This window comes from Numida meleagris, chromosome 1 (assembly GCF_002078875.1).
Source record: "Numida meleagris isolate 19003 breed g44 Domestic line chromosome 1, NumMel1.0, whole genome shotgun sequence".
Classification (NCBI taxonomy): domain Eukaryota; kingdom Metazoa; phylum Chordata; class Aves; order Galliformes; family Numididae; genus Numida; species Numida meleagris.
In genome coordinates, this window is record NC_034409.1 from 52,143,428 (window position 1) to 52,281,643 (window position 138,216).

A 138,216-nucleotide genomic window follows, 5' to 3' on the forward strand; every position below is an offset into this window, starting at 1 on the left:
CAGGGTATGGGCCATTTGAACGCTAATTCTGGAATATTTCTCCTCCTGGAGAAACCTGTGGCCTATTCATTAAAAGAAAACCACTGTGATGATTACAGCAACATCTGGGAAAAGAGTAACCTGGATCAGATCAAGGGCATGTCTCAAAAAGGAATGCACTTCTTGGAAAAACAGGAGACTGGAGGAAGAACCAGAGAACATTTTCCAGGTGACAGAGATTATTTTAACAAGACAAAGAATTGAGACGTGAGTGGTGACTCCTGGCCCAGAGTTGCAAACAAAGTTCTCTCAACTGTGAGAGAAGTGGAGTCAATAAGAGAAGAAGATTGGAAGGGAATGGGGACATTGTGGAGCCTGCACAATAACAAGATAACTGAAGGGGACTAGGACAGATCAGGTATGTCTTGGGTTGGACTGAGGTCAGATATGGCCCTTTTTGTCCCCTCCTATCACTCACCTTCACACCTACCAGCCCATGTGTAAAGCTGTTCTTTTTTTGTGCCTCCAGAGCCACTGGGAACAGGGAGAGGAAGAGACATATCCCTGGAAAGAAATACTTTTGATAGTGGACTGGGGTTAGATCCAGTAATTGGTACTGACGCTGCACATCCTTCCCAGCTCTGGGAATATGTATATATGTAATATAATATGTATATATATATATACATAAATATAGTGCTGGGGTTGTGCAGGCAAGAGGTGAGAGAGTTTGTAATGGAGACACCCAAGCTGTGCCAGCAGTTCTCATCTCCGTAAGCACGGCACATTAGGCAGAATAGTCACATAGACTTAAAATAATTATGTAAATAGAAAGGAAATACAAATATTTTCTATTACTTTCAAGGCAGTAAAAATAGTGATGAAGCTAATGCTGAATATTTCTCTGTTCTGACCACATCAACTGTATTGCAACAACTGTACACAAAGAGACAAAGTACAGGTTTGTATAGCTTCAATAGCCCCTTCAGGGGGTTTAGATTGCCATTCCATTTGGGCTGAGGGATTGCAGCATGTCAGGATAGAATATAACAGTTATTACTTATAACACTTATTACTGTGGGGATTATGACCTGCACACGCATAATTTTGATGCATGGCAAAAGAGCACTATAACAAAGACAATAACACATTTTATTTTTCATCTAACAATTGGAACAAAATAATCCTTGTCCAGTGTGAGGAGCAATGCAGACTGTGATAGGCAGAGCAATAGCTCAGCATGGGAATGTGCAGATAGTAGGTAAAGATACTAGCGCAGAGTATCTGGCATAGCCTATTGTCAAAAGCTTTTACTAATTCAAGAAACCTGAATTAATTTTAAAGGTAGAGATACAGTAATTATAAGAGGTCACAGGAGGAAAATAACAACAAACTGTTACAAAGACTGCAGGAGGATCGCTTATTCTCTGATAAACTCAAATGAATAGCTTGAAGTATTTTTTGTTGGACTCAGACCTGTGTCAAGCTTAAAGCTTTACGACATCTACGTTTTCACAACAGCAAGAAAGATTTTATTTTGGTACTTCAGGAAATACTAGTGTTGTAAAGGAGTAGCTATAGACCTCCTTAGTACTCTAAACAGCTCTTTTCACTTTCTTCAGCCTTCCTAGAAGATCCTATAGCTTACCATGCAAAGGCACGCATTAGAACTGACTTTACAAAGCACAGTCTATCTAACATTTGATAATGTGTGAAGACTGCTAGCATGCAAGGTAGTTAAGTCAAGCAGTTTACACTAAATCAGAATCTGCAGTTGCACCTCTCCGCTACAACAGACACATGAAAAAATGCTATTGAACCACTTGAGCACCCAGTGAGAAAGGATGCACACTCAGATATTGATCGGTATTTATCAGCATTAAGTAAGAGAGTGGTATCTGTGAAGTGGGAGATGTCACTGGCTGAGAACAAAATAACTGTAAGAATGGAAACTGATATATGAATCACCAGGGACTTGCAGAAATAGAGAAGCAGATAAGAGCAAGCCATAAAAAAAAATAAAAAATCAGTATGATTTAAGAATCTGCCAACAACTTCTCAAGTGAGGGAAATACAGGTGTAAATCAGCCCTCACAAGGACCTCAATGCTTAGAGGACCTTCTGCTTATCCAGGCACATCATGGAGAAAAGATGAAGATGAACTCTTCTCAGTGCTCCGGACAGAGGATGGCAGTGGAGCAGCTATTTTGCTCTAAACCAGCCAAGCTGAGATCAGCCCCAATTGGAAGGTAGACCAGTCTCCGTGACATGTTATGGACCAGCTGCCCCATGGCTGCAGTAGGGCTAGTCTCCAGGGAAGTCTAGAAGCAATATAGGTCCATAACTAAGTAAAAACCCTCTGCAAGTTGAGTTACTTTTGAATTTGAGCTACTTTTGAGTCATGTTTTAAACGTCAGTTGCTAGTGTTCAGTGAGAGTGGATTGGAAGCCTCTTTTTTTTAATTAGCTTTTGCTTGACAGATTAAATTTAGGGTAGAGAACCCCTGGAATAGCCATACTAGAAAGAGCATTATGGCCTGAGGTGCATCACGCCTTCCAGTTATGATCTCAGCTCTGAGTTTTTTGTTTCCAAGTAAGTATGACACTCATTGAGAAACCACAGCAGTGAGGGGTGAGGGTGGGCATCAAAATGAAGGGGCGGGAGCTTCGGAGAAGAATAGAAGCAAAGAAAGAACTAAAGGCAGCCAGCTGACAGATGGTGTGAAGCTGTGTGAAAGGGGAAGTGAGAAAAGGCAAAAGGGAAATACATCAAGTTTGCAGGGACAGTTTGTAGTGAACAAATGTCTTCCCTGGTGGAGGCCCAGCACACACAGAAAACATCTCATGGCCACATAGAATAGCCTGAGCAATAGCTCATATAACATAAATTAGATCAGGACCCAGATCCTTCTCATCCTTGTCTTATCCTCCAGCAGAATGCCATGGAAAAAGAGGGAGAGATGGAGTGACCCGAATTTTCCCCTCATTTTTTAAAGGGAAAAATGGTAATGTCATGCATCCTGTCCCCTGCCCACTGTCCCACGTGGGTGCTATGCAACCCAGCGTGGATGGGTCATTCAGAAGTGATCCAACCCAGAGCCCTGGAAGTCTCTCAGAGCAGAGCTGTCCCACTGAGCAATTCTTCCACATTAGTGTCTTCCTCAAACTCAGCAAAGGGAACAAAAAAACTCAGACGACTGCCTTTCCTCAACCCTGCTGCACATGAAGAAGGAAACTCATGACAAGAGCACCTCTTGGTGGTGTGAGAGCACATCAAAGCAGCAAAAGCTCTGTATGTGCTCACTTAGTGGATTAGGAGGCAATTTCCTGCAGTTTCCTTCCCTTCCCATTCCTCCAGCATACACAGTAGAGATATTTCAATGTAGCAGGCACCAGTTGTTCTCAGAGCTGTTATAATGTGTGTTATTTGAATTTAATATCCTGTTTTTAATAATTTAAATATGATAGAAAGAAAACCATTAACATTCTGCATGTAGAGCCCTGCCGTTCCTCTGCAGAGCGGTTGGCACAGGAGGGATGTTTATAAATTCACAACACAGATCTCTGACTTGGAAGAAAAGTGGCTATCCATACCAGTAGCAGGCAATTATCTTCCAAAAGCAATTTGCCCAGAGGGAGGATGGAGATATTCCACCTTCCCAGGACTTCTACAGCTCAGTTTTGGACATACAAAACTGCAGTGTCTTTAAAATGAGGTTCACCTGGGCATGGTTCTCAACAATCCCTCCTCTGTCACTGCTTTTATCTCATCAGCAGGTGAGTGGTCCTTGTTCATCTCTGCCAGCAGGTCCTACTGTATCACTGGGCAGTTATCATTTAGCCCGAATCCTATCCCAAGTGTCTTCATGTGACCATCACTCTGTCCCAGGTAACACTCAATATGTTCTCCAGCTCTCGACAGCTCTAACCCCCAGCCTTTCCACCCCAGGTGTCCACTCTCTGTTCTTGCTGCCCTGCATCTCTCCGGTAACCCTGGGGTATTTGAAAACTTCAGACAAAAGCTCTGGTAGAAACAGGAATGTTCTGGATATTATGATTCCAAATGCAGTTTCAAAAATGTCCAGGAAAGTTTCCTGCTTGCCTATCCTAGGTTGCCTGCCTGACCTAGAGCCCCTGAATCCTTAGGTACCCTCACTTGTCACCCAGGAATCTGCTACAGAGAGCTCCCAATGTGTCCATATGGGAGCAAATTCCCATCAGAACATAGAATCATAGAATCATAGAATCACTTAATGGTTTGGGCTGGAAGGAACCTTAAAGCCCATCCACTTCCAACCCCCTGCTGTGGGCAGGACTGCCCCCCCCACCAGCTCAGGCTGCCCAGGGCCCCATCCAACCTGGCCTTGAGCCTCCAGGGATGGGGCACCCACAGCTTTTCTGGGCAGCCTGTGCCAGCACCTCACCACCCCCTCAGTGAAAAACTTCCCCCTGACATCTCATCTAAATCTCCCCTCCTTTAGTTTAAAACCATTCCCCCTTTCCCTATCACTATCTATCCATGTAAAAAGTTGTTTTCCCTCCTGTTTGTAATTGCCCTTTAAATATGGGATGGCCCACTGTCCCAGAACTTTCCAGCACAGATGTGACACAGCTTTTCAAACCTTTTTGACAAATGGACTGATGTCAAGCTCAGAATTTCTCTTGGGTCATCGTGTCCCTTTTGCCAACAAACTGCCCATGGAGGGCTTTACAGTGTAGCTACACCCATCTTTCCATGGTCTGCAGATATACCTTGACACTTGCTAGGCTAGGATCTGGGGTTCAGATGTGGCACACTACCATCTCTACCAGCAGTGCTTCATTTGAGTATTGCTGGCCTCATTCCAGCTGTAAATGTTGGGCATTTTTCTTCCACCAGTATCATTTTCTAGAACCACATATAGCTGCCTTCTATTCCCACTGAGTCTCTACCTCCTGGTCAACCATATTTCTGCAGCTGCCTGCCCTTTCCAGTTCCTACTGCTCCTGTCCCTATAGCAGCCTTTGTGACTCTCCCTTCCGTCCTTCTCTGACCTGCATTTCCACAGCCCATTCCTGCTCTTGCAGAGGAATCAGTGAGTTTCCTCCCCCCCTTCCCTACCACCCACAGAGGGAACACCTAGTACAGCTGGTAGTTTTGTGCTTCTGACACAGCCGCAAGGCTTGGAAACTTTCCACAGTTGAATGTTTTTGGGTTGCAGCCAGCACTGAGTGATGGATAGGAAAGTGCTACACCTGAATGGGTCGACTGCAAAAGCCTCCTGTGGCTGCAGCTGCACAAAGGTCACCAGCCTTTGGAAAAGCAGTTTCCCTCAGCATTTGCTCTTTCAAGAACATGCCAGCTTAACACCCACTGTTCTTGGTCTAACAGGCCTCCTGACATACCTGGAAATTCTAATTAGTTCTGTGTTACCACGTCCCTTCCTCTCTCAAGTGTGCCCCTGTCTATCTACCCATCAATTCAGGCTGAAGATGTGAACATGTGCACTCTTTTCCAGGCTTAGCGTTGCAAGCTGGGGGAAGGAAGGAGGAGCTCCAGACTCTCATTCTGAGGAGTGAAAGGAAGGAGCTCCGCATCTCTTATTTCTGAAGGTCATTGCGTCCCTCTCCTTATTGCCCACCTCTAAAACTCTTCAAAATTCTGAGGACAAGATGAAGGAAATCTATCAGCAGTTCTCATGGGCTGCTTTAGCACAGAGTGGATAGGGAAAAAATGGTTTGTGGGGACCCTCTTGCACAAGACTTAGCTCTTCTAGTAGCAGCAGGAGAAAGAAAAGTCATTACATTCTCTGATGTGTTTACTCCACTTCATGACAAACACATAGATACACCCAATGCTTCTTTGTACTACTAGTGCAGGAGCATTCAGGAGCAGATGAGGAGGAGGGACAGGACCTTATTGCCCCAGGTGTGGTGGGACAAGTAGCCACAGGGTGGATGCTGCTTCCAAGAGACTGCTTAAGTTCCTTGTTCAGTCTTAGCAGAAAACACTATTCCTCTTGACATTTCACCATTGACACTGAGGGACAGAGTTATAGAATTACAGAATCATTAAAGCTGGAAAGACCAAGATTATCTAGTCCAACCGTCAGCCCATCCCCACCATGCCCACTGACCATGTCCCTCAGTGCCACATCCACACGGTTCTGGAACACCTCCAGGGACAGTGACTGCACCACCTCCCTGGGCAGCCTGTGCCAGTGCAGCACCGCTCCTTCTGAGAAGAAATTTTTCCTAATATCCAACATGAACCTCCCCCAGAGCAACGTGAGGCCATTACCTCCTGTGCTTTTGATACAGGGAAGACCTGAGAAATCTTCATTGCTTCACGTCCTCCACTACTCTCACTGCAGATTCCCTTGCTTGTTTACACCTCTTTCAAACTCTGGATGCTAAAGACAGGAGGGGAAAGCCCACTCCTCCAGTTCCTCACCCTTCTCTAACATTGCCTCGGCTCTATGCAAAAGCAGTTTGGTGCCCCCAGCTGTTGGCTTGGATGGGGCAGGAAGGCAGTGGGTTGAGACACATGGGGAGAAAAAGAATTACAGCAATAATCTCCCAAACCACAAAGTCATGCATGCTCCGCCTTCAGCTAACGGCCTCACAGCAGAGCTGCGGTGGGAGGGGAGGAGGGACCAGAGGGCGATTGAGTGAAGTTCTCTCTTCCACTTCCTCCCTCCCTGCAACCTGACCCCTTGCTTCAGCTCACGGTCTGATACCCAAATTTGCCCGTGTCTACCGGCTGCTTGCTTTGACCTGACTTTCCTTTGCCCCAGGCCCTGTCCTCCACCACAGGTCGAAGGACATGCAAGCCATCAAGTGTGTCGTGGTGGGAGACGGGTACGTACCCCCTTCTTTTTCTGTGGGAGGGAGGGGTGGTGATGAGGGGTGAGGAAGAAAGTCGCTGCTTCCTGAGACCTCCCCGGCTTCATTCCCAACCTCCTGCAGCTCTGCATTGCATTCCTTGCTCCTCTTTCTTCACCATGGCAAAGAACGTGGCTCTGAAGAGGCTGGGGCGGGAGGAGAGGGTGCTCTGAAGGGCATTTGCAAAAGTGGAACTGTCACTCACAGGCCTGGCAAATCTGGCTCACACACAGGAGGCGGTGGCATCACTGCCAGGTTCAACCTGTGGTCAGGAGTCAGATGGAAAACCCGAGAGGTGCAAGTGCTCTGCTGCAGGGAAATGGCTTTTTGAAGGCCATCTGCTCATCGGTGCTGGCCAAAGGAGGGCACAGAGCTATGGTCCTGATGAGATATCCTCCAGTATCTGCATGTTCAGCATTTCTCAATGTGTTGTCCCTGCTTCAGTGTATGGGGAGAGTGTTTGGTGACAAGCTTCTGAGGGCACAAGGAGGAGGGGATTGCACTGAGATGGGCATAGGTGTATACTACCCCGTGGGGACACACACTGTCCATGTCTGGTGATCCTTGGAGATCAATCTAAGCTGACAAATAGTGAGACAGTGCTGCTGGGGACCTGGGGGCTGAGTCTCCAGTCCACTACCCTATGGGATGAATGGATGAAGGGAGCAGAGTCCAGCAGTGAGCAGGTCATCTGGCATGGAGTTGGTTAATTCATTTCCCAGCTGGGAGCTGGCCAAAATGTTATCTGGGGCAGCTATCAGGCAACAGATGAAGACACATTTGCAGCAGCCTTGCTCCCCACAGTCACTTCCTCCTTCAAATCTACCCCAGGGAGGAAGAAGTCTGCAAACAATAGATGTCAGACATATTCTTGGGGGCCAGGGCAACAGGGTGGGAAGAAGAGACAGGGAAGGAGAGCGCCCTGCATAAACATCATTACATCTTGGAAGAGTCCCCTGAAGGGTGCAGGCTAGAGCTGGAAGAGCAGCAACACTAGGCATTTACACATTGCCCTGTTAACCCGCAGTTTCCCCTTCACATATTACACCGACTCTTGTAACCACTCCTCAAGGCAGCATTTCCTTTATAACATGGCTGACTCCACTACATGTCCTCTTCCCAACCCTTCTGACCTCAAATCCTCCTAAATCTTTTGTCTGCCCCATAATTCTGTTTCTCTGTACACTTCCCCACCCTCCACCTAGTTGTCTAGTCACCACCCAAAGCTCTGTGGTTTCATTTCACCTCCTTCACCTCCCTCCCAGCCTACCAGCCTTGTCATTCTCCACCAGCTCAACCCTACTGACCACAGGACCTTCTGCCATCACCTAACTGAGCCCCTTGTGTTCCCCCATAGCTGTTCTGGCCTCAGCCATCCTTATCACGTATCACCTGCCTCTTAGCTCTCCCTGAGTTCAATCACAGGAACCTGTGAGCATCCAGATCAGTGCTCTCTCATCTCCCAAAAGCTTTGCCAAAACCTTCACCCCTTTGGTGGCCCTTTGTGCTTCTCTCAGTTCAACCACACTAATTCAGAACCGTCTCTCTCTTCCATGACTAACTCACCCCTTCAGCACCATAGGTCTTCTGAGCCATTCTGCATAGAGTGAGCCTCCTTGGCCATCTACAACAAGAGGGAAGAGGGGAGCTGGGGAAAGAAAGGGGACTCAGTGAGGAAGATCTAAGAATGGGAGGTGGCAGAGGGAAAAAAAGTGTCAGAGCATTCTGAAGAGCTGTTGCCTCCTCAGCTGCTCCACAGTGTGATGACTGAGGCAGGTGCCTCACCACCAGAGCAAAGATGCCAACTATGCATGTCAAGGGCGCACCAACACACAGAGCCACAGCTCTGCAAAAGACTTTGCAGGTCCAGAAGAAAAGCTTGGAGACTGGTTCATGGCCAGCTGGAGTGTCTCCACCAATGCTCTTGCCCATTCTGTCTTGTGCTGCTACCCTGGCTTATTTCTCTCCACTCTGCTGCAGCATGTGGGTGGGGGAGGCTGAGGAAGGAGGAAGCACCAGCTACATGTTCAGAAACAGTATGAGCAGCTTCAGTCAGCCGCAAGGAGAGGCCCCTTGCTGGTGGCTTGCAGCTCTTGGTAAGGGTGATACTGCGGCTTGCAGTGGCTCATAGATGGTGCAAATTGTCAAGGCTGCAGACAGCTGGGAAGCTTAGTTCTGACAGTTCTGCACCAAGTCACTGTGTGCATATCCTGGCTATGAGTGTGTAGCACTGTGCGCGCACTGGAAAATGGGCTCTCACCCCCACCTTGAAGTGGATGCATTCTGACTGAGTGATCTCCATACCAGACCATAAAAACAAGCCTTCGTGCTCAAAGACAACAAACTACTCTGGGTGACATCATGTATTCCATCCGGTAGTTGAACCTATGGCTATGTCCTGTCTAGTCCTGTGAATGTGTTTATCCTTCCAGAGTTCTCCTAACAAACTCGTAGCTTTGAGTCATGGGAGGGTTTCCCCATCTCACCCCTGGAAGACTGCCTGCACTACCATGATTCCCAGCTGTGTTTTTTCTTTCTCTTCCAGAGCTGTGGGGAAAACCTGTCTCCTTATTAGCTACACCACCAATGCCTTCCCAGGAGAATACATCCCCACTGTGTGAGTGACACATCTGCAGTCTGGGGGTGTGTGGGAGGCAGGGAAAGCAGGTTACAAAGGGGTGCAGAAAACCCCTGTCACAAACCTAGTGCCAGCAGAGGAAGAGCTGCCAAACCAACATCACTTCAGGCTGTCATTCACCTTTCACCAGAAGCACAAGTGTCCTTATAAAACCAAAATATAAATGGAACACTTGGAAAACTAACCCAAGTGTCTACATGCCTGCTAAGTTTACAAGTAGTAGATGGAGTCTTGCTGCCAGGCTACAAAAAAAATGGACCAGACCCCAGAGAAGGTGGTTTTCTGTGTGAGGGACCACACATGCTTCCTTGTTCCAGGTACCTGCTGTCACTGAAGCAGGCACTGATAACCCTGGTGGTAAGAGTGCAGGATTCAGCTAAATGCCAGAGCAGAAGCTCTATGCAGTTCAGGGGATGTATGGAAAGAGCAGGAAGCTTAGGGGTCCCTTATTACAAAAAAGACATGGAGGCCCTGGAGCGCGCCTAGAGAAGGGCAGTGGAGCTGGGAGGGGCCTGGAGCACAAGTCTGATGGGGAGTGGCTGAGGGAGCTGGGGTTGTGCAGTCTGAGGAGCTCAGGGGAGACCTTATCGCCCTCTACAACGACGTGAAAGGAGGTTGTGGTGTGGGGGGAGGGGGGGTTGGCCTCTTCTGCCACGTAACAGTGAGAGGATTAGAGGTGATGGCCTCTGGTTGCACCAGGGGAGGTTCAGGTTGGTTATTAGAAAAAATTTATTCTCTGAAAGAGTGGTGCTGCACTGGCACAGGCTGCCCAGGGAGGTGGTGCAGTCACCATCCCTGGAGGTGTTCCAGAACCGTGTGGATGTGGCACTGAGAGACATGGTCAGTGGGCATGGTGGGGATGGGCTGGTGGTTGGACTTTGTGATCTTAGAGGTCTTTTCCAGCCTTAATGATTCTATGATTCTGTGATTCTTAGTCTGAGTAGCTGGATGCATTTTTCTCCCCACATTGTGTGGGGTATGTTTGGAGATGCACACCATGCATCCTCATCAACACCACTGGGATATGACTGCATGCTCCCTAAAGTGGGAAAATGAGTGTGTCAGATTGTCATCTCAGGTACAAGAAAACCCGAGGGCCTCACTTTTTACTCTGGACCAATTTGCACCAGAGGCAGCAGTAGTGATTGTGGCAGCAGGAACCCATCTCTTCTTGGAAGCCAGTTTGTATGATAACACCATACCTCCCTGGGAGTGGCTGTGAAATGGCCAAGTGTTTGTGGGCTGCACACCATTTCTCCTCTTGCCTGAGACTTGTGGTTGGAGATGATGAAAGGAGGCCATTTTGTGCTCCTTGCAGTAAGGCTTATCTCACAACGGCAGCATGTGTCATGAGCATGTTGAAAAACTTTTCTCATTGCTTCCTTCCTGTCACTGGTTTCCCTTATGAAACATGAAAAAATATACCAGAAACAACAGAGAAGAATCTACCCTTTGCCCTGAGATCATAGAATCATACAGTTAGCTAGGTTGGAAAAGACCTACAAGATCATCCAGTCCAACCATCTGCCTACCACCAATAACCTCACTAAACCATGCCTCTCAACGCTATATCTAAATGTTTCTTGAACACAGATGCACGGAGATGCACAGAGTAAATTTTTTTGCCCCATTCCTCTTCTACTTTTTGAGCCACAACGTATGTCTCTGCATTTTCAGGTTCGATAACTATTCTGCCAACGTGATGGTTGACAGCAAGCCTGTAAATCTGGGGCTATGGGATACTGCTGGACAAGAGGATTATGACAGGCTGAGGCCACTCTCTTACCCACAGACGGTGGGTCACGCTCCATGCTCCTCCTACCTTGGTTCTCCTTCAGATATATCTCCTTTCCCTGCTGCAAAATCAACATTTGCCATACAGCAGTCATAGGATTGTTCCCTTCTCTCTTTGCCCTCTTCTGAGAATCCCTATGTTGATATACAATACCTGGAAATCCTAAAGGTAAAAGATATCAAAGGGTGTTTTGGAGCCCTCACCTAAACTTCATTACTGAGATAACTTAGCAAGAAAACTGAGATCCTCAAAGACACTTATGAGTCCAGCTGACACTGGTTTTAATGTGGGATAGCTGCTTTACACAGCCCTGGTAAACAAAAGACCTTCTTAAGAAGTTAAAGTGGATGAGGGAATTTAGGAGGAGGGGCAGAAGTTTTCCACATTCCTGTGAACTCCAATTCTGGCTTCTGACCTTTAAAAGAGTTGAGATTTATAAACGTGTATTTGATCTGCTGATGCCTCAGCTAAGTCCAATATTCTAGCAGAACAAATGGATGATCCTCCTCATCCTCCCTGGAGGGTATTTTTCCTAGAAGTCTCTTGGAAAGCACAGAAAGAACCTGCTGCCTCAGGCATTGGTTTGAAGGTTACCATTGCAACCCAAAGGGCTGGAATTGAGGCATTGTTTGATCCAGCTATGTTTGGCCACATGAGAGTTAGATGCTTTATGTATACTCGCTGCCTAGGCTCCTTCTGCAGTCAGTGCAAGCATGCCTCTTTCTCAGCAACATACTTGTAGCTACCTTAGGACATGTGGCAAGCATAGGTGGGTTAAACTTTTCTGTGTTGCTTGTCTCTGGTGGCTGTAGAAATATGGCAGTGGGCAGGTTGGGCCTGGCACTCTTGACTGAGATAGCTGAAGTTGGATGGAATAAATATGACTCTGAAGAGCTGCTTTTGTCTTCAACTGAAGCCTAAATTCTGCCATGCCCAGAAGTGCTTATCCATACTCTGCCTCATTTGCCTCCTGTGTGTCCACTTTTGGGATTAAATGTCATTTTGTCTCAACAGCAGGCAATGACAGCTATCTAGCGCTCTCTGAGAAATGAACTGGACACTGTCAGACTGTTTCCCATGAGAATGAATATGCTTCCCACAAAAACCCCATCCTCATAGCTAAACGTTTGTCTCTTCTGATAGTGGTGGCTATGGTTACCATGAGTCAGGAGACTAAATATTCTTCCCTCCCCTAGAGGCAATCAGCAATAGTCTGGACAGTGTCAGATGGTGAGAGACAGCTTTCCCCAACATGACCCATTTTGGTGCCCACCCGGTTCTGCTCTCCCCTCCCTGCCTCCTGTATTCCAGTTGCATACACTCATTCTAACTCTGTACCATGGTTGCATGCCTACAGGATGTCTTCTTGATCTGCTTCTCCCTTGTCAGCCCAGCATCTTATGAAAACGTCCGTGCTAAGGTGAGACAGAGCATTCTGGTCCATTAGTGGCTGTGGAGAGTCAGTTTGGTGTTGATCTTGCAAAGAGAGTGACTATGGATGGAGACTACTAAGGGGATGTCTTGAGCTAGAGAGGAAATATTGTTTTCTGCATACGTTGGAAGGAATTGAAATGTCAGCCTCCTTTAGGTGTCTCTTCTGAGTCACCTCAAAGAAGGTGGCCAACCCTACTGAAGAGTTATTATTCTCTTTGATGGGCCACTCTGTGTGAGACCACAGGCTTACGTTCTGATGGCACTTTTCATCCAAGACTGTCCATAGGATATGAAAAACTGGTACCCACATCCTTTGTATAGGAAGTGAGGGAGGAAGGAGAGATGGGAAAAAACGTAGTATTTCCTTACTACAACTTTCAAGTTCCTCCTTGGGTTTCAGAAAGCTGTGAAGGATAAGGAATAGCTTATGCTTTCCTTAGTGGACTGTATTTAGCACTGCCTCTCCTTTTGCCCCTCACTATTCCCCTGCACTGGTGTCTCTGTTCCTGAAGGATTCAACTCATGCTTTGAGCTCCATGTCAAGGATTTTGTCTGTAGACCCAGCAGTAGGGGTTGGTCTGGGCCAGACTGTAGTGTGCAACACTGAGTGGAAGGGCACCGTGGAAGGACAGTGTGTCCTGTTAACGTTTTTTTACGGGTGCCTCTTTATTTTGCTCATGCATGTCCTCTCTCATCTCTGCCATTTTGCTCCCTCACTAGTGGTTCCCCGAGGTGCGGCACCATTGCCCCAGCACTCCCATCATCCTTGTGGGCACAAAGCTGGATCTTCGTGATGACAAAGACACCATTGAGAAGCTGAAGGAGAAGAAGCTTTCCCCTATTACATATCCTCAGGGTCTTGCCTTGGCCAAGGAAATCGGTAGGTGCTTGCAGGCAACGTGGAAAAAAGAGAGGCAGAAGATAAGGGCTTTCTCTCAATGTTATGAGGCTTCCTTAGAAGTATATCTGAAGAACAAGGAGACTAATCAAGGGCTGTGGGACAAAACTCACTTCAGGAGGCTCAGGAAGGAGATCTGCTTCTTGAGAAAACATAAACAACTCAAGCCTCTGTCTTCTGCCTCTCTTTAAATGCCATCCTCAACACATGTAAATATGCACTTGCACAGTCTGCTCCCCTTTTACTCTGGTATTTCTATCTGGGCCGGTATTTTTCTGTGAAAGCCACAGCTGCTGTGTGGGCAGACGCCTTCCGGAAATAGGCAGAAGACTGAGTTTTCTAACTCTCAGGAAGAGATGCAACAACAATTTCCTCAGATATCTGTGTCTCACCCCCCTCTCTGGCCATCAGCCCCCTCCTGTATTTTGGGACCTGCACAAGTGTTTGTGCCAGGTAACCCCTTGTCTCAGCTGTGGAAGAAAGGGTGAGGAAAACAAGTTGAAGGACAAGTTTTCAACTGGGTGATCAGAAGAGAGTGTGGGAAGCTAGGATAGCATAGCCAGCCTTGCATAGCCTCAACTCTGACAACAGGAGTGGGGAATGGGCAAGTCCTGGTCTTGTGCAGCTGAAACGGCCTTGCCATGAGGTCAGGATTGCCTGAGTCAGAGAAGTATGCCCTGACTGTGCTTTATGGATTTGGTCACATGAGTTGTGTTTATTCAGTCTGGGCAAGAGCCAAGTGCCTTGCTCTGCAGCACAAGATTTCTGAGAATTGGAACTGCAGAGTTCCAAAAGAGAGGTGCTATGTGATTTAAGATGCCACCAAAGGTGCTTGTAATCAGTCCGAATGACACTCAAAGCATGAGGAAGCTGAGACCTCATCTCAAGAGGAGATTCAGGTGATGTTTAGGTATATACATCTGGACATATCTGCAAAACAGCCACTGAGGGGGGAGGATGCTGTAGCTATGAGGTGATTGAAGCCAGAATTGAACCGCTGACACAGACACATGCCTCTCTCTCAGCCTGACAGCAATCTGTGGTATTCCTCCTCCTCTTGCATGGTTCTGAGTCAGCACCATTCACAGCAAGCTCCTGCGTACCCAACCTGCCTACCCCCATTTCCTCCCTCCCCATTACAGCACCTGCTTTCCTCCCAACAGACTCTGTGAAATACCTTGAATGCTCAGCATTGACACAGCGTGGCCTGAAGACGGTGTTTGATGAGGCCATCCGAGCAGTCCTCTGCCCACAGCCCACCCGAACAAAGAAACGAGCATGCAGCCTCCTCTAGGACAGTAAGTGTGAAAGGGATCCCTGGGAAGGACACCAGTGGCCACATCCCTGGAGGTTCAAGGCCAGGTTGGATGGGGCCCTGGGCAGCCTGAGCTGGTGGGTGGCAGCCCTGCCTAAGGCAGTGGGTTGGAACTAGATGATCTTTAAGGTCCACTCCAACCTAAGCCATTCTATGATTCCATGATTCCTGCTCCTGAGCCCATGTGATTAGGACCTGCTACTTCTAGTGGAATGGGACATCCTGCTTAGGGACAGGACAGAATGTGGTAGGATGGAGACTGTGGGCCCCTTGTCCATTGCCTGCCCATGTGCAGGTTTGCACCCATCTCTTGGTCCAGGGAGGCCCAGGATTTCCTGTCTCTGCCCTCACAGAAACTGTCACCTTCTGCCATAGAAGGAGCAGCATCCACCCTACCCTGATGATGACCTGCTGTGAGCTATGCAAAGCCACAGCCTTTACTTAAACAGAAGGAAAAAAAAGCTGTTCCTTATTTATGGGAAATTGCCCAAATAGCTCTTCCTCTTACAAGTCCCTGCTCAGCTCAGGGGATATTTTGTACTGCTGTGCATTGGCAGACTGCAGCTGGGCCCCCAGGACTCCTATGCTCCACACATTATCCCTTCTTGCCCTTCCCCTTCAGCTCAAGGGTGCAAGGCAAAGCTGGCCAGAGTCTGAGGACAGAGAGGAGCGAGATCATTCCAAGCAGGACCTGGCCCCTTCCTTTTCCCCCACTACCAGAGCAAAGGGAGGGAGAGTGGGAGTATGACCAGGCTGGTTTCACGAGGCCTGTTTTTGTTTTGGCTGCAGGTTCTGGCCCCATCCTGATGCCAGGCTCTGCCCCACATGCAGGAGAGTGATGCCTCCACCATCCTGGAGCTCAGTACCTTCTGGCGGTCACTGCGCTTGTTACTTCTGCTGGCTTGAAAGACTGTTGTGGGTCTTTAGCACTGGTTTGTCCATTTGCACAAGTACCCTGTGCCCTGGCTGCCCCAACTTCACCACCCCTCAGATCACAACAGAGTGAGTAAGACCCAATAAACAGACCGGTCCATACATCCTTGCAATGCCCATGGTGCAAATGTTGTGTTAGCCAAGACAGCACGGTGGTCACACTTTGCCTTTTGCCCCATGTGTTCACAGGAAAAAGTTTCCTCCTCTCCTAGCAAGGCTTTCCCTCCTCTGCAGGCTTTGGGAGGGGACACCCAGCCCCAGGCTGCTCTGTTTGCAGGGTGCTGGGGACACCCTTTTACCACAACACGTCTGCACGAAGGCGGCTGCTCAGGTGTCATAGGCGGTCATATCAGTGCCTGCACTCGGTCACACTGCCAGGCACAGGCAGAGCGAGAACAGGAAGGGGGAGGGCAGAAAGAGATAAAAAATACAACAGAGGAATGAGTCACCAGCCCAGACAAATCGCCTCCCAGTCACTAAAATTAAGCTGGAGAGAGTGGTCCCAGTGGTACAATGGATCTGGCAGCTGTGAGCACCTGCCTTGCTGATGCATTGCAGGGACTTGAGAAGCAGAAGTGCTATGGGGTGGCTGCCACCGCCACCGCTCGTGGGTGGGAGGACGGCTCTGGGTGAGATGATTGGCAATGCAAAATCCTGCAGTCCTGAGAGGGTATGGGGAGCTGTGGACTCAAGCCAGCTCGCCTCTCCTGGATGCAGCGCTGCTGCTGAGTTCCAAAGACTGTGTCCTGCACAAGTGGGTGGTGTGGGCTGTGTCAGCAGCAACATACCATGGCAAAGCCTCTGGAGTACCCTGCTGCCAGGGAAACTTCTGAGAGTTCAGTGCATGGCTGCGTCCGGGTACAGCAGATCAATGTAGTGATAATGGTCCAGACAATGCTTTCAGTTATATAGTCTGATTTTTGAATGGTTCTGTGTGGAGCCAGGAGCCGGACTCGATGATCCTTATGGGTCCCTTCCAATTTGGGATATTCTGTGAATCTGTGGTTCTCTGGAACTCTAGCCACTGGTATCTGCAAAATAGCCCTGGAGGACGTCCTGCAGCAGCAAGTTCCACAGATTGCACATGAGCTATCAAATGAATTACCCAAGCGCCATTTAAGGTAATGTAAATTGTGTCAACACTAATCCAGAGAAGCAGAAACAATGTCTGGGCTTGTACCTGTGGGAGGGCAAGGGACAGAAAGCCTTTGAGATTGGGATGCAGCCTCCCTTCAACACTAAACTAAACATTACTCAAAACACTAAATTCCCACTCTCCCTCTGGTTTCCAAGCTCTTGCCTTCACAGTGTGTTGAATGCTCTGTCCCCTATTGCATGCAGCAATGCAGAGAGAGGAGAGGCTTGCTATATGGATGGAAAAAAACTGGCATATCTGCTTGCCAGTGGAGGGGCACAAGCTGAGCTCTCCTTCCATCACAGCCTGTGCAGCTTGCACAGCCCCTGTTGGAATTGCTGAGAATGGGGCAAGGCTCCAGGCTTGTCAGAGGCGATTGTCCTCTTCTCTCATGTAACTGTGATGGGAAGAGAGGGAATGGCCTCAGGCAGGGGAGGTTCAGGTTGGATATCAGGAAACATTTCTTCTCTGGAAGAGCAGTGCTGCACTGGCACAGGCTGCCCAGGGAGGTGGTGGAGTCACCATTCCTGGAGGCAAGCAAGAACCATGCGGATGTGGCACTGAGGGACATGGTCAGTGGGCATGGTGGGGGTGGGCTGACAGTTGCATTTGATGATCCTAGTTGTCTTGTCCAACTTGACAAGCCCTACAGAGGGTAGCTGGCATGGGGGGACCTCTGCCATTGTGTGTTTTTATTTCTAAGGCACTATTTCCTGGGCTGCTTGTGCAGCACTGCAGCTACCTGCCCTGCCATGACAAAGACAACCACTGGGTGCTGCCCATGCCATTCCTTCCCCAGTGAGGTCTCACAGCCTTTGTGTCTCCAGACAACAGCATTGCCAAGACTTCAGTTATCCTGACAGCTTTGTAACTTGGCTTCACCTGTTCACCTTTGAGGAGCACTGGCTGGACATAAAATTGTTCAAACACTTTTGGAAGTCCGGTTTTTAGGCCACAGATAAGTTCTGCTCACAGAGATGCTCTCTGCTTGTGTTGAGGCTTGAACAAGCCCAAATGCCCATAACACCTGTGCCACATGTCAAGAGCTGGATGACTACACAGCACAAGGAGTTACAGCTGCGGGATGCAGCATAGAGAAGTGATGAGAAGTATAGGGAAGCACTCAGAGCAGGGAATGAGATGGGGAAGTCCTAATTTCCTTCTTGGAGAAGTGCTGTCACAAAGGAACTTAATTTTTTACCCTGCCTCTTTTATTCTGGATCTGCCCCCTGCAGCACAGATGCAAACTAGTGGGAGAGTTTGGGGCTGTCAAGTTATTATTTTTTTCCCAAAGAAGGTGTAAAATACATGGGATTCTGCAAGGAGCCAAGGGAGGGAGAGAGCTAAGACAAACAGCCCCCTCTTTGCCCATCTACCTCCCTGCTTGTGGGGTAGAGCAGAAGCAAGAAGCATTTGCATGCTCAACACCACCCCTATTCCCAAGCCAGAAGGGTTTGCTGTGTCCCTGCAGCAATGAGCAGCACTGGTCCTGCCTACAAGACACTGGCAGCAGGTTGCTCCTCTGGGGGGAAGAAGGGGGGGGATTGCAGAGTGCTTTGCACTGCCACCCCCATCTCACAGATCAGAACCTGGCAGAGCCGAGCCACCCCCAGCCACACCATCTCGCACCACACAGATGCTCTCTGCATCCCTCTCATCTCCCCTCCACCCCCTCCTTCCACCCTGCTCCTCCGTCACCGCACCCGCTGTCTCCCACCCCCACCCCCTGCGCTCTCCTCCTCTCTCCTCACTCCCCTCCTGTATCTCTCCCCTTTTTTTTTCTCCATTCCCCTCCTTTCTCCCTCTTCTGCCTTTCATCCTTTTCTCCCATCGCTCAGCCCCTCATTCTCATTCTCTGCCGCCGCTCCTGCGCCGGGTGCCCATTGGTTGTCAGGATCCGTCCCCCACCAGCTGCCACCCATCTCCATCTGCCGCCCCTGGCCGCCCAGCCCCCCTCTCTGCAGATGGACGGTGGACCAGGAGACTTGTCGGGGTCCTCCAAGCCACCAACGTGGGGCTGAGGGTCCTGGCACCCCCGGATGGCCACGGCCACCGGTGGGCCCTGGGGGTGAGGTGGAGACGTCCCGCAGCAGTCAGGGATGGAGCGATGGGCAGGTCCAAGGAAGAAGGACTTGTGGCTCTGCTGATAGGACCTTTTAGACTCCCTCCCTTCTGGGACTGCTTTCCTTTAAAAAGGGGAAGGGGAAAACTATGTCACGGATTCTCACGATGAAGCAGAGGAAAATGTGCATTCCAACGACACGTAAGTACCAGGCAGCTCTGTCTGCTCTTCCCAGCTGTCTCCCGCGGGCATGAGTCCATGCAGAAGTTAACTCTGCCATCCCACAGAGGAAACATTCTGACCCCCATCTCTGCCAGCTCCATGCCACCTTGCTCACCCCACAGTGAGGCTGGGGCCATCCTGAGCTGGAACAGGACCATGGGAAACAAGGTGGGCAGGTGGGGAGGGTGGCAAGAAGGTAGCAAGTTAATGGGCTCAGTGGTCTCTCCTGGCTTTTAGCCCTGCTTTGTAGACATGCTTTAGCATCCTCCTCCTCCCAGTCAATGCAGAAATGTAGAAAAAAAAAAAATATATATATATATATATATTTAAATTGGTTGCACCAACTCCCAGCCTCCTCCTAGCTCTCTGCCCACACCTGCTCTCCAGCTGTATGGACCAGATGTATTCTGGCAGCACCTGTTGGGAGACCCCAACCTCCTGCAACAGATGCTGTCCACATCATTAGGGACAGACCCCAAGCAGATGCCAACACACTTCCAATCTGAGACCAGTTTTCCTCACCGATTTCTACCTATGTGGGTGCTGCCAAAGCAGTGTGGATCCAGCCCAAATGAGGTACTGATGTCCTGTGGTTGTTCTGTCAAACTAGCCAGAGCATGTGATGTGGAGTTGGAGCTGGTAGATGGTGCCTGACAAAGTTAGGGGGGAACAGATTGACCACCCCTGCTTAAATACAAAGTTTGCCCACCACGGTTGTATGAGCAAGAGAATTAATCTTCTGCTCTTCATAGTGAATTAGTATTTCATATTGCATGTTTTAGCATTTTTATAGGGTTTTTGGACCTCTGAAGCTGTCTTTAATGTATTGCTAAACAACAACCTGAACCACCAGCTTTGAAGTCAGGACCCCAGACATTTCCCCCTGTACTTTTCACACTATCACAGGTGTCCTCATTTGTATTAGTCATTCATGGGGCTTTATCTCCAAATGCCTTTTTGCCTTTTTGGAAATTCCCGTGCATGCAGAAGGAACATCCACAGGGATTTCTAACAATGTCCTCAGATTTTAGAGGACCATCTTTTTACGTACACATTGTTTTGTTCTCTGCCAGTGTTTCCCCAGAGCAGACACAGTCCTCCTCTTTCATGCAACAAGGGTTAGTGGGCACATGTGTCACTGGAACAGCAGTGGAGAAAAATCTCACAGAAAAGATCTTAGAGCTTAGAAACAAGAGTGTCAAATCACTTCCTACTCTGTCCATTCATTGCAGCCACTCCTGATGTGTGGGACAGCCCAGTACTGCAGAACCCCAAGAGGCAGTTGTCCATCAGGACAGCGTGTCACAGCCCAAGGCACCTTCAGATAAAGAAATGCAAACAATTCCAGTCCTTCAAAGCTCACTTAAGTATAGCAGGAAACATTTATGGAATAGCCAGTGGTATTGGGCTTAAGACATAGTTGCCCAGTTGCTTTTTCTTGTGGTCTGTTAGATGAGGTTCTTTCAACCTCAGGCCCCCTTTGGCCTGAGGTTTCCAAAAACTGGAATGACAACAACAATAAAGACCAAAAGCTGTACTATCAAGATGTATATGAACAACAATGGGATCTTCTGTAGAATCCAATGGGGAGAAAAGTTTCTGGAGCGCTTCTGGCCTCCTGAAGGGAGTTAATATTTGGAGTTCTTTCCTTTGAGATCTCCAGGTTTCATATCAAGAGTAAAAGAGCTTCAGAACCCTGAGATATCTGTGTAAAGGGGAACCTCAGGTCCCTGTCCTCTTCCACCGAGCCATCATAATTTCCAAGGAGCTGATTCATAAGGAGGGTGACCCTGCCAGTTCACATCTCCAGAAAATTTTGCTAGGGCTGGAGTGACCCTGAAAGCATCACACATCTGCCCTGCATAAGGTATGCCAGGATGTCTCTGGTTTGGACTCTGTTACATTTCTAGAGCCCTGACTAAAGACAGAAAGCGTGCCCTCCCCTTCTCTGTCTCTCCTCTCCCTGCAACTTCACTCCCAGTGTCAGCAGAGAGCTGGTAGAGGACAGAGAGTTTGTTTGTTCAAAGCTCTCTCTGAGTGAGCTGAGAGTGCGGTTTCCATGCCAAACCCTGATGTGATGGGCAATTGGGCAACTCAGATTAGGAAGCCTGGGACACTGCTTTGGTGTTGTGAACAGCTGGGGCAGACAGAGCCTGTTCAATTAACGGTGTTTTTCAGGGTGCAAGAGGAGAGAGAGAAACCAAGCCAAAGAGACAAGGGATAGAAATGTGCTGATCCCTCCTGAAGTACCCAAAATAATGAAGCTCTTATTTTACTTTCAAACTAACATAACACAAAACAGCAACTCTCCAGCTCAGGTGCTGAGCTCAGCATCAGGGCTTGAAATAAGAGCGGAGATGTTTTGATTTCTGCTGGTGAGGCTAACAACCCCATGGTGACCTCACAAATCCAAAATGAGCTTCAGCAAGCAAGAAGAATACTCAATGAATGGGGGATCCAAAGATGCCCCAGGCACTTCATCGCTGGATACCTCTCCCACTTTTGTTGATAAGGTACCTGCCCCTCGTAAATGAGAATCAGGTCTCTGGTGACTGCTCCTCCAGTGCTGTAGCCATCAGGAGAAAACAAGATATTTCCCTGTACCTAACCTACTCTGTTTCTTCCCCAAGGATCTTTTCCTAGAAGAGAAGATCCGCTGGTCCCACACACTGAGTCATGTCCCTGTTTATCCCACTGTGCCATCTGTACCTCCCAGATCTGGATAGGATCAGTATTGTTTCACATGTTCCAGTGGCTGCCAGTACCCACTAAGCCACCTCAACTTCCCACACCTGTTCATACCTGCAGACCATTAATGCAGAGATTCTATCTGTTGCTTGTTCAGCTGTCATATCCCTGGTGTAAATACCTTTCTTCTCCTCTCACCTCCAGGTTGCTAACTGATCCTGTGGGGAGACTGCCCTCACCCTCTTTCCTGCCTCTGCTATGGACTCTTCTGCTTTCAGCCTCCCCACGCCGACAGTGTCAGAGGAGGGGAATGCCTCTGGTAGCTGGGCAGGCTTCACCACCCCCAACAGCTCCACCACCACCAGCCCTGGTGTGGTTGTCAGCGGTGTCCTCATCCCTGTGGTCTACCTCATCGTCTGTGTGGTGGGGCTAATTGGGAATTCTCTGGTCATTTATGTGGTCTTGAGGCACTCCGTGAGTGAATCAGTGACCAACGTCTACATCTTGAACCTGGCCCTAGCTGATGAGCTCTTCATGCTGGGTCTGCCATTCCTGGCAGCACAAAATGCCCTGTCCTACTGGCCATTTGGGTCCTTCATGTGCCGCTTGGTGATGGCTGTGGATGCCATCAACCAGTTCACCAGCATCTTCTGCCTGACAGTGATGAGTGTTGACCGCTACCTGGCTGTGGTCCACCCTGGGAAGTCCTCCAAATGGCGAACAGCACGAGTGGCCAAGGCTGTGAGCGCCACTGTGTGGATGCTGTCATCCATAGTGGTGCTGCCCGTGGTGGTCTTCTCAGACGTCCCCTTAGGTATGAGCACATGCCACATCCAGTGGCCAGAACCTGCCTCAGTTTGGCGAGCTGGCTTCATCATCTACACTGCCACCTTGGGCTTCTTTGGGCCACTGCTGGTGATTTGTCTCTGCTATCTTCTCATTGTAGTGAAGGTCCGTTCCTCTGGCAGGCGGGTGAGGGCTCTGTCCTCTAAACACAAGCTCTCAGAGCGCAGGGTGACTCGCATGGTGGTGGCTGTTGTGGCTGTCTTCGTCCTCTGCTGGCTCCCCTTCTATGTCCTCAATATAATCAATGTTGTTTGTCCACTGCCAGAGGAGCCGTCCCTCTTCGGTGTCTATTTCCTCGTGGTGGTGCTGCCATATGCCAATAGCTGTGCCAACCCTATCATCTATGGCTTCCTCTCCTACCGCTTCAAGCAGGGCTTCCGGAGGGCCATCTTCAGGCCGTCCCGCCGCATCCAGAGCCAGGAAGTGCCAGAATGTCCCCCAGAGAAGTCTGATGATGGAGGGGAAGAGAAGGAGATCAGCAAGATCACCCAGAATGGCAATGACAGGCAGGAACACCCTCTAAGCAGCAGAGCAGGAGAAAGCAATGAGCAAAAACCACTCCCTGAGGAGCCTGTGGACTGTGAGAAGAGCAGCAAGTTGCATGTCAGCTATTTATGATGAAAGGGATGGTGCAGGGGAAAGAGACACTGGGACATGGGATCCCTTTCACCCTCTGTGCTATTCTATCTCAGAGACAAAGGGAGAGGTTGATAGAAGGCAATACTGAAGATTATGCTTAAAGATGAAGAGGGCTCCATGAGCCTGTGGAAAAAAAGCAAAGCATTGTACTTGGCTTTGGTAGAGACACCAAAGTTTTGCGAGGCAAGAAGTAAATGAAGGACTGGATCCAGGGAAAGCTGAACAGGTGATGGGAACAGGCAATAAGGAGAGAGCAAGTTCTGTCCTATGCTGCATGATCCAATCTTTGATCATCCACCTAGAAAGAGCATCAGCTACCATGTGACCGGCACTTCAAGGGAGTTCAAATAGGTATATGTGATGTGTGCCTCTGAAGATCTAGAACAGGCATCCCAGTGCCTTGGCTATCTTCCTTATGGACAAGAGAAGCAGTCTACCCTGAAGGAAGAACAGGAAAGACAAATCTCTGCAGCTAAGACCTATCACCAGCCTGTTGCATGAATGGCTGACATTTCTCTAGCTCTTCAAAATGTCTTAGGGATAGCTTACTCCCTCACTGGTCCTGGCTGGAAACCACTCAATGATGAGAATTACCTGGCAGAGCAAATGGGACATTTATTTCCCAAATTCTACAAACTTCAAGCTTTCCTGGTGACTGAGTCCTGATGGAAGGTGTTACAAGAGTAGAAAAGCCAGTGAGGCATGGGTTGGAGGCAGAACTTCTTAGAAACTGACATGCCTTTTCCCTTTTTCTCTCCCTCAGCCTGGCTGTAAATAAACAAAACGCCTTTGGACTTAAAAGCCAACTGAGCAGAACAATTCTGTGTGTTTAGGAGACGGGAGATGCTATAGATTTGGCTCTCCTGAGAATATACAATCTCTCTGATCTCTGTATGAAGGGATGTTTGGCTGGTACAGGAGATCAAAGTATGTATCAGTTGAGAATGGGGGCAGGAAACACAGGGGGCCAGAGGGATCTCCAATGTGTGTGGGAGAAGTCAGGGAAATACTAGCAGCTGACTGTTCTTGTGGGAAATTGTGGAGTATTTGGCTCTGGATGGAGAGGAAATGATGTGTCTGCAAATGTACGAAGGAAGTGAAAATTTGATCAGTGGACTGTATGTGTGTGAGAATGGCTGAACAGGGTCAGGGATTGAGGAGTCAGCGCTGGAGGGGGATGCACAGGGGTTTGGCACTGATGCTATCCTGTGTGTGGCTGCGGGGTAGGTACAGATATGTACAGATAAAGTTTTATGTGCGTATAAGTGCATAAAAATGCAGGTGAGGAAGAATGTTTATGCAACTGTGGGATGTTTAAGTGTAGGCATGCAAGTATATATAGAGCAATGTGTGTGCATGTGACAAGTTGTGTCAGAGTGAGAGGGCGTGTGTTGCTGTGAGTGTTGGATGAGTGTGCATCAGTTGCTGGAAGGAAGCTGTAAGTGGGCATGTGCAAGAGCAGCAATGCACAAGGGTAGGTGGGAAGGTCTCTCCCACCACTTTGGCTTCATTCCTACAGACCCTGTCTGTCCCCACACCTTGAACTTCTCCATGAATGCTGTTGCTAAGCTACAGCCACCAAGAAGATTCTCATACCAGAGCCCTTGGTAGTATCTGGGCACTTTCCTCCATGGACAATTTAAAGATAAACTTCCCTTAGCTCGGGATATGTTGGAGGATGGACTCCAGTTAGGGTCAGTGACAAGAGCTAGTTGAGTGATAGATGTCTCACAGGACACTTGAAAGAAGGTGTGTGGTGTGAAGGGACGGCATGGGGCAGGTGTGCTGGGACAGGAGGCTCAGCCTCAGGAGGCAGTGCTCAGCTCCCAGTAATACTACCAACTTTTTGCTTAGTTCCTTTTACAAAGCACACTTACTCCCCTGAGCATGTGCAGTCATATACTGAGGAGTGTAGGCACAACTCATGGGGAAAAGAAAGTGCTTAGTATCCAGTTTCTGTCCTCTGCTACCTCTTCACATCTCCCCTTCCTTCCATCCATGTACCAGTTCCCTGTGCTGTAGGTCGTAGTGAGAAAAGCAGCCAACATATTCATGGCTTCGGGATTCACAATCTGTTGCACTAAAAAGGCTCCTTCGTTTTTTTTTTTGTTTTTTTTTTTTTGTTTTTTTTTGCCTGGGGAGCTCCCACAGCATCCAATGGATGAAGAGCACTGAAGAAATCCCAGCAGAATGAATTGCTGAAGCTCCTACCTGTCTAAGGGGTTAAAAATAGTAGGAAGGCAAAAAGATAGGGCTACCAAGTGGCCAGGCATGTGGACAACACAGCACTTTAAATGGGGACCTGTGACGTGCCTCTTGCAGCAGTGAGTAGAGCAAAGCGAATGTGGAGCACAGCCAGCACAGCAATCCCTGTAGGACAGAGGAGAAATTAGTTCAGCTAGGGAGCACAGTGATGGCTGATAGCCAGGCTCCAAAAAAGGTGTGGGACAGAGAATGGGGACCTTGCAGCAATCATAGAATCATTAAAGTTGCAAAAGACCTCTAAGATCACCGGGTCCAACCACCAGCCCATCCCCACTGTGCCCACCAACCATGTCCCTCAGTGCCACATCCACATGGTTCTGGAACACCTCCAGAGATGGTGACTCCACCACCTCCCTGGGCAGCCTGTGCCAGTGCAGTACCGCTCTTTCTGAGAATAAATTCTTCCTAATATCCAACCTGAAAGCATCTGAGGGGAAGGGGAGGAGGTAAAGTAAGGGTTTCCTTCTCCAGAGTGGCTGCCACTGCCTTCCGTACCAAACTAAGCCAAGACTTCACTTCACACGCCTTTGTAATTCCATCTGCTTCAAGTCACCATTCAAGAAACTCCTCCAACTGGTTGACTACTTAAAATACCTACATCACTGAAGAGCCCAAGCACTGCAATGCCAGCACTGAGTGGATATGCCAAGGAGACATCATTTTGGTACATCGAATGTGAGCCCACTAGGAAGGCAGCTCTGCAGGGAATTCAGCTGGGGAAAGCAACGCTGGGGTCTTTAGTTGAAACAGAAATTTAAAGGAAAAGGGTCACAAGTATCATATGGGCAGGGAAGCATTGGAACAGGTCACCCAGAGAGGTGGTGGATGCTCTGTCCCTGGAGACATCCAAGGTCAGGCTGGAGGGGCTCTGAGCACCCTGATCAAGCTGTAGGTGTCCCTGTTCATTGCAGGGGAACTGGACTAAATGGCCTTTGAAGGTCCCTTCCAACTCAAATAATTCTATGATTCTGTGGTCATATTTTTCTGTCTTTTGTTTTCTTCTCCCCGCTATGCCACGTCCTATAGTTCAGTGACAAATTGAGGGGAGGAAATAACGTGATAAACCAAAAATAAGACTGGAGGAGGGAAAAAAAAACAGCAAAAAAAGTATTTTTGCCTACAATTCAGGAGGATAAAACAAACGTTACAAAATTCTGCAAAGCATCCTCATCGATTAAAGGCTGTTGGGAATGACGAAGGTTCTCTCTCTCCCTCCCACCACCAGCCTCTCAGCTCAGCTCCTTCTCCCTCCTGGTGAATTCTCAGCTTTCTCTGTGACAACAGCGCTAATCCAGATACCCTTGTGATCCTCCTAAGGACAGTGAGGTTGTTTTTGGGCACCCCAGGGGCCACAGGGACCGTGCGCAGTGAAACGATGGCCGAGTTCAGGAGGATTTGTTCCAGTCAGATGTGGAAATGGATTTTTCTATTCTGGGTGCAGAAGCACAGAGATAAGGGCTCCATCAAGCCCTGTGCCGCACAAAGGGTTTTATTCTCATCACGTAGAGATTGGAGCTGCAGGACTAGAAAGGGCTGCAGTGATTTCAGCAGTGTTGTGCAGTGCCTCTTCCCAGCAAACGTTTAATCGCAGAGAAGGGTGTGAGAGCTGCAGGGAGCCCACCCTGCTGAGAGCTCGTGTGCACACGTCAGAGAACAGATACAGAGAGGCATATGTATGCGATGTGTTTGCGTGCATGCAAATGAGTATTTACGTGGCTCCACGTGTGGGTATGTGTGAATGTGTGCACATATAGTCACGCCTGTGGGTGCTTTAATCTATGCGTTATCTGTGAGTGTGTGAGACAAAACGTGAATGCACGCGTGCCCGAGCACAATTTTGCCATCCCAACTGTGGCAGGGCAGTCCAACAGGGCAGCTTTGGACCCATGCACGGGAAGGGCAGGGAATGGTGCTGAGGGGAAGAAGTCCTGCAGCAAGGCAAGGGGGTGCATTTCCAGGCTGTTATCAGTGCAGCCCACACTTTAATGTAATTGGAAACTGTTGTTAGGAATGCAATGTATTTGTAATCAGCAGGGTAACACAGTGGCTCAGCTCAGGCAAACACAGTACTGTCCACTTTCTGCTTCAGCTGCTACACGGGACCCTGGAACAAGGGAGTGTGGGGAGGCGTCAGGAAGCAGTTAACCAGTTGTTACAGGGGAAATACAGGAGTCAGGGAGGTCAAGAAATGGAAATACCCCTGAAAAGAAGATGTTTCTGCATCTTCAGAGGATGCAATAGAGAACCGAAATGCTTTATCTGCTCGAACGAGTGGAAAATATGCAAATATTTGCTCATGAAAACTTGGTGTGCTTTGCCTTCCCAAGCATAAAATATGAAAACGTCATGCAGCGCGCAGCCGGCTCGCTCGGATCTCGCACTCAGTGCGTCATGCACAAACACACGCACTGGGATGTCAGCGCAGCCAGCTGTGGCATGTCCCTCTCTACATGACAAATGGGGACATGTGGGGAAGAAATATATATGCCTTGACTCATGTGCTGTGTGTTCACAACATGGACATTTCATCTGTGCCCTCACTGCTCTTTCAGCTGGCAGAGGAGAGGGATGGACATATGCCAGCACCTAGCCCTGCTGCCATTCACTGGGATGTCATCCCCAGCCGCCTTCTGCATTTGGGGACACACAGCCCCAGGGCCCCACACTGAGCCCCTCAGAGATCTGTTACTGTAAAAGCATGGTGCTTTGCTGCACTGCTATGTTACAAAGCCTGTGTCCTTGCCCTCTGCCTGGAGGCTAGAGTAATCACAGAATCTCAGAATGGTAGAGTTGGAAGGGAGCTATGAAGATCATCTGCCCTGATGGGCACTGTCCCTGGAAGTGTTCCAGAACCGTGTGGATGTGGTACTGAGGGACATGGTCAGTGGGCATGATGAGGATGGGCTGATGGTCAGAATAGATGTACTTAGATGTCTTTTCCAACTTACTGATTCTACGATCTAGTCCAAACCCCTGCTAAAGCAGGTTCTCTACAGTAGGTTACACAGGAAAGCCTCCAGGTGGGTCTTGAATATCTCCAGAGAAGGAGACTCCACAACCTCTCTGGGCAGCCTGTTCCAGTGCTGTGTCACCCTCAAAGTAATGAAGCTCTTCCCCAGGCAGAACAGTCCCAGGGCTCTCAGCTTTTCCTCATACGGGAGATGCTCCAGGCCCCTCATCATCTCAGTGGCCCTCCACTGGGCTCTCTCTAGAAGCTCCCTGTCTTTCTTGACCTGGGGAGCCCAGAACTGGACACAGCACTCCAGATGTGGCCTCAGCAGGGCAGAAGAGAAAGGGAGGATCCCCTCCATCAATGTTCTTTTTAAATGTACCCCAGGATACCATTGGCTTTCTTGGCCATAAGGGCACACTGTTGACTCGTGGTCTTGTGATGGACCAAATGCCCAGAGAACATGGCAGGACACTGTTGACCTGGTTTAAGACCAGTTCAGAATGTGGCTACCAAGCAATGGTGGGAACACTTAGTTTCAGACCCCTGGTGTCAGGCTGGTTCCATCAGCTGGAAATACCCATCTTAGGCAGGAGAGGTTCTAAGGAGGAGTCACAGAAGGAAAGAAGTTGCAAGTACAGGTGAACGGCTCTCCCAGCTGCTCCTCAGCCACGTGGCGTTAAAGCAATGCACAGCAAAAAAAAAATAAAAAAAAATTAAGAGGGAAAGAAAAGAAAGTGCAGCAGCTTTGGCAGGCCTTGATGTCTGTGTGAGGAAGCCCAGGCTGCCACGCTGACAGAGCAGCCCCAGCAGGAATCACTGCTGGGAGAAGTGCCCTCACACACTGCGGCTGCCTGCACAGGGCCAAGGAACGTGTCATTGCTCACTGAGCCAGGCCCTGCTTGAGCAGCAGCTATGAGTGAAATGCAGCCACGCGGATGGCTTCTAGCAAGCCTGCACATCCTCAGCCGTCCCTGCCAAAGGGCTTCACGCTGCGGTGGTGCTCCTGGCGAGCAGGGATTGGCTGATGCACAAGCCCGCAGGCTGGGCAAGGTTTGTTTTCCCATCCTGCTCTGCAGTTTGGCCTGAGATAATCAGTGATTCAGAGAACACAGAGGGCTTGCTGATGTTATGGGGTAACTTGGGAGCACCCCAAAGCACTGCAGAATGGAAACTCACTGTCACCTCTCGGTACCCCAAGTTTCCTCCTCCATCTGCAGGCGCTGAATGTGCCACCTCTGTCTGTGCCTCACTTTCCACTTTTGGAAAATGAGAGGGATAATGGGAGAAGAGTCAGAGCAGTGTTTCTTTCTGAGTTCAATATGAGGGCCCCCACCAGGGTTAAGCAGTGATGGAGAGAAGCGGAACACAGAGCCATGCTGCTCACTGGTCCCGTGCTCCTAGAGCACATGCTCTCCCTTCCCAAGGGCAGCAGAGGCAGTAGCCAGGAGCAGGAACTTTGCTTCCAGAAGGGATCAGCTGTTGAGCTGAGCAAAGCGCGAGGCGGGTGGATGGAAGGAAGGAGGGAGTGCGAGCCAAGCCTGACACGGGGCATTGTGGGGGGGGGGAGGCACTCACCAAGGCCTCCAAGGCAGGATGGAAAGGACAATAATTACATAAGAGCACTTGGCGAGCATCTGGCTGGAGTCAGCTGGGCCCCGCCAGCTCTCCCTCCCTCCCTCCCTCCATCCTTCCCTCCCTCGCTCCCTTCCTCCCTGCACTGCTAACCAGGAGCAGCTGAGGATACACCAAACCCAACGCGGGACTCCTCTGCAGAGGGGCACAGAGGTAAGAGCTCTTCTGCTTCCCCTTCCTGCTTGTGCTGCTCTGGGAGAGCAGGGAAAGAGAGGTGGGGAAGGGGAAAACCATCCTTCTCCAGGGGAAGCAGTCAGGAAGGAGAATGGAAGGGGCTGCTCCTCTGCCTCTTGGTGCTGACAATGCCTTTGCTCCAGAGGGTTTGCAGATGGAAGAGATGCACAGCAGTGTTTGTGGGTGGATGTGTGCATGGGCAGCAGGGCAGGGGGTCCATGTGTGCAGAAGGAGCTGAGCTGTACACAGGGGGTGGAAAGGGGAGGAAACAGCAAGGATCTTCCTTCCTTCTGTGTTTGTGGCAGATAGGGTTAATAGGATGTGGGGAGTGGCTGAGGGAGACCCAGGCTTACCCCCTGCTCTGTCCTTTGTGGGGAGGGTTGCAGGCAAAGGGAGGAAATGCAAGAGGAGGAAGCAGCTGCTTTTGAGCAAGGATTGCTGTTGTCCAATCTGGCCAGAGCTTCTCTGGGCTGCCTCCAAGGCAGCGTGTGAGGAGAGAGCTGGAGGACAGCTGAGCACACACACAGGGTGCCTGCAGGTTGGGTTACACTCAGCAGTGTGGCTGGCACGTGGACCGAGGAGAGTGCTCTCAAAACCCATACGCTGGAGCACTTGGCCACACAAGCTAAAACCTCTTGGAAAATTTTCTGCACCAACAAAACACTGCTGGTGCAGCCTATTGCCTTTAGAGAAAAGGGCAATATTACCCTGACAAAGGTATCTTTATTGGCATAAACTGCTGCCCAGCAGGGTGATGCTACCAGAGAAAGTCTTAGAGGCATAGAATTGTTTGAGTTGGAAGGGACCCTTAAAGGCCATCTGGTCCAACTCCCCCGCAATGAACAGGGACACCTACAGCTCGATCCGGGTGCTCAGGGCCCCTCCAGCCTGACCTTGGATGTGTCCAGGGATGGAGCATCCATCACTTCTCTAAGAAACCTGTTCCAATGCTTCACTACCCTTACTGTAAACAACTTCTTCCTTATATCCAATCTGAATCTCCCCTCTTTTAGTTTGAAACCATTTCCCCTTGTCTTTGCTGGCTCCTTTGAGCGTCTCCGTTCAGTTTGAGAAAGGCATTAGGTACAAAGTCCTGCTCACAGATGAGAATATGGCAGGAGCCCTTCTGATAGGGTGCTCAGGTTGGAACTAGATGATCTTTGAGGTCCCTTTCAACCCAAGCCATTCTATAATTCTGTGATTCTCCGTGAAGAACATTTGCTAGGTTGTGAGCAAATCCAGCATGCAGATGGAGAGGTGGGAGGGAAATGAGTGCAAAGACATTCCTGCTGCCTGCTCCCTTGGAAAGGTGGAGGTAAGGTAGGGCAGAGGTGAGGCAGGGAGCTGCAAAAAGGGGGAGTGTCATGCTTGGAAATGAGACAGGCAGGGAAATCTGAGAGAGAGGGGAGTGACTCCGTGCTGGGAGCTCATGAACACGGCAGTGAATTCCATGGGGCTCCTCTGGCCATGGATGGACGTTTGTTCACTCTGCTCATTAAGCTGCAGGCTGACAGACAGCCCGAGAGTATCTCCAGCCCTCCCAGCCCCCTCCTTCCCTTCCCCCCAGTTCACAGCACATATTTTCCCAGACTTTTCCGCTTGCTCCTCCAGTGGTGCTGGGGTCCTGCCAAGCGCCAGCCACTCTCTGGGAAGCGAGGGCCTCCCATTCCCAAACCATATAACTGGGAGAAGGAAAACAAAACCAAAAACAAATATCCAAGAACACGTAGACACACACAAAACACTTTTCCCCTCAGAAATGTGGGAGCCTTCTCCAGATTCCCTTGGCAGTTGTGCAGTGCTGACTTGGCATTTTGGGCCCCTGCTGAAAGAATTATTGCCCATCCTCCCTTCTGCCACATATATGCACTCCCACAGGGTATAAATTCCTAAATCCAGCTTTGCCACAGCATAGGAGCCCTAAAATCTTCCCCTCCCCCAAACTCCCAGTGAAGCCACATAGCTCTGACCCAAAGGGCACAAGGAGGCTGCTTGGCACCAGGCTGGGGCAGAGACCACCACTGTGATTTGCTGCAGAGCCTCAGCTTTGGAGAGCAGCAGCAGGGCTGAGCTTGGGGCCGGCACACCCTTCCCATGCAAACCGCCCTGCCCAGGGCATGACCTTGCTATGACACGTGCCCAAGTGTGAGGCTTGGGGCTCTGCCTGGGGAAGGATGACCAGAGAGGAAAAAAGACAGTGCCTCTCCCAGCTGGCAAATAAGCCTGCTGGAAATAGCATGACCGGGACGAGAAACTGCAGTGATGCGCAAAGAGAAACCATGCAGGAGAGAATGAAAGATGCAGAAGTTTGGGAGAGAGCATGGGCTGCCAGGTGAAGGGCTGATGAGGGCTAACACAGGGGATAAGCAGACACGGAAGAATCCTGCACCATTGCACCCTTAGATGCTTGGGGTGGGATGCTCCCCTTCTGCCTTACTCACCCTTTGCAGAGAGCACAATCCATTCTGGAAGACAAAAGGCAAGGGGGCGAAAAAAAGGGAAATGAACCACCTAGGAAAGAGTTAAGAGGCACCGCAACCCAAGCCGGTCTGCAATGTGCCCAAAGCCAGGGAGGGAAAGGGAGGGGGAGGAGAGGGGATGGAGCAGGTCCAATCCCAGACCGTGCACCCTGCCAGCACTCAGCAGCCACTGCCAAGCGCGGGCTCTTAAAGCCATGGGCCCCGGAGGCTGGCTCTGCAGACAGAGGGCAGCCAGCAAGCAGGGGGGCTGGGGAGCACAGCGGGGAGCCCTCAGCATCCAGGGTGAGCTGCACTGGGGTGTGGGCAGAAGCAGGGTGGGCAGCAGCTGGGAGAGAGGTGTCTGAGCATGCCTGCGTGTCTGTCTGTTACATACATGCTCCTCTGAAGGCTGCTTGCTCCACTGTGCTTTCTTTCTCTCTCCAGTGCAGCAGCTCTACTCCAGACCTTTTGCAAGAGTCTGCTGTCCTGAAAGATCAGCCACCTCTTTGGGCAAGGTGCTGAGGTTTGGCTCTCCTCCCGTGACAGAAAGGAAGAGAGGAGCTGAGACACAGCTGAGCATCGGAACTGGAATTGGAATAGCGCTGGAAAAGGCTGCCCAGAGAGGTGGTGGATGCTCTGTCCCTGGAGACATCCAAGGTCAGTCTGGAGGGGCTCCGAGCACCCTGATGGAGCTGTGGGTGTCTCTGTTCATTGCAGGGGAGTTGGACCAGATGACCTTTAAGAGTTCCTTCTAGCTCAAACGATTCTATGATAAGTGGGGGGCCAAGGAGCACAGAGGGATGGGCTTTGATAGTGGGAAAAGGAGGGGTTGGAGTTAAGTCTCTCACCAGGGAGACGTGGGTCTGACTCCAGCTGGGATGCTGGGTTAACTCTGTGAATAGCTGACAGCTAGTGACTGGAGGTCTGGAGAAGTTTTTCATAGCCGTCCGTATAGATATAGCATCCTACTGGAGTGTGCTTTTGCTGAAGGAGCCGTGCGGTTTGCTGTGCCTTCTTTCTCTATCCCAGCCTGGCAGCTTTGAGTGGCTCCAGTGGTTTGCCTAGTGACAGGCTTTGAGGCTCAAGCCTTTCATCAGGGCTAGCAGCCAGCCTCTGTTGGTCTGGGCTGAAGGGTGTGGGGCATCCTCCTGGGCCATGTGCTTGCTACTCAGATTGCAGCCTTGAATCTCCAGGGACACCAAGCACATAACTCCCACACAGGACAATGCTATTCTGTCCCACCACTGGCTCCAGCCACCAAGATATATTGTTTCTTGGTGATCTCTCCTCTATCCCCCATGTCCTCCCCTTCCTATGCTTCACTCTGGCACTTTCTCATATCTTCCCAGGTCACCATGAACATAATTTACCTGCGCACACCCCTGGCCTTCCTTCTTCTCCCTCTTGCTGTGCTTGGGGCACCCACTGATGAACTCCACCTCACAGAACCCGCCCCTGGTGCTTGCAGGCGCTGCTGTGACCCACCAGACTCTTCTGCAGATGCCCCACCACCACCTTCCAGTCACCACCACCTGCCCTACCCGATGCCAGAGATCCGTCCCTATATCAATATCACCATACTGAAGGGTGAGTGCTTATCTTGGCCCCAAAGTGGCAAGACCAGTTAACCCAGCAGACACAGGGAAACATAGAACAAATCTGGGAGGTTAGCAATTCTGCTGGAGGCTGCTCTGACCTCCACCTTCTCTATACACAAAAAGTAAGTTCTGGTGCTGTTCTCTCTCTGTTTTAATGTCTGCCCAAGACTGTGACAAGCAGTACACCAACACCAGGGTAGAACTGCAGTATTAATTACAGAGAATGCCCAAATTATGCTTGTATTGTCAAAGTACCAGCCCTCTAACTTACACTGCATCACTCATAAAGTTCAGCTTGGATCTTTTCCCACCAACCAGTTAAGCTTGTATGTTTTCCCTTCAGCCTCACTCATTGTTCCTCTCTAGTCATATTCTCTCACATATATCAGCACTTCTCCACCTTTTCCAGCCTGTAGCAAGAACAGTGTTCACACTATGTGGATAACTGGGTCCTGGGAGAGGTGTGTAGGAGGGCAGAGACTGTGGTGTGGGTAAGGGAGTGTGGAGGATGAAGAAGAGGCCAACGGCCCCATTAGTACTTCGTGCTGTTGCTCTCCATCTTGCGCTGGAGTCTCCTAAGAATAGACTTTAGAGCTTCCAGCAAAGCCATACCAGGCGGTGAAGGGTTAGAAAGGGTTGGAAAGAAAGAAGATCTTGGTCACATCCATAGCTCTGTTGGCTCCTTTTCCATAAAGCACAATACTGTGACCATCAAGAGCATTCCTTCTTCTGTCATTCTCCCATCCTTTAGCAATCCTCTGCCTCCTCACTGAGTTTTCTCACTGCCACTTGCATCTCTCCCTCTGATATCACACAGGGGTTGTGTTCTCTGCTTCATCTTGTAGGAGAGAAAGGAGACCGAGGAGAGCCTGGGATGCCAGGGAAATGGGGCAAGGAAGGGCCACGTGGAGAGCGGGGTGCCCAGGGCCAGAAAGGCAGCAAAGGACAGATGGGCACAGCAGGAGATCCCTGCAAGCACCAGTATGCTGCATTCTCTGTTGGCCGCAAGAAAGCACTGCACAGCAGCGAGGGCTTCCAGGTCTTGATCTTTGACACCGTCTTTGTCAACCTCTACAGTCACTTTGACATGTTCAATGGCAAGTTCTACTGCTCTGTGGCTGGCCTTTACTATTTCAGCCTCAATGTCCACACCTGGAACTTCAAGGAGACCTACATGCACATCATGCACAATGAAGAAGAGGCAGTCATCTTGTATTCCCAACCCAGTGACCGCAGCATCATGCAGAGCCAGAGCCTCATGCTGGATCTTCAGGAAAATGATGAGGTCTGGGTGAGGCTCTACAAGCGGGAGCGGGAGAATGCCATTTACAGTGATGATGTTGATGTGTACATCACCTTCAACGGGTATCTGGTCAAGCCAAGCCTTGACTAATTGCCTCTCCTCCTTTCCAAAGCCTCCCTGGCCTTCTTCCTCTCTCTTTCTCTTTGTATTGCCCGCAACCACTGCAAATCTCTTGGAAATGGGCCTGTGAAGTCTCCGGCACTGAGTGTGAAACTTGCTGCACTGGCTCCCACCTCACGCTCTCTCACAGTCAGACCTGTAGCTGTGCGTTTACAGCATGACACTATTGTCTCTCACACCTCACCTCGTGACCCCAGCTTAAGTGACTGGCTTGTTCTAAATCCACAAGTAGGACGTGGCTGGCTTTTAGGGTCTTAAAGTGGGAGGAAAACTAAGATTTTGCTCCTGGGAGTGTGTCCTTCCTTGGGGTTTCCTACACAAAGGACTCCCATAGAAAGGGCTAGAAAGTCCTCGTTGCCCAGGTGCATGCTGGCTCCTCTCTGTCCTGACTGGACATGCCGGTTTTGCAGCCTGCAACATGGCCCTAATGCCAGCATTCACACCTGTAGTCTGGAGAGCAGACTGCGGCCTATTGGCCTTCTGTAGCGCAGAGGAAGAGGTAGGAGTGGTGGGAGATGATACTGTCTTTCCAAAAAAGGGTCTGTTGGCCTTCCTGTTATGTCATTGGCTTTCCGTAAACACCATTCTGGGTCTCAAAGCCCTCAAGTTATGGCCCAGGCTCCCGGGTCCTGTGGTCCTTCCCCAGGCTGGTTGTAAAACTGTGGCCTGGTGGGACAGTCCTCCATTGTGCCAGCTCTAGCTCTTCTGAGAGGTAGCAGGCTGGACACTCAGCCAGATAATTCAGAGATATCTGCTGTTGAATGAGCAGAGCCCACCGCTCTGTTCCCACTAAACCATAAACACAGAACAAGAGAGAACCCTACAAACCTCCCTCCCAAACCTGCTGGGTGCCACTTGGTCTCGGTTCCCCAGCTGTGGGAAGCCAGCCCAGTCCAGAAGGGGCTTTTCCTTTCCCAACTGCATTTTGGTGAACCTGTTTCTGCTCATTTCTGTGACAGAGGTGCACCCTTTGGTATCAGTGGCATGGCCCTGGCTCCTGCATGCCATTATGTCAGTCCTCCTGAAGGTGGTTCTCTCACATTGGTGTTGAGGGACTGCTGTTTCACAACATGAGCTGTAGGCTGCAAGGCCAATTGCAGTTAAACCACAGTTTCCAGACCTGGATGTGCTGGCATCTCGTTGCCTCTGTGATGGAAAAAAAAAAACTAGAGGCAAAACAGTGGTGTGAAAGGAAGCGAGACTTCAGCAACTCAACCCATATTGAAAGCTTCCCTGCCACATGTTCTGTGCCCTTTTCTGGCAATCTCATTAGAGCAACTGAGAAAAACATGTAGCTAAAACAAACCCTCGCTCTCCTTGTCAGGTTGGAGATGTTGCAGTGGGAAAGGATGCCAGTAGCAGGATATTCTAGTACCATTTATACTGGCCTGACACTGCCCTCACTCACATTCCTCTGGGGATGCGAGGCTGACTCAGCACTTTGGGAAAATCACTTCCATGTGTTGTGAGGCTGCCATAAACAGCAGTGCCAAGAGTTGTCTCTTTTTTGAGTCTCAGGACAGGACAAGCAGGAGAAACTGTATTTCTCTGCTGCCCATCATTGATGACGAAGTCTTCTGACTTACACTTCCGCAGTCTCATGGTTAGCCATGGTCTCTTTCTGTAGTACTGCGACTATCAGAGATCTCCCATTGGAGATACAAATCAAATTATTATATTAGGACTCAATCAGGTACACTCAGCCCAGGCTGGCAAAGGTGCAGGAACACAGGTTAACTATTGAAAGTGCTTGAGAGAATTGCAGGACATTTTCTCTCTTGCCTTGCTTACTTACCGTCCCTGCTCTGCTAAGGAAGCTGTGCAGACTGGAATGAATTTCAAGCACTTTCTGGCCCCTGATCCTCCCCACTGTTGTCACTGATGCAATGTGTGTAATAACAAGGTTTCACCAAGGTAAAGCTGGGTCTTTCCCAGGGAACCACATGATAATAGGATCATGGGAATGGAAGGAAACTGAGCTTCTTCCTCTCCCTTAGCAGGACAAGTATATGAAACTGCTCAGAGACAGAATTACAGGCAGTACAGAGGAAGAAGCATGCTGGAGGTGATGCTCAGGACTGAATCCCTTTCTGTCTTCCTAAGCCACAGGCTGCAAACCCAAGTATTGTGTATTTACAGTGTATAGTGCCCCATGTCTTCCTGAAGAGAAGCAAGCATCTCTAACACTGAATATCTCCAGAAACAAGCTTCTGTTTTCCTCCTTTTCTGTTTGTTTGTTTTTTTAGATTCCAGCGGTAAATCTCACATGTTACTCATGAGCATCCAGATGGTGCTTGATGCATGTGGTAGAGGAGGGCAGGGGGACCAAAGGGTATGTTTAACGGGCTTCTTGGTGCTAAACAAGATGGCAATCCCTTGGTGCTAAATAAGTTTTCAGAAGTTTTGGGTGCTTTCTGGAAGGTGTAGTAGGCTGAGTTGTAACGTACTGTGGAATTAATGGTGCTTTATGTTATAAAAACAAGCTCCAAGAACTTTTGTGTGTATATATATATATAATTTTAGTGATATTAAACTTTTTTCCTTCGTTGTTTTGCACATAGATCTATTTTTTCTTCCCAACCTTTCAAGCTCTGCATTCAAGGTCTGCATTCAAGGTCTGCATTCAAGCTCTGATTAGGCTAAATAGGGCAATGAAAAAGATACTGCCCTGAAAGAAACAGGTACAAAGTCTAATTCAACTGTGAAAATTCCTTAGGAAATCCTTAGCAATCCCTTTCTGTTTCCTTAAAGACAATTGCTTCACAGACACTTTCAGTTATGACAGCTCTCTTCTCTCTCCTGGGAAAGCTTTAAGCAAATTCAGGGCAGAATGCTTTGAGAATTACCCAGAAAGGATTAGAAAAGAGTTAGTATTAATCTTCAAGCACCTAACTAATTCTACTGAGAAAGGCTGGACCAAGACTGGACTTTTCCAAAGGGGATCAGCTTCTTTGTCTTGTTTAAATTTTGGCACATCCTTCCATCAGGCACGCAGTAAGCATGATAAGAGTGTGTTTTCCCTGTGGTGTTTCTGTTTTCTCTGCCAAGAGGTAAAAGCCAGGATGTGCAGGCAAGGGGAACTTTTGACTAGACATTTATATGTTTAACAGTGGGGCAGGTGGTAGTTCCAGATTCAGCCTGGACACCTATTTTGGAAGACTTGAGCGTAATGGCAAAGACTTGATGTTCATGTCAGAGGTGAAAAGACAAGTGACAATTGCACATAAACTGGGGGAATGTGGCGAAACTGAGAGTTAGTGGGTGGGAAGACTTGAAGTCTTGAATGGAAATCTAGGAGGGATAAAGTCGTAGGGAGCGAGATTATCCTTATAGGAGGTCTCAGTACAGGTAAAAGAGGTAAGTCTGTCTTTGGGGCTCGGACTGGTGGGACAAACACTCCTGATCAGGTGGAGAAATGGACAAGAAAACAAGAGCAGATGCCCATATAGGAGCTTCTATTTTGAGACTCATTCATCTTCAAATAGCTTATCCTGTGGTTTGACATGTACCAGATGCTCCATTTGGCCAGGAGTGGAAAACATAACCATGTGCCTTACAGGTCTCTTTGGTCCTGTGTCAGGCCTCGAGTTTGGGCTGTGTGTAAGCTAGTGAATGTGATACTTTGTCAGATCCGAGACCAGACTTTTTTTCATTTTTTTAAATTTACTTCTGAGAAATGTGTCCTCAGGAAATGCCAGGGTTGTGCTTGTGTGTGTTCCTGGCCCCTTGAGGTAAGATGCTGGTAGATTGGAGGTGCCTCTGTCACACTTAAAAAATGTGTGGAGCGAGGGAGGAGGGGGTGTGGAAATGTGCAGTCAGACCTTCTAGAAAAGCTTTCTACGATTCAGTCCTTCAGCCTGTCCACTTGGAGAGGAGCATGCTATCTCAACAATCTGTTCAGCCCAGTCCTTTAAGGCAATGATACATGCACCACTGGCAGAGTCTGAGGCCAGTGCCACCCATCGCACCATGGTTTGGCTGGGGAGCTGCCATAGGTGAGACCCAGCTCAGACAATCTGGAACCTGCAGTACTATAGAAAACATTCCTAAAGTTGTAGACATCTCTGCTGCCCAGTAGGTTGATACAGCCATGCCCTGAAGGCCATGAGACCTCCAGTCATCCCATTCATCCCAGTGCTGTGTTCCTCTCCATGCAAGGTGGCTGCTTTACAATATGTGAGCCTGATGTTGGCCAGCACCTCTCTCCTGAGTGAAGCAAGAAGCATGATGTGGGGTGGGAACTTCTCTTCTCCCCTGAAGGAGAAAGATCCAAGCCGTGTTGCAAAGAGCTCCATGACTTTGCTTCATGTTTCTGCAAGGTATAGAATCGAACTATACAATCACAGAATGGCTTGGGTTGGAGGGAACCTTTAAAAATCATGTAGTTCCAACTCACTTGCCATGAGCACAGACATCTTCCCAGATTAGGTTTGATCAAGTTTCTAAACTTCCCAACTAACCTGCTCCCCTAGGGAGAGAAGATCCACAACTTCTCTGGGCAACCTGTCCCAGTATCTAACCAGACTCATATTAAAAAATCTCTTCTGTATATCAAGCTTGAGATGTGAGCCCATGAAAATCTTATGAAGGTATCTTCCACGAAGTTGGCCCTTTAGACTGGTTTCCTGCGGGTTTGTGGTCTTGAAGGTATGAAGGGGGAGGATGGGGGAGAGAAGAGGTAAAGGGCAAGAGATGGTTCTGTTTCTGGGAGAGGAAGTGCAGGTCAGGGCCATCTCAGGAGAAGCTGGAGGCCCTGAAATTGTTCCTTGCTCTGTGATAGCTGTGGGAAAGGGTAAGAGAGGACTAGGGCAAGAAAAGGGGAATGAAAGGCTGAAAAAGGGGAACAGAGTTAGTACTGGGGTGGGAGGACCGGAAGGAGACCATCAGCTCTGCAGCAGGAGCCCACATGGACACAAGTGTGTGTGCTTGCACCCAAAGCAACATGGGGCAGTCATGGGAAAGCTTAGCTTCCAGCCATGGTGCAGGGTCTGCTGCATATAGGGGATTTCTGCCCTGTTTTGGAAGCTCTGTAACATAGCTCCAGCCTGCTCTCATTCCCAGACTACCCAGATAACCAGCTTCATTCACACCTCAGTTTTGTGGGCAAATTTTCCACAATGGTAGAATGGGCGTTTGCTGGGCCATGCAAGGCTTCAGAGGCCAGCTCGGAGCTGTGTTCTGTTGTCACACCCACACATGTGTACACACACACATACCAACCCCATATGGACATCTCTTGCCTTCCTGCTAGCGGAAACCATTGCCCTTTGCGAGCCCAGCTCACTCTGAAGATGCTATCATAAGGTAGGTAGAAGGGGGCTGAGGCACCAGGCTCTTCTGTACAAGTACAGCTCCCATTGATGTGTGTCCCCTCTGCTTCCACAAGACTCTGTGATCTCCCTCCTCACAGTTATATATACCACAGTGAGGAGCAGGCAGAAGGTCCCACTCAAAGGCTTCTGACAGTTTCTCAACCCTCAGACCAGTCCAATCTCTTGAGTGTGTGTCACTTAACTCACAAATGACCAGGGAACTATTGCAGAATCTCACGCTTTTTCATATGTCTGTTTGCAGTGGCTAAGATGGGAGGGAGTAGTATGGAGAGCAGATAGGTCCAAAGTCTAAGGGGCAGTGGGCTGCCCATCTGCCTGTAAGGCTGGAAACTCAGCCCTGGGTGAGCGGGAAGTGGGGGTTGTGTTGGCTTTTGATTCATGCTAACCTACTTGCAGCCATGCCTACAAGAAGCAAGGCTTGTCTGCATCAACCTCAAAGCTGTTAATGTGCCTCAACCACCACAGAACCCAGAAAACATAAACAGCAGCTTACCTCCAAGGAGTGAGAACTGTCCAAACCTCACTAGTTGCCACTGAGGACAGATTCAATGCTTCAAAGAAGCCAGGAGAGGGAAACACCCATCAAAATAGAAGGAGGGAAGCAGGTCTCTTGCCTCACTGATGCTCATTGCGCAGGCACAATTTTTGCACAGGCCCTGAACACACTCTGGGTGTTTCACAGAATAGTATCCTATTGCAAGACTTGGGCCAAGCACCTCTGAAGGAACAGGATGGGAACTTTCTGTTCTTCTGCCCTTTTCCAGCCTTCTTTACACACTGTCCAACGTGGTGGTGGGAAGGCAAAGAGAATCACAGAGTCATGAAATCATTCAGGTTGGAAAGACCTCTAAGACCACCTAGTCCACCTGCCAGCCCATCCCCACCATGCCCACTGACCATGTCCCTCAGTGCCACATCCAGACGGTTCTTGAAAGAAGGAGCAAAGGAGTCATAGAATCATAGAATTAGCTAGGTTGGAAAAGACCTACAAGATCATCCAGTCCAACCATCCACCTACCACCAATAACCCCACTAAACCATGTCTCTCAACACTATATCTAAATGTTTCTTGAACACCTCCAGGGACGGTGACTCAACCACCTCCCTTGGCAGCCCATTCCAGCGCCTGACCACTCTTTCAGAAAAGTAGTGTTTCCTAATGTCCAGCGTAAATCTCCCCTGGCACAACTTGAGGCCATTCCCCCTCATCCTGTCACTAGTGACAGAAGAGGCCGACCCCCAGCTCACTACAACCTCCCTTCAGGTAGTTATAGAGAGTGATAAGGTCCCCCCCGAGCCTCCTCTTCTCCAGACTGAACAATCCCAGCTTCCTCAGCCGCTCCTCATAAGTCCTGTGCTCCAGATCCCTCACCAGCTTCGTCGCCCTCCTCTGAACAAGCTCCAGGGCCTCAATGTCATTCTTGCAGTGAGGGGCCCAAAACTGGACACAGTACTCGAGGTGGGGCCTCACCAGGGCTGAGTACAGAGGGACAATGACTCCCCTACTCCTACTGGCAACACTATTTCTGATACAAGCCAGGATGCCATTGGCTTTCTTGGCCACCTGGGCACACTGCTGGCTCATGCTCAGCTGAGCATCGACTAATACCCCCAGGTCCGTTTCCTCCACGCAACCTTCCAGCCTCTCTGCTCCAAGCCTGTAGCGTTGCCTGGGGTTGTTGTGGCCAAAGTGCAGGACCCGGCACTTGGTCTTGTTGAACCTCATCCCATTGGCTTTGGGCGTACCTATAAAAATGGGTATACATTTCATGGGGTGCCTGAGGCTCGCTGCCTGAGGCTCACGCATGCTTTTATTGGCTCATGACACCCTCCCATTCATTTCCCACCCTGACACATACACACATTTTTTTTTCCCATGTGTCCTTGATTTTTCTTGTGAAGCAGTGTAACGGAGCAGATCACTAGAAAGGACTTCCTAGGAAGCCCAGCCCTATCCCTGCAGCCACAGGCAGTAACAAGCACATCTTTTGAGCCAAGGACCCACACACCACTCCACAGATAGTCCAAAACACCTCCCAAATTCTCTCCACATGCAGACTCCCACTTCTTTTCATTTGGCATTGGAACTAGACGACCTTTGAGATCCCTTCCAACCCAAGCCAGTTTATGATTCTATGATCTACTCTGTTGGTGGCATTGTTTGAGTTTCTAGAACACTTATACAGGCTTTTGCAATTGCACCACATTTTCAAGGTTATTCCCGTTTTTTTTTAGCATTTCCATTTGTTCATGTACTTCATTCTGAAGCACTGCCCTGACCCCAGGACAGCTTGCTTCTCCTCCCCCATCCATACTGCTGCCAGCAGAGTCAGAACCACTGTGCTTACATTGCAATGGCTGCAGCAGGCAGGGACTGTGGTGTGCTGGGTCAGCGGTGGGATGGGCAATGTGAACACGAGGGAAATGAAGAGATGATCGCTGCAATGCCCTCTCTTTGCTTTAGGGCTTTTTTTTCCACTTTCCTCCCCCTCTCTAAGCTCCCGTGCCTGCTCTAATCACCGTTGCGGAGCGCTGCGCAGAGAGATGGTTGAGTACAAAGTGCAGGGGAAGCAGTGGGAGGGTCAGGCGAGGACTGAGAAGGGCGAGAGGAAAAGGTCAGTGACGCAAGCCCAGCGCGATGGCTCTCCCTCAGCTGAGCCGCTCTGCCGTTTGTCCGTGGTGCGCTATTTCTTCTCAGCAACAATTCACACATCTGGGGACCACAACTCCTTCCACCGCCCACGCTCTTCCTCCCCCCTCATGAGGGCTGAGGCAAGGGAGGGGGAAGGAGGAGAGCTGCTGCACCAGGCTGCCGGCATTGTTTCCAGGATGGAAGGGGAAGAAAAGCCTCAGAGCAGTTCTTCTCCACAGCCAACTTCCCTCTGAGCATTGAGAACCTCTAATGGAGGGACTTGCTTCCTACAAAGAAAGAAAGGGGGGATCCTTGCTGACGGTTGCAAAGAAGGATGGTCAGATAAATGCGTTGGCATTCCTGTCCTTGAAACACAGAAGCAATGGTGCACATTTCCCTTAGAATTCAGGTCTCACCTGAGGAGCTGTGACCAAGGGACGGGACCCTGGTGCCTGTGGACGTGTGCTGTCCTTGGGCTGTTTCCAGGGTAAGCATTCAAGTGGAGCCAAGAGCTCGATCACCTCCATGTTTCCCCTGTTGGCTGCAGCTGTGTACGTGCATTTGTTGGTATGAATGTGCACACAGGTGCAGGCAGAGGGCATTCCCCCCAGGCCTTCTCCACAGCCTGCTCCCAGCCCTGTGGCACAGCACCCTGCCCAAAGCAGCCCTCCCAGCCCAGTGCTGGCTGCAACAGCTGTCACTGCTCTTTTGAGCTGAAGAGAGAGGGAGAATGAAACTATTAACCGCTTCAGTGCTCTGTGTACTTTTCTGCTTCTTTTGCATGAAGTGCTGGAACAAAGTTCTAAAGAGCCTTTCCCTCATGTCCGTGCATACCATTCTCAGCAACCAGAAGAGGAGGAAAGTGCCATTCTGCTCTTGTCCTCCACTCAAGGAACCAAGTCCCATTTCCTCTGAGGCCTTCACGTCCCATTTACAAATATAGGATCAGTCAGTGGGGCCAGTGTGATGGGAGGTCTCTTGGTCTTCGTATTCGTAGCAACAAACCTGAAATCTCACATGTGGAATGCTCTGTGTAACAAATGGTTGGACCAGATGACCTTTGTGGTCTTTTCAACTCCAATGATTCTATGATTCTGTGATTCTATGATTCTATCGCACGTGCAAAAACCTTCAGGCTTCTCAGAGGCCACAGAAGGAAAAATAGTCATTTCTGCACTGCTTCTTTTTTTCTGATCCTGAAATGTTCACCAGGATTATGTCAGTTATCTCAGTATCAAGAAGGGACCAACTTTTTACACGGTGTAATAGTGATAGGACAAGGGGTAATGGCTTTAAACTAAAAGAGGGGAGATTTAGGTTAGGTGTTAGAAAGAAATTCTTTACTCAGAGAGTGGTCAGTCACTGGCACAGGCTGCCCAGAGAAGCTGTGGGTGCCCCATCCCTGGAGGTTCAAGGCCAGGTTGGATGGGGCCGTGGGCAGCCTGAGCTGGTGGGTGGTAACCCTGCCCATGGCAAAGAATTGGAACTGGACAATCTTCACGGGCCCTTCCAACCCAAGTCACTCTATGATTCTGTAAAGAACTTCCTACGCCAGCCCACCCAGCTAGAAAATGGGCTCTTCAGTTCTGTGTCACCCAAAGTCTTGTCAAGCTGCAGAGGTGCTCTGCTATAGGTGGTTTACTTCAGACTCTCTGGAAGGAAAACTCTTCAGAGAAGCAGGGCCAGAAGTGGGCACTCAACCAGGATGAGGTGCCCTGCAGGCTGACCTGTTCCACAAGACAGAACATCCTTTGGGAGAGTGAGGTGCCCTCCAGTCAACCCTTAGTCACAAACCTGGACTTCACCTTTCCCTTTCACTCCATCCATGTGGGATCACTGGCTGTGGCAATTGCCTTTCTCATCAAATCTTTCACCTCTCAAGGTAGGGAGTAAGGAGGAGGATATTCAGTAGCAAAGGAAGTAGAGGGGTAAAGGGTGGCCAGAACCTGGGAAGCCACAAAGCAGGGGGAAAAATGGCACTCCTGACTAAACCGAGGGTAGAGAAAGGAGCACAATCCAGTGCACAGAGCAATAGGGAGGCAGGAAGCAGCTTCCAAACAAGTCTTTTTTCAATTCAGGCATGTTCATGACATTAAAAGTAATAATTGCTATAGCTGCAAAACAATAACCCCCAGAAGGGACTAAGGAGGAATGGGGGTTTGGCCTTTGGATGAGCATGACATCATCAAACTTATTTTAAAATAAAATCAACAGTCTAACAAATCCCTTTCTAACCACTTCTCAGAGAGAGATGAAGAAAACAGAAAGGAGCAAGGAGAGCTCTGAGCAGAATGGAGGTTGTTATTGTAAGTAATTTTGCACTAGAGAAGGAAGGAAAATGAGAAGCCCTGCTAATCAGAGCACCTGAGGGTTTATTCCCAAGAATTTCCTTGCAGTATCATATACTGCCCTCTAGGAATTTTGAATGTAAAATAATTCTCTGAACTCTTCTCAATTTATTAGGTCTGGAAGCTATTATTGCTTCCTATTAGGCTTGTCAGGCATTTGCAGAGAAAGCCTTCTAACTTTAAATGTAGAGAGATGTAACAACATGACAAGCTACAAAAAAAATAAATAAATAGGGCTTTTTATTTCCAAGACTGTCCATGTAACAAGGTAATGATCTACCCCAAGGCTAAGAGCGGCCACTGGTACTGAATAGTAAACTGGCCAGTAGAACACGTGCTGATTGTGTTTAAGTAGAGATTTGGCATAACGCTGATCTCTGAATTCAGCACTACGCACCTCTAGATCATGTAACTTGAGCAGATATCCTCCAGATATCCTGAGACATCCTTCAGAACAGGTCTATAAGCAAGATTCCAAGGTGCTCCAGTCTTGCATCTTCAGCTTTTAACACCAGGATAACTTTCAGGGATTTGCATAGGCACATTGTAATACTAGAAGTAGATAATGTCCCTTCAGACCTGGTCAGTGGACATCTGTTTGTCAAGCAGGATCTAGCTCTTGGCCTGCAAATCTCAGTTCTTGAAGAAGTTGGGAAATATCCTTCAGACCCCTTTTTCTGCTGAGGAAATTGAGAGAGAGGATGTGAGAGCTGTATAAATATGTCAGTAGTCCCATAAGTACGTCACCTTCCTTCCACTTCACACCGACAAGCTTTCCATTGCAGGTGTCCCAGGCTAAGAACATCCGCAGATGCAGATACCACAGTTCAGCGGCCATTTGTCACATTGCTCTGCCTTAAACACATGCCTTACTCCCCACACTATGTCTATATGCTCAGAGAAGGACATAGGTACTGGCGTTCTTTCAGGTTGCTGAGCCCAAGGGTGTAGACTCACAGAATCACAGAATCATTAAGGCTGGAAAAGACCTCTAAGATCATCTAGTCTAGCCATCCACCTACCACCAATATCGACCACTAAACCATGTCTCCAAGTGCCACGAGTGAAAGCATCTCATGACGGCTCCATGTTCACGTTCATGTTCATGCTCATGAGTTTATGGCCAAACAGGCTAAGAGTGAAACTGCTTGAAAGTAGCATGCTTCCCCTCCCATTTTTGTTTCTCTTCTCTGGGCCTGTGACCATCACCAGCAGGGAGGGAAAGTGAACACTTCCTCCCACCTACAGCCTCAGACTTGCTGCATGTGAGAGCATCTGCAAATAACTCAGTTTCATTCTACTTTTATTCACATTCTTCCACAGCCTACAGGTCTGGAGAATCTTTTCTCTTGAATATTTTGTGCATTTCTGTGTATATCTGATGCCTTCTGCTTTTATCAGGCCGATCTATCAAGTCACTGCTTGTGGGACAAGAGCTGGACTTGCTGACTGGCATGGTGACTCCATTGCAGTACGTGATCCCAGAACTTAAATTCCATCTTTTAAGTGCCTCTCCTCCTAAACACAGTTACATCAATTAACCTGAGGGCAGCATCTAGCCTACAACAAAAGTATCACTTGGGATGTTAGATCAGGGAGAACAAAAACAGTTTGATGCTTTAACGTCACGCCAAAGTTGCCATTTTGATACAAAGCAAAGCCCCTTGTAGACTGGTAATGTGAACAAATTCGATAAAAAGATCACTGATACAATAAACAGCGGCTCCCCGCAGAGCCATTTTAACAGACGTTTTTCGGAGTAGAACCACAATTTAAGGGGAAGATAACAGCAGATATAGTGCAATGTTGTAGTTTTGAGAAGCGCTTGTATGTGTAGGGCAGGAAATTCAAAGTAAAGGTTAAGAGAACATTATTTGGAAAGTACCAGAAATAACTTTTAAGAGCACCTAGAGATCTTCAGAATGTATCCTAGCAGAAAGCAAGCTTTGGCGGCCATCGGGGCCATGTCTGTCCACATCCCCACACCTCCTGCTGTGTCTACACCCTTCCCACCACTCAACTTAAGAGGACCAGGGGGACAGGACACTGCGATGGATCTACAGAGCCCTCCACTGAGCTTGTCCCTGGTGAGTCGGACGATTTGTAAACCATAAGCAAGGTGTCCCAGTGAGCCTGGGACCTCAGCTCCAGCTGAGAGCTAGCAAAGGGAAGTGATGTGTCTAGCCTAACCAGCTAGTGTGTCGATGAGTCGTGGGATAATTCAACGCCATGCCATACTTTTGCAATTCACTTCTTCACTCTCTCTGTATTTAGTGAAAGTGTTCCCCTGTCCACTCTGAAGAGTCACTCAGCAGACGTGCAACTGAAAATGAGAAGTTTCAGCAGCACCACTCTTCTCTAATGAAAGCAGAAGGGAGGCAAAAGATCAACCTGTCCCAGCCTTGAGGGCTGGAAAAACTTACACGGCTTCTGATGCATTTATCTGGCCCAAATAACACCTTTAACCAAACCCCCAACTGCACACTTTTACCTGCTACTTTAACGCTACACAGCTGAGCTCATGGGTAAGCTCACGTGCCTCAGTCACCATTGCAGGGACAGGAAGGCAATCACCAGAACACTTTGCACATTTCACTGACGGTGTAATTTGTTTGGCTTTTTAAATTTCAAATGGCACCATTCCTAACAATGTCAATGTAAAGGAGCTAAGAAGTGTCAAAGTCTCAGTAGTGTCCTAAGCAATCAAGTCTGAAAACTGTATCAGAGGGGGTCTGGACACAGCCCTTTCTTCCTACTCCATGAAGTTGTTGTTTTAATATATTCTCAACATGTTTCCAACAGAAATTAATGGTACTAAGGCAGTCTGTGTGTTCATGCAGGGGTATTTTCTGTTAGATGATCAGTCAGACCATTCTTCCTTCCCCCTCAGTTTTGGAAAAAATCAATCCATTTCTGATTCTTACACATTAAAACAAAAACAAAATACCTAGGAAATTGGTGGGGTTTCCTTTGCTTGATTAGCTGCAGAGTAAAACATGTGCTTTACGCTCTTTCTTTCCCAAAGTGAAGGAAGGTGCAGATTTCTTCGTCTGAATGATAAATGGGAAAAACAGTGGCAAATGTGAATACTGCATTGCAGCTGCAGAGCTGGTGATACCAAGAAGTTACTCACAGAGCACGTCATTGCTTCAGCCAGTGACTGCGGCACCAGAGTAGCTGCACTCATGCTAAGAGTTCCTGGGAAATGCTGTGTCCTGATGATCCATGCCAGGAGAATCTTCTGTCTGGATGTAGTGTAGAAAGGCCCTCAAAGCCAGGAGTCTGTTTCAGGAGAAGCTGAGAGCAGGTGCCACACATTGGGCCCGATGGCTGTCCCCAGCACTCTGGGGACTTGTAGGATCACAGCCAATTCTCTAGGAACTGTAGATCTGATTTGAGCAAGTGCTGGTAGAAATGCTAAGACATGCTTAAAGCCCCAAGGTACCCATTCTCCATCCCTCCCTCAACCCTGGTGGGAGCCTTCAAGGTGCAACTTGTGCAGTCTGTAACGACAAGGGCAAGCAAGCATACAGCCCGTCCTCATTCATGTTCCTCTTCAACAGGGGCTGGCTGGTCAGATTCCCCATTTTCTCTTGGAGGGTGGCTGTATCTTGCCAGTTTTCAGATCATCAGCAAGAGCATCCAGATGACACCTCTGAGACCCCTGGACTACGTCAAGTGTGGTGAGGAGAGAGGTGCTGTGCTCTGAACCACTCCAAGTGAGTGCTTGATGCTGAGCTGCAGTCAGAACTGAAATGCTCTGCCAGAAATGGCTTTCAGGATCTAGCGTTGCAACCTCCTTCAAAATGGCTCTGCCTATGCCTTCAAATCACTGTTTTGCTCCAACATTCTTTCTTCTTAAGATCTCATATCTTCTGAGACCCGCTCTCAGGGCTGGACTGCCTGTGACTAAAAACCCATCCTTCTCCCACACCCTTTTTCACTACCTGAAACCAACATCCCTTTGTTGTTACAGGAGGCCCCATCCTCCAAGTTTATTTAGTCCTCAAAAACGAACTGCCTGGGGACCTGGGATTTGTAGCATTTGGTCAGGAAAACCTGCTGGCAAATGTGTGCTTTGTCCTTGAGCTGCTCTGGGAGAGAAGAGTGTGGAGCAGGGAGCGAGTGACCACGGTGTGCATAAAAGGAGATTCTCGTCTTCCTGCCACACACCAGTGGCCATCTTTGTACTGTCCAGACCAGACAGGAAATGTGAGGTGCTGTATTTCAGAGAATTCTATTTATGTATGGAAAAAGAGAGGTGTGTGGTGTCACGCATGTGTGCAAGTTTGCTTATGAGCCAGGCAACTCATGGGCCTATGGATTGGTGTTTGCGCAGCTGGATTGGCTTGGGGGGGAAAGCTGTGTTGGGAAGACACCCACGGTGGAAGGCTCTTCTAATATTAACTGTTCCCTGGAGAATTGTGGGGCGCACATTGAGCCTTAGAAGAAAATTGGTGTATTTTTTGCATCCCTCTGTCCTGCTGAATGGACAAGCTATGTGAAGCAGGCACTGCAGCTGCTGTGGGGTAGTGTAGCCTGGCTGAACTAACTGAGAGGTTCAACTCAGGGGGAAGGGTTCTTTCTTCTGTGGAGTGAGTGGAGTGTTCTTCTGGGTAGGCACACTGCAGGACAGGTGTTCCTGTGGTGTCACACCATCTCAAGTGTGAGGGTTGTGCTGCCAGCATGCTCAGCCACAGTGCTGCCCTTGTTCTACTCCAGCTCTGACCTAGGATGGATCCTCTGAAACTGGGGCACCAGTGGCAAGGCTGGTTTCATTTTGGTGTTGCTTAGGTCAATGACTTGAGCTGTTTTTTACTAAGTGGTTCATTTAGTATTTCTACAGCAGGGTGACTCCTTCCTCAGTTTCAAATTGACCTGTGCATGTATGCGGACCCTGAAAGTGAGCCTCTCTGGATACCTGAAAGAGGAAGTTACGGGTCTCCTGATGGTGTCTGGAGAGGATAAGTCCTTCTCCTTCTCTTTTACTTCCCAGTAATAGTTACAAACCGGTCCGTAGTATATCTGAGCATTGCGAGCTAACACCTGATTCTCCACCCTTGTTTCTGCACCTATTGCTTTACCAGCAGGAAGTAGGACGTGGTTTGGGGCTTTTTATTCTCGGCCTCGCTAGCCTTTTCGATACTTCGGGGCCTCGTCTCATTCTGACAAGGCAAGCAAGCAGCAGCTTCCTGTGCAAAGGTGAGAGGGAGCAGACAAAGATCGAACACACAGGAGAGGAACAGCTCCGCAGCAGACCTGCCCCTCTCCTCTCATGCCAGCAGCGCTGGCTGGTGGGTGGATGTGCTCTGAGCAGAGCTCCCCCCCAGCCCCTCTCCCTGCTCCCTGTTCCCCTCCCAGTCTTGCCAACAGCACCTTCATCCATCTGTCGTCGCGACCCCATCCCTGGAGTGCCGGCTGCCTGGAGCTGGAAGGTAACGCAAGCAATGTCAGCTCTGTCCCGCATGGGGGTGGCTGATCTGAGACGTGTCTTGGAAGGAGTTTCAGTCTGACAAGCTGATTTTTGTCGATGGGGAGGGCTGAGTGCATATTTGTCTCTATCTTTCCACAATCCTCTCAAATCATACCCCACATCTCAGAATGACTTTGTCTGTTTTCTTTCTTCCCCTTTCTCTCCTCGATTGTCTATGAATATGTTGTTATCTTGTTTTTCTTCCTCTGATCCTAATCTTTTATCACAACTGGAATCTATAGCATGCCTCATGCCAGCCTTTTAAAAACCCCACAGCTCCCACTTCTCCAGTAGAGCTCAGCAGGGCTCTGCCTTGTGCCCAGCCCTGCCTGTATGGAGAGGTGAGAATAGTCCCTTCTCCTGCAGGCAGTAGCAGACCTTGAGGTATGGGTGTGCAGGTGGATGGGGAGAGGGGGATGCTTGTTTGAGAAACTCGTAAGCCCCATGTGTGGGGATTGGCTGCACAGGATTTGCAGAGGTTACCTAATTGCAAAGCCTAAATTTTCTGCTATACCTGAAAGCACTCCTCTTTCCAAAGCAGCGCGGGGTCTGCTTGGCAAGGATGGCGCATAACTTGTGTGCGACCGTCATATTTTATGATATGGTAAATCTTTGCCTTTCCAGAACTTGGTAAACTTCCCTGTCCCAAGGAAGCCATATCATTTTCCCTGTCCCAAGCAAGCCATACAAAATCTACCTTCCAAGCCAACTTCTGGTAGTTGCAGCCATCTCATTCAGCAGATCCCTAGTGATTTCAGTCCCACGGCTTACCAAAAAAAGCCGCATGCAGCCACGGCAGCACTCTCTACCTGAGTCAGCAGCAGCCTGAAACAGTGTGTGCGGAGTACTGTGTGCTCACACACATTTCCAGAAGACATCAACTGCAAACAGCCCATCTGTGTTGCTCTGTGGATGGTTTCAGTGCTGAGCAAAGCACCCCAAGGCAGGAAAACAATGAGGTGCTGAGGAAAAGCAGACTGAAGTGGAAGGGGTATGAGTTTCTGAGCGTGGAAGATGAACACTTGTTTTGAGCTCGGGGAGAATGGATACCTGTGTGTGAGATGACAACTTCTTAATTAGCACTGCTGAATGAGATTGTGTGTGGGGGGGTATTCTTTCTTTCAGTGCATCCCCAGAACAGATGAAGTCCTCCTCACTGCTTCTGCACCACCTCTGGCTGCTCAGCCTGATGCCTCTCTCGCTGGCATCCAACTCTACACAAGGTAAGAAATGATCTCCTGTGTTGGTGTCATTGTTGAGTAACGACCACGCTGTTACATACAACCAGAGAAGGCTGCATTAATGAGCTTTTTGGAGCACTCCAGCCTCCAAGGGCAAAGAGCAGCCAGAGGAGTGAGTGGCTCTGCGTTTCTTACCTGGAGACAGCTATCTGACTGAGGAATCTGTCTGTAGTTTGGGATGGGACAGAATTGTCTGGGGTTAGTGGTTGCTGATTAATGCCAAAAGTCATTGCTAATTCAACCACAGTGCTGTCTATCTCTTCCTTGCTGACAGGCAACTCCAGTCTCACTTGCTGGTATGACTCAAGGGCAGCACTCCTTTGTGACTGGAACCCAGGCAGGGACCTTGCTGATGCACCATGCAATCTGATGATTTTATCGAAGTATGAATTTTGTGACAGGTGGGTAACTGGGAAGGCTGAGGGAAGACAATGCTTTGAATGAAAAGTGTCCTGGAGAGACCATCAGTGTAGGCTCCGTCTAACAAAGCCAGATGTGGTAGTCACACAGCTGAAAGGTTTGCCTTTGAAATCATTCTATCTCTGACCCCAGGTGAGCTGAGATGTTGGTCACTGCCCAGTGACTGTCATCTGAGGGTCCCAAACTGCCTAGCACCACTTATATCCCAAGTCTGTAATGCTGTCCTTCATTTTCCAAAAATCCTTCTTCCCTAGTAGCAACACTCTGTATTGAAGGCCATTTTCAACAGAACAGGGGGGTGTGCAAAGTCAGAGGCAGAGAGAGGTGGAATTAAAGTTGTATAGGAACCTTCTTCTCATTGCCAGAGTGAACTGGACATGACAGGAAAGTTGCACACTGAGCAACAGTGAGTGAAGGAATATATCATTCCCCTGTCATTTTTCTCCCTGGCTCTTATGGCCCTCTGAGTCAATGATACCCCAGAGAAGGGCAGCAGAGCTGTGAGGGGTCTGGAGCACAAGTCTGATGGGGAGCTGCTGAGGGAACTGGGGTTGTGCAGTCTGGAGAAGAGGAGCTCAGGGGAGATCTTATTGCTCTCTACAGAGACCTGAAAGGAGGTTGTGGTGAGGTGGGGGTCAGCATCATCTCCTAGGTAACAGTGATAGGGTGAGAGGGAATGACCTCAAGCTGTGCCAGGGGAAGTTCAGGTTGGATATTAGCAACAATTTCTTCTCAGAGAGTGGTGCTGCACTGGCACAGGCTGCCCAGGGAGGTGGTGCAGTCACCGTCTCTGGAGGTGTTCCAGAGCCATGTGGATGTGGCACTGAGGACATAGTTAGTGGGCACGGAGAGGATGGGCTGATGGTCAGACTAGATGATCTTAGAGGTCTTTTCCAACCTTAATGATTCTACAATTCTATGATGTTTTCCTCTCCCAACTATCTCCCAGAGGAGTGGTAGGTTTGCAGCCAGTACTGCAGCAGGGGCTGGGCTGTTTCTCTGTGGTCTCCAAGTGTGACATTTTCAGTAAAAAGAGTTACTGCTCTACCCAGGGATTCCCTGGGTGCCTGTCATAAGAAAAGACCAGTGTGGTTCTGGCATGGGGAGGTTGCTCCTGACTGTCGGTAGAGATGTCTCCAATGGGATGAGATTGGCAGACTCATTCTGAGGCTGGGTACATGTACCTTGACAACCAAACATGTCTTTGCCCTGTGGGATTGAATCAAAAAGTGAAGCATGTTCCTGGCTGGCTGGGTTGTGACCTGGTTCAGAAGTTACCTCCCACCTGGTATCTGAGATGCTATAGGGCTGTCAGTGGCTTGAAAGAGGTAAGTAAAACCCTAGAGGGGCTAAAACTGGCAACTGTCTCCCAAATCAATAGGTAGCAGAGGAATTAGACAGTAGTTTGTAAGCCTCCTACTATCTTTAGTTTGAAATATCTGGGATGCATTTGTTCTCCATGTGCCAGGACATAAAACTTGTCTGAGTGATGCAGTGGGAAGGGAAAGAGGGACTATATCCTAGCTGTAAGCTGTTCAGCGAGTATGGTAGGATGCAACGTACTTTGAAAGGCCTTTAGTACCAGATAAAATCTGACTACATGTAAAACAGACTCCCTCAGCTCACTGGAATTCTCCTGCTTAAAACCCAGGTCACATTCTTCATCTAAAAATTCCGAGCATTGCGAGTTACCCAAGGCAGAACACATGACCGGACTGAGGAGATGCATCAAGATTTTCAGCCAAAACTATAATGTGAGTAATTCCTCTAGGATGTCCTGGCTAATGATAAGGATGGTATGTCAGTTTGAGGAATATAAAGAGAGTGACACTCAGGAGCACTATAAAAAGCCCAAGCCTAAACTTTGGCTCCAGTTGTGGGCTTGGGCTTGTTGTGTGTTGCCCTGTGTGAGGACTGGCTTCGTTGTGAGCTGGGTCATGATGCCCTGACTCATGCTGAAGAAGCGCAGAGTAGATTGTGTGTAGTGTCTCATGTCATATTTATCTAGGTTTGGCCCCCATCTCCTCCTCTGAGGAGGAATGACCATGATCCCCATCTCTGAGGTCACCTCTAGACCACATCTTCCTTGAAGAGTCTAGTGCCGTTTTCCAAGTTATTAACTACTGTGGAACCTGGTGAAACAGGCCAAATGCAAGATGCAATAGCAGTACATCAATGAAAACAATATTGATACAAATCCTCTACTTATTATTCGTTATTTAAATCAGTCTCTTTTTTCACGCTCATTGGGTACTTCCCTCAGTCATATCCAGAAATCACTGTAATTTCTGTGTTTTCAGAAAGAAAAAACAAAAGAGCTAATTCCCCTTACTGGCAAAGTCACAGCGAGTTCTGACAACAGCCAAGCTTTTTTACTTTCATATATCATATGGGAAGACAAACTGCAGGGCTGGTAAACAACTCCGTAAACTATTCTTTCAAACACATTTTCTTTCTAATCAAGCTATTTGGCCCATTTCTTATTTACTACTGTGTGATGTACATGGCCCTTTAATATCATTGTAGAACTATGTTCTATCAGTTCCAGAGTTGTATTCATTTCAAGAGTAAAATTGAATACCAATGTTATCTCAATCTTATCAATGAACATAAAGTATTTTAGTCAAAATATTTTATCTCAATAAATGTCATTTGCTGAAAGTAACTTTTTCCTGCTTAGTCAGCACATACAGCAATCCTAGCAAAATACCATACCAAAATATTTTGTGCCCTGTTCTTCAGTGAACAGCAAGAAAAAATGAATATAAATTTTTGTTTCCTCTACTCAACACTGAAGCTTATGCTTTACAAAGACAAGTGTCACCCATAGCTAGTGTCAAGTATTTTTAAACCTCTTATATGCAGGCAATGCTTGGAAGTATCAATGGTTATTGATGAGGCTTCATCATCACTAATGGTAAATTTTCCTTGCAGATGCAATGCTTCACTGCTGTGGATCGTCTTACCATGTCTGTGCACTGCCAGACTGGGGAGAAGAAGTCTATATTTGCACGACTGGAGGATTTCAGTCCACTTCAAAATAGTGAGTGCTCTTCTGTCTTGCAGTCCCTGAAGCTTCCCCATGAAGGGATACCCAATTTCTCCTCCCTGTCTACAGCTATGCAACACTCACAGCAGACTTACCTCTTTTCATTGTCCCCTGCTACAACAAGCAAAAATGACCACACTGACTCCCGCCCCCTGCTCATCTAACGTGCAGTGTCATGCCAGCCACTTCCCATCCTGCTCTGTATGTGGGACACTGCTGAATGATAGCGCATTGTGATAGGAGTTCTGGCTTCAAACAGGCTATGACAGCTCAGCTGACTTTCTGAAAAATACGTGCTACAAGGAGAGAAATTCTTGCTTCTCTGCCTCTACCAGACATGTGCTTCTGCTCTCCTTTAAGCCAGCTTTGGCAAGAACCAATCTGCTGACTTGACTCAACTCGCTAATCCATTCAAAAATCATCTTAGTTCATTTTTTTGCTGGATTTGTGAGTTTATTTGGCTAGAGAAGACGTCTGGTGAAGTTACTGCAGTGTGAGTCATAAGAAGCCATGACTGGAATCAGAGGTTGAGAAGATTCACCCCAGATCCTGCCCCTGTGGCTGTAGTTCTCTGAAAGAGCAGCTGGGAAGAAGCTGTCACCCCAACTGTGCTCCTCTCCTGTCCATACAACTGCCTTGTGGATTCCCCCATGAGATAGGATGCACGGCCTCATGGGATTGCACTGAATGCAGTGGCCATTCTCACAGGTTACTGGAGGAGCTGCCTTTACTGTAGTCCCAGGCCTTTTGTCACCAGTGATAGTGGGTAAGAAGGAGGAACAGAGAGAAGGAACTCACTAAGGATCTCGCTCAGTCATGGATGGCTTTGTGAGCCTACGCGCTGCCCCTGCTACCATGATGTGTGCCATTGGAGCCTGGTAACAGACAGACAGTGCACTGGTGTCATTCCTGCTCTCTTTCTCTTTCCAGTAAAACTGTGGCCTCCAGGAAATCTTCAACTGTTTAGCAAGGCTAAAAACACCTACAACTTAACGTGGAGCCTGAATATTTCCTCTCACTACTTGTATGGGGAGCGGGAATATGAAGTGTGGTACCGAACCACGAGTCAGTCATGGGAGGTGAGTACAGGGTAGAGCACTGGGACTAGACCCCATACAAAACCTGGTCTTCCTTACATCACCGAGGAGCTTTCTCTCAGAATGAAACAAGTTGTAGGATAGGGAATGGCTTCAAGTTGCACCAGGAGAGGTTCAGGTTGGATATTAGGAAAATCTTCTTCTCTGAAAGAGCAGTGCTGCGCTGGCACAGGCTGCCCAGGGAGGTGATGCAGTCACCGTCCCTGGAGGTGTTCCAGAACCATGTAGATGTGGCACTGAGGGACATGGTCAGTGGGCACGGTGGGGATGGGCTGGCAGTTGGATTAGATGATCCTAGTTGTGTTGTCCGTCCTAAATGATTCTATGATTCTCTGAAGCTGGAGAGGGGCTTACCTCCCCTCTCCCTTTTATGTGTGTCATCTGCTGCCAATGTTCAGTAATGACATGGAAACAGATGGGAAGCTTATTTTACTTGGTGCTGTGACAAAAGAAATCCAGATAGCTCCAGGGCACACCTGAAAATGACAAGAAATACAAAGCAATGAACAGGTATCCTCTGGGGTGAAAAATGCAAAGTGAAGATTTGTCCTCCAGTGCAAACAAGCAATGCACGAAGTGGAGGAACCTGAGACAGGTCCTCTCTGAGGGCACTGGAAAGAATGAGTATATGAGGCTGAGACACGGGGGGGATGATCTAATTTTGCCCTTATTCCAGGAGGCCAAGATCTTCACCATTAAGCAAGACCAGATGTGGGTATCTTTTGAAAGACTCTCCCCCAACATGAAGTATGAGGCAGTTGTCCGTGCAAAGCCAAGTGCTTCAAGTATCTACAGAGGTGTGTGGAGCGACTGGAGCAAGACAGTACTGTGGAGCACACATGCCGAAGGTAAGGATCAGAGTCAGGCAGCCTGACGTGGAGGGGAAAGAGGGGACTCAGAGAAAACAAGGCAGGAGGCCCAAAGCAGGCTAAAAAACTGAAAGAAGAGGGGTAGGAAGGATTGTGTTAACTGAAGAGCAATGAGAAGATTGGAAACTGTCTGCTCCTCCTAATCTGTCAGGTCAACAGGGCTTAAGCACAAAGATTCCCAGCCCCAAGTGATTAAATGGCAGCAGCCCCTCTGCCTTCCAGAGGGCAGGCAAAATCCATAAGGTACAAATCAGGATCAGATCAGTGAAGACACTGATCAGTAAAATGCAATGAAACTTGAGTCTAGAAAGCAAAGTCTCATGGAGAATGAAAGAGACTTACAGGCATGTAAGTCCCTTCCAAAAAGCTCTGTTGAGAGTTGCACCAGTCATTACCATGAACCACAGCATGGTGGACACCGACAGCCTTGAAATATAGGGCCCTGAGCAAGTCTCATTGGTGAGTCATGGGCTGTTGTCTCTGTCACATCTTTCCTGGAAAACAAGCTGCTAGAGGTTATTCCTCTTCACGTCACCCTGCTCTGCCCCTGCCCAGTCCCTCCCTGTTGTGCCTGGTACTGATATAAACAGAGGAGCTATGTTTAGAAAGGGCATTGCGTTGCTGTGGCGATCAAATTTTGACAGTGTGTGATGTCAGTGAACAGGATACAGCCGCAACCAGTTGTCATAGCAACCAAGACCCAAAGATAACCAGGGTACCAAAGGCAGAGGAGAAAAAGTGATCTGAGTAGCATCTCAAGGACGGGCAAAGAAAGGGCTTTCTAAAACTGTCTCCTTTCGTATCTCTCTGCCTCCTCACAAGTGCTCCAAAGGAGCTCTGCAGGCCCAGAGCAAGGGCCACTAGGGATGGAGGGAGGTGGGGGTAGCAGGCAGGGGAGCCAGGCACCAGGACAGCATGACCAAGCAAAGGTGCCTTGGAGAGGTGTGTGACAGGCAGATTAAAAAAGTTGGAGATGATGCCAGAAAAGGTTGAGGAGTGCTGGCAGAGCTAGCAATGAGGAAATTCAGTCATTTTGTCCTATCCCTACAATCCAAGTATCAAAATAAGCATGTGGTGGAAAGCTATAGCCTTCTTAAAGCTTTCCTCCAGATAGCCGAAGAAAGAGGCTAAGCCCTTGATCCCAGCCTTGTCCATCCTTGGCCCTGCTGCCCTCTAACCCAGACCCATGAACCCCGTGACTCTATTTCCCCACTGACTCACAATGCTGTTTGAATTCCCCAACCCCTCTTAAACTGATTTTAGGACTCTGTGCTTCCTTTTGCAATGAATCGGGCAGGATGTTGGGCACTTGTACTAGTGGACTGTGGCACCTCATCCATGGCAGTCCTCAGCTGTGGTGCTGTTATGAAAAGGGAGTTCCAGCTGTTCATCAAGAATTATCTATTAAACCATGCCAAGCAGACACTGAAACCCATCTCAGCTCAAAGGCATCCTACACAACAGTGAAAAATTCATTTATCTGACCTGTATACTCTATTCTGTTCCATCCCATCCCATCCCATCTCATAATTATATTGCACTATATTACATTGCCTTATACTATATTATAGTTATTACATTGTATTGTATTATTATAATTAGCAACACATCATATAATAATAACATGGAAAGACCCAGTTTAATCAGTCTGAATACCCATGGAAGTGCTGCAGCTCCAACCTCTAGAACCCTGGCTAAATTTTCATTGCAACTCCCTCTTTGTCTCCTATCCTGCAGGAACATCCCGGCCAGTGTTGCCAGCTATTATAGTGAGCACGTGCATCTTTGTGATCATTGGGACTGCCTTCCTTATAAACTTACGGACCCCAAGATGGTAAATGAGAATCAGTTTTCCTATTTGTTGCTCTGCTGTATATTGTGTGTCTTCACATATTCTGGTTTATTTTTTAACGAGCATTACTCAGCGTACAGAGGGACTCAATATATTGTTCATGTCTGAGCATTTTGAGGCTGCCATTTGTCTGGGTAGATAGATCACCACCCACATGACACTGTGTTATCAACATTGTCTTATTGCTGCTAAGACCTGGTTCCACAGCCTGGCTGAATTTAACACAGCTACCTCAGCACTTCTATTGCCCCTGATTTAGGGCAGTTTTCTCCGGCAGAAAAACACAAGTCACTGGGTAGGGCACTCTCTCAGCAGATGAGACAAAGCAATGCCAGGTGCTATGATCTTCTCACTTAAATACCCCAGCAAGAGCCCTGTGAGGATGACTGACTGATATTTGGTCTTTAGGAGTACAATTCTTCTCCCTGGCCTATGCAATCCTAATGTGTCTTACCACATGCTGGTAAATATCTACATGATATTTCAAAGATCACTTCCTTTTGTCAGCAGACTCTGCTTTTAGTCAGGACTGAAGGCATCTCTCAAGGTTACCCACTGCAATTACAAAGAGAGTGACCTGTCTCAGGACAGGAACAGAGAAGCAGGGCACTGATCCTAGAACTGCAGAATCATTAAGGTTGAAAAAGAGCTCTAAGATCACCTAGTCCAACCACCAGCCCATCCCCACCATGCCCACTGACCATGTCCCTCAGTGCCACATCCACATGGTTCTGGAACACCTCCAGGGATGGGGACTCCACCACCTCTCTGGGCAGCCTGTGCCAGTGCAGCACCAAATGATACTGATGGCAGAAATGTTCTCAGGGAAGAAGGCAGCAGAGGTTGGGGTAGTTTCTTTGTAAGAAAAGGAGAAATATATTAACAGAAGATGGACATGAGTAAAATCACTGCTCACTGTGCTCTGCCTTGAGTCATAACAAAAAGGTGAGGAAGGACTAGCTATATGGCACACAGAGAGACAAAAAGGCCTATCTCCACAGAGAGTAATTAATTTGTGGGATTGGATGAAAGATAATGCTGAGGTAAGATGCAAGGGAGGATTAGACATGCATGATTAAAAATAGCATCTGCAGTGATGTAAGTTTGCATTCAAGTGATGCTAGTCTGTATTCAAAAACTAGCAAATTCTCATGCTTCAGAGAGTGTACTGATTGCCTCCAGAGGTAAGAAGGGTCTCTTCTCAGAGCATCCCACAGTAGCGCAACAGTAAAGAGCTGACAGGATCAGCCAACCTCTTGGAGGGACTGAGGAGTAGATGAGATCACTTAATGCTGCTTCAAGTGACAACACACTGGTTCCAGTAAAGCAGAGGTCATCCTACTGGTGTATGGCATGCTCACATGGAGTTGCATGTCCAGTAAGTTCCAGATGTATCACACGGCGAGGTCCTGCTCACACCACATGGTCCTCTGAGTTACTGTGCTGTGAGCAAACAAAGAGGGGGACAGCTCACAGTATCTGGGCCATGGAAACAAGAGACTTGTCCATACCTATATGAGCAGGGGGAAACAGAGATGCTAAGGTGACCACCAAGGCAGAGAAGGCTGTGAACTCTTGGTTGTGAGCCTTCGGGATCACTCTTCTACTTTATCTTTCCCCAACATCAAGGTAGTACGCATAAGCTGCAATGCTCCTCCACCACCACAGTGCCAGAGAGGTTAGGATCAGGCCCTGCTTCATTTCTCAATCTCCTTCTTTCTTCTCAAGGTTTAAGAAGATCTTGAAGATTCACATCCCAGATCCTGAGAAGTTCTTTCCCCCACTCATCTCTGTTCACGGAGGTGACATTCAGGTATGGGAAGGATCCAGATGGTTATTAGGGGGAAATGAGAGAGAGGATGGTCCAGTTGCACATGCCCGGAGCAGACATCAGGTGCTCAGACCTACACATGCACACACAACCCATGTGCCTGTAGCACCAGATGCTGGGTTCTCCACTTGAGTTTTATTTTTTGACCTAAAACCTGACACCCAGTTGATGCATCTCTGATTTCAGAACCGAGAAACAGCAAACCACGCAAACCTCAGCACGCTGCTCCCCTGACAGGACACCCTGAGAAAATACAAAGATCTTGTGGGAAGGAGCTTGGCCTCTCAGATCCCCATCCAGCCTGCTTCTTTCCCTCCACCTGTCCCAGACTGCCCAGCTCTTCCCAGATTTTCTGCTGTCTCTCCTTCTGGCTGTGAGCTTTACCTCTGCTCTTGCTGTTAATTACCATCATTCATTTAGCCATTTTCTACATTCTTCTTTTTTTTTCCCTTCCTTCCCCACACCCTCTTTCTCCTCTTTCTCCCTTCCCCAGTTTATTCTTGAATATGGGCAGCTGCAAGGAGACAATTACCATTTTGTGCAGCATTAAAGGGACCATCAGATGCATGACGTGAGAGGTGGTCCCATGAGCAATCTTACTTTAAGAAGGATAGAGACAAAATGCGGAGGGTCCACAGGACAGCAAAGCTTTGGAAAAGCCTAAGTGGAAAAAGCCTTTGAAAGCTAAACTTATGAGGGAAGAGTGCCAGGGGGAGAAGTTCAATGGGCATCAGAGACACTTTCTCAGTGTTGAAAAAACTAGAAGAATTTGCTTTACTGACCATAAATGAAATTAAGTTGGATGTTGTTATCAAAACCAGATAATTTATAAGGATAACAGCTCACTGCAGGATGTAACTTGTGGTGAGTGTACAAGTCTAGTCACAATCAAATTGGAAGAGCAGTTCAGACAAGAAAGCTGCTTGCAGCCATGGAGAAGTATTAAAAATTGGTTCAGCTCCTAGGAATAGATTGCACGAGACACAGACAAGTACTGCTTTCTGTGTTTCCACCTCCACTCCTCTTTCCAGTCTTGTCATTTTATCTTTTTCCTCTCCTCTCCTCTCCTCTCCTTTCCTCCCCTCTCCTCTCCTCCCCTCTCCTCCTCTTCTCTCTTTCCCTCTCCTCACCTTTCCTTTCCCTTTAGTCCTCCATCCTCAGTTACCTCCAGAAATCTCAAGACAGGTTTGCAAGATCTGCTCTTGATTTTACAGTGACAGAAAGATATAGTACTTCTGAAACACTGCAGCTGGGACATCATGGACACAGATTTCCCTCTCCCCAGTTCCAATTGCTTGGACAGAGAAAAGGCCGCTCACTAGCTCAGAAGGGGAGGCCTTTTGTTCCTTGCTGTGTTATACTTTGGGCATAACAGTCTCTCTCCTGTGTTTCTTTCCCATCAGAAATGGCTCTCCTCCCCATTCTCCACATCTTCCATGAGTATGAACAGCACAGCCCCAGAAATCTCACTGCTGGAGGTGATGCAGAAGAATGATCAGGAATCCCAGCTTCCCAAGGAAACCCTGGCACCTGATCCTCCGTTAGAAACCAGTGGGCACTCTGTGTCCAGCTGCTTCACCAACCAGGGTTACTTCTTCTTCCACCTTCCCAACTCTGTTGAGATTGAGCCCTGTCAGGTCTACTTCACATATGAGCCTTTCACCCAGGAGAGCAATAGCAATGAGGACAGCGAGACTTACCATGATCTCCCCTCCCCAGACCTCTGCACACTGGCAGAGGACATGCCAGTGTTGCCCTATAACTTTCTGCACTGCATAAATGCGATCCAGGGCTTCCAAAATATCTCCTTTGTGGCAGAGACACAAGGTGAAGCCCAGCGGGCCATGGTTTCCCTGTCAAGAGCAAGCACCTCACCAACACCAGTTCTGAGGCAGGATGAGCAGATAACTGACAAAGCAGCTTTACAACCTGCTGAGGCCCCTTGCCAGCTGGACACAGACTTTCCTGACTCACCAGACCTGCATGACAGCAATACTTCTGATGTATCAAGTGGGAAAGCAGGCCCTCCAATTGATCCCAGTGCTCCAGCAGCACATGATACCTCTTCCTTTTCTCAGCCTACAACTCTAAGGCAAACCCAGGATGAGGATCTTTGCAGAACAGCCTTCTCCAACCAAGTGCCAAATACTGGTGCCTACCTTTCTCTGAAGGACCTCCAAAGCCAGTACAGCCATTGCTCTCTCTAGCATCAGCCTGGAGAAAATCTGCAAGTGGGAAAGGCCTTCTATGTAGAAAAGACGAGATGGACATTTCTTCTATTCAGAGCATGAATGTAGTCTCCATCACCAACCCACTGGAACTGTTCTTTAACGACGATGGAGAACAGAGTTACTCTAGAGGGATACAAACCTGGGAAAGGAATAGGATGGACAAGGTGTAAACTCATAGGTGGTGCTGATGACAAAATGTATGAAGACATCTCTTCCTGACTAACCAAGGTCTTTTATTTTTTTCCTCTGATGTTGTTCCTCATTTCAGGGTTTAATCAGAGTACATTCTGAGCCGCTCAGTCTAGTTTTAGACTCAGGTCTCTAAGGTTAGCTCAGAGCCTTAGCTGTGTCAGCTGTCTAAGCAGTGCAGTGTAAAAAGAAATCCCCATTATTGGGTTAAAAATACTGGGGAAATCCCCTCCCCTTCCACTTTTTCCCCCAAGTCTGATGATGGCAGTAAAAAGAACACACACAGTTTCCCATTCTTGCTGCAATATTTTTCATGAAATCGAAAGCCTCTCTGCCCTTCTGGCAAAATACCGTTATTTGACTACGATAAGCTGATTGCAGAGTAGTTCATTCCACATCCTGTATTAGTGGAAAACGTCGTAAAGGTGCTGCCCATTCCTTCCATTACTCAGGGGAAACCATTGCCTAGTTAGCGGCAAAGATATGGTAAATGAGCCCAGAAAACTAACTCACAAATCAGCACCTTCATTGAAAAGAAAACTTCAATGCACTCACCAAAAAAATAACGAAGGCTGCAAAGTCTACCTTTTTTCTTTGTGTTTGCTGATCTGAGTTGATAAACAACAAAAACACAGAAAAGAAGTGTTAAGGCAGAGCAAGACATGCTCTTCTGCTTCCACCCACCCCTGCATTCAACATCTGTACTGTCTGTCTCTTCTCTTGCCATATTTCTGGACTATTCAAAAGAGGGAAAATACCAACCCTGTGCTAAAGATCTTTCTTCTGAGATCAAAGAGTTTCAAGGATATCAAACCTCTTGGTACTTTTGTCACCCCTTTAAGTATCACCTCAAAAGAGCTGCTGAAAGGACTTGACCCTTCCTGCAACAGAGAGGGCTGGGGCAACCTTTATCCTCTACTCATCAGCTTCTTCGTCTGCTCCAAGGTGTGGACTGACCCTTTGTCTCCAGAACATAGTAGGTGAAGAAAAGCCCACATCTTCCAAGATAAGAAAGCACAAGATTTGCCCAGCTATTTGCTGTGCTTTGAGATTCTTTCCAGATGGAGCTCAAAAGGAGACACTGAATCCCTTGCCCCAACAGGCAAATTGATATCTTACATAGGTCAAGGATCCTAGTTGTACTGATGGTTCTCCTGTCCCTATGTAGATCTTCGTAAGCTTATCAATTATTCTTGCTGCTACAATGAGTATAAAAAACCTACCCTTTTTCCTATTGTGAATGAAAGAAATACTAAGGAATCTACAGTGTCTTATTTGGGGTTGAGGGGGGAGGCCTAACAGATTTTCTAGACTAGGTAAAGCCCTCTTCCTGCTCTCTTTCTCAAGGCACATTGCCATCTAAAACAGCGGGCATTTGCACTATGTAGGTGAGTTTTGAGGCCGGGACAAAGAAAAGGGATGCTTGGAAAGACATTTGCCTGGAAGACTCAGCTGCAAGTAAACCATCAGAAGCCCTTCGTAGCGAACGGCACTTCGCCTGTGGTCTTCAGCAGGTTCTGAGTCAGCTCCAGCGTTCAGGCAAAGAGTACGGTCAGACCGAATCTTTGAGGGGGAGATGCACCACTCCACAGGTGGCCAAGGTTAAGAAAGGAGGGAAGATGCGTTAGCTACAGCGAACACAGAAAGTTTGGGGCAGGGGACAGAAGGTTTAAAGAGGCGAATTCTCCAGATACTGCTGTAAGGAGACAGTTTTACTGAGATGTGCTCAGAGAGCAGAGCTGGAAGTGAATCCCGCTGCAGGCCCCCGAGGACCATCCTGCCGGTTCAGTACTTTTCCCCCCTGTGAAAATGCTGACAGCTTTCGAAGTGGCAAGCTGTTAGCACTGCATTAGCAGCTACCCTGGGTGTGAATGTGTGACACACTGCGGCAGGAAGCGCTCAACATAAGATCTGTCGATAACTGGACCTTTCTTCCAGGAAGACGAGGTCATGTGGTCTCGTATGTGAGTAACCCAGGTTATGAATACCAGTGACACAACACTCAGTGATATGGGGCCCTTTCTCTTCTGGGTCCCCGAGAGCTCTCTGGAAATGTCACAGGGCCAAACGTTCCCCTCCCAAGCTGGTGTGAACACACAGTGCACATCAGACCACAGACAGATGACAATGTCCATCAGTACCAGAGTCATACTGAAACTGAACTGCAGTTCAGCTAACAGCCGCAGACACCAGTCCTCTCTTTATCTTAAGCCTGGAGGTAACAAAGATAGCTGTCACATCTCTCATCTCCCTCTTTCCAAAATACTTTATTTGCAACATCACATTCCTCCTGTTTTTTTGGTGTATTTTTGTTGTTGTTTGTTTGGGGGGTTTTTTTGGTGTGGTTTTTTTTTTTTTTTTGGCTGTGGGGAAGCAGTAAGTAGAGAGTATTTGCAATAAAGGAATTCCTCTGAAGTCAAATCTGATCAAGGTTTTGGGTCCTTGGTTGATTCAGAAGGCTGCGGTGATAGATGTGGTATGTTTAGATAGATCAGATTGAAATCCTGTATATTTTGTTCTGCTGAAAACACCAGAGAAGGAAGGTGCTTCTTTCCAGGAAAGATGGATACAAAAAAGTAAGATCTCTGACACTGGGAAATACCCTCAGCTGGGTTCTGACCCATCATGGCAAGCTCTCATAGTGTAAGTTTTGGAAAGCCATACATATACACTTAGAGATGCGGCTAGTCTTCAGTTATCTAGGGAAACTCTGGCTCAAAGGCATTTCTGAAAATTCAATCTTGTCACTTAAATCTCTCAAACAGTTCTGAAAGCATTTCTTATTGTCATTGCATGCCCCCATTTCCCATATGCACAGCAATGGCTTAGTCAGAATAGCCATATCAACACATTCCCAGTCGAACACTGCAGATTTCATCCACATTTAACATTTTTTTTCTACTAAAACCCATCACAAGGCAACTACAGCAGTGATGATGGGAAGTAACCCAATCTGCTGTGTGACACCACTGTAGACTGCAAGGAGGAAGCGCTCAGTCCTACATCAGTCAGGCAGGTTCAGAATGCCTCTCAATCTCAAGTTGGCCCCCCATTGGCTGGAACTCAGTCCTGGTTCAAAAGTAGTCCGTGTGTTCTCCTCCCAGCTTTATTGACAGGATAGCTCTATTTACTTTGTGAAGGGGCACGAACAGAGCTGCAGAGCCATAGGGAGAAGGTAGTGCAGGCAAGAAGGACCTGGGAATAGAAGGTAGCAGATGCTGCAGGAAGGAGTGAGTAGTGGTGTGGCTGAGTGTGGGGAGCACCACAGCAGGAGAATGGGCAGCAAGGAGCCCTGGAAGACCAGAGGGAGTACTGCAGGTCAGGACTGATGAATGCCATGCTTTTCTTTCATCAGCATGACCGCTGCTGTCACTGCACGCAGTCTGCTTACCTCCTTTGAGCCTTCTACGCCTGTCAGCCAGGGAGCTCTGCCTGCCTGCACCCAATGGGACCAAGGAGGGTGTCTGAGACATACAACAGTTGCTCAGCAACTCCCTGTCCCCTGAGGAGGACAACCGAACTACCTGCACTAGCCTCCGGGGTTGCTCTCAGCACAGCTGGAGGTGCTCCTAACCTGTAGATCTCCTCTAGAAAACTTCCGAAATCTCCATATCTGAGTGCACAGGGTGTGCTGACCCACCGCAGCGGGACGGTGCAGGACAAAGGCCGAGCTGAAGGGACATGGCATCCAGTTATTGATCCCTGAGGAGACCTTGAGCTTGGGTAAATAGATGTCCTCTCCTCTCCCTCCCTGTGCGTGTGTGAGCTGCTTTGCGTGGGGGGTGTGGGCTCGGCCTCGCAGGCAGCAGCGGGTTTCTAAGGTAGGTCTGCAGCTCTGGGGGGAAACCCCTGTGTCTACAATTAAACCTTCAAACAAAGAGGTTCTTCTGCTGTTGTTTCCTGCTCTCCTCCCCTCGCCCTGCCCCTTGGTTTGTGGTTCTTTGCTTATGTCTGCTGTTGCTGAAAAGATCCTACAGTAGAGGCTCTCCTGGACTACCCGATGGGTTCGGTGGGCAGAACCCACAGAAAGGTGACCCTGCAGGGAAGTCCTACTAGGCCTATTTGTACTGCATGCCCCTCTGGAAGAGTGCCTCAGAGTAAGCAATGTGCTGCTGCGTGTTGGAGTGTCGATGTTTGCCAAACTAGGTTTGATTTTCTGGAGTAGATCGCTTGGTGTCTACATTGTGTGAGCATGTCTCTGTGCTGCAAGCCAGCCTGGAGTGTTAGGACTCAGTAATGGGGGGAGAGGAGGCAGGCCAAGAAGTCCTTGTCCTGTGAACGCTCCCAAGGATGAAAGATGTTTGCGTGCTCTCCCTGTGCTAGCACAGCTCCTGAGTCAGGGCCAGCATGGGCTTAGCCCTGGGACGTGTGGCTGGGTGGGAATGGCACGGTTTGTTTGCTTTTGGGGACTGAGAGCAAAGTGCAACTGCAAGCTCCCAGGCTGGGGCTGCTGTGTGCAACCTCTGTATGAAATTGAGGGCACCAATTTTCTTTAGTGTTGATCTCCAGGTCAACAAAATACCAGTTTTAAAACCGTCCTCAGCCTGAGAGGACAACATTCTCTTCCACGGGGAATTTTATTATTGTACTCACTTGTGTTTTCAGCAGAAGGAGAGGAAACCCAGGGATTTTGGTGTATTCCCCATTCTTAGAGACATCCAAGGTCAGGCTGGACCAGGCTCTGAGCACCCTGATCAAGCTGTAGGTGTCCCTGTTCATGGCAGGGGAGTTGGGGTGGATGGCCTTTAAGGGTCCCTTAAAATCCTATGATTCTATGATTTTCTTTGAAAGCTGGGGGATTCCCAGGGAGCACAGACAAGACAGTGTCCCAGAAGCTTGTCTTCTACTGATATAGAAGTTCAACCTGCGTTTGCACTGAGCAAAGTGTTTGATGGTTAGCCCACAGATGTCTTGGAGATATATCACAGAGCTGACAGTGCATTTCCCAAGATGGATGTGAGAGGCTGTTGGAAGCTCAGCCTGACTGTGGTGTGCTCTGTCACTAGATACCCTTGATGGAGGCCGAGGAACAGGAGGAAGATGCCAGCTCCCTCTCAAAGAGTGAATCAGAGACTAACTCACGTGTCTGCCTCCGCTATGTGTCTCTTGGAATAGTCTTTCTTTTGCTGGCTGGAGCTGCTGCAGCAACATGGTACTTCCTAGGTAAAAATTCAACATATTTTATCCCTACACAGGAGGTGGATGAGGTATAGTACAGGCAACGTGCAGGCCAAAGAGCACTTGTGACTTCTGGTGGTCTTTACAGATGAAAACTGGGTAAATTACTGGGCAAATCCCTCTCTCCTGCGTATCAGCAAGATAATCTGTGATTGTCTTCTGTTGGCAGACTATAGACCGTGGCACCTGGAACCCACCATCCTGCAGTTTTACTCCGGCAGCCTCCAGGTCCTCAATCGCAGATACTTCCCAGAACTTGGGCAGGTGGAATCCAGAGCCTTCTGGCTGGAGTCAGCTAAACTCCAGAATATGGTGAGGGCAATATTATGACCAGAGCCAGCCCTGAGGCAGTTCAGTGTGAAAAAAGAAGGAAGGGGACAGGTAGCCTTATCTAAGTGACAGACTTGGTGAGTCTGTGCAGCAAGAGGGATGAAACTTAGGGCTGGACGTATGTGCTTCATCACTGTAACACTGCATGATTGTTATTAAGTGACTCTCTCGTTGCAGCTGAAAGATCTCATTCATTCCACAGAGCTGGGTCGGTATTACAACTCAAGCACAGTGTATGCCTTCGGGTGAGTAGTATCCACAGCATTTTTGCTTGTTTGTATGAAAAAGTTCCCTTGTACTTTGGTTTCACTGAAATCTGGCCATGACAAGCTGCTGCAGTCCCCACCATGATCACAAGGTTAGGCTGGGCAGTCCACATCTAGAATGACTCCAGTATGACAGAGCTGTGGATATTCTGATGTTCATATTCATCCGTGGTCAAGATGAAAAGCCAAAATTGAGATAATTTTTTTTTCTCAAAGGGACAGAAATTCAAGTGAGGGAAAATATTGACTGAGAAGAACTGGAAAAAAAAATCTGGGCTTGGCATTCTCAGTAGAAACTAAGCAGCTGGAAATTAATTTCTCTAATTTGAGGGAGTCTTTTTTGTGGCCTGATTCTAAGCACCAAAAAGGAGAGGTCAGAATGCACCATGGAAAAGGTGTTTCAGCCAAGGTCCACCTGGGAACAGGGTAACGGTGGAATGGGACAGATATGAGACCCCAGCTTTGCAGGTCATCACAGTAACTCAAGAAAGCAGGAATAACTTCCAAACTGACATATACAATTGCTTCTGAATTTATTCTTTTTTCGCCATAGAAAACTACACCCCCAAACTTGTCCTTCAGATAAAGAAAAATCCAATTTTGATGTAACTCCATTTTCATTTGGGGAAAGAATTGTTACACTTGCAATTCTTCCTCCAGGTTTATACTGAACAAAGGTTTGCTTCAACACCCCTTCCCCTTCCCTTCCCCTTCTATCAGCCAATTTTCTGTCAGCTGGTTGGACAGAGCCTTCTCAGTCCCAGTCTCTTGCAACTCGAGTCAGCCCAGCACTAATGGCTTGTGATAAGGTAATGAGTCATATATCATCCTCTTGTCACCACTGACGGGTGATACAATGAAGTCTTGAGAGTTCCATTTCAGCCCCTGGTCAGCATCAGCCAAAGGTCGTTTCTACCTGAAATGATACTACTCATTTAACCAGTCTTGGTTAATCATCACATTAATTTGTGTATGGTCATCACTAAAGGCAGATGGCATAAAATGGACTCCTGCAAAGGACTGAACTTTAACTAGTACTGTGGCCATACCAGCTCTTCCACACCAGTCACAGTGGTTCTTCTGGGACACAGCAATGAGTTTGAGAGTCCTCGTAGACATGCTTGGATTTGTGGATAAACAGTGGGGTTTAATCTCTAGGGTTTGCCACCCCAGAGGATATTTAACATGCTATTTCTCTGTTAGGGAGGGGGCTCTGACCTTCTTCTTCTGGTTTACCCTCCAAATTCCTGAGAGTCAGCAGAAGGAGATGACTGCTGAGAGGGTAAACGCAACGCTCCACCAAGAGCTTATCACCAGCTTCAACAGCTCGGGCAGTCTGTCCTACCAGGCAGAGTACAGGGTCAACCCAGACTCGCTGATCCTGCTGGGTAAGTACCAGTTGCTCAAATGTGGCCTGAGCAGTCCAAAATGGCCCAGAGTTGGCCAAAGGTGCTGAAGGGAGGTTATAAGAAGCGGGCAGAAGTCACTACTGAAAGGAATAGGACAAATCTAAGAGGATAAGGAAGAAATAAGGATCAAGACAATTATATATGTTTCTTCCTCATAGAGGAATTGAAGTTTTCACAATGAATATCCTTCCTTTGAAGGATTAAACATTCTTGGAGATGTAGCTGACCATGACCAGTTAGGTAATCATTTTTTTTTTTCCACCTTCTCCCACTCAGCCTTGGCTTGTGTCAAGAAACATCTTACCCAGGTCATGACTTTACTCGCTAGTTTTGAACTGAGCTGATCAATTACGTTGTCTCCTTTCTCTGGGAGATAATTCCTGTCTACTTGACTGAGAGAACAAGGTCAACACATTTAAGACACCACTAGTCTTACTCTGAGACAATGCATTGCAGCAGCTATAGTTCCTGCCCAAAGTGAAGATCACACCCTGTTGAAAAAGAAATCCCTACAGAACTTCTCTAATCGTGTGTTAGATAAAGGACTACAGGATGTGTCTACATTCAGCGTATCTAAGTTCAATGGGATTTGTATTTAGTCTTTATAACGAAACTTAGCTTCTCAGCCTGATCTGATCCCTCCTACAGAGCCCCAAACCACAGAGGTTTTAAAATACATTACATTTCTTCTTTCCTCTACAGTATCTCACTTCCAAGTTCCTTCTCCACATTAAATGTTACAGCTCCAAGTTTTTTCCCCAGACAACACTGTGTTGCATTTTTCAAAGATTAATCTTATGTTAATATATTCCACTCATATTTTTTAACTTTTCCCTCCACATCTCAGTTGTTTCAATTTGGTTGTAATTTTTCTGATGTCCCGAAAGTAAATTTGATTTTCTTAAAATGATCTCACTCCCTCATCCATATATTTGTGTTAAGATATTGTGCTGAAACTGTATTAGCATCCCACGAACACCTCTCCGCCTGCAGTTAGAATTAGGCACTTCTGCTTATCATTTGTTTCTGCCTATAATTTGTTTCCAGCATACTAGACCTTATGTTCAGCCAACTTAAATTAACTTTCTTAAGAGAGATGTCATAAGACAATATGCTAACTGCTTCAAAGTCAGCCCATTTTGCATTTTCTATTTATTTACTCACTTCATAATGTAATTCATAAAAAATACAAATGATGGTGCCATTCTGTTAGCTGTTCCCAGTTCCCTCTTATTCCCTTTGCATCTGTTTCACTGCTGTATTCATTTCAGGTAGATTTGCATGAGCAGAACACACATCTTCCTATTTTGGAGTTAACATGCTAGTCACAGTTTTTCTGTCTCTTTCTGCTTTCCCTCATCCTTCCTGCATTCCAGCCTAACCCACAACCTTTTACACTGCTGGGCCAGAGTGAGTTCAATCCAGTGGCTTAACCTCTGGCTTCCTTTGCTCTTTAAAAACCAAGTGAAAAAATAGCCAGCTAACAGCAAGCCATTAGCACTTCATTGCTTTCTGACAGTCTCACTTGCTGACCTGCTTAGCTCTAAATATGAATTCTTGCTGCAGTCTGCCATAACATGCAGAGCTGCGGACTACTGACTAGCACTGGCACATTTTCCAGCCTTCCAGTGCTTTATTTTTAACAACCACACTCACCCCAGCTCCTCCATTTCCCCTAAAGAGTATCAGGACTTCCTTCCTTCTCCTTGCAGGAACTCAGTCTTACTACCTTCAGATGAAAGAGCACGTAACACCAGCTCAGCATGTCCTTCCCTACACCCAGCACATGTGCCTCTCCTTGTGCCTGCAGGATCATCCTTTCCACAACATCTGTTTTTACTGTGACAAAACACCAGAGCTCTCTCTGCAGAACTGCAAGCTTTGCTTAGAAGCCAAAAAAGACCAAAGCCCTGACCTAGACAAGCCTTCACCAGCAGTCCTCACACCCAGCTGACCTCATGGTGCCTCTTGTTCTGGCAGTTGCACCTGATCCCTGGCTGCTCCCTGTTCAGCTGGGAGTCTGAAGCAAGGACCAGCTCTGAAAAGTGTTGTCTGCCCTTTAACTTTGTTTTGAGCAAATTTAGAGTCCGTGCTGGTGTCTTTCTCTGCATCACATCCCCAGAAACCTCTCCCCCAAGAGTCTACCCTACACCAGGGAGTGGTCTTGGGGAGGCTCAGAGGCATTCTTCTCTCATTCACTCTTCTTTGTTTTACCCTAAAAAGCTGTGATTATTCACACAGATGTCAGCAGAGCCTTCCTGTGGCTTTGCTGTGTAGCAGAAGCTGTCAACCCATAGCAGTAGAATTAAGAAGCCAAATTCCTGGTAATGTGGGAGGGAGGAGGTCAGGTTTACCCATGACAGCAGGTGCAAAATTTCAGGACCTGGACCTCAATATCAATTGGGACCTCGGTATTTGGTGGAGTCACCATCCCCCGAGGTGTTCAAGAAACTTGGAGATGTGGCACCTGGGGACATGGTTTAGCGGGCATGGTGGTGATGGGCTGACAGTTTGACTAGATGATCTTTTCAGCCTTGGTCCTTCAGCACCTTGATCATTCTCTGATTTTGGGACCAGCAATAGGATACCAGGAGCATTCAGTTCAGGCAACAGAGATGCCAGCACCTTCACAGTGTGCCTTAAAGCCCAGAGGCATTACTCCTGGTCTCCCATCTCCCCAGGCTTGGTGGTGATAAGTTGATGGTTGGACTTGATGATCCTGGAGGTCTTTTCCAACCCTAATGATTCTCTGATTCCCCAAAGGTGGATGCTGTAGGCTATTCAGTAGTTATCAAAAACCCACCATCAAGAGTCCTGCTTCTCCACCTTCAATAAAACCCATGCTTTTCAGTCAGGGTTATTTGAACTCAAAGAGCAAGGTGAAGGCTCTGGGATGGGAGGCTGTGACCTGTGGTGTGGCTGCCAGGGAAGGGAGTGCCTAATGCAATGTCCAGCCCTGGTAAGAAAGGGAAGAAGCCCTGGAGTAACACCAGGGAATGGGAAAGGGAAAAAGGCAGAGAAGCCTGTGGTGGGCTGGAAAGAATGAACTAGGGCTGCTGGATTTGGGACAGGGGCCAGAGAGATTTTCCAGTGGGATGGGATGGGAAATGCGTGACTGAAACAAGTCTCTGAGAGCAGACAGAAGTACATGGAGAGTGCCCCAAGCCAAAGTTTTAAGGGATTCATCTACATAGGAAGGGAGTCATCATCTGCCATGCTAGCATGCAGATACAACCATTTTTTCTTTTTGTTTATCTTCCTTTATATATTTCTTTTCTAACAGAATCCACTGTGAAAGACATAGTAGTGCTGAAATCCACTCTGGGTAGGCTATCTTTTCCTTTCCTTTTGAGTTTGTTATCTTGTGGGAGGGATTTTTACAGAGGACAGAAGGTCTATTAGTTTCCTGAGGCTGTAAATCGTGGGAAGGGGAGATAAGAGCTGTAGCAAGGGAGCACAAGAAAATCTATTGTATAAGGCTGGGGGTTTCCCTCCATGGCTCTGCATTGGATGTGGTGCAATCTATTGTCCTAATGATGTTTGAAAGTGCTTTTAATAATTGTGGGCAGTGCTTTAAGTGTTGTGGCTGGCAATTTGCATTAGTTCTACTATTAGAAAGTCACTTATAAGCTGACTTTTACCCAAAAAATGCAGGTTTGGGAGGCAGCTGAAGCCTGGAAAGCAAACATGGGGGTTGTAAAGCTGGGAAGAATATGGGGAAGAGAGAAGAAAGAAAGGCAAAAGAATATGAATCCAGTGGAAGGTGACTGTGTTGTGGCATTTAAAGCCTGACACAGTATGGGCTTAACCAAGGGAGAGGGGACAGTTCTTACAGAGGGAAACTGGGACACCCAAGAGGGGACTGGACATATCCTAAGTTCCTTTACAACCACCCCTAAGCCACTCTTCCCTCCAGTTACATCACCCTGAGGTTTAAAACCATCTATGTTTCCTCTGCATTCAGGTTGCTACAGATACAGCTATGTCCAGGAGGATGACATCCTAAGACTGGAGGGCCCTGACTATCTGGCTTCCAGTTGTCTTTGGCACCTCCACGGTCTCAAGGGCTACATGATCAAGCTACGCTTGGAGTGGACTCTGCCGGACTGCAGGGACCGCCTGGCTATGTATGATGCAGCAGGTCCCCTGGAGAAACACCTAATCACCTCGTAGGTAGCTCCTGAGCAGGGCAGGCATGGTGGGGAAGCAAGGCAGGATGGCAGAACACACCACAGCAGGGGAAGGTGTTAGACTTCATCAGAGGAAATTCTCTTTGATGCAAAACCTGTCTCTCACTGATGAGCTGAAGTCACTGATGTGGGATATCACACAGTCAACCCTGCAGTCTGATAGATTACAGCAGCTCAAGCTGTCTCTCTGCTGGCCCTGTATTTGATTCAGTTAGTGTCTCACAACGGGCATGCTCTTTGGACAGCGCAGACCTCTGCTGTCTCTCTTTCTCATTCTTCTCTTTCATTTGTTTGTTGCTTGCTTCACTCCCATCCTTTTTCCCCACGTCTTTGTTCTCTCATTCCCTTCAGGATCTATGGCTGCAGCCGGCAGGAGCCCGTTGTGGAAGTCCTTTCATCAGGCCCTGTCATGTCCATTGTGTGGAAGAAAGCCCTGTACAGCTACTATGACCCCTTCATCCTCTCAGCACAGGTGGTGCCCCTCAAAGGTGAGGAAGGCTAGAGGAGGGTGGCCATAAGTGCAGAAATGTTATCTCCTACAATACAATGCACCTAGAGGTGCTCCATTCCCATTAGGGGCCAAGATTGCAAAGGTAGAGCTGGTGAGCAAAAAGCAAGTTATATGATATGTGATATGTGGCCTGGGCTCACATATCAGTGTCTGGCTCAAGACTTGACAGCCCAGGCTCTGGCAAGCAGAGCCAGAATGATCATGATACTTCAGATGCAATCTCAAGCTCTTGTGAATGCACAGACCAAATACAATCTAGGCAACACATCCAGCTGCACTCAGATAAATGTCAATTCAATATAAGAAACTAAGGCAACAAAATACATTACTATTGTGCTTCTCTGGACAAGAGGAGAAAGCTGAAAGTCTTGCCAGGTGGAAATGGCCTCTTAAAGGGAGTCATATCTCAATGAACAGATTCTACAATGGATTCTCTACAACGACCTGAAAGCAGGTTGTGACGAGGTGGGGTCAGCCTCTGCTCCAAGGTGCTCCAAGGATAGGATGAGAGCTAATGGCTTCAAGTTGTGCCAAGGGAGGTTCAAGTTGGATATTAGGAAAAACTTCATTTCCAAACAAGCAGTGCTGCATTGGCACAGGCTGCCCAGGGAGGTGGTGCAGTCACCATCCCTGGAGGTGTTCCAGAACGATGTGGATGTGGCACTGAGGGACGTGGTTATGGGCATGGTTATGGGATGGGCTGGTGGTTGGACTGTACAGTCTTAGAGATCTTGTCCAACCTTAATGATTCTGCGGTTCTATGAATGCTAGCATCAGGTCTTAGAGCCCCTTTTCTTCCTTACTACAGTGGGATAAGTGCATGATACACCCAGGCTGAGGCTGAGCTGACTGGTAGCAGGGTTTTGAATGTCTTTATTTACAGCCTGTGGAGTGAATATAACCCTGAGGGAAGGCCTGGAGCTTCAGGGGAAGATCAGCACCCCACATTACCCCAGTTACTACTCGCCCAACACCCAGTGCACCTGGCACATGTCGGTAAGAGCCAGCTCCTACGAGAGCATCCACCTTCTCCCTGAAATCCATGCGGCATTCCACACCATTGTATGGTTCTGTGATTCTATAAATCTATAATTCTATGATTCTGTGATTCTGTGATTCAGTGATTAAGGTGGTGTACAGCACTTGGCCAGTTCTCTCCATAAGGCAATCATGAGAGGATGGTGGCAGCCTGCCTAGCCTGCACTTTATGTGTGTTTTTGAAGGCAAAGGAGTCTCATATTGCATGCCAGAGCAGAAAAGCCATTGCTGAGCAGGAATCAGGAATCTTGGCTCCAGAGCTGTTCTTCAAGGCAGAACCAGATTACTAGAAATTACCACACTTACAGACTGCCAGCAGAGCCACCCTCAGCTATGACATTGCCCTGATGGTCCTTCCTTCTGGCTTGCAATGTGTGAACTGGTAGCTCTCCCCTTCACATCTACCCTGCTCACTTCTGTTGCATGGGGTGGGCTGCAGCACTCACAGGAGCCATCTCCACACCGCTCTTGACCCCCTCCCCTGCAGGTCCCGTCCCTCGACTATGGGGTCACTCTGTGGTTCGATGCCTATGCGCTCAGCAGACAGAAGCAGGACGTGCCCTGTACCCAAGGCCAGTGGATAATTCAGAACAGAAGGTTTGTGCTGGTGTCCTAGTTTCTGTCTCTTGCTTCCCACTCCTTAACTGGGATTAAACCACAGCAGGTTCCCTGCTCAATTCAGCCACCAGGTCTAAGAAGGGAGCTCCCATCACCCTACACAGTGGTCGCCATCTGGGATGATGCCTCTTTCTTGCCTGCCTACTTCTTTTTCAGTCTCTCTCATTCATAGGCTCCCTAGCAAACACATTTCTTACAGGTTTGCTCCGAACTACCAGCCTGCCTTCTCTGTCTTGCTGTTTGCGTCATGCTCCCTAGTTTTCTCCTCAGTGTGTAACCTTGGCGTCCTCCCACGTCTCCTGTGTTTGCAAATCTGCCTGTCACCACCTCTGCAATATTATCTGTGTGTGCCGTTGCCTCGCATCCACCTCCGTACAGATCTTCCGCCAAGCTCCAGATCCTCCTGCTTTGATTAGAACCGCATACCCCTGTGGGACTTCCCATAATCAGCCTCCTCCATACATAGGCTGCTGCTCACCACCACCTAGGTGCAAGGAGACACAGCTGCTGCACTCAAAGCAGGCTCGGAGCTGGATGGACCCTTTTGCTTCCTAAGAATCACTGCAAGATTGTCTCCTTCCCTCCAAAACCTCCCGCAGCATGCCTCATTGACTTCCTCTCTACTATTCCTGCAATGGTAACTTCTTTTCCTCTGAAGGCTCCAGAAATTACTGAACATCACATTCCCCTGGCTTAGGATTTTCATTCTTTCTACACTTACCTTCCTTTCTGAAACCATCAGAGCTGCAGTTTGTACAACATGTTTTCTTAGGGAAGAGACATTTAAGAACTGAACTGCTTTGTATAGCCTGACTTCAATACTTGCCCCCAAAGTGGGAAATGTCAAAAGTAGGGTCACTCATGTATGGCCAGAGGGTAGAACTGGGTGCCAATATGTATAGGCTGTTCTCATCTTGTTCATCAGGCTTAACAGTGCCCTGTAGAGCCCAGATATTTAGCTTTGAATTTCATGGCCTTTCTACTTGTTTCCCTTCTTTCTGCATCATTTCCCACCACAGCATACGTATGTGGTGTTTTTTTCATTCTTATTTATTTCTGGGGCTTCATCACCCACCTTCTTCAGTCATTTTGGGGCAGGCTCTAGCTTAGTTATGCTGCCTTATGCCCAGAGAGGGCCTCTTGTTTCTAGAGGGTTACTCTTTCCTCTCCTGGTCTTGCTCAACCACTCTTCTGTGGCCAGACACAGCAAGATCCAGCCAGGCAGAGCAAGGTCTAGTGTCAGCTCTCCTACATGTTGACAGGACATGGGTGTAAATCACAGCCTTTTCCCATTGCTCCTTTATAACCTCATACCACGTTAAAGAATTTTGCCTTATCTCCAGCACCCTGCCTGTGTAGTTGCCTTCCCATCACCCCCAGCCCCAGAAAACCCCCTTGGCCCATTTGGCTGTCTTCTCCCTCGCTGCCCGGGACATCCCATCTGTGTTTGCACCTCAGGTTGTGCGGCCTGCGGACCCTACAAGCCTACGCTGAGAGGATCCCAGCCACATCCTTTGCTGACATTGCCATCACCTTCACTTCGCAGATCTCCTTAACTGGCCCTGGCGTGCAGGCAGCTTACAGCCTGTACAACCAATCTGATCGTAAGTTCAGGACTCCTCTTTGCTCCTTAGAGGGGTGGTGGGGGTTCCAGATGGCTACTAGCAGCCCCTTGAGTGCTACGGTTGTGTTAGGAGAAACACAAGGCACATCCCATGAGCTCTAGGTGCCAAGTGCCCTTCAGGCACATGCTCATGAACACAGTGATGCATACACCGCTGATCTCCCAGAAAGAAGTGTTTACATAAAGCTGCCTCAGCACTTATTCCTGACTCATGTTCCCAGAGCATCCTGGTGCCAAGGCCCAATTCCAGAACACTGCCTCCTGGCTCACCCCTTACACCCACAGCACAGATTGGCCTTGGAATTTCAATGGGAGGCCATCTCTGACTTGAAGTGGTGTTTGTTTCGATCATAAAAGCTCTCAGAGAGAGCTGTTTCCTGCTCAACTTGGAATCGGTGCAAGTGAGAGATAAATGAAACTGCACAGAAATATGCACACATACATTTGCAATTGTGCACCTGCAGTCCTTTCCAAGGTTTTTCCAGTTCCTTCTTATAGGGTTGCTGCAACCCACACCAGTCCCTGAATATATGCATCTGGCAACAAGTGTCTAAAAACAGCTCCTTTGTGACCCTGACCAAGATTTAATCACAGACCCAGATAAATGACTTCATTTTTGCTGCAGTGCTCAGGAGTCATGGAACAGTGCTAGACCAGAGGTAGAGCATGCTGGGCAGGTGGATGATGTGGCAAAATTTGGAGATTTTAGTGAGGCCACATGCAAGCTGTTGCAGCTTGCGTGCGGTCAGGAAGGTATGTGGTTCCATGCTCCACTTTTATGTCACCGTGCTCTGCTTTAAGGAGGTTTCCAGTCACTGGGGACTGATTGCTCTCTGGTGGTTTCACAGCCTGTCCCAGGGAGTTCCTGTGTTCTGTGAATGGCTTGTGTGTCCCAGCCTGTGACGGAATCAAAGATTGCCCCAATGGGCTGGATGAGAGAAATTGCGGTGAGTGATGACTTCTCCCCTCTGGTCCTTGATCCCAGTACAACACAGCTCCTTGCTCTTCCAAAGGTAGGGAGAGATGGGAGAGGATCCACGTGACCTGGGTACAACCTATGCTTCCCTCTTCAGGAGATAAAATCTGTGCATCCACAAAAGTGTCATCCCGCTGCCAAGTGGTTTCAGAATGTTCTGGAGGGAGCAGCAGCAATTATTCATTGAACCACAGAATGGCTTGAGTTGGAAGAGACCTTTAAAGGACATCTGGTCCAACTCCCCTGCAATGAACCAGAGCACCTACAGCTAGATCAGGGTGCTCAGAGCCCCTCCAGGCTGACCTTGGATGTCTCCAGTGATAGAGCATCCACTACATCTCCTGTGCATAGTGCCTGGAGAAACCTGATGTCATGCACCAAGAGCTCCAGACAGTCTGAAAGATCCCCCTGTCTGGGCTGCCCACCACCTTGTCCTGTTTTCCACCACCCAGTCCAGGCAATCAATCTCAGCCCTGGCCTACAGCCCTCTCTGCTGTCTTAGAACTCAGTGTCCCCCTCCCAACCCTCCCTCCCTGTCAATGCCTCCTCAAAACCACCATCACTCTGCTCCCTGCTCTTTCCCCCAGGCAGTTTGTGACACATTACATGCAGAAATCCTGAATGATATATTGCCACCCAGCTGGGGAATATCTTAAGTCTTTGACCAACCATCAGTTCTCAGCACGAACACCAGTTAGTACTGACTCAGATGCTGCCCTCAGTATCCCAGGATTCCTGCAAAGTCCTGTTCTCATAGGAAGAGCTGTTCAGATTCAGATAAGACACCTAATTCAAACCATATCCCAACAGTGGTATGAGTGGGTGCTCATCACATTGCTGCCACAACTAATTTTTCATTAGTTGTCCCCTCTGGCTGTTTTTTCACAGACAATGAGATCCCTGAACCACTGAAGACAGTGGCCAATTCTGAAAGATTCAGAATTCAGTCTAAAATAAAAAAGAGAATAAGAGAATAAAAAAGGAGAAATCTTTCAAAAGGAAATTTCCATTTGCTGCTAAAAGCATGAGAGTTCTCACAGGATCACTGAGATTGGGGGGCAGCTATGGGGGTCAATGAATCATAGAATTGTTTGGGTCCCACTCCCCTGCAATGAACACCCACAGCTAAACCAGGGTGCTCAGAGCCCCTCCAGCCTGACCTTGGATGTCTGCAGGGATGGGACATCCACCACCTCTCTGGGCAATCTGCTCCAGTGCCTCAGCACCTGAAGTAGGGTCACTTGTGTTGTTCATGGTCTTGGGCAGTCAGGTTTTTAGTACCATCAAGCCCTGAAATGAACACAGCGCTCTGGATGTCTCTCACTGGAGCTGAGTAGAGGGGAAGGATCACCTTCTTTTGTATTTTCTGCAGATTTGCTGAGGATGCACTATGTCTCATCATCCAGGTCTCTGACATCAGGGCTTGTATACTTCCCTCTTGCAGATAGATGTTCTTTCATTCTTGTCATTGTTGCATGTCTGATTATTCATCCTCCTATATGGAACAGATTCTGTCTTTAAAATCAGTTTTCATATTGCCTCACACCTTCATGTGCCTTTAATCTTCTGGAAGCCTCACACTAATTAGTGAAGAAATTAGAGTCTTTGCCATAAGAAAATGCTTAGGAGGTAGAGGTCCATCATGTTTGGTGTTGCACATAAATACACAAAAAAATAGAGCAAATGGCAGTTCTTGCTATATAAATTTATAATCAGAAGTCAAGCTGTGAAGAGTAGGCACTGGTTTCCATCTTGAGCAACTACCAGACATCAGTGGACATCAGGAAATCAGTCAGGGTTCAGAACTCACCTATCAAAGAGCAAGAGGAGCAGCTGCTCTGTAGGGGGAGGTGATCCATGAGCTGAGGCTGAAAGCAAAGAGGAAGAACAGTGACCTCACCAGCCAAGACGCAACCCCATAGAATCTGAGAAAGGTGAGCAGAGAAGCTCTGGTGATGGTAACCAAAGGTCAGCCCAGAGCCCAGGGTCCGTGAAACAAGTCCATAATGTTGAGGCAAGTCCAAGGTGAAGCCAAGAAATCAAGGCAAGCCAGGTCAGAATCACCAAGGTATAAGATGCGGTGCAGAAATACCTACAGTGTAGCTCAGGCCAAGACCAACAACAAGGACCTGAAATTAAATGCCTTGTGCACAGGCTGCCAGGCCTCATGAGGATGAGGCAGAGAAAGAGGTGGTGGAGCCTACTGGTAACATTGCACATAACACCATGTCTTGTGTATTTAATTGCTGGTTGCTTCTGTCCTGTGCAGTGTGCCCTGCAAAGTTCCAGTGCCAAGAGGACAGCACCTGCATTGAGTTCAGCAAGGTCTGCAATCAGCAGCAGGACTGTGTCAATGGAAGCGATGAGGAGCAGTGCAATGAAGGTAGGGAAGGGACAGGGAGGGGCTGACACATGCCTTGTCCTACTCTCAAACCAAGGCTGTTGGTAGTGTAGCTCACCTTCCCTCAGCCCTCTCTCCCCTTCATCTTCACAGAGGTTCCCTGTGGTCTTTTCACGCACCGCTGTGACGATGGGACCTGTGTGAAGAAACCCAACCCGTTGTGTGACACAACCATGGACTGCAAGGACCTGTCTGATGAGAAGCACTGCAGTAAGGAAATGCTTAGCCCCATATTAGACAGGCAGGTTCAGGATGCTCCACAATCCCAATTTGGGCAGAGAGAACTTATGCTTTGATTGCCCTTCTTGGTATCTCTGGAGCTTCCACACTGCCAGGTAGGGCAAGTGCTCAAAGGAGTAGAATCATAGAATCACAGAATCATAGAATCATAGAATCACTTGGGTTGGAAGGGACCTCAAAGATCATCAAGTTCCAATCCGCCAGATCAGGGTCAGATCAGATCCCATCCAACCTGGCCTTGAACACCTCCAGGAATGGAGCATCTACGACCAAATGATCAAACCACAAAGCAGAAAAGGAAGGGCAGGCACAATATCTCATGTTCTTTCATCCACTAAAGAACATACCATGTCTTCTCCTCCACAGACTGTGGGCTGCAGGCCCCTCTCAGCAGGATCATTGGTGGTGCTAACTCTGTGGAAGGGGAATGGCCATGGCAAGCCAGCCTGCAAGTCCGGGGACGCCACATATGTGGGGGAACGCTCATTGCTGACCGCTGGGTGGTCTCAGCTGCACACTGCTTCCAGGATGAGAGGTAAAAAGAGGGGGGGGGTGATGGACCAGAGAAGGATGTTAAGATTCACAATGTGGCTTTGGCAGAACAATGGTAATGAAAGACACCACATAGATCCTCCTTTCCTTTGGCTCTGGCCTGTCCCCATGTTGTTACTGCCATGGACACATCAGCATGTGGTAGGATGGGACCAGCATACCATCACCTACTGAAGGTGCTGTTTGGTTCCCACACTGCCCATCCCCAGGGCCTGCCCTTTCAGGAGGAAGCATGAACTCTGGCCATCTTGAAGAGTCCTGATGCAGAATGGATAAAGCTAGTGCAGCCCTGTTAGATGGTGTACGTGCGTGCATGTGCTTGACAGGGAGACAATATAAGTGGGGTGAGAGATAAGAAACAGTGATAGAAAAGAGGAACATAGAGATGGCCAGAGAGGTAGTGTGAGAGAAAAAAGCGTATGTAAGGCAAAAGGTAGACAGGATTGTGAGTCTAAAACAATCTCTTTTCCTGCTTCCTTCTGCTCTGGCCAGGGAAAGTCCCCCTGTGTTCCTCATCCTCCTGCTGGAGATAATATCTCCCTTAGCTGTCATTTTCTTAGAGGTATCATTCTGATTATACCTCTTCCCATCCTTCCCTGTTTATGTGATGTGTTTTCTTCTCTGCTTCATCCTACAGACTGGCTTCTCCCTCTGTCTGGACTGTTTACTTGGGCAAATACTTCCAAAACACCAGCAGCCACACAGAGGTGTCCTTCAAAGTGATCCGCCTCTTCCTCCATCCTTATTACGAGGAGGACAGCCATGACTATGATGTGGCCCTGCTCCAGCTGGACCATCCTGTGATCACCTCACCCTTCATCCAGCCCATCTGCTTGCCTGCCACTTCTCACCTCTTTGAACCTGGCCTTCACTGCTGGATCACTGGCTGGGGAGCCCTCAAGGAAGGTGGTAAGTGCAGCATTTTTGCTGGTGGCCCACAGCAGCAAGACCAAGGTGGAAACATAGGTTCAGATGTAGGGTAGGCAGAACAGGCTTCTGTTCACACCAAAGTATTATGCCTCCTTCACTCCCTTTTTGGCCACAAGTTGGCCGAATTTACCTGCTGAGTGTCTTGAAACCTCTTTCCAAGAGGTTGAAAGTCTAGTAAGATATATGAGGACAGCATGTGTTCCTTCATCCAAAGACTAGAATAACCCTGCAGAATTTATTTGTCTGGCTACCCATGGTCATGGAGCAGACCCGGCCCAAAGCCCAGCCTCGTGCTATGCAGGCATGTTGGCTCCTGCCATGCTGTTCTCCAGGGACAGTGCTCAACTGGAAAGAGTTGAGATGAAAGACTGCTCCTCATCTAACCAGCACTGTCTCTCCTGGGGATGCCCTATTAAAGATCCTATCAGCGATATCTTCCCAAGCAACAACTGTGCTAGTAAATTTACTGCAGAGTCTGAGTGATGTCCAAGGATCACATTAGCATAGTTTGGACACAAAGTGCCCATACACTGCTGGGAGACAGCATGGTCCAAGACCTGTTCCCATGGATGAGTCCACTGTTTTGTGAGGAAAAGTGTTTAGCTGCATAGAAATGAGCCTTCATGTTCCCTTCCCACAAGGCCAGCAAACAGGCCCAGACTGTTCGTTTAGTAGTACATGGCACAGGAATACATACATGCTCACTCAGCTCAGCTTAGTGCCTTCAGTCACAATCAGACTTCCTCCCTTTGCTTCCTAAATGGAAATATTCAGGGGATTCTCTCCAGAACTGAACACTCCTGGGTTAGCATTATTTAGCCAAAAGGGCTTAAAATCCATTTCAGTGAGAAGCAAACCCAAATGCTGGCATGCAAGAGGTTGACCCAAACCAGAATACTCCTCATCCCAAAAACTAAGATGCCACAACATATTCCTGCAGGGAAAGGGACAGCAGGGGAGGTCAGGTCCACCTGTCAGGCAGGTGGAGTGCTCTGCTGAAAGTCAGAAACTCTGATGCTCATGGACAACAGAATAAAAATTCAGATGGCAGCTTCCAGCAGGCAGTGAGATGGGGATGGACTGGGGGAACGTTGTCAGCTGTGGGAAGCTCCACCATTTCTCACCTGCACTGCTTTTGGTGCTCTACCCCCAGGGCACATTAGCAATATCCTGCAGAAGGTGGATGTGCAGATCATCCAGCAGGACACCTGCAGCGAGGCCTATCACTACATGATTTCTCCCAGGATGCTCTGTGCTGGCTACGACAAGGGCAAGAAGGATGCCTGCCAGGTGACAGTAGGGTTGTGGGAGCAGGGTGGGTAGCATGGGTAAGCTGTGTCCCAGGCCTCCCAAATGCACTCCGTAGCCTGAAACGAGGGTGAGAAGACCACAGAACACCTGACTCCCCAGTCCTTCCTCTGATCTCAGTGGCCAAAAACAGCTCCCAATCCAACTTCTTCCCTGTATCGTTGCTTTAGACAGGATCCAAATACAGAGAAACTTCTCAGTTTCTCATTCCAACTCATTTTCCACTCTTTACCTCCCCCTTCCAAGTCACATGTCTACATTAGTCTCTTCCTCTCTCATTTCATTAGCATCTGTCAGACACAGTAACCAGTCTGTTCCTTCATTACAGTCAATCAATCTCAAGCAATTCCTCTGTTTCCCATCCCTCAGGACATCCTGTTAACTTCCACCAGCTTCCTTGCTCTCCATGTATTTGCAAATGCCTCATGGAGCAGAAGGAAACAATAGATCTGCCAGCTGCCTGGGAGCTGGCTAAGGGGGAGGGATTTGCATGATGAAAGAGTGCGGCAATACATCAGATGTTTGCACAGGAGACAATTTTGACATCTGCCTAAGTTATAAGAGATGTTGTGGATGGCCCAGACATGAGTTGAGGGGATACACGGAAAGGGACTCCGAAGCCAATGAAAAACACACAGTAGGAGAACCTGGTGGGTCATCGTCACATCATGTTTCTTTCCTTTTCTCTAGGGTGATTCTGGAGGTCCACTGGCCTGTGAGGAGCCCAGTGGCAGGTGGTTTCTGGCTGGTTTGGTCAGCTGGGGAATGGGGTGTGGGCGTCCAAATTACTATGGAGTGTACACCAGGATCACTCAAGTTCTAGGCTGGATGAATCAAACCATGAGCTGAGAAACATGCATCTTTACTTTCTCCACATCAGATCTATGCTCACAATGGAACTCATTCCTGACCTTGCTCGTATGTCTCTCAAAGAAAGAGAGTTTCTGTATGGGATGTTGTCGGCCCCAGCATGCTCTTCTGAGCAGGGTGAAAAAAAAAAAGCTTACAGCGGGGACTGCAGAGGAAAGCAAGCATACCCATGTGTCTAAATACAAGAAGAGCTGAACTTTCCATGAACCACGTGATTCAGCCACAGTCTTACACTGGAACATCTGCTGAAAGGAAATGTGACTGATGTAGTTAGAGATTCCAGTAACTGTGAAATCAATCTCCCTCCCTCTTCCTTCCTGCTGCTTGTCCTTCTTCCCCCTTCCCCTCCCATCACTCCTCCTCTTCTATCTCCCTAATTGCTTATTTTCTTAGCTGGCGTGTGCTGTTCAACTCTGCCAGGCAACTCTTCACGTCTCACTGACTCCCATACACAAGTCCAGCATCATGCTCTGCCTCCCTGCTGGCGCGGTGCAGCACCCAGCTGCTGCTCTTGGATCTCCTCAGAAGATCCCAGGCCTGCAGTAAAACTGTTAGAGCTCCCTCCTATTCTCTCCCTTTGGCCCTTCTGAACACCTTTAACATGAGGGATTCTCAGCTGCTTCAAAATCCTAACTCAGATAATCCAGGAGGTGAAGGAGAAGGCCTAGGGGCACAGTGCTTTAGGAAGTGACTGCTATGGGTTTGGTTGTTTTTTACTGAAAATATGCATACATATATATATATGCATAAGTAGGTATATGTATATATATAACATAGTCACTCTGGAAATAGAAATAAAAATAATTTGGATTTTTTCTTTTTTTTTTTTTTTTGCTCTAATTTGGTTTATTATGGTCTACTATTTAGGATGAGAGCTGATGGCCTCAAGTTGCACCAGCAGAGGTTCAGGTTGGATATCAGGAAAAATTTATTCTCTGAAAGAGCAGGGCTACACTGGCACAGGCTGCCCAGGGAGGTGGTGCAGTCACCATCCCTGGAGGTGTTCCAGAACCATGCGGATGTGGGACGTGGTCAGTGGGCATGGTGGGGATGGGCTGGTGGTTGGACTAGGTGATCTTAGAGGTCTTTTCCAACTTTAATGATTCTATGATTATTATGTTACAAATTCTTTTGGGGTTTGGATCTTTTTGACCAAGCGCCAGTCCTGGCACTGGCAAACTGGTGCAAGTCCCCAGAACCCCGCCCTCCCTCCCAGCTATGTCCCAGGCATAGCAGAGGAAGGCAAGCGTACCCGTGTGTCTAAATACAAGAAGAGCTGAACTTTCCATTATCTAGATAGGCAGTCCTCACTGTTATAATTCAGAGGTGCAGATAGCAGTTAACAAACCTGCTCTGTAGCTCCACCTGCATGGGGACACAGCACAAATGCAGCAGGAGATACCCCAGTGCCCAGAAGGCAGGCTCAACTTCTGATGGATCCAGGTGATCAATCCTTTTGCCCATCCTCCCAGCACCAAATTTCTACCACTTGAAATGAGAGGCAGCAAGGAGGAAGAAAGTGTGAGATTTATTTAGGAGCTACAACCTGGCATCTTCAGACTCAGCAGTGAAGTGAACTCCTGGCTCCCTGAGGCAGGGATGCTCTTGTCCTACCAGACCTTCTGTCAAGTACCAGCGCATCCCCGACAGGTACCCAGGCAGCACACACCTGCCTCCTCTCACCCTTCCAGTGAGGAGAGGTTTAGTGGACAGGGAGAGAGACACCATCAAGGTGACACCCAGGACAAGGACACTCCACCAGCAGCGCAGGTGGCCCAGAAAAAAAAAAGCAGCGGCTCTGCATTTGCCCTCTGGGCAAAAGCCCAGACCAGTTGCCTGCAACTCTGAACGGGCAAGGAGTGGTCCTACTGCAGGTGCCACCACATCTGGGCACCGGTGCTCGGGAAGGGAGCAAAGTTCTGCAGTGGTTGATCACCGATGTCCCCAGCAGGGGCCACTGTGACATAAAAGAAAGCCATTTTGCTAGGCAAAGGAGGGGGCTCCAGCCCCTGCATCTGTCCTCCTCCGGGCAGAGATGGCTTTGTAAAAGTCAATAGCTGAGTGTGGAGAGTGAAGGGGGCTGTGGGTGTCACTGTGGCACAAAGGGGCTGCCATATGCTACCTTACAAAAATAAGGATATCAAGCAGAAATAAAAAGGCTAGAGCGTAGTGTCAGGATCACATCCTCAGGCCTCTGGCTTGTAACAGCTAGAGAAGGAGAGAGAGAGAAAAAAAACAAATCAAAAAATTATTAAAAAATCAACTGAACCTGTAGGGGAGGGCAAGATACAGGAAAAGGGAAAGAGCACATGACAGAGGAAACAAGATATAAAGAAAAAGGAAAGGAAAAGGGAAAAGGGAAAACGGGAAAAGGAAAAGGGAAAAGGAAATGAAGAAGGAAAGGAAGAGGATTGAGGGTGGGGGGAAAAGAGAAAAAAGAGGGAGAAGTCTATGATTTACACACACTGCCTTTTAAGAGAATAACACTCAGGTCCCACAGCCATGAACAAGGAGGCTCTTAAACAGAGGAAGTGAGAAATGCCATCCAGCTAACAAGTACCCCCATTAGGACAGAAAGTGGCACTGAGCACCACCAGTTCAACAAGAAATCTGTTTTCCAGCTAGAGAGAGGGGTCCTCCTATGAAAGCTTTCTTTGTTCAGCTGCAGATGGGCAGCCTGCCTCAGTAGGAGGCAGAGCAGAGTCTCCTTTCAAGCACAGCTGCAGAAACATCTGGAGCAGGGACCCACAGCTTCCACTGCACCTTCACCACCCTCTGCCACTGCACTGTCACTGTGGCAGAGGTGGCAGGGGGAAAGTCCAGGGAAGCATGAGCAGGGAGTGGCAAAGGAGCTGCAGGAATGGATGGCAATCAGGAGAAATTATCTGGCATGCATGGGAGGCAGCCACACGGCAGGCATTCCCCTGTGCCACCCCAGCCTGCTTTGCATTCTTCTCCAGCCTTCCTCCTTACTCCCAGTTGTGCTTTCCCTGCTGCTGCCAGAGCCTCCAGTCCAGAGCTGTAAGATCTGCTTGGCAAGTGAAGGCACATATATGATGAGAATCAGAAAAACCACCTTAGGAATGACTCAGCCTCCCCCTGCTTTCCCCCTCCCCAGGCTCTACAAACCAGGACTTTATCCACAAGAAGGAAGGATGTGAGTCACTCATGCAGAGCTCAAACTGGCAGGATCTGAGTGTGCAGATAGGTAACATACCTGCAGAGTAGGAAAAGTGAGGAGCAAAGAGAGATGGGGCCCTGAGCAGGGAGAACACAGAATCTTGGGTTTGGGAGGGGAGACAGGAACATAGTCTGCTGGAAGGAGGCCGTGAGGGGCAAAGAGAGCAGAGGGGAGGATGCTGGAGCCTGGGGAATGGGATAGGGTGTCCAAGGAAGGTTACAGTGCGGAGATGGAGACGGAGGGGAGCAGGAAGGAGTGTCCAGTACATGGACAGTCTGCAAACAAAAATATAAATAAATCAAACAGTTAAAAACACAAAGCAGCAGCCAAGGTAATGACTCCTCCCTATGAGCTTTATCTCCAGAGAGACTCCTGCTCCCTGGGAAAATTCCCCTCCACCCCACACCTGCCCTAGTTCTTCCCTGCTGCTAGTTGTGAGTTCTCACCAGAAAGGTGGATGGGTCTATGCTTGGGGTTTAGTCTATTTTTTTCCTCAAGGATTTGCTGCACCTTTCTCTTCTGTTTCTGCCTCCTCCTCCATCTCCTGTTCTTCCTCCTCCGCGTCCTCCTTTGTGCTCTGCGGGCCAGCATGCAGGACAAAGGGAAGAAAGAGTGGAGACACTTGCAAGATGAGCCATGGCAGTTCTGGCTGACGCACAAGGGCATGAAGCAGTGGTCATGACGCTAAAATAGAAAGGGGCCTTTCCCCACAGCCAAGACAGCTCTGGGTCAGGGGACAAAGAGACTTGTCTTGTTCTGGAGCATCATATAAGGGCTATCCTTACAAGTGTTGTGATCCCACTGCCCAACAGCTTCCATCAGTTGCTAGTGCCTCTTCTTGAATCTAGGTGTCTACAGGATGTCATGCAACGCCATATGTTCTTGTCCTTCCCTACAAAGGGGAGCAAGTGACCTCTTGTCCCTTAGACTGGGACTCAACAAGGAATGAGAATGCTGCAGAGCCTTTGGGGAAATCACAGCCTAATGGTAGAGTGAAACACACAGCATGGTCATGAGGAGATATGAGGGGGATTTTAGAGAAGCGTGAGAAGTGCCAGAGTCACTTAGTAAAGCTATTTGCCACACACAGCTAGGCACCACCACTTGGAACACATGCATTCCTTGTTTTGGGCCATGGGTGTAATGCTGTGGTGCTGAACACCATGAGAAGACCCTGTATATCACCATCTATTTCACTACTGAATGCTCCACAGTCACAGTGGAGAGAAGAAAGGAAGAGGGGGTGAACAAGAGCAAACTGTTTCATAAGCAATAGGAGAAAGGCCATAGTGAAGTTGGTCTCACCTTGACTTTGTGGCTGGATTCAGAGCTCAGACCATTGGGAGAGCTGTACAGCTCCTTGGAGACCACACACAGGAACTCTGTCTGATCCTCATTCCCATAGTTGTAGCAGGAGCCAATGTTCACAAGCTAGAGAAGACAAGAGAAATGATAACAAACACGTTACTGCAAACTTCCACTTCACCTAGGGAGTAGGGGAGAAAGCTCACCACTCAGCATGACTGACTCCAGTCCCTGCCTCCAGTAGGCAGGCCTTATAACTAGGTTGAGTAAGCACAGAGAACAAGGAACGTCCTCTAAGCTTCAAGAGAAGAGAGAAGAGACAGTAGGTGTGATAGCATCAGCAGCAACTGATCCAATATTCCCAGCTAGGGAAGGTGCCTTGCCTGGAGGCTGTATCCATCTGTATTCCAAAAGACAACAACTCACTCTCCTCCTCTATCCTCCCCATACCTGCTCAAAGCACCATCCATCCGACATTGTGGAAACCATTTGAGTGAGCTCCTCTTCCTGGCACTGTAGCACACGGTAGACATGCTTAGGAGGCACCTGACAACAAAATTGCAGACAAGGATGTTGGCCAATGACCGAAAATCATAAAACCATGACAAGGTCAAATGCTAAAGGCCATTGCCCACCTGCAGAAGGAAGTGGTAGCACCCCTTCTTTACAGACCTATCCTTCTCACCATGCCCCAAATTAAAGATGGGGTGAAAACCACAACCAAGCCTTGTACTGTGCTGTTTTGGGGAGCAAGAACAATGCTATCAGTTTTGGAGGGAAGGGACTGAGCTGAGAGCTTCTTGCAATGTCCTCAGAAGATACTGGGCTCTTTCCAACAGGGAGTTTGCGTTTATCATTACAAAGTCATTTATGCAAATGCCACAAATGCTGATGGGGTTTTGCAAGCACAAAGTGATTGCATTGCTGGAGGCTTACATCCTAAGGCAGACATGATGAAAAGTGAGGTATCAGTTAAGAATCCCAGAAGACAGTTTTGAAAAGGTTATTAGCCAAGACAAGGTGTGATTGTGCCACAGAATTGATTCCTTGAGCCTCATTTTGTGCATTTAACTCTTCTACAGACATTTCTTCACCTGTTCCCTTCAGGTTTCTCTAGAAGTATCCCCATACTCTTCACTGTGATTACACTCTCAGGACTCCCCATACCAGAGTACTCCTTCCCACAACACCTCCTCTCTCACCACAAACATCTTTCCATATCTCACAGCAACTAGCAGGTTTCTTCCAGAAGCCAATTTGGTTTCAGAGGCTACATCTAGCACTACCTCTGGAGCTGCAAAACAAATGTGGAACTTGTTTATTGTGATTAAATTGGTGTTAGCCTGTCCCCAAGCAAGATTTTGCTAAACAGAGATTAGCAAATAAACTCTAATTAGTTGCTTCTTTCCACTCCTTGCTGCCTCTCCCACATCTGCTCTCCCTTTAGATTTACTTCTCCCTTTCAGCATTTCCTCCTTCCTTCACTATCTTTGTTTGCCATTTCCCACAATACCTGAGTCACTGTGTAGTCCTTCTCCTCCAGTCGATCCTTAATTATCCGGATTAAAGGGCCGATGTTATAGAACTCTGCTTCCTCCAGGACTCCTAAGAAAGAATGACAGAGAAACCACAAAGTTAACAGCCAGATTGCCTTGCAAGCCAAAAAAACAACTCCAAGTACACTTCCCAAGGTTATGTCCCTTTGAAGAAACGATACCCAAGCCTTGCTCAGAACTTTAACAGGTTCCTGTTGCTTGAAATCCTTACTGCAGAGAATTGAGCACGGGCTCTCTTGTTTTGTGTTCTACTGCTCACCCCAATTTCTTTACGCTGTCTACTACTCCAGAAACAGTGAAAGTTGGTGCCAATATATTCCCAGGGAGGAGGAGGTGTTCCCTGAGAGTCCGAAATCGACTTTTGGGTTACAGGCCAAGGAGAATAAATATAGGATCCATGCTCTCAGTGACCACTATTTATCACTTTGCTCAGGCCCTCTTTGGAAGGCAGAGAACCAGAACTTGTTCTGAGTTTTCCAGCAAAAGAACCCAGAAAATTCCATCTTTCCTCCTGGGCCGGTTAGAGTTGCAGCCCCATATGACTTCAACCTTTGGTTCTCTCACCTGTGCTTCATCACAAAGCAGGCAAACAGAGAACTGTTTTGATCTTTCTGCATGGTGTCTGCATCCTTCACCTCTCCTGAGACCCTCCTGCTTGCTAATAAGCCATCAGGGAAAGGGAGGTTGGTTCTCAGTGGGTTACTGAGGGGAAGGAGGCCAGGAACGAACATTCATGTGCTCCCAGATCAACATGCAGACAGTGCTGGTGGGGATTTGATCCTTCTCTACCTGAGCACTCAGACCCATTCAGAGCCCCTCATTCAGCCATGAACCCTCTAATGGGTTGGTTTCATGCCAGCCTGTCTGTGGCAGGAGCAAAAGGCAACAGATAAGCTGTGAACAGAACAAGACTCCTGTTTACGTTTCAGATCTGGTGTTAAAAGCCTTGGCTGAACTCTGTCTGACCCGAGGGTGACAATCAATGACAAGTAAGGAACATCTCTGAATCGTGTTTGTTATAATTCTGTACTATTTCTTAGATATATTTTTCTGCATTACAACTCATAAAATGATTCTGAATAAAACACTCCTTGGTAAAAAATATGTAAGAGAGGCAAGAAGGCTAATGAACCTGCAGAAACTGTGCTTGGCAAGGGCTGGACAGCACAGCCTGTCTTTGAAATTGGCTGCTTGTTAGTCCCTAACATCCAAAAAATAATGAGGCACTGGGGGATCGCTGGCTCGTAACACCATGATGATGTTACTGAGTTATCCTATTGGACTCCCTGTCAACATCAAATGAGGGATTGGTTTGTTTGGCTTGCTCCACTGGAATTGCTGCAGTCCACAACCCATCAGAGCACTATTAGCATACATTACATGTCACTGATTAATTATGGGGTTTACTACAGTCAGTTGGTCTGTTTGGTCTTCTGGGTTTTCACTCCTAATTAGAAACACTCAGTCATTAACACAAACCTCAGTCACAAAGCCTGGTTAAAAGCGTATCAGGAACAGGTAACAAAATGGTTTATCAAGGATGAGAGACCTAGTCTGCTCCATCTCAGTGACACCTCTGCTCAACTAACAGCCATAAAGCCTCAGTACATGCAGGATGCCTTCTCCACCTGCTCCGTTCCCACTTAGTGAAGGGAACATGCTTTCCAAGAGCTGCAGGGATGGCCTTCTCAAATCTCCCACACCAATCTTCAGAAGGATAATGAGAGACAAGGAGATCAAGTACAAATCCTACTGTGCTGCTTCAGCAGTGGTTAAGTGAGACGCTTCTGAGCTCCAAGACTCACCCTCTTCAGCCATATCTTTATCCAGGACCAGCTTCCCATGACGGAGGAAATTCAGGATGGGTCCAAAGTAAGTAGGGTCCCGGTCTATTAGGTATGCACCGGTCTCATCCTAGCAAACAGAGGTAGACCATGAGGTGAAAAAATGTGGGACATCTTGACCTGCACTCATCTGCAATTCACTCTCCTGAGATATACTATAGAGAGATGATAGCCACGACAGCTTCACTCAGATTTTAAGTCCTGCATTATTATGCTCAGAATGCCCATCTCAGCATGGACCAACCCAGCTGGGAAAGCCAAAAAAAACTGACCTCAGGCTTCTTCTGCAACCGTGCGTACAGGCCTGGTGTGAGGGAGCAGAGACCCCTCATAGGGAAAAGGGTTGAGTCAGGCAGGTACATCCAGGAGGTACACCCAGGGCATCTGGGGTGATGGTGCAGCAGGGGTGGAAGGGAGGTGGCCTTGCTTTTCCCCAGGTGGGGAAATTAGGTGCTGGGCTACAACACAGCCGGGCAGTATCCGGCAAGAGAAAATTCTTCCTGGGAAAAGGGAAGAAAGTGAGGGTATTTTTCTCTGGGTTACTCCTTCAGCTGTTGGGGTCTGGCTCCAGCCCTGTAGCCCTCCAGCCCTCCCCGTGCTCAGAGGGGCATGGTGCAGGAGGCAATCCAGCTGCCTTACCCGGTCCGACTGCAGCTCCTCGCCCTGGCACAAGCGACACAGGAAAGATTTCTGCTCCCGACACAGGGTCTGCCTGGTGGTAAGGAAGATGGTGCCCCCCACATTGAGCCTCACCCACTTGGCCTGGGCACCAATCGGGGGAGGGTCCCAGCCGCAGTGCAGCCCCGCAGCACCCATCATCTCTTCCCCGCCCTCCATCCACATCCTCATCCCCCCTGGCATGCAGGGACTGCCGCAGGTGCTGCCTGCCAGGGAATTCTGGGATCTGTAGTTTGTCTGCTCTCCTTCCGCAGAAGCCGTGTTTCCCTTAGGGGCAAGAATCCTCCCTGCGTCTGCCCAGGGCGAGAAGGATGCTCTGCGCTGCAGTAATGAGGGGTGAGCAAAACCACAGCCTCAATGCTCCCTGGCTTTTCCTCTGTTTAAGTTTTCACTAACCGAGGGCTGGCCAGCTCTCTGAAAGTATGGGGTGCTATGCAAAATTCCTCGGCATTTACTTCCATGTACACCCTCCCTGGCTCATGAAAAGGTTCTGGGAACTGTAGTTTGCAGGGACATGTACAAAAGGGTGCTGGGAACTGTAGTTTTTCCAGCCAGCTGTCCCTGCAAAAGGGGATGCTGTAATACTCAACCGTGACCCTACAGCTAGTCATTTGCTTGCTTTGAGTCGTGGGTCTTGCAGGAAAGCTTCCCTGGAGTCAGAAGGAAGATCTCTGATCTCTGGCAGCCAGCAGATTAAGCCCATCAGCACTGCACTCCACAGCTTTCCCTTCAGGAGATACATTACCGCAGGCTCACAGCACAGTGCTGCATCAGTTGCCACGCTGTTCTTGCTGCAAAATGTGCAGACAGTTGTCTTCTTGCTAACATATGTAGGGATTCTTCTGGGAACGGTATCTTGGATCTGCATGAAGTGCTGGCAGGGGGGCAGGAATAATTTTTCTTCTGACTCAGAAGAGTTGCTGATTCAGCAAATGTTCCCCCTCCCCCCTGGTATGGTCCTACTGTCACAATCATTCCAGACAGAGATCACTGACTATTTCCCAGCTCTGATGCTGTCTTGGCTTCAGTGAGCTCAGATTTTAACCCTGCTCTGCATGGATCTTTACCTCTTCCCCAGGCATACCACATGCTGATACCAGTCTGCCAATCACTCCTTGCTGAGCACAGCCCTGCCTCTGCCACTCCTCCTGCCAAGTCAAGCATGGAGCTCGGCAGCTCATACCCCAGGGACTCCATTCAAATGCAGTCCTTGGCATGGACATGACTTGAATAAGTTCTTTCTCCAGCAGCTCTGCTTTTCCCTCTCCTACCTAAACACAACTGTGCTTGCCAGCAGCTGAAGCACACTGGGGATGGAAAGGCTGATGTTTCACCTGAATGTGGCCCGAAGTCTTCCTTCACCTAAAGCAACTCTGTGGCCCTTCCTTGCCAGGGCAATGCAGCAGTGCAGAGACACCATTGTGCCCTGCAGACACTTTGTTCTTTCACCTAGATCTTGGGTCTTTTGAGGTGGGGGTACTGGAGGGAAGAGAGTGGAAAAAAGAAAAGATCATGTTTTACTCACATTTTTTGTCTTTTCTTCATTCTCTCTTTTCTTTTGCTTAATAATCACTCCCTTTTATCATCACAGAACACGAGCGTAGCGTCACCCTTCCCCCAAATTACCCAGAATTCTCTTGACAAAGATGGTATAACTGTGTACTTTGCTCCTTCTGTGGAGAAATGCAAAGGGGAGGGGGGAAGAGAGGGTAACAAGGAAAAGGTTTTGAAATTGCTGACCTCCAGCTAATTTAAGCACAGGAAAAATTCAGCTGCTGCAGGGTGTAAATTCAAATAACTTTGGATCTCCTTTAATTTATATCAAGAGCTTGCCAGCTCTATAGTGACCATTAACGGGGAGAAGTTAATTTTTTTTTTCCTACTTGCATTGAGCAGGTCCGTTATCAAATTAGTCCCCAGCCCCTGGGCCACTCTCCACTGAGTAGCAGAAGACATCAGGGATGCTCAGACTGCCACCAACCTGAGCTGAAGCATCACACAGCACAACACAGCTCTGGGCTGTGAGACTGTTTCCTTCCTACTTTTGGCTCTGAGTCGAGCCATGGCATATCTGAGAGCTTTGCATTGTACTCCAGTGTGTTAGGAATATGAGATCCTGTCAGTTCTGGCCACAGCTGCAGCAGAGGCAGAGAAGGAGGACTGTGGGTCCCTGATATGAATGCAGCGGTTGAAGGTGGCAGCCTACTACCCCTTATCTTCCCCCCCAAGAAATCTGCCCTGCCTTTGTTTTGTTCCTTTTTCTATCAAGGGTTCAACTTGCCTCCCTTTCCTTCAAGCCTGTTTCACAGCCCCTCAGTCTCTCTCTCCATTTTAGGTCCAATCCCTTGTTTTTGATGCCTTCCTCCCCAACCTCTCCCATGCCAATGCTGCTCATGGGTCAGGGATGGCCTGTATTCAGAGCACACCTTCTTTCATCAGTGCTAGTCTCCATCTGTAGCCAACACTTGCTCACTCCAGGGCAATGGGGTGAAAGGCAAGTAGTTCAGTCTGAAGTAGTAACATGTAAGTACGAAAAGAGGTCAAGGTACATCAACCCCATCCCTTGTTTTCTGCAATAGACAGCGTGAGTTTTACTGGAACTCCTTCAGGCCAGGGAGTTTCTTGTACTAAGTGAAAATCTCTTTCAGGAAGAAGCCAGTCCAGGGTGAGTTACCAACTGAAATGCTGTAATGAGTAGTTGAGGTGGGCTAAATAAGAGCCTGATTTGCACATCGTCACCAGACATAGTTCTGAGCTGCCCTTATTAAGGTCCATTGAAATTAAGCAATAGAAGAGAAATAGATTTGAATAATAAACGGCTGTTCTTCCTGCTTTGATGATAACTATACACAAAACATTTGCACAGAGACAGAAGCAAGCAAGAGCTTACAGAGAGCAACATGACTATGCAATGCCATACAGCCCCACTGAACACAAAGCTGATCACAGGGACGGGACCAGTTGCACAGACAGACCAGGGGAAGGGAACTGTGGCAGGGCAGCCACTGTGTAGATAGGCAGTGGGCCTGAACAAGGACAAAGGTAAAATGGGAAGGGGTAAACTGAGAGATTCTTTGTTCAGCAGCCAGCAGGCCTGCTGCGAAAAGCTGCAGAAAGCCGCAGACACTGCAGCATTCAGTACACATACATCACAGCCCGAAGAGTCCAGCTGGGTACATCGCATGCAACACATCAATGAATCTGTGGAGCTGCTTTTAGGAACTGTTGAGTTTTGGAGCATCAGTGGGAGAAGGAATTACTATGGGTCGGCATAGGCAGTGTCACCACTCAGGCGGACTGTGAATGCATCTGAGTTTCAACCTGCACAATCATTTAGTTAATGAACACGCTGTGGCATGAGGCACTGGAGAAGAAATCATCTCCTCTCTTCTCTGCGGGGGAGGGCAAGTAACACTGATATTTGCCATTCAGCCCACAGCAAATTGAGCAAAGGAAAATCCCTACGTGGGACATGGTGATGAGAAGACAATTCACTTGTAACCAGCAGAGTTCAGTTTGACTGCCAGCTGAGCCAGGCATGTTGGACAAGGAAAAGTCCCATGGCACACAGGCGAGCTGATCTTTCTCCAGTTCTTGTGAGCAATGTAGTTATGTACAGAATAACATGTTAATAGCACCTAGTGGTGTGCTAGGACCAGAAGAAATCGGAGAACCAAGACAAATCCCTGCAAATAACAGTGATTACCATCACTCATGCAGTGGTCATTAGCGGGAAGAAACAGTGCTGTGGGAAGAGACAGTGGTGCTGCCTTGGGATTTGGGAAAGTTTGTGGGGGAACAAATGGCCCACAGGGAACACAAGGGTGAAATAATGCAGCGGGACTGCACAGAACCAGGGAAGGAAGAAGGTGGCGGGGAATAAAGAAGACAGGTGAGGAGCATGAGACTGTAGGATTGTCATCAGAGAACTGTTCATGCTTAATCCCTATAGAAGTTGGAGCTGTGTTGCAAATGTGTGATGAAATGGAGCGGGAGGTGCATGTGAGGGACACGGTCATGTTCCTGGAAGGTGAGAATCTCCATACGTGACAGAACGCCTGGCACCAGAACGGGGGAAAAGGGATTGAGAGGGAGCTACAGAGACAGAAGAGTGTCTTATATGGCCAGACCTGTGATCAAAACATGAGCTATGCATTGATGGAGAATCATAAGAGGAGAGCAGCGCCCACTCTTTGGCATTCTGAAGTTAAATGCAGAAGGTAACCAGTCACGAGTGGTACTCTCCAGTGGTAAGTGCTGGGGCTGGCCCTGTTTAAGAGCTTTATTGGACAAGGCAACTAAGTGCACCCTCAGTGAGTTTGCAGATGGCCCTACAGAGGGAACTGGATAGGATGGATCAATGGACTGAGGCCAACTGTACAAACTTCAACAAGACCAAGTGCCAGGTCCCACACTTTGGACACAACAACCCCATGCAACATCACAGGACTGGAGCAGAGTGGCTGGAAAGCTAATTGGAGGTAAAGGATCTGGGGTTACTAGTCAACAGCCATCCGAATGCGAGCCAGCAGTGTGCCCAGGTGGCCAAGAAGACCAATGGCATTGTGGCTTGCACCAGAAATAAAGCAGCCAGCAGGACCAGGAAGGTGATTGTCCCTCTGTATTTTGGCACTAGTGAGGCTGCACCTCAAGTAGTGTATTCAGTTTTGAGCCCCTCAGTCCAAGAAAGACACTGAGACCCTGGAGTGTGTCCAAGGAAGGGTAATGGAACTGTGAAGGGTCTAGAGCACTAGTCCTGGGGGGAGTAGCTGAGATTATTCAGTCTGGAGGAGACTCAGCTTATCACTCTCATGACCTGAAAGGAAGCTATAGCAAGATGGAGATTGGCCTCTTCTCCAGGAAACAGTAATAGGACAAGAGGAAACGGCCTTAAGCTGTGACAGGAGAGGTCCAGATTGGATATTTGGAAAAATTTATTCTCCAAAAGAGTGGTGCTGCACTGGCACAGGCTGCCCAGGGAGGTGGTGCAGTCACAGTCCCTGGAGGTGTTCCAGAACCGTGTGGATGTGGCACTGAGGCTCGTGGTCAGTGTGCATGGTGGGGATGGGCTGGCGGTTGGACTAGGTGATCTTAGTGGTCTTTTCCAAACTTAGTGATTCTGTGGTTCTATGATTTTCCTTTCCCACTGAATTCAGATCCACGAGCGAACTTACCAAGCAGCTGCAGTGCTTCCTCTCTCTCTCCATTACTACTGCTCCACATAATGCACACACTGCTATGGTGCCAGGTGCAGAGCAGACCCAAGCCATCGCCACCACGGTCCTATCCCTGCAGGGTTGGGAATACTCAAACTCTCGAAGCTGAGCTGTGCTCTGAAAGAGGCACAGGGTTATCCACTGACCAGACTGTTTGCTCACAAGTCCCAAACTGCTTTTACTGTTTGTAAAAGCATTACAGATAGTAAAATATGCCAATAAAAAGTTTACATGTTGACCTCAAATTCTCAGATTTACACAGAGCTGGAAAAGCTCAAGCCTGAAGTTAGCCACAGGTCAACATGACCTTCTTCTAATATAAGGGTTGATTTTTAGGCTACTTCTCATCCACTAAGAATGCTATCTTACCCAAGATAAGCTATTCCCCTTTCACAACAGCAAATTTTCCAGAGACGAGTTATGAACATTAGTGATTCGCATTCACCTTCACTTCTCCCCTTCCCTGTTTCCAGTTCCATAGGAAACCCACCCACTGAGTCAGAGACATAAAGATCTGTAGAACATTTTTAGTCCTAGTGTAAGTCCCCTCAGCTGTTCCATATGTCCAGTAGCATCTGTTATGGCTCAAAATAGGCTTTTGCAGTTTCTAGGCTTTGAAAACTTTGTCTCAGTCCCCACAGTGTTCCTAGTTCTTTGCAGTGTGAGAACAGATCTCAGCTAAAGGGAGGGAGAACATCAGAATACTGTCTGGGACAGATTTTGTGTATATGATGTAACAGGGCATACACCAAAAACACAAAATATCTTGGTGTGGGGAGGAAGTTCTCAGTTTCTCCTGAGAGGGGAAATCAAAGCAAAGCTAAGTGCTTGGTAAAAGATTTCCTGAAAGCTGGGAAGCTGAAAAACTGCTGAGAAGATTTTGTAATTATAAAGGCAGCAGGGAAAAGAGCAGTTGAGTTCCGCAAGTCTTGGCACACTTACCAGAGAGGGGAAGGGCCCTGCTGGATGCCATAGAGTCACACAGTCAAAACACAAAGCATGGGGAGAGGGAAATCTTTCACTTTGTCATCTCCAGGTGACTTGCTGGGCTGCACCAGACACCTCTGCCTGACACACACGATAGAGGAAAGAAACTCAGGATCAAGAGAAAGCAGAGATTCCCACTAACCCCAAGGTTTTCGTCCCAAAAAGAAACAAGGGCAGCACAGCAGCGTGCCAGATACTCCAAAAGGACAAAAGACAAAGCTAGCCCCCTGCATCTACTGTAAATGATGAACACTGAAAGAATGCGTTCATTCTCACTAAGAACTAAATTCTCACGGAGAAGCAGGGCAGGCGCAGCACTCCTGTTTGCCCGTTTGTACATATTGACAAAATCTGCCACACCTCCCCACCACACCCAGAAAGTTAAACCTTGAAGACCTACCACACATAAAGATCTTAGCTTGGCTGGTGGAGGAAAAAGCTAAAAATCCTGAAAAGATGTCAGAGGTCAGGTCCTGTTATAGGATGCCATATTAGACAATGCTGTCTGTACAAATATATTTAAGGTGCCTTAAGAAGCAGGGTTCTTGTTGCTCACACTGGGAGGCCCATCCACAGAGAGTTTAAAACCTACCAACTGATCCACACCGGTGCCTATCCTTCCATTTTTATCTCAATACCATACTTCAGCTTAAGAAGCCTTTTTCAAGTGCTGTCAGTTAGAAAAAGCATCAGATGTCCTACATGACCAGTTCCTCCCTTCCTACTGCAGGAAACAGTTGCCAGAAAATTGCCCCACTTGGATTAAAGCAAAGTGTTGCTACCAGCCTTTGCAAACATAGCAATTAGATGGGTGGGGAAATCCATAAAGCATGGGACTAGAAAATCTTTCCCTAGCAGGAAGAATAAAATTAAACAGCCAATTAGATCAGAAGCTGATCCAGAATGGTAAGCCTTCACAATTTTCAAGATGTGATGCAACCTGCAAAAAGAAGCTCTCTGGGGAAGTTTAATCCCAAATTTCTAACTGGAAGCTGGCAAAGATAAAGCTTTATTATTTTATTCAAATTTGCGTCTTGCTTTGCATCCTTAAAGGTCACTTGTTTCAGACTCCTGTGCACTCTGTATACTCACCACTTGCTACAGTGTCAGCCCCAAGACCCTAAGGAGCTAAGTCGCTAGACAAAACACAACTAAGGCAATTTAATGTTTTCAATCACTGGAAGTAGGGGGGCAAGGTGGTGGAAAAGGGTCAGAATGTGTGTGTGGATGGGTAGAAAAAAGGAAGAAATCATCTGAACAGTAGAATTCTTGACTCCACAGGATATCCACAAAAATGGAGCCTGTGTCCATGTAAGCCAGAGAATAAACCCTCTCCAATGGAACAGGATCCAGCTGCTGGATTCAGTGCCTTGGTAGGGACCCTGCAAATTTGTGACTATAAGCATTCACTAGAAAGCATGACCACATCATCTCTGTTATCAACAGGCACATGTTGCTGCGTGCCCAAGAGCAGAACCTCATTTACGAGTCACAATAGGTGCAGACTTTCTTTAAGAAGGGAGAAAATCCTAAGTAAAACACACTGTTGAACAGTGGCAGGGATACCTAGGAAGATTTCAGCTCTCAAATATAAGACAATAATCATGGGGGAAAAAAAAATCCTGCCATTTTGAGCTATTCTGCTGTAGGTTAGAGTTGCACTATGTTTTTTAAGGTTACACGGTAAGCCTCGTGGAAAGAATGGGAACGCTCATAGAAAAAGGTGCATCTGATCACTCTTTCCTTCCCCTTCACATTTCACTGACAGGATGTGACACCCATACAGCCCAGTTTTCACTATGTGAACTGACATTTAGACCTTGAGGAACAGAACTGGGATTGACTAACAAGGAGTTTAAAATCAAAAAACAAACAAGCAAGGACTGTAAGAAGGGAGAAGGCAAAAGTCACAAGAAAAAGGCATACCATTACCTTCACAGGTCCAGAGAGCTCACTGAGGGTAAGAGAAATAGCTCTACTCCTTGAAAAGGAAACACCTCATGTGAATAATCTAGACAATTTCCTGGGAAGAATTCACCCAAGCAACACTTACATAAGCTCTGTTCAGCAGAAAGACCTTGAAACAAATGTTTATTTGCTCTTTTTTTAAATTCCAGCATCTTTTTTTTTTTTTAAAGGGGGAGGATTTTGAGCCATGGGGGTACAAAATTGGCTAAACATACACATTGTAATTAAGAGTCCAAATATAAGAAGAAATGCAAACTTAATCTCTAACCTCAATGAGTGCCAACTTGGAAGTCACACTTCCTCCTTTAAAAGCTTTATTTTTTTCCCCTGGGTTTTTACCCCAAACAGCCCTGATGTGTATGGCTGGCTTCTAGGACAGAGGTAGAGAGTAAGACCATGAGGCACAGTTATACAAATATTACCATCCTGTGATTAAACATGGTGAATGCCTTGAGTCACAAGCTTGGCTTGACTCAGTTACGTTCCTGTACCGCCACCAATGCTCTCTCCTTTCCATACGAAACTGTAAAGAGGTCACAGAACCACAGAATGGTTGAGGTTGGAAGAGAGCTCTGGAGATCACTTCGGCCAACCCACCTGCTCATGCATGCTCACCTAGAGCAGGCTGCCCAGGTCATCTTTATGCTCCCAAAGGGTTGGGGAAGGCAAAAATGCCAAAGCACCATGTGCCCATACGTGTTGCCCAACACCTTCACCTCATGACACTTAACCAGGAATATATAAACTCATCTTTTCCCAAATCCTGTTTCAAGGCAGATTATCTGTATGAATAAGAGATGAAGCAGCTCATTACACAGTCTTCCCCTTTCCCTCAGAAATAATATTTTCAGGCTGCGCCCTCATGTACCATTCCACCCAGGCCCCATCGTACACAGCAACATCTGGTTTGCCACAGAGGTATGCCCCCAGAGCCACATGGCAGGCAGTGACCCCAGAGCCACACGTAGCTACCAGAGGCTTTGAGAGGTCCACTTTCTTCTCTTGGAACAGACTTCTGATCTGCTCCAGGGTCTTCTCTAACCCAGACTCTGTGAGGAAACTGGTGAAGGGGATGTTCAGGGAGCCAGGGATATGACCAGGCTCAATACCTGAAAGAAAAGGAGTAGACATAGGAATTAACTTCTATTGTTTGGGAGAATTCTACTACAAAACTCATTCTGTATTTCACAAGGGGTGTTTACTGTTTAATGTATTTTGTTTAAACGAAATCATAGCATTAATTTTTGTTAAGAGTTCTGTTCTTCCTCTCAATTCCCTCCACATCTTCCCTCCATCAGAGCAACCCACACTGCAGAGCCTCTCACTGAAGCACTTCCACAGGTGCCTCTGATGGAAGAGGAGCACCAGTACATGGAGAGACTAATACACATCTTTGAAGTGTATGAGAACTGCTTTCCTCATCCCAGCCCTTCAAGAAAAACAAACCAAACCAAATAAAAAAAAAAAGAAAAAGCTACCCCATTCCTGAGTTTTCAAAGAGCACCAGCCAGTCAAAGGGCAAGGAGAACACATGAATACATTGTTTCAAGAACTATCCCATGAAGGAGAACCACATTTCCCATCCCTACCTCTACAAGAGTCAGAACACCTTAAATAAGTCCCCTTACTACCCTAGCTTAGTATGCCACTATCTCAGCAGGTACATTACCATCTCGAGGCTCTGGCTCTATTCCCCGGAACCGTCCTTCAACACGCGCATCCACAACTTGGAAACGATGGGAATCCAAGTTATCTAAGATGTCCTCGTAGGTTTTCACCATGCACTTGTCCAAGGTGGCGTGGAACTCAGCGGGAGCTACCTGAGTTTTCCCAGAGCTCAGCGGAAATCCCTCGCGCAGCCAGTTCTTCAGGCCACCATCTAGAAGGGAAACTGCTTCATGTCCAAAGACCCGGAACATCCACCACACCCGTGGTGCTGAGAAGAGACCTTGGTCGCTGCCATCATACACCACAACATGGGAATCATTCCCCACACCCAGCTTCCCCACATACTCAGCAAAGTCATCGGCCTTAGGCATCATGTGATCATAAGGTGAAGTACGATCGCTGCACTGGTCAATATCAAAGTAAACTGCACCAGGGATATGGCGCTCCTCAAATTCCTGCTTCGGGTCACGCTTCATCTTTGGCAAATACCAAGATGCATCCACAACCTTCAAGGCCTGCCCCGTTTGCTTGGACTTGATGGCTTCTGAAAGCCATTTAGCAGAAACCAGAGCACGGTAGAGCAGTTGTTGTGACATCGCTCCCAAATCCTGGCTGAGACTGCCTGAGACACCTGTCTACAAAAGCAAGAAAGCTACAAGTTAGAAGACAGCCTCATAAAAAGCAACCAAAGACATATTTAGGTACCGAAGCCCTGTGTATGTACTGAGATGCTAGCTAAGCCTACAGCGAGAAGTTTGCAAACATAGAATCATTAAGGTTGGGAAATACCTCTAGGATCACCTAGTCCAACCACCAGCACATCCCCACGGTGCCCACTGACCATGTTCCTCAGTGCCACATCCACACGGTTCTGGAACACCTCCAGGGTCCCTGGGCAGCCTGTGCCAGTGCAGCACTGCTCTTTCTAAGAAGAAATCTTTCTTAATATCCAATCTAAACCTCTCCTGGCACAATGTTCCAGCCCTGGGAATAAAGAGTCTCACAGAGCTCAACCCAAGCCTTGCACCAAGCAGCTATGCCCAGGGCCCTTCACACCCAGCACTGACAGCAGCACCAAGGAAGCAAGGCAGCCCCAGGACTCTGAGAGGGGTCCCGCGCCGAGGGAGGCTCAGCCCGCAGCACCCACCGCCCCGAGCACCCCGCGCACAGAAGGTGAAGGCACAACGCCCTGTACCTCCGTGCCGGGCCTCTGCCGAGCAGCTCCCCGACAATCGTGGCCTACTCCGCTTCAGGGGGCGGGAGACGGGACCCTCCCAGAGGGGCGGTGCCGCCCGCCCCCGTGCCGCCATTTTGTATGTGTGTGTGCGCGTAGAGGGGTGGGCCTCGCTCCGCCCATGCGGGTTGATTGGCGTCGGCCCGACCCATTGCGGCCGCCGCTTTGGCCCCGGCCTCGGTGCTCCGAGATGGCGGCGCAGGGGTTGGGCCGCGCGCTGGTCAGCGCCAAGTGGCTGTCCGAGGCCGTGCGAGCCGGCAGGGTCGGGGCCGGGCTGCGGGTGCTGGATGCGTCCTGGTACCCCCCGCAAGAGCGCAACGCCCGGCAGGAGTTCAAGGAGAGACACATCCCTGGCGCGTCCTTCTTCGACATCGAGGAATGCCGGGATAAGTCCTCCCCGTACGATTTCATGCTGCCGAGCGAGGCCCAGTTCGCCGACTACGTGGGGCGCCTGGGGGTCGGCAACGACACTCATGTGGTGGTGTACGACGGCGACGAGCTGGGCACTTTCTACGCCCCCCGCGCCTGGTGGATGTTTCGGGCCTTCGGGCACCGCGAGGTCTCCGTGTTGAACGGTGGCTTCAAGAATTGGGTGAAGGAGGGCCACCCCGTGACGGCAGAGCTCAGCCAGCCCGTGCCTGCGGTCTTTAAGGCCAAGCTGGACAAGGCCCTCCTGAAGACCTTCGAGGAGATGATGGAGAACGTGGGGTCCAAGCAGTTCCAGGTGGTGGATTCCCGCCCTGCGGGCCGGTTTCAGGGCACTGAGCTGGACCAAGGTAAAGTAGAGGGAACGGCGCCTGCCTCCTGCGTTGGCGCAGGATGAGCGTTGGTGGTGGAACAGCTTCTCGCAGCCAGCAGGCGTGCCTCAACCCAACTCATGGATTTACCTTAAGGGATCCGCGTTTGAGCACTTAGATTCCAGCACTCTCACGGGATGCTTTTTCTTGTAATTCATTGCAAAGCTGCAGGAGAAGATAGCAGAAAAGGGAATGGAAAACACCCAGAAGCCTGCAGTCAGTTGGCTCCAGAATCCCCCTTCCCACACCCTGCAGAAGATAGTCAGACAGAATGCACATGGGACAATGCGGAATGGGAGATGAGAGCTTCCAGGGCTTTCTTGAGGGCCTAATCTAGTACTAACAGATGCACACAAACTATCAGTGTTAACCCAGGCACTTCTCACATTAATGAATGCACTAACAAAAGCCCAGGTTGTTTCAGGCAGTGCTGTAAACCCAAGACACATTTTCCTTATTGCTCTGATTCCTAACGAGTAGAGGACTTCTTGTTCTGATCATTGTGCTTCTGCTCTGTGCCATAAAATTAACAAGTAAGGAAAGCCCCAAACACATCCCAGACTTGGGGCAAGAGCTGGACTCAATGATCCTTGTGGGTCCCTTCCTATGTGGGATTTTCTGTGTTTGTGCTATTACCCTGTCTCTTTTTGGATGCAAAAAACAGGAATTAAAATTTTGTTACCTCAGTCACTGGACACGCAAGCAATAGAGGTGGAAGAAATACTGTGCAGAGGGGACAGCTGGTGCAGCAGTGTGCCTGGAATGAAATTCAAGTTGGTTCCAAAAGGAGGCCCGTACTGCATGACTTAAACCTCGGTATACTGCAAAACAACTTCCCCTAAAATCAGAATCACTAAAATGGTTTTAAAACTGGGAGTTTCAAAAACAAAAGGAAAAACTCCACAACAATTGTTTGGTTGGAGTTGCAGCCTGCTCCATAGGAGTGGATGTGTAACAGGCTTGGTCCACTGTCTGTGCTGTGCTTCTGCACTGCAGGTGGGCTTTGTTCCACTGTGTGTGCTACCTTACAGCCATTGAGTGAGGCATTGTGTCTTAAGCTCAGAGAGTGTCATCCTGAAATAAATTACCACAACCAAACCTCAAAACAGTTTTGCTGCAATGGCTGTGTACACATAAAATCATAGAACTGTTTGAGTTGGAAGGGACCCTTAAAGGCCATCTAGTCCAACTCCCCTACAATGAACAGAGATACCTACCGCTTGATCAGGGTGCTCAGAGCCCCTCCAGCCTGACCTTGGATGTCTCCAGGGATGGGGCATCTACTGGATCTCTGGGCAGCCTGTTCCAGTGCCTCACTACCCTTACTGTAAAAAAAAAAAGTTCTTCCTTGTATCCAGTCTAAATCTCTCCTCTTTTAGCTTGAAACCATTTCCCTTTGTCATATCACAAGAGACCCTGCTAAAGAGTCTGTCCCTTTCTTTCTCATAGCTCCTCTTTAGATACTAAGTGTCTGTGGTGAACCCCAGATGTGCTTGACCCTTGCTAGGTACTGTGAAAGGTAGGAGAGTTAACAGGAGTGACAGAGGATGCTGTTGCAGAGAGAGAGGGCAGTTAGGCTTATTGCTCATTCTGTTTTCTTGCCTCCCACAGCCCAAAGTGAAGGTGGAATTTTAACCTCAAAACATGAATAAAGCACTCCTTACTGATAGAGGTGATGGATTTCATATTCTCTTTCCCAAAGTGGGAGTTGTCACCGGGTGACAAATACTGCAGCCCCTGACAGCATCTTGGAAACAGATTTTTCCTTTGAAGTGAGTCAGCATGAAACAGTTTATTTGTGGTAGTCCAGTTCTGCTTCCCACAGCAGATCCAGCAGGGTAAGCACTCCATCTGCAGCTGCTCATTCTGCAAGAGCTCGACAGCTTTCTGAGCCAAGCTAGCCAATAGCTGTGCTACAACCAGTGGTAGGTAAAAGGTAGCACTTGCACCTAAAAGAGCAATTTGAAATCAATGCTGATTAATTACAGGGGTCATTCAATCAGGGAGGAGAAACATAGCCTGCAATTTAGGAAAGAAGAATGGTCTTGAGGTTAAGGAACTTAATGTGTTCTCAGGTGATTTCAGTTTAATTATTGCCTCAGCTCTTGACTTCCTAATTAAGTCCATTAATCTCTCCAGTTCCATGAACTTCATCTCCAGAAGAAGCTAATTTCAGCTGACTCTTTCGTCTGTTTAATTTTTTCAGCTCCTTGTGGTAGGAATTAGCTGCCCCATTTTATTTTTATATAACACTTACCTTACTAGGACTTACATCTCTGTAGTGTTTGAAATAAGCCACAACATATGCTCCATTTTTAGTTGCAGGTAGAGGTTTACACAGGTTGCCAGGGTGGAGGAAAATAAACGGTGCATCTTTAAGCTGGATCTCATAGGTCTTAAATACAGATATTACTTTGGATAGAAAAGAAGCTCTGATGTTCACACATGGTGTGCATGTACAGCTGATCAGAGTGGTTAAGTGCCCTACACAAGGCTGTGTTCCTGGAGGTACTTGTGTCCTTGCCTCCCATGCACATACACTACTTTCCAAATTTGCCTGTTTTCCAAGCTTTCAGATCTCCCAAAGCTTCTACGCAGCTTGAATGTTCAGTGGGAGGGAGAATGAAATGTTGCTGCTCCATCCCTCTCTTCTTCAAGTGAGGAGTCTGTAGTGTAAAGTGCATTGACTCTAGTTTGCCCATTGTAATGCTATAATGTGAAGGAAAACACAGCAGTAATAGCAGGGTGGCACAATCCTAGGCTGCAGTAGAGGAGAACAATCCCCAGTGCTGCAGGCACAGAAGCAGAAATAAGAAGAAAATCTGCTTACCTTGGGAAGGCCTCAGGTAGGTAGGGATCTCCAGTAAGGTACCCTCACCTCCACTGCCAACCCTTAAATGAGGTCTGGGAAGGGGTGAATCCTGCTCCACCCCTTCCAGTCACTCATCTACATTGCATGCACCTGAGCTCCCCTGGGTTGGCCCTGCCTTCCCACTACATGCTCAGTCACTGTTTCAAGCTGATACTTAGCAATTCTGCTACACCCATGAAGTAATACTTGAGGCACAACATGGAGAGTGAGGCTTTCGAAGTCTGTTTCATCCCACAAGAGCTTCCAGACACAGGTGTCCATCTTTTGACAGGGTTGACAAATATCAGATGCCACAATGAGCATTATGCCAGTTCTTCAAATTGACTCTTCTGGCCGTGTTACATGCACAGTGTTTTGACACTGATGACAAAGGCTTATTGATCTTGCTATCAGGCCAGGACTGAACTTAGTGTTCCTTCCAGTGAGTTCACGGTAGCTCAGATGTAATCATTAATAGAATATAGAATAGAATGGTCCATTTGAAAACATACAGTTTGAATGAAAGAGAGAGAAAAAAGGAGGCAACAGAGGGGGATTTTGGAGGGAACAGCTATTTGTGCTCTGCTAACTCTGGGACCACAGGGAGTTAAATGTGGACAAGGCACATCTTTTATCTTTTTGCCCTTAAGAAATTCCATTTGGAGCTTTTGTCACAAAGGGAAAGTCTGGAAAGAAGGAACTGTACTCTTAGCTAGATAAATAGCCAATAAAAAAGAGAGGTTTAAGCAAAGAACCTAACAGATGTGGAAAAGGGGATTAAACAGTGGAGAAGATAACATATTGCAGGTTACAAAGTGTGAGGAAGAATTGCCAGAAGCCAAGCTGAGTGAGAGAGACTTGGCAAAGGAAATTAAAACAACAAAAACTGCTGGAGCAAAGTGAATAAAAAGAGAACAAGGAGAGAGGGAGTAAATAAGGTTGCTATGCAGTTAGCAGGGGTTCTGGGCGAAAGATTGTGTACAGCTTCAGAATAATACTGAAGCTGTGCTGCTGGATTGTGTGGTTTTCTGGATTTTTTTTTTTTTTTTTTTGGTACATGCATAGTATTTTGCTATAGTGTTTTCTGTTGACGTTTTTGTTTTTTACCTCTGAGGATATTGTCTATTACAGAGTAGTGTGAGAGGTAGCAACAGGAAGGGGAAAGAGGCAGAAATGACCATTTTTAAATGGAGTATATATCCAAAAGATATCCATGTGCTCGAATCTGTGAGGCAGATAATTTCTGTCCCAAACAGAAGTTAAAAATCAGTCACGTGACATTGGAACTTAATGAAATGAGACATTTAATAAGTAGATCACATCAGAACATGGTTCTTCAGGAGAGAAACTCTAGCAAAGCCTGCATTTTTACTTAGGATGGGAGGTACAGCATAGTCTGTGCAGCTGTTGCTCTAATAGCATAACATCAATAGACTGTAACAGTTTCAAAAAACTATTCAAGAAAAAGTATTTGAAGTGAAAGCATAATTGAATAAAATACCTTGATAAACTTGCACTGCAACTAAGGGCTCGATTTCAATCAACAGGATTGATTTGCAAAGTAAGAGAAAAGGAAACATGCATGCATGGATGGAATGTTTGATCCTTTCTTCCACCTACTGGAAGCAACTTCAAAGTAGATTTGATCCATTTGAACCTCACTGATACTTTGGACATACGGTTAAGCGGACAATTATTTTCTCAATGTGAGAAGAGAAACAAGTACCGTTTGATGCCCGAGGGGGGGAGCTAGAAGAGAGGGAGCTGATAAAACTTCCTCAGCCACTCAAGAGCACTTCTTCAGCAGTCCTAGGAGCTGTGATTGTGCAGTGTCAGCTAGTTTGTTCAGCTGAGCGCCCACACACAGGAGTAAATGCTGTTTCTACAGAATTCCCCAACTTTCACTTGCAGAGCAGGAGCACTGGTCTTTCTGACTGACAAACTTCTGAATCTCTCTACAGGTGAAAGCCAAAATACTCTAAAATTAGACTTTTCAGATCTGCTCTGCCCCTAACTAAATATTTGTTTAAGGGTGGTGAACATAAGACTGTGGTCTCCGGTAAGAAGATGCAAACCTACATATTATGGACATGACCATTAGACCTGGAACAGCTAAGAACTGAATCAGTGACCCAGCAAGCTTCTTTGAGCAATGGTTGGCCTCTAGTTCAGCCCCCATGACTTCTTGACCTTAGAATACTTCCCCAGTGCCCTAGGATGGTATGAGGCTGCAGTTGTGTGGTTCACAGGCTCATTTGTGTTGGTGCAACAGTATCAGTTTTGTGTGACACTCAGGATGAATCAAGAGACAAAGAGAGTCCGTCTTGAATGGTGAGAGATTTTGCTGTCTAGAGGTAGCTTTGGCTGTCTATAGGCTCCTGCTTTTGCCCAGCTGAGCAAAAATCCTGATTCCTTGTGGCATGTCCTGTCATGTCATGACATCACTTTGTATGAACGATGAAACTGCAGCATCATTATGGTGATGCCAGTCTCTGACCATATGTTACTTTAATCTTTTGGCTACAACAAAGGTTCCCTGTTCCAATCTCTTCCCATCTCCTGAGATCAGCTACTCTAATGGCTTAGGGAATTGGAAAGCTATAAATGAAAGATTACCTTTTCTGCAACTTTCCCAGGGCTGTGTTGTTAGAAATTCAAACCTAGCAAGGAGTCATTCAAGGTAATATTTAATGTTTCCTGCTTTGACAAGGCTTGATCTAAAGCCTCTCGAAGTCAGTGGAAAAACTTGAGTTGAATGTAATGGACTTTGATTAAACCTATAGCAAGAGTTTCAAGGATGCGATGAAAATCTCATCCGTTGTATTTTTGTATGTGCTTCTCTCTAGAGAACTTATTCCTGAGATGTAAGTTTCAGCTTAACTGAATTGGTTAGCCATACCAGTAGAAAAACAGAACTCACACTGATTTCATCCATGAGATGAATAAGTGATACAAAATCTCAGTTCTTACTGCTCTGACTCTATTGCCCTGGCAGATCTGCCCTATCAGTAATGTGTATCACTGTAAGGTTGCTTTACTTTTCTGAAGCATGATTTAATGTGACACGGGAATAAACTGTAAACAAAGAACTACTTTCACAGATGTCACCTACAAGCCACAGTTCATGCTTCTGAGTGCTGTGTCCCTACATGCTGCTGGCATACTTGGGGAAGGTCAGAAATATACTGCTGTATTTCTCTTCATGCAGATGCACGTAATACTTTTGTTAGGGTCTTTCCTGTGGTGGCTCTTTGATTCTTGTCATATCTAGGGTTCCCAGGGCTTTCAGATTCCCACCTCCTATTGCTTTCAAGGGGGAAACAATTTTCTAAATAACTTCAGCCAAGTTAAATAATGTTTGTCCTCTCTTTAGCCCCATACTGCTTTGCATCTTCATCACCACCTGAAACAACTGAGCATCTTGGGGAGTATCTGCAGCGATGTCTCTTTAGTGTCTCTTTGGTAGGTGTCCTTCATCAATGTCTCCATGCTCATATTTTTTCTTCTTGTTCGCTCTTGCAGGGCTGGAACCTGGTCACATCCCTGGTGCTGTGAACATGCCCTTCTCAACATTCCTGACAGAAACCGGCCATGAGAAGAGTATTGAGGAGATTCAGCAGATGTTCCGCGAGAAGAAAGTGGATCTCTCAAAGCCACTGACTGCCACGTGCCGCAAAGGTGTCACGGCATGTCACATTGCCTTGGCAGCCTACCTGTGTGGCAAGACTGACGTGGCTGTTTATGATGGCTCCTGGTCCGAATGGTTCCGCCGTGCCCCACCTCAGTACAAGGTCACTGAGGTGAAGCGCAACAAGGGCTAGAGGGAGAGTTGTTCCCTGGGCTATGAGATCTAGCAGCTGTCTGTAGACCAGGGTGCAAAAAGGAGAGGGAGGAGGTAGAAAAAGGGAAAAAAAAATCATGCTGATTTATACTCTGCCGATTTTTCTCAGAATGATCAGTAGTTTTCTATCACATCTTGCAGCTTCTCACGATGAAATAAAATCTACTTCTACGATAATGCGTTTGTGAACAACTCTAATTATTTCCTGTTGCCCCTGACTTCTTTGTGTTGGGTGGGAAAAGCAGCTTGGCAGCATGAGAGAGAGTTACACTCTTCCCTCGAGGCTTCCAGAAATTCTCGTGGCCTTATGAGAACGCAAGTCCGTGGTGTAGTGCAACAGATGAAAATTCTGGGACTAGTTCTGGGTGCTGAATACAGGAGGGCCAGGCTTTGGTTCTGTTATTGACTGGACGTGATGCTGTTTGCCAGCCAACCAATTCCCTTTTCCAATGTGGAAAATGGGGGCCTCTCTGATGGGGATCAGTGAGCTCACATGAACCGTCTGGAAATGGTATATAAGATCCAGTTCTGCTGAAATAAAGTCTTGTAGATTATCAGGATTGCCTCGCGAATGTCTCCAAGAAATCCTATACATGTGATGAAGACTTACGGACACAGACATGAGTCCCCTTCCTTTTTGTATTTTTTTTCCTGTTTGTTTTTGGTTATGTTTTTTGATCAGCAAGGATGCTGCTCATCTTTGCCATGTTTCTTCTGTTTCCCATAGTGACTACAGCTCATAGAGGGAGGGTTGTTCCCTAGCAACTGTTCCTGCCTTTCAGCCTTCAGACCACCTCCATAGGCTGGACTTCAGCAGGACCTTCCTGCTTGTAAGAATCACTGTGGCACCCCATCAGGGACCATGGACCAGGAGGAAGAGGTAGTTATGGAAGAGGCTCCGCCCCTTGTTAAATCTTAGATCTTTTCTATACTGGAAAAAAAAAAAAAAGAGAGAAATGATCCCATTGCATTGTAACACCTATGGAACTTCAGGTCTGGAAAGTCAATTAAATATCCTCATATTTTGGAGGCCCAGCCAGATGTGGAAGGCGTATATGACCATGCTTGATCACATCTGATGACTGGGTGAGAATGGCATGCTGATTTGTACACCTGTACTTCCTCCATGGCTAGATGTTAAGGAAGTCAAAGACTATAGAATCACTCTTCTTTTGTTTTTCAGAAAAAGGTATCAATTTAATCATTTTTAGCTGTTTGATCAATAAATGTCTTTTCTCGTATGTCATGTATTGTCCCTCACAGAATTGGTTTAGCAAAGGAATAAGCAGACATAGTTCTGTGGTGTCTGTTATCCAGGAGGATAGTAAAATGATCTCAGAGACCTTCTTCATATTAAGATTTAGGAGTCTCAGAACGGTACTTTGACTTTGGACCTTCTGGCTCAAAAGTAAAATGGACAATAAACAATAGCAATAAAATCAAATCCAATTACAAGTAAGGAAAGTAAGGGCAATAGCAGGACTTCACCATCATTTTGTCCAGCATGAACTGGGGAAATGAAGGTTATCAATGAATGGGGTTTGAGAAATGAGAACATTGCGGTGCACTGAAATGGGGAGAAGAGGAATTTCTTTAAGAGTGGACTGAATATAGCAATAATAACAGACATGATTTTGTTTTAAGTAGGATGTGGGATTTAACACAGTTTATTTAGAAACACAGATTCCTGCACGTGTTTAAATGTTTAGCTCTTCTTTAAAAACAATACAGAAAAGAAGCAGGTGCTGCCATGTGAGTCAAGACTAACTTCTTTGCATATCAAGGCCTTTTTCTATTTGTGGAAGAAGTTATTTCTCTTACCACATTTGCACAGCACGTAGCACTTACACTTGGAGTCTGACTTATACAGCAGTTCCAGTTTCAGGATACCAGTGTTGTACCAGACATGCTGCTGCAAAGAACTGGTGTAGCATGGAAGAAGTTGCTGGCTCAGATCAGCCCTGTTTGTTCCCATGAGCTACCTTTGAAGCAGTGGGCTTCCTGTCCCCTCAGCTGGTGTCTGTATTCCGAAAAACAGCCTTAAGAGCAGAAACTAAGCATATATGACATACCCTGAGCTCATTTGACAAATGCAGACATCTATCCCTGCCTGATCCAGATCATTCTTGTATTGCTGCTAGTGCCAGCAGACTCACGAACAGCATGTCCACCACCATGGAGCATGGCTTCAGCTCTAACCTGTCACAGGTTTCACTTGAGTGAAATTGGCTATTCTCTGTTTGCCTGAAAATAGACTAAGTCATCAAAAGATGAGCAGATGAGTAAATCCACCATCCCCTTCATTCCCTTCTCTGGGACTGACACAGCATTTGTTTCTCTCCTAAGGCGACGGTAGAGGTCCCAGCATGCCCTGGACTTGATGTGGCCCAAGGTGACTCTGTGCTGGCCAACAGTGCATCAGGTAAGCAAGGTGGCAGTGAAGCTGTCCCTCCTCCAGAGCTTACTTTGCAGTACAGCTTATGATGCAATGCGTCATTCCCTTCCTCCCTCCTGAGGAGGCTGGTTGGTTAAAATCCCCAAGTGTGTTTTCCCCAACTTTTGGACTTGTCTCCCTATCTGCTTGTGCAGTAAGCCACTGCTATTCGGTAAACTCATCAACAAATACCAGTGAGTCACAGAGACTGTAAATGCATCTTCATGAGTGTGGCAATGATCATAAGTCGGAGAAGCCACGTAGACGTAAGAAAATACAGACCTTTGTGTAGGTGCCTGACCACAAGATTTTTACTTGCACATTTCTGTTCCTGTTCATGTACCAAAAACATTTAAGACTCCTCAGGCACCTTCTTGTTCAGCATGAAATTTGACACAAAGCTACCTTTGTTGTTTGTTTCTGCTTTCTTTCTCTCTGAGATTTTAGTTCTTTTGTTGTCTGCCAATGACACAGTGACATGCCTGGTTGTTTCCAGCTCCATTTAAGTTACCCCCTATCAATCATCCAGACAGTATCAAATTCATTGAGCTATGCTTTTCATCTTTAAGTGGAACCTGAGGAAGGGAAAAACAAGCATCTTCCAGCAGGCTTAAGTCTCAGCAGACAGAGAACATCCCAAAAGACTTCCAGCAGAGCCTCTTGCAAGATCTCCAAAAGCCCAACAGCTCAGGTAACAATGAAGAATTCCACATATATTAAATCCAAGGCATCTCCTTCTGTAAAGTATATTCAGACTAAAAGACAGAGTAAACAGCATCTCCAAGCCAAAACTCCCCACATGCAGAATCATCATTCAAGAACAGTTGAAGAAGAAAGAGAAGATACTTCTGCCACCAAAGACCCGAGAAGCAGGAACAGCATTTCCCGTCTGTCTGCAGCATCCAGGCAGAGAGAGGCAGAGAACACCAAATACATGTCAAACAGCAAAGAGCTAGTAGCAGGCCAGCAGCAAACCTCAGGTTCTAAAATGCCTGGATCTCCGTGGAAGACCACCAAAGCCAAGGAGATCTGCAGGAGTGCCAGTGAGTCCCTGTCATCATTAGCGCCAGATATGAAAGCAGAGTGGAAGGTGCCTCTGGAGAAGAAATACAGTTTCACCCATGACAACAGCAAAAATAAATTTGCCAGTGTAGATGAACTTACCAGCAATGAAGAGGTATTGGGGAAAGATGTTTTACGTCTCCTTTATAGCATACTGAAGGATGTTTTATGGTGTAGGGTGGGTTATTAGCAGTTTCTAGAAGACAGAGAGAGGGATGGTTTGGGGCTTCACAGTAAGGGACAGTGACACGTTCCACAGGCAGCCTTTCACATCTTTGTTTTTTTCCATTTTGTTTTTCCATCACCCTTCCATTTATAAGTTCCTGTAGGCAGGCAGAGTAGTAGCTCAGCAAGGCGGCACTTGGATCCAGTCCAGAGCCCAACACCCTTGTCCCTTTCTGATTTGCACCCATTCTGACATTCCCAGATATCCCATGCAATTACAGTGCGTACAGAAACTGCTGAAGGAGACTCAAGGGCAGACTCAAGTCCTAGGGATTAGTTGTAGCTCAAAGGCTTATGCAGGGATGGAAATGCCAGGAGCCTGCTGCATGTAGGGAGTGTTGAGAAACGGTTGTTCCTTGTTGTTTGTGTTTTCAGGCACGGCGATCTCTGTGCATGGCAGCGCTCGTCATGGGACAGAAAAGACTCAGCGACCGCTCTGAGATGCTAAAAAAAAAGCAGGAGCCATTTTCTGATTACAACGAGCTGGGTTTTAACCTGAGGTCAAATATCTTCCAAGGTAAGGGATGCCTGTACCTATGCTTGATCTTCAAGCTTGTCCTGTCTGCATTGTGCCTGGGCTCAGAGCAGCTGTGTTGGTTTGGATAGAGGTTTGGCTGTAGGCAACCCACATTTCCTCTCACTTCTTCCATCCACAGTCACTCTTTTCCCAAGAAATGAAAGCTAGAGCCTCCCTTTCTACATACTTCTCCTCTCCCCTTTAATTTCCAAGGCATGAAAAGTGAAGCTGTATCATGACCCCAGTTCTCCCTGTTCAGAGCTAAATGAACACCACTTGGAATTCATCTCTTGTCTCAAATTACCTCAATTTTCAATACTAACATTACTTATCTTCAAGATATATAGAGATATGGTCCTTTGACATCTCAAACCTCTGTTAGGTATTGAAGATTGCATTGTCCTGGGCTTTGTCACATAGTAAAGAGGAGCATCTTGTCCCAGGAAGCTCAAAATTATTATTATCAAGGAGAGGGTACAATAAAAAGGAAACTAAGGAGGAGAGAATGAAAATAGTGCTCCCCAAGTGGCCAGAAGTCAAGAGGCAGTAAACCGATGATGCAGGTTAGGAGCTAATTGTAAGTATTATGGCAGAATAGGAGCTCAGGAAGGCCTGGAGTGGTAAGATGGTGCTTTTTGTGGAGCTGTAATGTTGAGTAGGAAGTTACTCACTTGAATGAGGAGATTCAAGGGGAGATCAGGTGGACACTTGAGTAAGGAAAGAGCAATGGGATACAAATAAAGGTGATACCCTTGCTGTACCCTCTATGCACGTCTCATCCTTAAGAATGAAAAGCAGATACACTAGCAAACATAAGCTCCCTCCTGGGTGATGATGAACCTATTATTCAGCAGCAAGCCACACATCTAATCAAAGGTATTGCAGTCAACACATGACTTTTCCTGTGCCCTTGAAACTGCTGGTGTTGCTCCTCCGCTTCAGTTCCAGGACTGCATTAGGGCGATATCTGCATACATTTCCTCATTTGCTATTCCTTGTAGGTGGCCCACTGGAAAGCAGAAGCTTGATGAAAGATTCCTACACGCCTGATGTAATTCAGAAGGCAACCAGAGATCCCAGGAACTGGCATGGAAGGAGGATTGACGATCTAGGTATGGAATCTGCCAGGAAAAGGATGTTGCTGAATTCCTGAGAAGGGTGCTGCTTCTGCCAAGGGTAATGGATGAATCTGGGCAAAGAGAGGCGACTAAAAATTGGCATTTTCACAAGAGAGGATTTCTGCAACTAGAAAAATCCCTGAGGGATAACGGCGTTAGAAGGGAGGCTGTAACTGAACCATCGTTTTCTTCTTTACAGGGAAGTGGCATCAGAAAAATGCCCTAAATCTTAACCTGCAGAAAGCATTGGAGGATAAATATGGGAAGAAAAAAGCCAAGCCCTAGAAGATGAAGGTTAAGTACTGAATTGCATTCACCAGCCGATCTTCTTCAGCCATCTAATAAACTTCCACGCAGAGCACAAACCCATGGCTTAATAGTTGTCAACTACAGATTTGTTTCTGTTGCTCTCCTTCCCTCTCAGAGTGTCTTTGAGAGAGAAATGCATTTGCATTCAGATGTATATATACCTTTGATGGTCACTGGTAAAATGGGCCTGACTGAGGTGAGAAGTACATGCCCTTTCAGAGGGTAGAAGGATGTGGTAGTGAGAGGAGGCCATATAAGCACATAAGGTGGAGTGGGATCGATGATGCAGGGCCAGGAATCCCAGTGAGTGGTGTTAGAGGACAACGGGGAGAATGAAGTCCAGATGGAAGTGAGCAGGACTGTTGAATGTCACCCTCTCTGAATCCACAGTGTGAATGGACTCCTACTGAAGCTCTCATAAACTGTACTCATCCCTGCTAGCCCTTTCCTAATCTCCCAGAGAAGCATCATCACCAGTCTGTGTGCATCTACCGCACAGTCTGCACAATCTGAAGTTCAGAAAGGGTATCTGAAGAATAACCCAGGATCACCAAGAGGCTTGAATGCTGCCAGACATGCAGGGTGTTTGGGGATTCCTGTTGGTCCTTACTGCAGGATTGGTCCTTCCAGCTCGATAAGGTGTACCAGTTCAGTGAAGCAATTCATGTCTGGAAATAGTGATGTCCTGAGTCTTCCTGTCTGGTCCCAAGTTTTCACAGTTTTGAAAGACTGCTGCTCCATTAAGTGATACATACTGTTTGGGGTCAGAATTAGGATTTTTACTCTACCCTTCATTGGCTGGGGATTAGGTAACAGTACGCTGACTGCATAAAAGCAGCGAAGGATGAACTGCTCTGCTCTTGTGCAGCCTTATCTCAAACACTGCATGCAGTTTTTGGCACCAATACAAGAAGGATATAAAACTATTAGAGAGAGTCCAAAGGAGGTCTACAAAGATGGTGAAGGGTCTGAAGGGTAAGATGCATGAAGGGTGGCTGAGGTCCCTTGGTTTGCTCAGTCCAGATCAGAGGAGGCTGAAGGGAGGCCTCGTGGCAGCATACACTGCACTGCTCTGTAGGAACACCCTGTTCTGGGTTCATCTGTCACTGACGACCAGTGTGCATTCAGGTACATAACAAATACCATCTTCTGAAACAGTGCAAGGGGCAAGTCCTAATCCAGAAATCATGAATATTGTTTGGCATACCGAAAGTAGGCGGTTCAGTGTATGGTTAGCTAGTACACACACAAGACATAACATGTGGGCTGAATCAGCATACAGATTTACAGCTCTCTTCCTAATGTCTGAGCAGACAGACTGTGGAATTACTCTACAGCTTGGAGAAAATGCACTTTGCTACCCATGAAAGGCTAATGAAGAGACTCAATCAGAAGGAAAACACACTGGAAGGTCTTGGTGTACCATTACGTGCTGTCACAAACCATGTTGTTTGCCTTCCGCAGCAAAGAGCAGCAAAGTCATTTTGCTCACTTCCTATAAATTAATGTATTTATAAGCAGTTAAATGATACAAAACAGTTGACATTGTATAATGGACTTGAATGAGTGGCAGCTGTTTGATGCCAAATGAACACACACATGTGACAATCCCCCTTCATCTCCTGTGCTTCACCAAATGACAGCACAGACAGGGGCAAACACTTTGTGATGGGTGACACATCAAAAGCTGCCTAGATAACTGAAATGGCTTTCAAGGAGACAGCTCAGCTCCTGGAATCAATCAATACTTGAAGTTTCTGAGTGCTGAACAGAATAATTTAGCCAGAATCTTGGCTAGGAACACTGCTATGTGGCACTCCATGATGACTGGATTGCTTTGGGTACCCAAACATGCATATTTAAAGCCAGTTTTGGGATCTCCAAATAGCATGTCAGACACGAGTAGGCAAAAATTGGTCTGAAATAAGCGCTCACTGCAGCTGAAAGTCTCCCTTCTACCCATTCATCTCCTCTCAGCTATTCATTCTTGCTTGCTTACTTACCTGCCAACAATTTGAACCAATTCAACTTGATGATCAGTGGAAGATCAGTACAGAAGGGAAAGAAAAACAAAGTTAACGATTCAAATTTATTAAGGAAAAGATCTCATTACAGTTAAGGCAATGAGTGGAAAAGCTCTGCAGATGTTGGAGAAGAGGAGTGGAAAATAAATGGAAAGGGAAACGGCTTTTCGTTGCCTTTTTTATACAGCGAGAAATTAGTTGGTCTCTGCTGTACAATCTCACTAAGCCCTTTGCAATGTATTTCAGTGATTTTACCAGGTCTTATCATTGGGTGGCAGCTGTGAGCCAATGTTTTATCTAGCAGGCAAGCGCTTACAAAAAAAATGGGTTATTCTCTGGCTTAGTTAAACTGTTTACCAAAATAGCTATTTAAGTGCTGTTTCAGTCATCTATAAACAGTTAATGCGCTTGAAATATAGACAACCATACTATAGCAATTTGAAATCGAAGAGACCAATTACATACAAGGTACTTGATAGGACAAGGGGAAATGATTTCAAACTAAAAGAGAGGAGATTTAGATTGGATATAAGGAAAAAGTTTTTTTACAGTAAGGGTGGTGAGGCACTGGCACAGGTTGCCCAGAGAGGTGGTGGATGCCCTGTCCCTGGAGACATCCAAGGTCAGGCTGGAGGGGCTCTGAGCACCTGATGTAGCTGTAGGCGTCCCTGTTCATTGCAGGGGAGTTGGACCAGATGATCTTTTAAAGGTCTCTTCCAACTCACCTACAATTCCATAATTCTCCTACCTTCTAGTTTTTCCTGCAGTAAATGATATTTCCTAGTTTAGGTTTATGCATCCTTGTAATTGAGAAACAAGTGATTCTGCAGGATATCACTGTTAAGAAAGATCTTCCGTTCTCCAGCCAATCTTTTCTCATTTAGCCCTCTGACTTCTGCCTATCCTGTCCTATGCTGAATTATTCCAATCTCTGATATCTCCACTGAAAGTGATTTAGAATGGCTCACTGAAGAAATGGTAACAATTGTAAGAAGTCAGTGCAAGGGTTCTGATCAAAGTCTTCACCCTACTATAAATTCACTATACTGTAAAGCTTGCACTGAAATAAAATTTAAATACAGAGCTACATCTCTCCAGAGATAAACCCTGCATTCCTAAAGGAATGGCTTGCTTACTGCTGATCCTGCCTATAGTGGGATAAAAGAGAAATCCAGAGCTTCCCAAAGTGGCTGGAGATCCCAACAAAGAGAATGCAAGTGAACTGACTTCAGTGGATTTCAGTCTTGAGCACTGGGACTGAAATGCAATTGTGGCTTATGGTGGGAGGTATTTAAAACGTCATTGCTCACTAGGAAAGAATAATGTTTTGAGCATTAGGAATTACCTGTGTTGTTGATACTGATAGAACAAAGGAGCTATGGAGGAAGAAATTATTTTATTTTCTGAGGATTGTCTTTGGGTTTTGTTTGCCAATGACTCCTCCTCGTGGATCTGAAATGTTGAGGAGGCGGTGTAGGGACTGTGAATCAAGGTTTCCTGGGCTAGAGCTGCTACAGCAGCGACCCAGCACCAGAGGTGGAATCACCGCATTTGAGAACAACAAAGAAAGGTTTAGGAACATTTCCTTACACAGGAACAAGGGACTCTCTCAACTCCAGGCAAAATGTGGGAGTGGGTTACACGACCCAGATGCTTTCAGGTTACGTTGGTGCTTTCAGTGAACAGATCTTCCACTGTTCATTTTGAGTTTCCACTTTCTCCCTTTTAATAAGATTCCTTTTCTTTCAAACACTTGGATTCATTGCTTTTATGCAGGAAAACTGATTATCCAAGCTTATTATGTGCCCAAGCAAAATCATTTTCTTTTCCTATAACCTGAGACGCTTGAGCCGAAATTGATTACCTATTTTTAGAAAGAGGCCCTAGCTAAATCTGGCTTTTCCCCTGCCAATCATATCTATCAGTGGCATGCGAAGCAAGCTTATAATAAATGCAGGTATGTGAGAATTACGGCCTGCCCCTTTTTACCAAATGCATATAATGAAGAAAGGAGTATGCTGAATGGACGCTAATTTCTCCTGGTTTCCAACTAGGTCCACTTCCAGGCTCTGAGGCTCTCAGGGCTGGGAGGACATCACTAGGTTGTACAAGTATGGAGCACTGGAAGCCAAGCAAGGGATTGCTGTCTGAGAAGCCATACTTGCATCAGCAGCACTCTTATGTAGAAACGTGGCCAGTAGGCTGCACTGCACTCTGATTCTATGGGCAGGCAAGCGCAGCTGGCAAAAGTGAGGTTTTAAGAGGCACTTCTGATGCCTGACAGAAGATCTGGAATCTGTGTAGAATGGGGAACCTTCACTGTCTCTGCCTTAGCTCCAGTGAACTCAGCTGAACTGTTCTTAATCATCCTGTTTAGGTGAAAAGCAAAGGGCTTAGCTGCTATTGACAGCTGCCTAATTGACAGCTCTCTAATGTGATCTCTGCATACAAACAGGAGCTGCTGTAAGGGGCTGCACTCTCTTCCAGGAAACCAGAAGGAATCTTTGGCCACAGCTCATGTATTTTCCTCAGAAGATGCAAGCCTCAGCCTTTTCTATGCAACAGCAAGGTGCCAAGCATCTACTGCCAACTCCAACTCCATGCCAAGATATGAAAGGACAAATTAGCTTTTAAGAAAGGTTGTGCTTTTATTGTAAGCAAAACAGAGCCAGGGTCCATTCTTTGGACCTCATGTTAAATGGCCATATCCACACTGTATAGCCCTGTTTGTCTGCCAGGTCTCCCATGGTGTCCCTGCAGTCTAAAATACAGCTTAGAGTCACAGAATCATAGAAAGGCATATATTGGAGAGGGCCTCTAAGTCCACCCAGTCCCACCCCGTGCCGTGTGCTGGGCTGCCACCCACCAGCTCAGGCCTTGAACCTCCAGGGATGGGGCACCACAGCTTCTCTGGGCAGCCTGTGCCAGTGCCTCACCACCCTCCAAGTAAAAAATTTCTTCCTAACATCTAACTTAAATCTCCCCTCTTTTAGCTTAAAGACATTCTTCCTTACCCTATCAAACTCCCTTGTCCTATAAAGCAAAGGTTTTGTGCTTGCTTTTCATCAAAGCGATGCATGCAATATAATGCGAGCACTCTTATAGCTGTACTCACAGTATGAGAGCAAGGCTGTGTGTTGCATGGCCTGGGTGCAAAATTACTAGAATTTTGCTGAAGGACACTAGAAAAAGCCAAACCTGCTACAATGATGTCCGTGTTGCCCACTGGGAGCAGTGATTGCCCTGTGCTATCTCTCAAATTGTACCAGGATGTTGCCCTGGAGAGCATTAGCTGGCAGAGGCCAAACCATGGCCAGGAGAGTGCTGACAACAAAAAGCAGTACGAGCAGTTACAAGGGAGTGCTTGATACTACATCTTGGCCCTGATTTATTTAGCAGTATAGACTCAGGCAATGTGACTGCTAGCATCAGCATTTATGCAGCTCTAGAGCCTTCAGTGCTACTTTGCAGTTACAGTTGAAAAATAAAGGGCCTCATGAAAAAGGGTCTCAGGAATCTTACATGTACTGAACAGGAAGCTTGATAAAAGGAGAATCATAGGATCGTTTGAGTTGGAAGGGACTCTTGAAGGTCATCTGGTCAACTCCCCACAATGATCAGGGACACCTACAGCTAGATCAGGGTGCTCAGAAGGCAAAATAAGATTTCAAAGACATAATTAACATAACCCATCTGTCCTTCACATGACTTACAAAAGTTTATATTGAGAAGAGCTGAGCTGATCCCTCTCCTAAGCAGCATATAATTATGAAACACAAGAGCCAATTTATTTATGCCAGCTTCCCCATGACTGCTCTGCAGCCTCTAACAGAGCACTGTGGTCACCTCTCCACCTCTCAAGACCTGGCACAAACTTGAGGCTATATGAACAATTTGGAGCTATTTCTGATCAGTCACAGTGGTTGGATCCTCTGCAGCTCTTTGTACACTCTCCACTATCAATGTCACTCTCAGCTCCTTCAAGCAAAGACTATGTCATTTCTGGGAGAGGAAGAGGTAAAGGAATATGCGTATTTGTCTGAAAGGGATGTTATGCTCAGGTGGGATGGGAGGAATTCAGCCAACAAGATTTCCATCCTAGTTGGTCAATGCCTTTCATAGTTTTAACAGTTTATCAACCCCTGCTTCAAAAGTGATCTTTTCAAAGAAAATTCTGTCCCAACAACCTTGGCATTCTCATTTGAAGGGCCATGCTGCTTCCCTATCTAAACACAGCAGTAACATTGCTACAGGCCATCTTTAATAGATTGACACAGGCTTAAAAACTGTCAGTCTGAATAAATTCCTGGCACCTTCATACCCCTTCAATTTGTTCTAACATTTTCTATCAGCTTTTTCCTCCTATGTCCTTGCTCCAACAGCAGGTCCTCTTCACATTTCAGCCTTCATTCTCCAGTCAAAACAAGATGAGGCCTGTTTGTCATCAATCTTCAAGCCACAAAGGATGGCAGTGTTGAAGCAATCACACTTTTGTGGCTACAAAATACGTTCTGGTCCTCCAGAAGACTTTTCCTTTGCTTCCATGTAAGCTAATGTAAATTCTCACAACTGTGTAATGAAGAACAGAGAGCACTTGTGGATGTAAAGCTGGGTTTGAAATAGGAAGCAAAGCTCCTCCTTAGAGGAAGGGATGAAGTGGGACAGAAGGACCTGCAAGGTAAAGGGTGAGGCTGATAGAGAAGAGAAGGGAGGAAAGCTAAAAATACTGGGATTGGAGAGGTAACTGAGAAGTTAATCTTTGGCAAGACCCTCTTCCCTGGAGTTATGCATCACTGACTTACACTGCAGGGAGACAGAGATCAGGTGGAAGTCAATTAGCTTAAGTAGAAGATAATACACAGAGGCAAAAATAGCACGATCTCTGTCTGTGGAACAGAGATTAGCAACATCGCCTTAAGGAGATAGAGACGTTACTGATGTGAGATCAAATACAAATCCAGCAGTTCAGGGGAGACTTGCAGATAGATAAGGCTGTGGAATTCTGCTAGTGAGAAACAGACACACAAGAGTCAACTCCAGGAAGGAACTCAGCCACTATTTTCTTGAAACTTGAAATATGCATCACAGCATGCCTGTTTTGGTGATATCCACCTACTGGGATATCATTTGTTTGGATCACAAGATTTGCATGGCCCTTGCAGATGAAATCAGAAAATGGCTGAGAGAGATATGGAGAATAGAAAGCCATTTACTCTTTAAAGTGCCTCCAAAGATAAGACTGTGCAAAGTACACAGTGCTTTTCGCTCTCTCCTTTCCTAATGGAGGAAAGTGTTCTTGCTGGCTCCATTCCTTGGAATGTGATTGGTCATACTGTACTGTTGCGATCTTTTCAAAAAGAAGCCATAGGCATGAGACCATCAATGGAAGGAACAACAGCATGGGTGTCCAACCTTCTGGCTTTCCTGAGCCACACTAAGTGAAGAGGAATCAACTTGGACCATATTTATGAAAGTTGCTCCTAAAAGTAATGCCTCCTAATCTCTTCCATGGAAACCACAACAGATATAAAGAGCACAATTATACTAACAGAGCAAATTCTCAGCCACAAAACACTCCTTTGCAACATAGTCACCACCATTAGCTATGTATTTTCACCAGCAGTGAACAAGAGTGCTGTGCTTGTAACTGTCTGCACTAGCAGAGTTGACTCTGTCACTGCTGCCACACAGCACCCACTACCTCACTGTGCTCACATCCACTGTTTGCTTTCCATAAACATCCATCAACATCAATGAGTGTCAGTGGGTGCCACTTTTCCTCACGGAGGAATTCAGTGACACACCTTTGCTTCATACGCATTTCCATGTCAGACACCACTTTGTCAGACTGCCCCTCTGCTGCCATCTGCCACATAGAAACAAGATGGGAGAGAATATTGGTGGCATACAATTATTGGACAGAACTTGAGTCAGCACTACGCTGTGCCCTTCCCGTGCCCTGGTTTCGGTCCAGACAGCATTAATAGTGCATCAGTGTTCAATTCGTGCTGAGTGATGGTTGCATGCCTGGGGCCAGGCTGCCGCCATGATGGCACCAGGCCCAGCTGTGCCAGGCAGCATAGGCCTGCAGGTTGGACATGCCTGAACAACAGCATATTCTCACATGGAGATCAAAGCTGCTATGAGGAAACAGAGTGTCTTTTTACACATGAAACATTAAAAGGGTTACACTGTGTGAATCACATGAGCAGCAAGACCAATGGGTGCTAGTTTATGCGTGTAAACTCCACTAATGTTCAGGGTGTTTTCCCAGTTCTTGGCAAATTTTCTACAGCATGTTCATCTCCAAGGGCACTTACATGGACCTACTATTTTCAACCAGTGCAGGAACTCTCACTGGCTCCAGTCTGCAAAGAACAACACCAGTACCTCCAAATCCATGCAGGCAGAGATGATCCACCCAGCACACCTCACTCAGCAGCACAGCCCTATCTCATCCAGTGCTCCAGGGACCACTGCACAAACCCCCAGGAGCTCCACTCAGTTCTTGCAAAATGGCACAGTAACACGCTCCCCCAAAACACTGAGAATTACTCAAATTTTGAGTGTGATTCAGTACTCTATTGAATTTGTATTTTATTTTAAGGGGCACTATCTCCATTGACTTCATCAGCTGTCAGGTCAAATTATGAATAAATGCAACAGATCTTTCTCAAAACTAAAACCAAGACAACTTCTTTCCATTCTCATTTCAAATGTTCTCTTAACACCCTTCAATCTATCAGGTGGTTAGCCTTCCATCTCCTGCTTCTGCTATCTATTTTTCTCCTTCCTCTATCATTTCCTCCTTCTCTGTCCCTTCCTCTCTCTCATGGTCTCCAGTTCACAGGATCTGTGTTTTCTTGAAAGGAAGCAGAAGTAGTGAAAAGATAGCGACAGACACGACCCAGTATCTGAGATGAAACCTGGTGAGACAAGCATGTACAACTTGTGACTTTCTTACAGCTTGTTTTCAAGAGATTATTTCAAAGTAGCTATGCTCTTACCAGCATAAGGACAGAGAAGAAGCCTTTTATGCCATACTAACTAGTTGTTATCATCATTCTATCTAATGTAGCACATTCTTCTCCACTCAAGCAAAATAATTAATGTGCCCTTGATTATCGTGCTGTACATCCTATTTTTCCTTATCCTGTCGTGATCCAACTTTCTCCCAAGCCAGAACATAACATTTGTGTCTGCATGCTAGATACTTGCTAGCTGTAAGCCCAGGCCACTGTCCTACTGCCTGTCTCCATCTCCCAGGTTCAGAAGCCAAGCCCCTTCAGACCCTTCACACACACACCAGCCAGGCATTTACTTTGCATGGCTATAGTTAAAATTCGGTCACATTCAGGAATCAGTATGCCTCTGAGCACTCTGCATGTTGTAAGACAGTTGCAGTCATCGTGGTAGTATGAAGTCCGCACTGGGATGCTCTCTGCAAGGAAAAAATAAAGACAAATTGGGCGCGAAGCAAGTAGTAGGAAATGGTAAAACATACATGAACTCTGCTCCTGTGCTGGAGAAAGCAGAGACAGAGAAGTGAGGAACTGGGCTTTGGGGTCTGCTGGGAACACCCTTCATGTAGTTCAACTCATACTGTACAGACTTCACAAATAAGATGTGGCCCTGTGTGGAAAAGTCTGGAGGCAAGAAGTCTCCAACAGCAGCTGCTGCTCTTAGAGTAGGCCTGACTGTCATTATGTTACCATTTATCAGAATTTCATTATGAGTCTTAGGGCTAAGAAAGCCTCAACTTTTTGACTGTTAGTTGTCCACAAATCAGATGTTTATGCAAGAAAAATAAGAATCCGATCTAGAAGCTCTGAAGAAAAGCTAGAATTGTTTTGTTACAGTAAAATTCCTTTTCTAAATGTATTGAAACATTCTAACTCAAAAGATGGGTATGAAATCTTAAGCTTGATGTTTTTACCTCATTGGTCTTTGTGCCTTTGAAGCAAAAGAGCATCCCAACACTGATTAAAATGTGAAAAACATCCTTTCTTTTCCATTCCCCATCTGACAGAAAGGAATCACAGCCACTCTGCCACAGTGAGTTGACTTAAGTCCTGAGACTGTACCTTTTTTCTTTTCCTGAACTGTAGAGTTGCAATGTTCCATGGAACTCCAACACAGACAAGAAGCTGGGCAGATAAGCGTGGGTACAAGACAGAAAACTTAAATGAACAGTTCTCCCCTGTAAGAAGCCTATCTTCTCCTCTGAATGATCCTTTGAGAATACCAGCAGAAGGAAGTGAGAGTACCAAGGCCAACTGGGCAGTGCTGAATGGAGATTTATTTAGCTGAACACACGCTTCAGCGTCATTGTCCTAAAATCTGCACAATTCTTAGTCCTTGCTAAATCTTGGCACAACATTGCAACATGCAAGGGTCTAAAGTTGATGAGAGGGCCCCCAGGGCCTAGCCAGTGTAAGTCTTACAGACAGAAGGAACCTGGAAGATGTTTAGAAAAAACAACTGCATATAATCTAATTACAGATTTTGTTTTAAAAGCTAAACTAATGCTCTCACCAATTCACCGTTCTAATGATTAAAAGTACTCTCAGTAGAAAGGCAGTAAGTGGAAGTTAAGAGGGAGCATATTAAATATACTTAAAGAAAATAAAAGATGCCTCCTGAAGCAGGACGTTCAGTTTTCCTTTGTGAGTTGCTGGCACAGCGGTCAATATACTCACATGCCCACTTAGCAAGCACACTTGCGTTAGCTTGCTTTTAGTCTGCTGGAGCAGACTCTTCTGTGATGGAATCTACTGAGTTAAGGTCAGCGTGGATCATAGCTCTTTTTTCAGAAGCAGCAGGCTAGAGATGGCAAGGAATGATTTTGCCACTTCTAGCAGGCCTATAGCTGCCTAATGTTGTAGGAAGAGAGCGTGCCCAACCCAAACCACATTCACATCCAAAGAATGGATGGAGCATGCTGAAAAAAAAAGTTCTCCGTCTTCATGGGGGACACTGCTTGAGAGACCAGAGAAACCATGGTATTTAGTACTGCAAGTGTTAGACAAGACAGCATAATTCTTCCAGGTAGGTGACTATCTGTGGAAAGATAGGTGTGCAAAAGTAATCGAAAGACATACCTATTATTGCATCACCTTTTGTTTAATGCAATCTTGGGGCCTGTAACACTTGGAATAATGAAAAATTTCTTCACTTCATACAGGTGCTGTAGCCTCTGCTCTACCAGTTGTGCTATCAGTTGGTTCCCAGCTCTGTTTCTTAGGGTGCTGCCAGCCCTAGGTTAAAGGAGATATCACGTGAAGACAGGACAAGTCAATAGATGTAACAAAGGGGTGCTTACTATTGGGGGAAATTGGCAGGCTGGAAAAGTATTTCTCTTGTACAAGCCAAAAATATTAAATAATGGGATAGGCAAAGTCACCGCTCATACAAGCAATAGTGAGGCATAGTTAGATGTGAAACTTCCTGACAACTCAGTTTAAATAAAATACTAGCAGACTGAACATTGTCTGGCCCGTAAAGTTCGAGGTCTTACATAAATACCGTTCACAGCCTTGCCATTAATGTACATCTGGAGCACTTGATATAGCCCTAGTAACCACATGTGCACTCAAAGTCTCCTTCTCTTTCTGTCACCAAGATGAAAGTAGGATAGAGAAGTGTCTGGGTAAAAGAAAAAGAACAATAGAAAAGAAAGGAGGGAAAAAATAAAGAAAGTCTGAAATTCACCTTATTGTTTCATCTCCCTAAATCACGCACAGAGTCAGAAGAATGATGAACTCTGTCATCTTCACATCTTTACACACAAGCGTGATTTCTTTTTTGTCAGGCAACTACTCCCTGCATCACTGGCTGTTTTTCCAGCTACTGTACATCCTTGTTCATCATCTGCTATAGCTGGAAGGAAAACTCATGTGGTTTGCTGGGTAAGCCTTGCGCATTCTCTTGGCCCCAGACTACCTTTTCATCAATACAGGAGCGACCTTTCAAAGTAGTTTGATATGGAGATGATTTATTATGAAGAAAAGTTTCTACCTCTTCATAAAAGGACAAGAAATCTTGCTTTTTGGAACTAATGACAAGGTTTTTGACCACTTTCTTTCACCTTGAGAGTAAGGAATAAACCCTACATTATAAGAAGGAATTAATTATCCACGCTGATTTACCCTCCCAATCCATACAAAGTACACCCTCTGTTCCACTGAATAAGGAACCTGTTCAAAAGGAAGCGCTTCCTTATCTTTCTTACCACTCCCATTTACAATAACACAGTTCTGGCAAGCTAAGAGATAGCGTCCCCCTACTTCTTCCTGGTACAAACAAGCCTGATTCATAAGGCTTTTCAGCCCTTTCGTTTGAAGGGAGAGTGTTCATGGCCAGTTCCTTCCTCCCATTTGCCTTACAGGAATGGTGAGTGATCTTCAAGGCAGATGCTTCAGAGGAAGTGGATATGCAACTTTTTTATTTATCTGTCTCATGGAGTTGGTGCAAACACAACTGCTGGGGGACATCCACAGTCTTACCCCCTTGCATAAGCCTGTACTTCCTTTCCCTTATGGTTATGCTGCCTTTTTAATGCTGAAGACAGTAACAGATGTGTGACTCACTACTTCTAACCTTCAAGTATAAGTTCAACAGCTAAGCGCCTGATCAGATGTCATACATTTAAGAGAAAGAAGGAAGGAAGTACTTTTCTGTGTTATGTTCTGCTTAAAGACTTTCTAAGAAAAGAGACTAATTTGTACTCTCTTCTGCTGAGTTGTACTTGAAACCTCCACTTTAAATCACCATTCTCCTCATATACAATGTTCTCTGCAAGGAAAATTCTTTGCCACCTAGTCAAACAGTCATTAAATAAAACATTAGTTTGCATTGTGAATGTTGTCTTAGTGAGTCAACCTGACTCCCGTAATGCTGTCTCTGTACAAGTAGTAGCATTAGAAGTGCTAATTCTGTTTATAAGAAAACTACAGTTAAGGGATTAAAATTCAAGTCATGCTTTAATTTAAATGATCACACTGCAAAACAAGTGAAGAAAATGCACTGAAGTGGAGACAATGTAATTTAACATGTATTTAGATCTTTTTAATCTTAGGAAGAATAGTGGTGGGAAGTGGTGGCAACTAGCAAAGTGGCAGAGAATATGAAGTTTCTTACCGCTTTCTTTAACCCAGACTGTGCAGTCTCTGGAAAGGGAGAGTTTGGGACTATGCGTTTCTCCACTGAAAATAACAGAGTTCAGACAGAACTCAGGTAGTTCAGGATCATCCTCAACAGCATACACAGTTTCTTATGAATCAGTGGCAGCCAGAAGTGTATTTAAAAAAAGATGCTAGAAGGAAAATCAGAGTAGGCCAAAGAAAAGAAGAAGAATCTACTTGGCAGTAATTTTCAGGACACACTGCAAAAGCTAACACTGCACACTGTATGCACACAAACTTGAGACTGGAGATTTATCTTCACAGTCACCAAAGGTCACATGTGCATTATCCTTCCCTTCATATTCCTTTCACAGATGAAAAGAAATGTAAGTTTATTTTCTTTTAATTCTTAACAGACAGAAATCATTCCATTTATCTGCAGTCTTTAAAGGAGAAAAAATGAAGACTGGTAGTGAATAGCCATGGACCATGTCACTTGACACTCCCATCATTTATAACAGTTTTCTTCTTTTCATGTTTAAGCACTTTCACAATGTGCGCGTTTCCAAGCAATACTCCACTACTCTTCTCACTTAATTTATGCCTAAGATGCAAGATCTAATTTTGCATCCTAGGCATGAAGGGTCTCCTTTCAGATGCAGCACTTCTGCAATAGAACAACGGTTGGTAAAGCTGAGCGTGAAGTTTCTGTGGTTGGAACAAAGGCATATCTGTTCAGTGAGGCTGCTTGAGTGACTTGAGCTTGCATGGAATGTGCCCAGACCAGTGACAGCATATTAGTTTCCTACCTAAAGTGAAATTCAAAATCAATCTTGAACAACAACTTAGGATAGATGTTAAAGACAACTCTTCTGGTAAAAAAAAAAAAAGAAGAGTCTTCATCTTAAATCCTGGATTTCCTCTGCTCCATTTGCTGAGCCACAGTGAAAGCAGTCTTTGTGGACATATAAAACAGTGAGCAGACAGTTATAAATTCAATGGTAACATATACAGGACTACTGTTGAGTCCCACTTGGGATGGGATTCTTGATCAGAAAGACTAATTATTTTAGAAAACCCAAAGTCACGAACTGATAAGACACCAAAAAGATATTTACTAGACAGATAGTAATTTTTAACCCAAAAATGAGTTATACTTTGGCTGAGAGGATAGACAAGTCAAGGACTTTCACCTCCAAGACAGAACATGAGGATGAAGCCAGATATCCCTGGGAGGGCAGACTGGATGTAATCTGTGGATCAGATCTTCACCTGCAGGACTAGATCACCTTCAAGAAGTGATCCTAACAGCTATGAGTGCTCACCACAAGTTACCCAACAGGTATCATGTGGTTCAAAGGTTGCTGAGTGTCCTAAGCAAGACTGGCTCCCTTCAGGAGAAAAAGAAAAAGCTCTCCTTCATTTCTAACAAAATTAAGCGAGATCATGAAAAAGTAAATTACAAACATGGACAAACATTTTACCATAAGAAGAACATATGGTTGAAAGCATGGCACATATCATGAGGAATTCAGACATCATCATATTCAGTGCAGAGAAACACCCAACGGTTATTACCCTTATGAACAAGAACAACAGAGGATCAGCTGGAGAGGTCCTGAAAGAAAGCTTAAGCCAAGAGACTAAAAAATGCAGTCCTACATAGGAGCATTTTTCAAAATGGTCCTTGTCACATAGTGGTGTGTCAGACAGCAGAGGTTCAGAGTGTGATTGATTAAACTCTGTGCAAAAAAGGAGATTTTATTTACTACTATCTGTTATATTTTTGAGGTAGATTGAGTTTATATAAGATGCATTCTACCTAATCAAAATAGAATCAGTGCAGCTGACATTTAGGATTAAAAGTGCTATGAGATAATTTTAAACTGAAAACCAAGGAAAACATGCCAAGTGTGGAAAGTAAATTGTTCAGAGTGATATATCTGTGTGGTCTGAAATCACAGAAAAACCTATGACTTTGAAAAATCTATAAAATAGAAAGCACTGAAAAACAAGCAAAACAAAACAAAGAAAAGCAACTAATATTCCTGGTAGTGAGAGCACTTAAATAGGCAGCCAGATTAAGTCAAGTGTCCAAATATCTGCATTCAAACCTCAATTTTAAAATATAGATTAAGTGGCAGAAGCACTGGGGAATGCCCATATTTGTTTTAAAATTAAACTTTATGGAAGCTTAATGATAGGAAGGTGTTCACTGGAACATTAAAGAAAATACATTTTGTATAAGACAAGTTGTTTCTTTTTACACATTAATGCTAAAGAATGTATGATGGCAAACAGAATATGTGTTGTAATACAGAATTTCAATGGCTGTGGAATTTCAGTCCATGATAAAAAGAGTAGTATGTTGCTGGTGCCGTGCTATCAATCATCTGACCAAATTGAGGTGAGCAAAGTGCTAGAGACAATCAGAGAGCTTGAAGGGCAGACAATCAATAACAATGGAACAGTCCGATCATGCCAGACAAGGTAAATATAGTGCACTGTGACACAGACTCATCTGCACTGGAGAACTACACCAGGATGAGACAAAAGCTTGAGCTCAGGACTGGTATCACAGGCTCTATTCAATTGTTAGCAAACAGTTTAATACATCTGTTATCCATCTCAATGAGCAAGTCAAGGACAATTTCCAATACATGGTGTGGAAAAGGCCCCCTCCTACTACTGGGGAAAAGAGTTTGGGTACATAGATGTCCCATGATTGTCCCATGTCTTCTGTCCTTATGACATTTATTTCCCAGTATTGATGTAGGTACAGATTAGTCACTGTAAGTAATTGCTTCTTGGAGTTATTTTATGGAAGTACATGCAAGAAAAATGATAAACTATTATTTAGTCCTGAACGATAAACAAGACCTAGTGCAAGTTGAAACAATAACAGAAAAATGAGTCTGGCAGCAACAAGCCCAGAAAGCTTTTTAAAGTGTTGAATGTTCGTAGCAACAAAGGAGCTGCTTAAAGAATGATTTAAAAACTCAGAAGAGAACTTCGGCCTTTTGCAGATCTACCCATGCTATAAAGGTAGGGTTTCTGTGGCCTCAATATTCTGAAAAGGTGAATGAGGCAAGAGAGGTAAAGAAAAATAACTTGAATATTTTTTCCCAAATAATTCTTTTGGTTTAATAAAATATAATTACCTCCTCTACAAGCCTTGCATAGCCTACATTTGTACTCAATTGCTTTCTTATAATAAAATCTATAAAGGAACTCAAAATGCAATTGCTAATCAAGTAATTACAGCAAATAAAGGTTTTGGTTAGTTTCAGTACCACACAAAAGGAATTACCCAATGAGGGTTTTTTTTTTTTTGAGAAGGACTCAGAAGAATCCAGGGAAATACTGGCTTTTGTATAGCTGATATAGACCATAATGAAAAACAGAAATAGCAGATAGGAAGGTTCTGGGTTTTTGTAGAGTATTAATGCTTCACAAAACTACTGGAGCTCTTGAAAGAACTCCAGGAGCAAACAGAGTCATCCTGTTACTGTATTATATTTAGATTTCTGAAAAGCTTCATGAATTCCCTCAAAAAGGAGTATTCTTACGTAGATTAAAGGCAACTAGAGACAGAAAACAGGTGGTTATTTTTCATACTGGAAAAAGATATAAGTGATATTGTTTCTTGAATTCCATATTCAGTTCTTGTCCTTCCATACCTGAAATAATACTGTAGAATACACTGTAGGAACAGAAAAGGTGCACAAGTCCAACTAGTGATGTCAGAAATACTGGATTAGCATGAAGAGAGTAATTACACCAGGATTTCTCATCTTGGAAAAATACCCAGAGGTGGTATGAAAGAGGATTGAAGATGCATAAACAGGAGTGATGCAGTAAATAAGGAATGATCATTCATTAATTTTCATAAAGGAAGAAGTCTTCCCAGGAAGGCTTTGGGCAAGATGCCAGGGAAAGTTATCACATAAAGATTTAATTACTGTGTACTTTTCTGTGATTACTACACTCTCGCTTTAAGCATCCACTGTAAACTATGGGCAGAGAAAGGCTACCAGGCAGGATGTAATGACTGTGTAGCCCCATTGTGTTTATCTGTGTTCCTACATTACAGAATTTCCTCCATGTAAAAAGGAAAAAAACAATGTCTTTAGATGCTGAAACAGCATCATGAATCCATCACAAGTCTCCAATGATGGAAATAAACTCAGAAATGTCCACAGCTATCTATGTACTACTGAATGCAGAAGAAAGACAACCAGTTTAAAAGTACCCTACACGACTCCAGCAGATGCAAAAGCACTCCACTCCAAATGTGCACAAGGTGCTAGAAGATTTTGAAACAGGGAGAGTGTAACACAAAGGAAAGTGCAGCAGTGACAGTAGAAAAAGTAAGGGCCTAAGCTGCAGAAAATGAAGATTTGCTCAATTGCAACAGCCATGGGCACAGAAATAAGGGAAAGAAGGTACAAACTGTCAGAAGAACCCAGACAAGCAGAGATCACCAGCAAAACACCCTAACCTCCACTGCCAACCCTTAAATAAGGTCTGGAAAGGGGTGGATCCTGGCTCCACCCCTTCTGGTCACTCAGGTACATTGCATGCACCTGAGCTCCCCTGGGTTGGACCTGCCTTTCTACCAGGTGCTCAATCACTGGTTCAGGCCATGACTTAGCATTTCCACTACAGATAGGAAAAAGCCAGCCAATTGTTTCTGATAGTTTTACATCTGCTATTTTAGACAAACAATTTTGCCTTCAACAGTGAGAAACATACACTCCTCTGTCAACAAACTGAAAAGGACATAATGAATATGCAAAGCCTTGGACCTCAATCTGGCTTACATTGAGCAAGTCTGCAGGGTCAGGGCCCACCTGCTTAACACCATAGTGAAATATCCATGGAGTAATATGAGGAGTTGTTATGGTCGAGGCAGGGGAATACTGGGAGCCACGAGGAAAATGTTACAAGGGGCCAAAACAGGCACTGAAGTAAGTCATTGTGCTAGCTCCTCTCCATTTACAGATGATGATTCTGAGGGTTTCTTTTCATGGAAGTTTCAGCTCTGCAGCGAGAGCAGAGGGAGCACATAGGGAGTGAGAGGAGTCAGAGATTAATCATTGGAGATGTATAGGAATAAGACTGTGTACAAATGTGTTAGACAGTGTATGAACAGGAAAGTCTACTGCAATTGGCAGGATGGGTTGGGCTTGCTTTGCATTATGCTGTAGAGATACAGTTTTCTCAGAAATTCTCCAGCTGCTGTTCTTTGAGGGCTTTCCACTGCTGCTTCCTTTTCTATTAATCTATTCGCTCTCATTTTCCTTCTTTATGTAAAAGAT

At 47.0% G+C, this 138,216-nt stretch overlaps 9 protein-coding genes and 1 long non-coding RNA gene across 25 annotated transcripts; 7 read left to right on the forward strand and 3 right to left on the reverse strand.

The window, feature by feature from the left end:
• Positions 6,605–15,959, forward strand: RAC2 (ras-related C3 botulinum toxin substrate 2 (rho family, small GTP binding protein Rac2)). Its single transcript, XM_021385761.1, has 7 exons — positions 6,605–6,818; positions 9,388–9,459; positions 11,158–11,275; positions 12,633–12,695; positions 13,430–13,589; positions 14,771–14,905; positions 15,712–15,959. The coding sequence occupies exons 1-6, from the start codon at positions 6,784–6,786 to the stop codon at positions 14,899–14,901; spliced, it is 579 nt and encodes a 192-aa protein (XP_021241436.1). The 5' UTR covers positions 6,605–6,783; the 3' UTR covers positions 14,902–14,905; positions 15,712–15,959.
• SSTR3 (somatostatin receptor 3) lies at positions 16,085–24,234 on the forward strand. Of its 3 annotated transcripts, none has more exons than XM_021385730.1 (2): positions 16,085–21,787; positions 22,167–24,234. In XM_021385730.1, the coding sequence occupies exon 2, from the start codon at positions 22,221–22,223 to the stop codon at positions 23,424–23,426; it is 1,206 nt and encodes a 401-aa protein (XP_021241405.1). In that variant the 5' UTR covers positions 16,085–21,787; positions 22,167–22,220; the 3' UTR covers positions 23,427–24,234. The 3 variants fall into 3 exon arrangements, with proteins under 3 accessions (XP_021241405.1, XP_021241415.1, XP_021241423.1); XM_021385740.1 differs by having other exon boundaries at positions 16,085–16,976; positions 21,453–24,234; XM_021385748.1 differs by having other exon boundaries at positions 16,085–16,976.
• C1QTNF6 (C1q and TNF related 6) lies at positions 30,339–38,493 on the forward strand. Of its 4 annotated transcripts, none has more exons than XM_021385781.1 (4): positions 30,353–30,450; positions 33,375–33,587; positions 34,280–34,517; positions 35,374–38,491. In XM_021385781.1, exons 3-4 carry the CDS (start codon positions 34,286–34,288, stop codon positions 35,919–35,921), a joined length of 780 nt encoding a protein of 259 aa, XP_021241456.1. In that variant the 5' UTR covers positions 30,353–30,450; positions 33,375–33,587; positions 34,280–34,285; the 3' UTR covers positions 35,922–38,491. The 4 variants fall into 4 exon arrangements, with proteins under 4 accessions (XP_021241463.1, XP_021241456.1, XP_021241462.1 ...); XM_021385787.1 differs by having other exon boundaries at positions 34,399–34,517; XM_021385788.1 differs by lacking the exon at positions 33,375–33,587 and having other exon boundaries at positions 30,339–30,450.
• On the forward strand, positions 46,442–66,836 carry IL2RB (interleukin 2 receptor subunit beta). Of its 2 annotated transcripts, XM_021385830.1 has the most exons (11): positions 46,442–51,466; positions 51,626–51,699; positions 52,863–52,960; positions 53,226–53,379; positions 55,050–55,152; positions 56,333–56,441; positions 57,378–57,526; positions 58,221–58,392; positions 60,151–60,247; positions 61,994–62,078; positions 63,500–66,836. In XM_021385830.1, the coding sequence occupies exons 3-11, from the start codon at positions 52,879–52,881 to the stop codon at positions 64,301–64,303; spliced, it is 1,755 nt and encodes a 584-aa protein (XP_021241505.1). In that variant the 5' UTR covers positions 46,442–51,466; positions 51,626–51,699; positions 52,863–52,878; the 3' UTR covers positions 64,304–66,836. The 2 variants fall into 2 exon arrangements, with proteins under 2 accessions (XP_021241505.1, XP_021241515.1); XM_021385840.1 differs by having other exon boundaries at positions 46,449–51,699; positions 53,253–53,379; positions 63,500–66,831.
• TMPRSS6 (transmembrane protease, serine 6) lies at positions 67,001–87,722 on the forward strand. Of its 3 annotated transcripts, none has more exons than XM_021385805.1 (18): positions 67,001–68,239; positions 69,523–69,679; positions 69,864–70,006; positions 70,202–70,269; positions 71,494–71,678; positions 74,983–75,024; positions 75,664–75,868; positions 76,241–76,377; positions 77,284–77,396; positions 77,926–78,035; positions 79,515–79,660; positions 80,529–80,627; positions 82,926–83,039; positions 83,151–83,267; positions 83,664–83,832; positions 84,487–84,758; positions 85,933–86,069; positions 86,778–87,722. In XM_021385805.1, the coding sequence occupies exons 2-18, from the start codon at positions 69,532–69,534 to the stop codon at positions 86,934–86,936; spliced, it is 2,364 nt and encodes a 787-aa protein (XP_021241480.1). In that variant the 5' UTR covers positions 67,001–68,239; positions 69,523–69,531; the 3' UTR covers positions 86,937–87,722. The 3 variants fall into 3 exon arrangements, with proteins under 3 accessions (XP_021241480.1, XP_021241473.1, XP_021241490.1); XM_021385798.1 differs by lacking the exon at positions 67,001–68,239 and adding an exon at positions 68,248–68,613; XM_021385815.1 differs by lacking the exons at positions 67,001–68,239; positions 76,241–76,377; positions 77,284–77,396; positions 77,926–78,035 and adding an exon at positions 68,248–68,613.
• Positions 88,467–103,670, reverse strand: KCTD17 (potassium channel tetramerization domain containing 17). Of its 7 annotated transcripts, XM_021385897.1 has the most exons (9): positions 100,696–103,670; positions 97,047–97,194; positions 95,483–96,395; positions 94,805–94,913; positions 92,957–93,048; positions 91,894–91,989; positions 91,444–91,569; positions 90,585–90,715; positions 88,467–89,165 (listed from the first exon to the last, which is right to left on the reverse strand). In XM_021385897.1, the coding sequence occupies exons 3-8, from the start codon at positions 95,702–95,704 to the stop codon at positions 90,632–90,634; spliced, it is 729 nt and encodes a 242-aa protein (XP_021241572.1). In that variant the 5' UTR covers positions 95,705–96,395; positions 97,047–97,194; positions 100,696–103,670; the 3' UTR covers positions 88,467–89,165; positions 90,585–90,631. The 7 variants fall into 7 exon arrangements, with proteins under 7 accessions (XP_021241572.1, XP_021241598.1, XP_021241593.1 ...); XM_021385923.1 differs by having other exon boundaries at positions 88,467–90,715; positions 95,483–95,555; XM_021385918.1 differs by lacking the exon at positions 90,585–90,715.
• Positions 103,799–106,701, reverse strand: LOC110393238 (3-mercaptopyruvate sulfurtransferase-like). Its single transcript, XM_021385874.1, has 3 exons — positions 106,556–106,701; positions 105,362–105,995; positions 103,799–104,801 (listed from the first exon to the last, which is right to left on the reverse strand). Exons 2-3 carry the CDS (start codon positions 105,954–105,956, stop codon positions 104,503–104,505), a joined length of 894 nt encoding a protein of 297 aa, XP_021241549.1. The 5' UTR covers positions 105,957–105,995; positions 106,556–106,701; the 3' UTR covers positions 103,799–104,502.
• LOC110393232 (thiosulfate sulfurtransferase) lies at positions 106,712–114,260 on the forward strand. The gene is made up of 2 exons (XM_021385864.1): positions 106,712–107,370; positions 113,765–114,260. Exons 1-2 carry the CDS (start codon positions 106,716–106,718, stop codon positions 114,061–114,063), a joined length of 954 nt encoding a protein of 317 aa, XP_021241539.1. The 5' UTR covers positions 106,712–106,715; the 3' UTR covers positions 114,064–114,260.
• On the reverse strand, positions 107,898–111,169 carry LOC110393267. The gene is made up of 2 exons (XR_002434934.1): positions 109,649–111,169; positions 107,898–108,148 (listed from the first exon to the last, which is right to left on the reverse strand). It is a non-coding gene; the product is annotated as an uncharacterized LOC110393267 (long non-coding RNA).
• On the forward strand, positions 114,398–119,816 carry TEX33 (testis expressed 33). 2 transcript variants are annotated; one of them, XM_021385863.1, is made up of 7 exons: positions 114,398–114,963; positions 116,430–116,505; positions 117,087–117,208; positions 117,323–117,694; positions 118,180–118,321; positions 119,323–119,433; positions 119,639–119,816. In XM_021385863.1, exons 1-7 carry the CDS (start codon positions 114,946–114,948, stop codon positions 119,722–119,724), a joined length of 927 nt encoding a protein of 308 aa, XP_021241538.1. In that variant the 5' UTR covers positions 114,398–114,945; the 3' UTR covers positions 119,725–119,816. The 2 variants fall into 2 exon arrangements, with proteins under 2 accessions (XP_021241538.1, XP_021241529.1); XM_021385854.1 differs by having other exon boundaries at positions 117,087–117,694.

What these genes read in the sequence shown, in the direction of transcription:
- RAC2 (XM_021385761.1), top strand. Translation starts at nt 6,784, where the DNA reads ATGCAAGCCATCAAGTGTGTCGTGGTGGGAGACGG. An exon ending in TGTGTCGTGGTGGGAGACGG is followed by an intron (nt 6,819 to 9,387) that starts GTACGTACCCCC and finishes TTTCTCTTCCAG; the next exon opens with AGCTGTGGGGAAAACCTGTC. An exon ending in GGAGAATACATCCCCACTGT is followed by an intron (nt 9,460 to 11,157) that starts GTGAGTGACACA and finishes CTGCATTTTCAG; the next exon opens with GTTCGATAACTATTCTGCCA.
- SSTR3 (XM_021385730.1), top strand. Translation starts at nt 22,221, where the DNA reads ATGGACTCTTCTGCTTTCAGCCTCCCCACGCCGACAGTGTCAGAGGAG.
- C1QTNF6 (XM_021385774.1), top strand. Translation starts at nt 32,889, where the DNA reads ATGCTCCCCTTCTGCCTTACTCACCCTTTGCAGAGAGCACAATCCATT. An exon ending in GGGAGCCCTCAGCATCCAGG is followed by an intron (nt 33,234 to 33,379) that starts GTGAGCTGCACT and finishes TCTCCAGTGCAG; the next exon opens with CAGCTCTACTCCAGACCTTT. An exon ending in TGTCCCTGGAGACATCCAAG is followed by an intron (nt 33,588 to 35,373) that starts GTCAGTCTGGAG and finishes TTCATCTTGTAG; the next exon opens with GAGAGAAAGGAGACCGAGGA.
- IL2RB (XM_021385830.1), top strand. Translation starts at nt 52,879, where the DNA reads ATGAAGTCCTCCTCACTGCTTCTGCACCACCTCTGGCTGCTCAGCCTG. An exon ending in GGCATCCAACTCTACACAAG is followed by an intron (nt 52,961 to 53,225) that starts GTAAGAAATGAT and finishes ATTCAACCACAG; the next exon opens with TGCTGTCTATCTCTTCCTTG. An exon ending in AACTTACGGACCCCAAGATG is followed by an intron (nt 60,248 to 61,993) that starts GTAAATGAGAAT and finishes TTTCTTCTCAAG; the next exon opens with GTTTAAGAAGATCTTGAAGA.
- TMPRSS6 (XM_021385805.1), top strand. Translation starts at nt 69,532, where the DNA reads ATGGAGGCCGAGGAACAGGAGGAAGATGCCAGCTCCCTCTCAAAGAGT. An exon ending in ACAGGTGGTGCCCCTCAAAG is followed by an intron (nt 76,378 to 77,283) that starts GTGAGGAAGGCT and finishes CTTTATTTACAG; the next exon opens with CCTGTGGAGTGAATATAACC. An exon ending in AGTGCACCTGGCACATGTCG is followed by an intron (nt 77,397 to 77,925) that starts GTAAGAGCCAGC and finishes CCTCCCCTGCAG; the next exon opens with GTCCCGTCCCTCGACTATGG.
- KCTD17 (XM_021385897.1), bottom strand. Translation starts at nt 95,704, where the DNA reads ATGCCAGGGGGGATGAGGATGTGGATGGAGGGCGGGGAAGAGATGATG. An exon ending in AGGACTACACAGTGACTCAG is followed by an intron (nt 91,990 to 92,956) that starts GTATTGTGGGAA and finishes TTTTGTTGTCAG; the next exon opens with GTGCCTCCTAAGCATGTCTA. An exon ending in ATGGATGGTGCTTTGAGCAG is followed by an intron (nt 91,570 to 91,893) that starts GTATGGGGAGGA and finishes TGTCTTCTCTAG; the next exon opens with CTTGTGAACATTGGCTCCTG.
- LOC110393238 (XM_021385874.1), bottom strand. Translation starts at nt 105,956, where the DNA reads ATGTCACAACAACTGCTCTACCGTGCTCTGGTTTCTGCTAAATGGCTT. An exon ending in AGAGCCAGAGCCTCGAGATG is followed by an intron (nt 104,802 to 105,361) that starts GTAATGTACCTG and finishes CTTTTCTTTCAG; the next exon opens with GTATTGAGCCTGGTCATATC.
- LOC110393232 (XM_021385864.1), top strand. Translation starts at nt 106,716, where the DNA reads ATGCGGGTTGATTGGCGTCGGCCCGACCCATTGCGGCCGCCGCTTTGG. An exon ending in GGGCACTGAGCTGGACCAAG is followed by an intron (nt 107,371 to 113,764) that starts GTAAAGTAGAGG and finishes TCGCTCTTGCAG; the next exon opens with GGCTGGAACCTGGTCACATC.
- TEX33 (XM_021385854.1), top strand. An exon ending in GCTGGCCAACAGTGCATCAG is followed by an intron (nt 116,506 to 117,086) that starts GTAAGCAAGGTG and finishes TTCATCTTTAAG; the next exon opens with TGGAACCTGAGGAAGGGAAA. An exon ending in GAGGTCAAATATCTTCCAAG is followed by an intron (nt 118,322 to 119,322) that starts GTAAGGGATGCC and finishes TATTCCTTGTAG; the next exon opens with GTGGCCCACTGGAAAGCAGA.